Source organism: Pyrus communis, chromosome 12 (assembly GCF_041283825.1).
Source record: "Pyrus communis isolate YQ-2024b chromosome 12, ASM4128382v1, whole genome shotgun sequence".
Taxonomy (NCBI): Eukaryota; Viridiplantae; Streptophyta; class Magnoliopsida; order Rosales; family Rosaceae; genus Pyrus; species Pyrus communis.
The window spans coordinates 5,407,933-5,529,828 of NC_142576.1; the positions used below are offsets into that span (position 1 = coordinate 5,407,933).

The 121,896-nt window shown below is 36.8% G+C and overlaps 11 protein-coding genes, 3 long non-coding RNA genes, 1 other non-coding gene and 1 pseudogene across 27 annotated transcripts; 12 read left to right on the forward strand and 4 right to left on the reverse strand.

Annotated features, from left to right (window-relative positions):
• Nucleotides 1–4,232: 4,232 nt before the first annotated feature.
• Nucleotides 4,233–11,793, forward strand: LOC137745050 (protein SCAR2). Of its 4 annotated transcripts, none has more exons than XM_088681365.1 (11): nucleotides 4,238–4,707; nucleotides 5,305–5,468; nucleotides 5,629–5,752; nucleotides 5,865–5,988; nucleotides 6,634–6,707; nucleotides 6,820–8,303; nucleotides 8,376–10,136; nucleotides 10,260–10,741; nucleotides 10,837–10,923; nucleotides 11,036–11,158; nucleotides 11,234–11,793. In XM_088681365.1, the coding sequence occupies exons 1-11, from the start codon at nucleotides 4,553–4,555 to the stop codon at nucleotides 11,285–11,287; spliced, it is 4,632 nt and encodes a 1,543-aa protein (XP_088537491.1). In that variant the 5' UTR covers nucleotides 4,238–4,552; the 3' UTR covers nucleotides 11,288–11,793. The 4 variants fall into 4 exon arrangements, with proteins under 4 accessions (XP_088537488.1, XP_088537491.1, XP_088537490.1 ...); XM_088681364.1 differs by having other exon boundaries at nucleotides 4,355–4,707; nucleotides 6,631–6,707; XM_088681362.1 differs by having other exon boundaries at nucleotides 4,233–4,707; nucleotides 8,376–10,741.
• A 5,238-nt stretch (nucleotides 11,794–17,031) lies between these two features.
• On the forward strand, nucleotides 17,032–19,768 carry LOC137745415 (uncharacterized). Of its 3 annotated transcripts, XM_068485368.2 has the most exons (5): nucleotides 17,070–17,355; nucleotides 17,510–17,834; nucleotides 18,128–18,197; nucleotides 18,299–18,390; nucleotides 19,591–19,768. In XM_068485368.2, exons 2-4 carry the CDS (start codon nucleotides 17,634–17,636, stop codon nucleotides 18,346–18,348), a joined length of 321 nt encoding a protein of 106 aa, XP_068341469.2. In that variant the 5' UTR covers nucleotides 17,070–17,355; nucleotides 17,510–17,633; the 3' UTR covers nucleotides 18,349–18,390; nucleotides 19,591–19,768. The 3 variants fall into 3 exon arrangements, with proteins under 3 accessions (XP_088536857.1, XP_068341469.2, XP_088536858.1); XM_088680731.1 differs by having other exon boundaries at nucleotides 17,032–17,834; XM_088680732.1 differs by lacking the exon at nucleotides 19,591–19,768 and having other exon boundaries at nucleotides 17,071–17,834; nucleotides 18,299–18,584.
• A 5,895-nt stretch (nucleotides 19,769–25,663) lies between these two features.
• On the forward strand, nucleotides 25,664–32,018 carry LOC137744888 (solute carrier family 40 member 2). Its single transcript, XM_068484698.2, has 8 exons — nucleotides 25,664–26,179; nucleotides 26,520–26,670; nucleotides 26,765–26,961; nucleotides 29,270–29,746; nucleotides 30,291–30,462; nucleotides 30,598–30,735; nucleotides 30,863–30,973; nucleotides 31,637–32,018. The coding sequence occupies exons 1-8, from the start codon at nucleotides 26,049–26,051 to the stop codon at nucleotides 31,796–31,798; spliced, it is 1,539 nt and encodes a 512-aa protein (XP_068340799.2). The 5' UTR covers nucleotides 25,664–26,048; the 3' UTR covers nucleotides 31,799–32,018.
• A 95-nt stretch (nucleotides 32,019–32,113) lies between these two features.
• On the forward strand, nucleotides 32,114–32,403 carry LOC148692227 (uncharacterized). The gene is made up of 2 exons (XR_015954167.1): nucleotides 32,114–32,252; nucleotides 32,341–32,403. It is a non-coding gene; the product is annotated as an uncharacterized LOC148692227 (long non-coding RNA).
• Nucleotides 32,404–48,605: 16,202 nt separating this feature from the next.
• On the forward strand, nucleotides 48,606–52,527 carry LOC137745332 (F-box/LRR-repeat protein 3). The gene is made up of 8 exons (XM_068485276.2): nucleotides 48,606–49,517; nucleotides 49,708–49,833; nucleotides 50,154–50,261; nucleotides 50,351–50,744; nucleotides 50,821–50,950; nucleotides 51,283–51,577; nucleotides 51,666–51,917; nucleotides 52,162–52,527. Exons 1-8 carry the CDS (start codon nucleotides 48,624–48,626, stop codon nucleotides 52,213–52,215), a joined length of 2,253 nt encoding a protein of 750 aa, XP_068341377.2. The 5' UTR covers nucleotides 48,606–48,623; the 3' UTR covers nucleotides 52,216–52,527.
• Nucleotides 52,528–54,369: 1,842 nt separating this feature from the next.
• On the reverse strand, nucleotides 54,370–54,441 carry TRNAQ-UUG (transfer RNA glutamine (anticodon UUG)). Its single transcript has one exon. It is a non-coding gene; the product is annotated as a tRNA-Gln (tRNA).
• Nucleotides 54,442–59,586: 5,145 nt separating this feature from the next.
• Nucleotides 59,587–61,820, forward strand: LOC137746066 (putative WRKY transcription factor 26). Its single transcript, XM_068486124.2, has 5 exons — nucleotides 59,587–59,908; nucleotides 60,022–60,204; nucleotides 60,340–60,908; nucleotides 61,017–61,181; nucleotides 61,271–61,820. The coding sequence occupies exons 1-5, from the start codon at nucleotides 59,630–59,632 to the stop codon at nucleotides 61,611–61,613; spliced, it is 1,539 nt and encodes a 512-aa protein (XP_068342225.2). The 5' UTR covers nucleotides 59,587–59,629; the 3' UTR covers nucleotides 61,614–61,820.
• Nucleotides 61,821–62,460: 640 nt separating this feature from the next.
• On the reverse strand, nucleotides 62,461–64,071 carry LOC137746067 (CASP-like protein 4B1). Its single transcript, XM_068486125.2, has 3 exons — nucleotides 63,703–64,071; nucleotides 63,476–63,611; nucleotides 62,461–62,860 (listed from the first exon to the last, which is right to left on the reverse strand). The coding sequence occupies exons 1-3, from the start codon at nucleotides 64,005–64,007 to the stop codon at nucleotides 62,669–62,671; spliced, it is 633 nt and encodes a 210-aa protein (XP_068342226.2). The 5' UTR covers nucleotides 64,008–64,071; the 3' UTR covers nucleotides 62,461–62,668.
• Nucleotides 64,072–74,003: 9,932 nt separating this feature from the next.
• On the forward strand, nucleotides 74,004–76,195 carry LOC137745470 (uncharacterized). Its single transcript, XM_068485430.2, has one exon. It carries the CDS (start codon nucleotides 74,428–74,430, stop codon nucleotides 75,988–75,990), a length of 1,563 nt encoding a protein of 520 aa, XP_068341531.2. The 5' UTR covers nucleotides 74,004–74,427; the 3' UTR covers nucleotides 75,991–76,195.
• Nucleotides 76,196–77,627: 1,432 nt separating this feature from the next.
• Nucleotides 77,628–79,083, forward strand: LOC148692228 (uncharacterized). Its single transcript, XR_015954504.1, has 2 exons — nucleotides 77,628–78,075; nucleotides 78,289–79,083. It is a non-coding gene; the product is annotated as an uncharacterized LOC148692228 (long non-coding RNA).
• Nucleotides 79,084–79,458: 375 nt separating this feature from the next.
• On the forward strand, nucleotides 79,459–82,947 carry LOC137746234 (putative protein phosphatase 2C 65). 2 transcript variants are annotated; one of them, XM_068486307.2, is made up of 5 exons: nucleotides 79,459–80,110; nucleotides 80,674–81,021; nucleotides 81,110–81,230; nucleotides 81,502–81,725; nucleotides 82,179–82,947. In XM_068486307.2, the coding sequence occupies exons 1-5, from the start codon at nucleotides 79,886–79,888 to the stop codon at nucleotides 82,671–82,673; spliced, it is 1,413 nt and encodes a 470-aa protein (XP_068342408.2). In that variant the 5' UTR covers nucleotides 79,459–79,885; the 3' UTR covers nucleotides 82,674–82,947. The 2 variants fall into 2 exon arrangements, with proteins under 2 accessions (XP_068342408.2, XP_068342410.2); XM_068486309.2 differs by lacking the exon at nucleotides 79,459–80,110 and adding an exon at nucleotides 80,353–80,473.
• A 3,165-nt stretch (nucleotides 82,948–86,112) lies between these two features.
• Nucleotides 86,113–88,480, reverse strand: LOC137745049 (patellin-6). The gene is made up of 4 exons (XM_068484907.2): nucleotides 87,471–88,480; nucleotides 87,016–87,140; nucleotides 86,696–86,837; nucleotides 86,113–86,579 (listed from the first exon to the last, which is right to left on the reverse strand). The coding sequence occupies exons 1-4, from the start codon at nucleotides 88,167–88,169 to the stop codon at nucleotides 86,319–86,321; spliced, it is 1,227 nt and encodes a 408-aa protein (XP_068341008.2). The 5' UTR covers nucleotides 88,170–88,480; the 3' UTR covers nucleotides 86,113–86,318.
• Nucleotides 88,481–99,135: 10,655 nt separating this feature from the next.
• Nucleotides 99,136–103,049, forward strand: LOC137744090 (uncharacterized). Of its 6 annotated transcripts, none has more exons than XM_068483952.2 (7): nucleotides 99,191–99,374; nucleotides 100,085–100,100; nucleotides 100,201–100,396; nucleotides 100,715–100,896; nucleotides 101,221–101,976; nucleotides 102,090–102,167; nucleotides 102,725–103,049. In XM_068483952.2, exons 3-7 carry the CDS (start codon nucleotides 100,234–100,236, stop codon nucleotides 102,773–102,775), a joined length of 1,230 nt encoding a protein of 409 aa, XP_068340053.2. In that variant the 5' UTR covers nucleotides 99,191–99,374; nucleotides 100,085–100,100; nucleotides 100,201–100,233; the 3' UTR covers nucleotides 102,776–103,049. The 6 variants fall into 6 exon arrangements, with proteins under 6 accessions (XP_068340054.2, XP_068340053.2, XP_068340052.2 ...); XM_068483951.2 differs by having other exon boundaries at nucleotides 99,191–99,369; XM_088681826.1 differs by lacking the exon at nucleotides 99,191–99,374 and adding an exon at nucleotides 99,398–99,588.
• A 1,626-nt stretch (nucleotides 103,050–104,675) lies between these two features.
• Nucleotides 104,676–107,587, forward strand: LOC137744088 (putative disease resistance protein RGA1). The gene has a single exon (XM_068483947.2). The coding sequence runs from the start codon at nucleotides 104,857–104,859 to the stop codon at nucleotides 107,278–107,280; it is 2,424 nt and encodes an 807-aa protein (XP_068340048.2). The 5' UTR covers nucleotides 104,676–104,856; the 3' UTR covers nucleotides 107,281–107,587.
• A 2,447-nt stretch (nucleotides 107,588–110,034) lies between these two features.
• LOC137744245 (uncharacterized) lies at nucleotides 110,035–116,367 on the forward strand (annotated as a pseudogene). Its single transcript, XR_015954257.1, has 4 exons — nucleotides 110,035–110,202; nucleotides 110,298–110,551; nucleotides 116,073–116,259; nucleotides 116,344–116,367. The product of XR_015954257.1 is annotated as an uncharacterized LOC137744245 (transcript).
• On the reverse strand, nucleotides 113,930–115,016 carry LOC148692229 (uncharacterized). The gene is made up of 2 exons (XR_015954017.1): nucleotides 114,533–115,016; nucleotides 113,930–114,230 (listed from the first exon to the last, which is right to left on the reverse strand). It is a non-coding gene; the product is annotated as an uncharacterized LOC148692229 (long non-coding RNA).
• Nucleotides 116,368–121,896: the final 5,529 nt, after the last annotated feature.

Consider the following 121,896-nt stretch of genomic DNA (forward strand, 5'->3'; position numbering starts at 1 on the left):
TGAAGCTAATCCAATCTAAAATAGTTCAATGCAACAAAAACATCGTAAAAGTGGTTCTTCGTACCCAAATTTCATATATGGGCACCCATCAATTTTATTTAAAAGAAAAAACCTCTTATACCCATGTATAAAATTACCACGAATGACTTAGTAACTTTTTAAGAAAAGAATTATTTACTTGACCATCCATAGAGTTTTGAAATAAACGTGGTAACCAAGCGACTGATGAATTTTGCAACTAGTGAATTTCAGCTTACCGTGCTTAATTCTAAGCTTCACTTCTTTAAAATTCTACTCAAACTTCTCTGAAACTCTCTCATGCCCTACAGTTTGGTGGTATTCTTCTTCACTTGGATGTGAGAAGTCTTAGGTTTGAATCTCGTGGATGGTGAATTCGATACCAAATTAGGCTGTTTATTGTGTGGCTTTACCGAACTCCCCCTCCCCTTAGTTTAAATTATCGATGTACTCAAAAAGGAAAAAAAAAAAAAAAACTAAACCATATCATTAATATAAATAGAGTGGCCCTTAGAGGGCTCCTACAAGATCATCTGTTAAATGTTGCATAAGCTATTGGGGGGAAGCTCAAAACTATACAGACCAAAGTTTAAATTATAGCTCCATTTGGCTAGCTAATATGCAACATTGTTCAATTCCTTGAAAATATGTTTTAGCTCACAATGCGCAATCATATATCCCTGCAACTCTTCAAAATGGTAGTGAGAGGGTGACCACTGAGTTAAGTGGGTCATTTATCAGTACAAAGAGAAACAAATGGGACCTATCAACCCTGGTAAAAATGGATTGGACCAGTGATTTGCTCGAAAAGTTTGGCTAAAAGCCCCCCATAACCTTGGGCTAAACTTTGTACAGGCCTTTTTTATATACTCAAAGAAGGTTGTGGACTTATAGTTATGGAATTCAAGCGTTGCTCTTTTGTCCAAATAGAATGGCTATAGACGGACACTTGTTGTCCAAGTCAAATGGTTAACAAGGAAACTTGTGGTTGTCACGTTATTTTCCCGTAAATGAATAAGAAGAGTGTTTACCCTAATGAGACATACGTAAGGTAACAAATAAGATAAGGCATGGTGGGTGAAGGACTCAAGTACCTTGTAACAACAACCACTAATGTAACACAATTGTATTTATGAAAATTAACCCTATTTAAAAAAGATTGACAAAGTTTTATGTGTAATAAAATGGTGGAATTTCAGTTTATAAAATGCATATTATTGGAACCGAATTCGCATGCCACTATCTGAGGAGGAGATACACAAGCTTGACTATCTATAAAACAACAAAGGATTGCAAGATTACCTTAGTACCGGTGGGGTATCGGGCAATGGCTCTCTGGGTCAAGTTAGTAAACAATTTATGAGACTCAAGCGGTAGGCAAGAGAATAGAGTATGTTATAATTGTATTACCAGAGATAAACCTAGAACGACGTATTTATAATAGTTGGGAGATAGTCCTTATAGGATATAAAACTCATATTAAACCAGGAAAATCCCAAAGAACATCTAGAACTAGATATTGCATACTCTTAATAGTATGATTACTTGGTGTTGAGTTCATGACCAAACTTGGTTCATATTCCGATTTGTCTTATTCTGACCCTAAAAAATTATGATATCCCACTTATGCGTACTTTTTAGCGTTAACAAACAAGTCGGCCATACAGATAGAGTCGTTGGAGAAGTTGTCGGCAAGTGGAAAATCAATTCAATCGCGGCTACACAAACACACCATATACTATCTACACAGTTGAAAGCATATGCATCCCACTACTAATGACTTAAGGCTTTTAAGCAAAGCTTACATGATTGTTTGTAGCTATACCTACTCGCCTACTGTACTATGGTTGTTAATTATGCAATATTTACCGACATTGCATCATCTAAATATGAATATATTGTTTTTATAGTGAAAAGTAAAAACATTGACAATAGAAGTGGACCTAATTCATTATGTAGAAAAAGATAGGTTTAAGGTATAACTTATCTTCAATGCTAAATGTTGATGTATAAACGAGAAGTTATTATCGACTTTAGTCATGTTTGTCATTGTTCATGCTTCAATAAAAGAAGATCAATGAGGTGTAAATACAACATTAGGGTGGAAGTGCTAAAACTTGCGGTAGATTTACACTTTTTTTCTTACATTTTGGAGAGGGTACAACTTAATTTGTGTCTTGGCAGAGAGTGGAGGCATCTTTTCAAACCTAGGTGTAACTACAGCCTTGCCCCTTTAGAAGTGCAAAAGGGGAGCTAAAACTAGCTTTTATACATATGAAAATTTTATTATATGCTCTGATGTATAGCATGTATCATAGCAATGAATTGTTCAATGTGCAGTCAAGTATCCAACAAACAAGAATTCAACTACCAAAAATCTAAATATATAACATACATCATACACCGATACATACTAAAAAATCTTGTATACTTGAAGCTTAACATATGAGAGGTGAATGAGCAAGACCCAAGAAGAGGATCAAAAGGGCAAAACATAACCTAAGAAACCAAAAGGGAACAACCACTAGTACAACTATATCCCATTGAAAAATGGTTACCAGAAAGCAAAGACACCTTTAAAAAAAGACCCCTTTTGGACTTTTACTCCCACTAAAACCACTAGCTCTCCACCAACCTTTCTCTTCTTTTCACTCTCCCTCAACCAAATCAAAATTAAAAAAAAAAAAAAAAAAAGACTCAACGAAGCTTCCATATTCCCATTCAGATTTCAGACTGTTAAAAAAGGAACCAAAAAAATTAAAGAAAAAAAAATGGACCGCTAAACCAAAATTTAAACGGTTCCCAGTATAATTCTGTCACATTAGGGCCAAAATTAGAACATATTCGAATAAAGACTCATAAAAACACAACATGCAGCCATCTACACAATTCACATTAAAAATTAACACTAATAAAAATAATATACAGCCATCAACAGAGTTCAAATCGAAAATCAACACTCATAAAAACAACATGCAATCATCTATTTGAATTTTGGATTCAAATAGATTCAAATGAGATGACAGAGTGTGATGAAATCGAGAGACCGACATAACAAAGAGCACGATGGAATGAAACGAGATATATATATATATATATATATAAAAGCATGAATAAAGTGGAAATAACATAAATTAAGCAAGGAAAAATTAGAACTACACTGTGCTTATAAACAGTAAACAAGTTTATTTTGAGATTTCCGATAGGGTATTTAGTATTTACAATTGTGATAAGGCACTAATGCCCTACAGTAAAATTAATCACAATTAAATATCGAACTCATTACAAATACCTATTATATTATCATACAATTTATATTTGATGACTGTGTCATTGCCTATCATATTGGTGAATCTTTGTTAATTGAATCGGGTGTAACCTCATAAATGATTTCGATGTGATCATAAGAATTTGATTTAGGACTCGTTTGCAACTATTTTCGTAGCAAATATTTTTCTTCTTCTCATAATCACTTATATTAGAAGTGTTGTTATTGAAAGCGTTTACAATTGTTAGCAAACATTTTTAGCACTTTGAGAAGCAATGGGATGAGCTTAATCGATATATAAAATGATTCATATTCAGTATCAGATATTCAACAGCCTAGTCACCCAAAAAACTAAAACAGTAATTTCCAAGCCAATTGTTTCATCATTAGCAACTTACCCCTCCTTTTAACTTCGGATTATTGGAAGCACCAACACGTTATGGTCTTCAAGGCAAGCGATTCCAACCCAAACAAACGAGACAAATCTCTCCAAACAAACAAACATACTAATTACTACATAACAAATGATTTATTCGCACTCATTTTCTCATTTTTAAACTATTGTTTGTAATAAAATACGAAATGATAAAAAGAGAATAGAAGGCTTGTTTAGTGTGCTAGTTGGGATAGGTTATGATAAATTAAAATGAACTTGAGTCAAGTTTCTTGTTCGTTGTGTTAACATATGAGATGAACAGTACTAAACATGATGAGTTAGGAATCTAGAATAAAGTAAGTTATCTTAACCTATTCTTATATATGAGTTACAAATCATGTCTTATATGTCTCTACCAATTCAATCTTATCTCTAAAGATCACCAAACGGATCCAGATGAAAATTAAACTTGCACTAAAGAGTGCATAATTAATTTTTGATCACTGTAGTAAAACGCCATCTACGAGATTAGGCGTGTAGTTATATACCAAGATCCTTTACAGCGAGCGCGTCATGAGCGGCGAGATGCGCGCCGAGCTCCCTCTGTCTCACCGGTGCTTTCATTCCAAAATTCTCAGTTAAAAATAAAAAAACAAATCATTTAATTACTTCCCCTCCCTACTCTTTCCGTCACGTCTGTCTCTCTCACTCCCCTCACGTCTGTTTGTCTCTCTCTCTCTCTCTGACCACCGCATATTCATTCACACACACTCTCTCTCCCTCTCTCTCCCCTCTCTCTCTTCTGGAAATGTGAAATCGAAGAGCGGAGGTACCATATACAATTTGCACTGTTGGGGAGATTAGGGTTTATCGGAGTGGAGAGCTGAAGAATGCCGTTGACGAGGTACCAGATAAGGAACGAGTACGGCTTGGCCGATCCGGAACTGTACGGAGCAGCCGATAGGGATGATCCAGAGGCTCTTCTGGAAGGCGTGGCCATGGCCGGCCTTGTCGGCGTTTTGCGGCAGCTCGGCGACCTTGCCGAGTAAGTATCTTTGTTCACTTTTTTTAAGTGGTTTTTTATTCGAATTGTTGAAAATTGTTGCTTTTACCAGAAATGCTGAGACTTTAGGGTTTGAAATTTGGACTCTTGGAGGTGATAGAATTACGATGCTTTATCTGGACTTTATTACTGGATTAACAGCGAGTGAAATTTGTTGACTTATTTGACACCAGTACTGAACTATGCCGGTGATTAAATATGCGATTATTGGAGATTACCGTTTGATTAGGGCGATTGAAGTGTGCGTAATTGGGAATATTTTACGGGAATGAGTCTGCCATGTATTGGATTATGAATTTTGGTTGTAGGATCAAACTGAAATCCAAATGTTCTGGAATTTGGATTTAATTTGGTTACTGCGAAGGTGGGCATCGATACATAAGTACTTCCTTGTCCAAGAAATGATGTTTAAAGCCTTTTCAGCTGATATGTAATCTGGGTCTTTCCGGTTGATATGCCTGTATCACATAACTGAAATTTTATGGTGGCATTTTAAATAGTTTATTTGGTAGCTGGGTTTTAAGTTAGTTGGTAATGGACTCACGAGAAATGCACTTAGTTGCCAATTTTTACTTATAGGTTTGCTGCTGAAATATTTCATGACTTGCACGAGGAAGTAATGGGAACCGCTACACGAGGCCACAGTCTAGTGGTTCGTGTCCAACAGCTTGAAGCAGACTTTCCTTCAATTGAGAAGGCACTTCTATCTCAAACCAATCATTCTTCATTCTTTTCCAACCCAGGTTTGACTACATGTTATGTAATTTCTTCTTCGTAACTTGTTTTGCACCTGCTTAAAGCTTTAAAAATCTAATGCATTAGTAAAAAGTAATTTCCTTTTGACCATGTTGCTAATAGACATTGATTACGGCATATTTATGCAAGTGCATAATTCTATTGCAGGGGTTGACTGGCATCCTAATCTGCGTTCTGAACAGAATATGATCACCCGTGGAGACTTACCTCGCTTTGTAATGGATTCTTATGAAGAATGCCGTGGTCCTCCTCGGCTGTTCCTTTTGGACAAGTATGATGACCCAATTTGTGTTAACTTATGCTACTTTAACCTAAAAACTGAAATGCAAAGATTTTGGAAAATTTAAAATTTTTATGTTTATCACTTTATCCCATTCTAACAGGTTTGATGTTGCTGGAGCTGGGGCATGTTTGAAGCGGTACACTGATCCGTCATTCTTTAAAGTCGAATCAGCATCTTCAATAACAGTGGAGATGCAGAGAGAAAAGAAAACCCGTAAAGTGAAGGTATTGCAATGGAATGATCATTTCTCATTAACTGCTTATTCTTTAGTTGCTATAGTTACAATTGTATGAGGTTTTCTGTCATGTAGGTAATTGTAATACATGTTATTATATACATCATGCTCATTAAAATCTTTCTCTGCAAACAGCCATACGGACCTTTTTTACCTAGCAATTTATTTACTATTTCACCTCTCACAAAATTACTTAAAAGGTATAAAACGAAAAGAAAAGGAAAAACACATGGCATTGCTCCTCAGGGAGGAGCGCTGACACCCATGGGCAGCGACCATGATTGTTATCCATGGTCTTGTGTGGCCTAGTTCTGTATGAGCAAGATATTACTTAAATAGATGCCACTCAATCAATGTGTAGTTCTTCTCTTTGAGATTTAAATTTTAAGCATGCACCTTGGTTAAGTTCTATTCATGTCACTCCTCCTGACTGACTGCATGTGTTAGGCATCTCCTAATTTTGTTTGGAGCGTGCGCCTGCATGCAGGCCTATGTGGAAACCGGGAAATGTTACTTTTTTTGTACTAAGAATTTGCAAATTAGGTTCTCCTTTTTCTGTTGGCAAGTCATTGCTATACTATACAATACAACTTATGTCATTACAATATTTACTGTGGTCTTTTATGTGTAGCAGAAGAAAGGATCCCACTGGAGGAATGGAGAAACCCCAGAAGTTGCACTGACATCACATGCCAAGTCAAATGCCAAGTAAGAGCTCTTTTTTCATATTATTGCACTATTCTCATTCACGCTAGTGTAAATGTTCATGTTTAAATAACAGATGGATGAGTGGCTACTTATTATATTTCAAACAATGCAGACTGCATGAGTTGTTCCTGGAGGAGCGTATTGAGAATTGTTCCAGTGATCCTGTACGTCGTGTGAAATTGAAGAAAAGGCATTTGAATGGATCTGCAGTTGACTCAAAAACTGGGAAAAGTTACATGAAAACATTTCTGGAGACTCTTTCACCAGAACGCAAACTTATTTGTGAAACTTCTGTTGCTCCACCGCTCTTGAGATTGACCTTAGATGATAGTGGTGAGCCAGACCTTAGAATACTTGACATCACTACAGTGAGTCCTGCTGAAATGTCCCCAGAAATGGAAATTGCTAGCTTTTCACCTGATGTCCATAAAGATTTATTAAAACCATCCATGGATGGCTTTAATAGGGGGGTTTTTGATAGAGAAATTCCAGAGGGGTCTGATCCAAACTCTGATGTTGAGACAAAAGAAAATTATTCCAACCTTCATCAGGTGGCAGCAGATACGCAATTAGCAGTTGGTGGAGAACATAAAACTGAAGGCAGTATGGAGGGGTCCCCCCTCTCCAGTTATGTTGATAGGACAAGTGAGGTGGACAATTACATGGATGCTTTTGCAAATATGGAATCAGAAATGGAAATTAACAATGAATTTCAGCCTAAGAACAATCTACGCTTCCAGAATGTGGAAAAATATGGGATAGACTCTGATGCAGATGAGGAGCAACTGGAGCTTCAAACTCGATTTTCGGACTCTCAATCAATTGGAAACTCCTCTACAACAGATGACGGGAAGAATTCATTTGAAAAAGATACAGCCAGTTTTTCGCACTCTGATAATCCAAACAATGTGGTTGAGAATTCACCATCAGAGTGTAATGGAGCAGCTAAAGAATTCCCTTTCACTGAAACCTGTGGAGCTGAGATTTTTGAGATGTCGTCCAACCAGCAATCTGAATTCGTGGATTCCCTAGCAGCCACAACAAAGGAGCATGCGTTATCTCATAATGCATGCATTGTGGAAGACATAAACCCTGATCCTGGAGATACATCTTACAGTGCATTTGTTAGGGATACAAGTCCTACACTACAGCACTCTGACCCTGGAGCAAACTCGCCAGTGGTATCATTAGCAGGACCTGTGTTAGATGATACCCCCTCTGACGAAATTAAAGTTGGTTATAAATCACTAGACATTGATGAAAATGAGACAAATCTGGATAATTCTCTGGCTTTTGTCCCGAACTCCCAGACTAACGATGAATCCCCAAATACTTCACCAAGCCATCCTGTTGATGAATCAGATATAGAAGATTTATGTGTCAGTTCTGATGCTTTGCCACATTTATCAAACGTTGAAGCCCTTGCTTCTGAAGATCAAAGTGGAAATATTGCTGTGAATGAAATACTTCAGACACAATTTGCCGATGAAGATTCTTTAGAAAGATTTGCGAGAAAGATTGATTCACCACATTTAAGTATTTCATCAACAGAAGAGCAGCTTTCCTCAGCTCTGCCAGAAGAACAAACATCTTCAGGTAATACATTACTGCCTTATTATAGAGATGTTACAAATCCCAGATTTGCTGATCCTGTTACACTAACTGCAGTCAACTCTGAAGTAGTACCGTTTATGGTGGATGCTGCACGGAGTCATAGCTCAGAAGAGCCTGTAGTGGATGCTCCACAGACACATGGACTAATAGATCAGCAGGATGCTTGGCAGGCACAGGTCCTAACTGAGCAGCAGGATGCTCCAGAGACACGTGGCCTAACAGAGCAGCAGGATGCTTCACAGACACATGGCCTAACAGAGCAGCGGGATGCTTCACAAACACATGGCCTAACAGAGCAGCAGGATGTTCCCCAGACACATGGCCTAATAGAGCAGCAATTATCTGATTTAGACGAGGACTTTCCCCAACTCGAATCTGTTAAAGAAGAAGCGGGTGTTCCACATTATAAAGAAAAATTCAATGTAGAAGAGAGATCTAGGGCCATGGATGACGAGGAATTACGATTATTCACCAGTGATGCTGATGTAGGAGGTGATATTGTTTCTGTGGAACTAACATCTAATTGTCCAACTTTCCCAGGCCATGAGGATCATGTGGATTCAGATGAAGTGGTGCCTGAAACACTAAATGTAGAAACTGTTGCTGTGCCCTCTGCTGCTGTTGCCCAACCTGATAATGATGTCAATGATGTTAGCTATTCATCTCCAAATGCAATTTCTTCTTCACCAACGAGTTTTATAAATTTGCATGCATCTCTTCCTGGATATGGGGATTTCCATGACAAAGAATCTGAACTGGATGAGGTTTCTCCAGAATCTGCTACAGACTCAGAAGTGCAAATGGAAGCAAGTAAAACAGATGTTTCTCCAGATTCAGAATCTAACTCAAGTCAAACAGTTACTCATGACCATTCCAGTCCAAAAGCATCTGATGATGGTCAAAATTTCTCTCTGGATGAACAGATTGAGAACAGTTTGGCTGTGCGTGATGTCCCTGCAGAATCAAACCCAAGTGAATCAACTACTTATGACCATTCCAGGTCAAAAGTATTTGATGATGGTCATAATTTCTCTCTGGATGAACTACCTGAAAGCAGTTTGGCTGTTGGTGATGTTACCATAGACTCAGCATCTTTAGAAAATACAGAAGTTGTGTCTTCACCTACCTGCTACCTCCCAGAGCCTGAAACGAGTTTGGAGAATTCATTGGAGTTGCAAGCAAATCAAGTTGATATCAAGGATTTGCCAACAGATGGAGCAAGGGATCAGCCAGAAGCTGACTTAAAACGTTCTCTGCAGGTTCAATCTGCTGAGCTTGATGTGGAAAGTTCGGAAGAAGATCAAGCGAGTATCATCTTATCAAGTCTTCAATCTGTACAGGCAGGGTCTCAAAACCACATGGATCTGGAGAAACCCAACCAGTTACCATCTACGGAGCACATCAATCAGGAAGTATGCTGGGGTGCTTCCCCGGAATCTCATCCTGAATATCTTCCAAGCCAAGCTTTAACATCAGAGTTCTTACCAGAATCATCAGGCCAGGAACTTGATGTTACGAAGCAAACATTGGAATCATTAGATTTTACCCTTCCTAGATCAGTCCTGCCCCCTGAAGCTACTGTGGTCAATCTGGAAGACATGCCACCATTGCCACCTTTACCACCAATGCAATGGAGGATGGGAAAACAACACGCTTCCCTTTTTTCACAGAGAGAATTGGTTGGAGTTGGTCAGGATTCTTTGCTGCCAATTCAGCCACCGGAATCTGATGAGAAAGCTCAATTTGATATGCCAGCACCAAAGAGCGAGGTGCTGCCTCCCCAGAACCCATTTTTGCCTCTCACGTCTGAAGAAGGTGAGAAGTTCCAACTTGTTTCTGAACCAGTAATGGGCAATGTGGTGCATCCTGCCCTGTATTCATTGCATTTACCAGCCGTGGTTAACGATGCTAATCATCAGTACAATTTACCTGATTTAGGGGTGGCACAATTCTCGAACTCATTTTTATCGTTACCAGAGGTATTGCATGATGGGTCTGGAAGTAATCACTTAGCTTCAGAGGGAGAAAAAGTTAAGACTGGTTCAAATCCATTCACTGGACCAAGCTCGGAATGTATAACTTTTACACATGACCCTGAATCTTCTCATGGATCTATTATCCAGCCTGTGCAGCAGGTAACTCCGGAGACGGGTATTGAGCCTAAGGTACTTCAACATTCACTGAAAAATTCAGAATCAGAACTAGGAGAACCTCTTTCCACATCTGTGACAGCACCACCAATGGTTGAGCAGCCTCAGCATAGTTTGCCAACATCAGAGGGAGAAATAGCGTGGTCATCCCATAACTCTGCTGTAATGTCAGACTATGAAGGTGGAAGGTCTAGTGGAGTTCCAGTTACTAAGCTCCCTCGTCCTAGAAATCCCCTTATTGATGCTGTTGCTGCTCATGGCCAAAGCAAGGTAAATGAAAATCATATGATGGTGTCTTTCAGCACATGCTCTTCATGAGATTTATGCTCTACAAAATACCTTTCTGACATGTTAACATTTTGCAGTTGAGAAAAGTAACTGAACGAGTTCGGCCTCAGGTCGAACCTAAGGTAGATGAAAGAGATTCGATGCTGCAACAGATAAGAACTAAGGTTAGAGCCGTCTTTTTTTGTTATGCTTCTTGCTTTTGCATCACCCACCTTTTCCCCATTTTGGGCTCTCTATTTTCAAATTTTAAGACTGAACCAATTTTTGTTGTCTTAGTCCTTCAACTTGAAGCCTGCAATGATGACAAGATCTTCAACGGTGACAAGACCCAGCATTCAGGGTCCGGCAACCAACTTGAGGGTTGCTGCTATCTTAGAGAAAGCAATTGCAATTCGGCAGGTTACTCTCTCCCCCACTCCCTCTTAGTATTTCCTTGTTCGTTAATATATTAATACAATAAGAATTTTGTTACAGGCACATGCAGGAAGTGATGAAGATGACGATGATGATAGTTGGAGTGATACTTAAAGGGGTTTATTGGCTTGAACTGGGTGGTCACTTCTCTTTCCCACAGAACGGCGTACGTTTCTGTAGTTTGGAGTATCCTTTCTCCTTACTCAAAATTCTTGTAGTATACTCCCCTCCTTCTCCTCTCCCTTCAGAGTCTATTTGTTGAAACGTCGCTCAGCTCTATCCACGGAAATCTAGTTGAGGCAAAATGCTTTATACAAGAACGACAGATACAGCTCTGCGTGCAATCGCAGTTCCAATGTATGTCCACATATACTCATTTTTAAGATCTTGTTAGGTGTAAATTGTTGTGATATAAATGTACTATGTAGCGTAGCGGGAATGAAATTTTTGTAATCCTATGTGCAATGTAATGGTTCTTACGGTGCATATATGTATCCCTATATAATCTGTATGTATCATATTTTAGAGGCCATTGTTTTGTTGTTCATATAAATGTCGATGTGTGGAACTTATTCAAGACTACAAATTATTAAATTTACTGTTTCTATTCCTTGCAAAAATATCAGATTTATTTTAGGGTTTATTTTTTAAAGTCTCAACTTAAAACACGGGTGTACTGTTTTGTGCATCATGTATACTGAAAAATCTCTCGATTGTATCGTATGGCTTATGGACCAAAGACTTTCTACAATCTACATGGTCAAATCCATCAACAACTCTATCAATATGAAGTGTCGCGGGTCGTTGGAGATGGGTTTGAGGCCTGATAGTTTCAGCCTCGTTCGGGTTCTGCGTGTGGGAGGTTAGGGGATTTAGGGAGTGGGTAGTGGATAGATGGGTACATAACGGAGACTGGCATTGGGAGGAATGTGTTTGTTGCTACTTCTTTACTAGACATGTGTACCAAGTGCCGGATGGAGAAAGCAAGTTGTGTGTTCAATGGGATGCCCGGAAAGGATACAGTTTCTTGGGGTAACATGATTCAGGAGTATGCATCAAATGGGCTTCCTAAAGAGGCAATAGACCTCTTCTTTCAAATGCAGAAGGAGAATTTGAAACGCGATTGCAATGCCATGGTCGGCGTTCTTTCTGCTTGTGCAAGTTTAGGAGCGCTAGAATTAGGGGACTGGCTAGCAATTTGATGAGGGTGCTTTCTGTGTGCTGTCATGCCGGTCTAGTTGATGAGGGTCGGAGGTATATCAATAACACGACGAGTGTCTTTTCCTTGACTCCGACAATTGAGCATTATGGATGTATGGTGGAGCGTCTTGGCTGCACAGGTTTGTTGAATGAAGCTTATGAGTTAATTAAAAAGTATGTCAGTGGATGCGAATTGCAGCGTTTGGGGAGCATGGTGGACGCCGGCTACATAGGAATACACAATTGGCTGAACTTGTACTGAAACAAATCATTGAGCTAGAACCATGGAACTCAGCACACTATGTTCTCCTGTCAAATATTTACTCTGCAAGTCATAAATGGGATGAGGGCAGCAGATACCAGTCCACGAACGAGTCAGCAAGGGATGAAGAAAATCCCGGATTGCAGTTGGATCGAAGTAAATGGGGTTGTTCACGAATTCCTTGTTGGAGACAAGTCCCACGCATTGTCAGATAAGATATATGCAAAACGTCACGAGTTGGCTACGGAAATGCTCCTTTTATTCCTCTTCTATGTCCCAAGTGGTCATATGATTACAAGCTCATTTCATACCAGACCAGACAGGAATAGGATTATATACATTCTAATTATGAGAAGGGATCATTCAAGCGTATCTAAATAGGTACTATGTTTACATATGGATCCCTACGTCATTACATTCCATTTAGGATTAGGAATAGGCGTAATCGGACCTGCTTTTTACATATCTCTAGTTATTTGGAATGGGACCCTATTCATACAAATGTCTAAAAGATGCTAGCTGCACTTAAAAGTCGAGTACTCTACCATTGAGTTAGCAATCCAAATAAAATAATTAGAATGTGTAGATAAAATCGGAATCTCAATAAAAAGAAGATTGAATTGCACAACGCAATCCAAACCAATCAAAACATTAAAATAGCAAAAATTTTTAAAATTCTAAGAAAGTAATTCAAAAGGAATTGTTATAAAGGTTTTAAAAAAAAGTTAATTGTCACTGGTCAAAGAAGGGACAAGACGAGAATCAAGACAAGGGGGGATGGCTAATTCCGGGAATAGGAAATATCCCATTCCCTTCTTCGACTATTTGACTTGCTCCTCGAAGCAAGGAAGGGAATGAAGATGGCATAGAATGCCCTGTTAGCAAAAAACCATGGAATAGATGAAATAAATCAAAAAATGGATTTTTGTTCAAGAATGAAATCTTATTGGAACTGTCCATATCCAATTCATCCTTCAGAACCATATCACATCCCGGATCTGATGAAATAGGATGAATTGAGACAGTAATTTGTAAACACATAATTATCTTGAATATATTAACTGACTGGTCGTATGTTCGAATCCTATCTAGGGAGATTTGATTCATTCCGAATTCTTTAATTTGGAATGAAAGGGTTCGCTTTGACTGTTAAGAGTAGATAACCCGTTCCTTGTGTCTTTGTTTCTATTGGATTCTATCTCATCGTATCACATTCTGTTCTGCGATATTTAAGAATCACCGTCAATACATTGGTTGGACCGTAGATGTGATGATTTACTTCATGGGCAAGGTCTCTGGTTCAAGTCCAAGATGGCCCAGCTGCGCCAAGGAAAAGAATAGAAGAAGCATTTGACTCCTTCATGCATGCTCCACTTGGCTCGGGGGGATATAACTCAGTTGGTAGAGCTTCGCTCTTGCAATTGGGTTGTTGCGATTACGAGTTGGATGTCCAATTGTCCAGGCAGTAATGATAGTATCTTGTACCTGAACCGGTGGATTAATGCAGTCTCAGATGCTTCAATTGTCGATTCTAGAGTATTGAGCGGGAGGTTACACCTATGGGTTAGGTCTCCACCAATAGAGGGCATAGGGGAAGAAGCACTACTCCTAGGAATCAACACACGAAAACTTTGTTATAATTTATCCCTTTTTCTTATCAAGATCGGGACTAACAAGAATGGTTGGGACAACAAACATCCATCTCGTTCGTTTTTTGGATACTCGTATAACCATCGAAGAATGTTGAAGTGACTAATTCCTGCAAATTAAAGGGCGTTGAAGACAAAGAAATTGTTGGAGTAACTTTTTATCTAAGCCGACCGATGGGAGCGAGAGGTTTGGGATATGTTTTGTGCTTCTTCCATCAATCATCCGGATCTACGACGTATATCAACATATTATGGTTTTGAGCACGACTAAGCCGAAAAGATATATCCGATTGGAGAGTCAATGTGGAACCTTAAAGCAGGTGAGAATCTGGTTTGGTAGTAGCTTACCAACTTTGAATTGGAATCTTAAATAGCAGATGATTTGCTACCCTATTTCCTTGAAAGAAGGTGCCCCCTTTTGAGACAAGCAGGTGGGTTGGGCCAAAGGGCGAAGGATCAAGCGCTTTGAGCTTTGTAACTAGCTTTTCCGTGGGAAATGATTTTTTTCTTCACCTTCTTGTGTAATATTAGGATGTCCCCTCCGACCGGGGATATGTTTGTGTTCAATATTCTCCCTCTAATTAGGGTGAAAGTTTATGCAAAGACAATGTTCAAGACAATTGGCTTGTGAGATTCAGTACAGCGGTTAGTCCTTGAATTTAGAAAGAATATAAAATAAGAAAGAGCCCTCTTCAAATTAATAGTGGTCAGATTTCGAGACGAAAGAACTCCCGTTCTATCAAAATATCAAATATTTAGAAAAAAAATTCTTTACTTTATGATGAAATGTTTTGTTTTGATATATGATGAATCTCTCATGAACCTACGTGCCTTTGACTTCGTTTCTCAAGAAATCCATGCAGTGGAAGATCCTGAATTTGAGACTTTTTACACCAAAAATATTGTCTTAAACGAAGGTATTCGTGCTTGGATGGCAGCTCAAGATTAGCCTCATGAAAACCTTTCCATTTCTACGATCGCATAACCAATTATTCATGATTGACTAGATCATTGATGCAAAAATATCTAAATACCAAATTTGACCTCTATAAAACTACTTCAAAATATAAGAAGTTCTCGTGTGGATGGCGGCTCAAGATTAGCCTCATGAAAACCTTTCCATTTCTACGATCACATAACCAATTATTCATGATTGACTAGATCATTGATGCAAAAATATCCAAATATCAAATTTGACGTCTATAAAACTTCTTCAAAATATAAGAAGCTCTCGCGTGTGCCGCAATTGTCATGAAGCGATAAAGCTCGTCTCGAAGATTACAGGGTGAGAGATCATCGTTGGGGACAATAACCGATTTCGTCGTATCATTGATGGTTCATGTTCATGTTACCAATAATTAATACCATTTTTTCATAGCAATCCCTTTGATGACAACATTTGAGGAGGCTTTCTTATCCGTTCTGTTGATATACAAACGATGCTTGCAAGAAAAAGAATGGGCCAAATGGGATGGTGCCAATAATCCCATAGATATATGACAAGTTAGAACTCCAATAAGCACACTAACTGGGCAGAGAGATATCGGATTTATCCAATTGTGATATTTGGATAAGCAATGGTAGCATCAATCCTACCTAGTGAGTAACATTTGTATCAACGAACAACGGTTAGACAATGAACTTACTATTATGAACGCCTAGCAATAACTCGTGCGTGCTAAATAAGTTCTACCTACATCAATAACTGACCATCAAACTCACTAGCATCAACCATCAGCAGTCACTCGAGCCTAGTAAGGTCTACTTGGATCATGGGCATAGAGAAAGATACTGCCTCTAGAGATGAGATTAAGGGCTGGTTTGATATTGCTGTGTTTTGAAAAAAAACTGCTTCTGCTATACTGTGAGAATAAGCAGATGTGAAATAAAGCAGCAGAGTGTTTGGTAAACTTTTTTGTAAAAGTGCTTTTGAAAAAAAAAAAAAAAGCAGTACTATAGTATTTGGTAAACTTTTATGTAAAACAGATGTGAAAAAAAGCCAGTTTTTCAAAGCTGGGTTTTGCAGCTTCTTGTTTTTGGTTTTTTTTCACCCAAAACTGTGAAAAAAAGCTGAAGCTGAATGTTTACCAAACTCAAAAATAGCTCACAACTTTTTTTGATACCAGCTTTTTTCAGAATCACCTTAGTACCAAACCAGGCCTAAAGATTCATCTGAAGCTCTCTTTATCGACTCTTCCTTCCCAGCATACAAGATCAGATCAACCAAGTTTTGGTGTAAGCCCTTCCTTCTCTCTAATCCAAGCAACGACAACAATACAAACCAAACTAGCGCCTAGCTTCGGATGCTAGTTCAGAACTTGCCTTTGCAAGTTTCACTTTCATCAACAGTCACCATTCAAACTGACTAATTTTAGCGGCCAATGGTCATTTGAGCCTCCTAAGGTCCACTTGCATGATTGCCTCCAACAGTCAAACTCACTTAGCATTTAATCAACTTCGCTTTGAATCAAATACACAATCAAATTCATTAATATCAACGACATACAGTCATTCACGCACATAAAAGCACAAACTCATGTTGTGGGATTACTACTATTCAATTGCATGAATGACTAGACATTTCGATGTCGTCACTCACCACACACGTCATGGAATACATAAGCTTTGTGGAAACTGGTGGCTGAGGGCCCACAATGACATGGAAAAGCTGCTGATATTGCAATTTAGCATGCGTTTTCATGGCGATGCTGATAAATATTACAAAGTAGTCTTGTCAATTAGCGCCATTTTTATATTTAAAAGTAAAAAAGTAATCCAAAAAAATAGAGAGATCAAAACTCAAACGAAGTCTTCAGCACACAAGATCACCACGTCCGCCACCAACATCCACCGCCAACTCGACGTCGTACGGCCCCTGGACATGGCAGCGATTTAACCGGGCCGCCACTTTCTCTCTCCTCAGTCCTCCCTCGTACCTTAACACCCACGCTCAGTTCCAAGCAGTCATGAATCGCCGTGTCCCCTAAAAAAATACCTGCCTCGTAGTTTCCGCTCCCCACTTCTTAAAAACTGTTTTCGAATCTGATTTTTCCACTTTAACAACACAAAAGGTAAGCTAAAAATTCAAAAAACCCAAAAATCCCCGATCTTCAAAAATCTGTTTTCGTTTTCGAATCTCTTGCAGTATTTTTTTTAATTCAGAAATTTCAAGTCTTTTTGTTTGCAATTTAATAATATGGGAAAGTCGCTTCCCTCCACCGCCAGGCTGTACCAAGTCGCCAAAACGACGTCGCAGGGTCTAGTGACCTCTCCCCCAAAGCAAACGAGGCCCACCTCGCCGACAACGCAGAAATTGTCGAAGCGGCCGCGGTTGTCGAAGGGGAAGGAGATGGAGTCTGAAAGCAGCTCAGTGAACGCGAACAGCAGCAGCAGCGAACACCGCGTGCCGCTCTCCGCCGTCGTGTCGGACTGCATAAAGCGGTGGTTCAAGGACACGCTTAAGGAGGCCAAAGCCGGCGATATTAACATGCAGGTTTTGGTGGGCCAGATGTATTACAACGGCTATGGCGTCGCCAGAGATGCCCACATGGTAATTGCCTTTCTGGGTTTGGTTTGATTTCTGGGTTTTTTTAATGTGGGTTTTGGGTTTTAGGGTTCAAGTTCTGAGCTTTTTGTTTTCTGATCTTGTTTTCGTGTTCTAATCCTAATTAGTTTACAGTAAGTGGCTGAACTTGTTTTTTGATCAATTTTATTGGCTAAAGTTGCAAGCTTTGTGTTTAGCACTACAAATTGTAGAGTTAAATGTTAGGATCAGTACTTAATTAGAGCTCTGGTTATGATTCTTATTTGTGCTAATGCTTTTCGGTTTTCACAATTTTACAGGGAAGAGTATGGATTACAAGAGCGTCGAGGACGCGATCTTCAGCTTGGAAAGTTGGTGATAAGCAGCCCGGTTTGACTTCTGTCTTTGCAATTTCTGTTATCGTCATCATTGTGCTAATCATCCTTGCCTTATTAGCTTTGCCTCTGTTTGGTCTTCTGTGTCTGTGGCAGGTTATAATGCAAGTGATTCAGATTCAGATGAACTGAAGTGTGATTCTTAGCACGACTAAGTTAGCCTTTACGCCCGATCAAATTTTGAGCTGGTATTGCTTTTGTTCTTGCCCCTTTTGTACTTGTTTTACTTTATCGTTCAATATTTAGAATAATTCGAGTCTGCAAAAATAGTGAACAACGAGTGTGATCCCGTATGTGAGTTTCAAAATTTGTAATCCTATGAACATTCGTATGGTTGGAAGACGTCTACTATGTGTATGTATGTAATTGATCTTACTTGATACTTAGTATTTGTTGATTGACTTCCATAGCTCATTTGTATTTGTTTTCCTTCATTTATGAGATGCATACAAAATGTTTTTTGTTTCACATCGGTTTTCAAGCTTAGAATTTGCATCTTCTTTGTTGAGTCTTTTGGAGTTTATTTTTCCCTCCCCCCTTACTTTCCTTCCCATCACCAATGTAAGAGGAGGGAGAAACACATATTTCTTTTCCGTTGTCCTTCATGATTAACCCTTTGCATCCTTTCATTTCTACATCCTTCCTGATTCATCGTTTGTTAAGATTAAAACAATCAATCTTGAGTGGTATACAGCACCCCCAAGATCTCAGTATTTGGTAATAATTTTCTTGACTGGTTGAAAAAGTCTCACTATCGGTTCATTTTGTACTCCGAAATCAATATTTTATCATCTTCACAACTCACGGAACCAGTGCAGGATGACAAAACTAGGAGTGTATATAGCATTGTTCTTTGAAAAGCCCTTATTGTTGACATAATATTTGTACTGGGTTTGGTTTTTCGAGTCTTCATTGTATACGCCTCTGTTAAAATATTTGCGGCAATCTGGTCAACTTGAATTCTGAAGAAGAGAAAGTTGCTAATATCTGTGTGTGTGTGGATTGACATGTCAGCTGTCTACCAGAAAATTTCAACCCATCGTTGGATCTCTCATTTTACTGATAGAAAGTCCAACGTTTGTTTCTCATACAAAAACATAGCATAGATTCATCACTGTGCATTTCTAAGGGCTGTTCGTTCATTTTCCCCATGAGAACGTTTATGAAACTGAATCGGAAGTAATTTTACGATACATAATGCTGAGAAGTCGAGGTGTGGTCTCAGAATTATTAGAAGATTTGAATGATTTGCTTAGCCAAAGTTTGTGGAGGATGATGTGGTAAATAGATATCGTAACTGTATGCTTTGCCAGATAATTGATGTCTTCTGTCGTCAATTGCGCATATCCGGCTAAACTGATCTCTAGTGTCTTTGCTTCTTGTGGTAGGATGTCGTAGGCTGTGCTTGGAGTCGTGCTGACCCTCGCCCGCCATGGATGTGCCTGTAACAAGTTTCGTACTTTCTTCCCTCATCTTTGTTTTTGTTTTTCCTGGACCTATCAATGTATCCAAACCTTTATTTTCATGGGAAAACAATTATTTGTTAAATGCACTTTCATCTCTAAAGTTTGAGTTGTTACTTACAAGCAATTGTACAGATGCTATGCATACGCTTATTAAACTTTACAAAATAAAATATATATAAATAAAATGGCCGCTGAAGCTTTTTTGGTGAAGACCAACGATTTTTTATCATTAAAGAGGTCGTGCATATTTTTAGCGACTGTTTTATGATAATTATTCTGCCACTAAAAAGCTTATTTCATTTTCCATGTACTAGTAAATGTAAGCAAAGTTAAGAGACTCATTTAGAAATAGCTTCCAACTCATTTTAAATAAGTGAGACAAATAAAATTTAAAAGAAACAACTTCCAACTCATTCCAAATAAGGGAGACGCGAATAAAATTTAAAAGAACATCGATTTCCTTTTGCGCTTTTACAATTTTAACAAGTCATCTTGACGTCTGTCAATGGTCACCTTGTGATTTGATTTGTGCAAGAATAATAACACCTTCCATGTGAGGAGCCGGGTATTCTCCGACTTAAAATACTCTTGATATTAAGAAAGGTAAACAAATGCATGGGACTTGCTGGCGAGGTTGCTGTTGAGAACTTGAGACTTGCAAGTGGTAATTTACAGAGGCAGATTGTCTGTCCTCCTAACCGCACAAAATAGGAGGGGATGGAAAGGACACCCAAACAGAAGGGCAGACAATCTGCCTCGGTATTTTACAAACCTGACATAGCTGATTGACTGATACATGTATTTATTTAATCATTGAAAGCTGATTACTCGCATAAATACAAAAGTTTTAGGTAACCGCCAATTGAAAAATGTATATATATTTATGATTAAGCATAAGCATCTAGCTCAACAGATGAGTTAATAAAAAAATAAATAAAAATAACAGATGAGTTAATATAAACATTTTTCAATGATTTTTTCCCCTTTAATTTTTGTATCACAACTTTGTCCATTTTTATAGCTGCCATGCACCTTCGACCTCTTAATTTGTTTAATTAAATGTTGCAAAGTATATACTAATGACTAATCATAGTTGTTAACATTGCTTGAAGGCTAAGGATTGCAGCATTGCTTCTGTGTGCAAATTTAAATAAACGTTGCAAAGTATATACTTATGACTAATCCTAGCTGATTTTTTAAAGCAGTTTTTTTTTCCCTTTAAGTTGAGGCCTTAATTGCTTTTGGTAAAGGAGAAAAAGAAATGTTTTTTTTTTCTTTCAAAATTATGATTTCAAAATAGTAGAAAACAAAAGCAGTTCTATACATGCTTCTAAAAAGTGTTTTTTTCATTGAAGACATGTGAACAGTATCAATTAATGAAACTTTCATATTAACTATCCTAATCCCATCTGTTTTTGCTAAAAGTATTTTTAGCATTATAATTTACTCAATACTTTTCATGAAGATCTGACTTTTCATCTAATTAATCTTATGTCTGTAGAATTGCATGTGCAGGATTCTAATTCTCTTAATTTTGCTCAATTTATCTAATTTGTATGTATCATCTAACATATGCGTTCCTTATAAAATCCACCCGCTGAAGGGTTTCAATTTTACTATTACGTAACGAGTCATGTACATAAGAATCATTAGTATATTATAACGGTTGTTTTAGCATGTGATCTTTTGTCACATAATATGGTCTAAAAATCTAATTCTTGTATTATATTAGAGCATCTCTAATGGCAATGGAGTATGCAAATTCATTTGATGAGCCATTTAAGTAAAACTAGCTTCCACGGTACAGGCAATTGAATTTACAAATTTTGCCTAGTGTAAGCAATGTTGACTACAATAACATAAGTAGGCAAATTAGGCTCCGCATGCCAAAACTAAAATGTAAAAGAGGAAAATTGACGAAAAGAGCTTGAAACTTTGGGTTTTAACCAAAATAACAAAAAGGTGTTGTAAGTGAATAATATCATGAGTGACTTTTTAAAGTTAAAATGTCCTTAACGTTTTTAACTTTAAAAAGTGAACAGTACCAGGAGTGTTTCATTAAGACTTCCAAGTAAAAGTAGACGTTATAGATAAAATAAAATATTAAGATATAACTATGCCTATTTTTTTCTTCTTAAAGGAGACTAACTAGTGGCTTTGCCACGGCAGTCAACCATTACAGAGACCAGGAAGACTCACAAAGGTATTTTAGCCTCCTCCTGGCCACCATCATGTGATTCACTAGCACCAGGAATCGAAATCAAAACGTGTTGTATGAAATATGATCTTAGAATTTGTTTTTAACTTTAAAAAGTGAACAGTACCAGGAGTGTTTCATTAAGACTCCCAAGTAAAAGTAGACGTTATAGATAAAATAAAATATTAAGATATAACTATGCCTATTTTTTTCTTCTTAAAGGAGACTAACTAGTGGCTTTGCCACGGCAGTCAACCATTACAGAGACCATGAAGACTCACAAAGGTATTTTAGCCTCCTCCTGGCCACCATCATGTGATTCACTAGCACCAGGAATCGAAATCAAAACGTGTTGTATGAAATATCTTAGAATTTGTCCCCAACTACTGGGCCACATCGTGGTGGTTAATTCTGCCAACTTGGTTTGCCTAATCCATTTAAACAACATTTTTATTTTTATAAAACAATTGAGTAAGCAATATGTCACGTAAACTTTTATAGTATAATTTTATCTATTTTAATCCCCTGTGGACTATACCATTGGAGATGCTTTTACCATTTGGATTTTAATTGTTGGTAAGTTAGGGCAAAAGTGGAGGGCAGCATCGCGGTCACGGTCAAGTACGAGTTTAGCAGCTACCGTTTTCTGAGGCGTTAAACGTACTGTATTGAGATCCAATTTTCTATTCTCTCTGAATATATAAATCAAAACAAGCGTTAATATTGTATCGATGGCTGCAGTGTTAGGTTTTGCACCACGTAAAAACAAACACTCAGCTCAATAAATTAATAGTTTTGCATCACGGTAGCTCGTGTTAATTTACTCACACACAATAAATTAACACGAAACTTTGGAACATGAAAAACTCCATCAAGTGATAAATCATGCAATAATTTGACTGATTCAAATGCTCTCAAATCCTGCCTTCCCCGCATTCGTATTGCGTCTGTGAAAAAAAAATTGTGTTTAGTTTACTATATTGTCAATAACGTTTACTTCGGTTATTGTTTTTCAAAGTTCTGCTGACACGGTTAATTTGACTGATTCAAATGCTCTCAAATCCTGCCTTCCCCGCATTCGTATTGCGTCTGTGGAAAAAAAATTGTGTTTAGTTTACTATATTGTCAATGACGTCTACTTCGGTTATTGTTTTTTAAAGTTCTGCTGACACGGTTAATTTGATCCTTCTAACTTCTACCTTTTTTTTTATTGACAAAGAAAATTTTGTTATTAACTAATTTAGATTATGTAGAATTGCAATAAGGTTGTGCTATGACACACCTATTTTTATCTTCCACACATTCTTGATAACTTTTGGACATTTACTTCCTTCAATTCATTTGATTTGATGGTTGAAAATTGAGCAAATTGTTTGAAAAAAAAAATAAGTATGTAGATAGCACTATCTTATGTTTACAACAACATAATCCACACAGGTTTTGACCTTACACTTGCAGTTCATCTCAACCCAAATGTAGGTTAATAGATTAATTGGGCCAAACAGGTACATATTCAGAGGGATTCATGGACATCATGGCTCGGAACACAATACTCACATGTTTACTTGGGCATAAATCTTGCTTCGGAAAAGTCATGAAATGTTATTCATATTATGTTTTTGTACCACATTTTTATATCATTTTAGATTATATTTGATGTGGACAACCACATCATTTGAATTAATCAGATTTTTAAATTTAGTTCATTAATAAACTAATAATTAAGAAAAACTAGTTAATTAAAAGGAATTATTATTGGCACTCCAAAAATCTTATTCTATACTCCAAACTTTCTATATTTGGAAAGAAAAATGCATTTGTGAGGAGTGTAGAATGAGATTTTTAGAGTGCCAATAACACTTTCCTAATTAAATTATAATTGTGATATATGAGAAGTTTTTCTCCTTCATTACTCATAGAAAAATGAATGAATGAAAATGAGATCGCGTACTTTTGCTAATTAGTTTAGTTCCTTTTCTAGTTTTAATACTTCGATCATGGATAGTTTCGTAGTAATGTGGAGCGCAACATTTTCCATTTCACAGGTGTTAGTAAATGTAAGCAAAGTTAGGATTTAGAATAATTTCAATTCCCCCGTGTCAAAACACAAATGTCATGTAATGAGCAAACTCATTTAGAAAACGTTTCCAACTCATTCCAAGTAGCAAGCATATCATAATATGAACAAAATTAAAAGAACATTGATTTTCTTTTGCACTTTTACATTTTTTTAGTACAACGATATTTACATTAAGAGGGGGAGTTTGGCTAAGTCACACAATGAGCAACCTAATTTAGTATCGAATTCGTCATCTACGAGGTTCGAACCTAAAACCTCTCACTTGCAAGTGAAAAAGAGTATTACAAAACCGTAGTATTGTGTGGTTGCACTTCTACATTTTTATTAAGTCATCCGTACGTGTGTCACTGCCGGCTTATGATTTAATCTGTCAAGAATAAAAACACTTTACATGTGAAGAGTGAGTATTTTCCAACTTAAGATACTCTTAAAATTAAGAAAGCAAAAACAACATGGGACATGCCAGCGAGGTTGCCGTTGAGACTTGCAAGTGGTATTTTTCAAGCATGACACTGCTGACTGACAGGAAAATATATTTATTTAGCGAATTATTATTGATACTTTAAAAATCTCATTTTACACTTCAAATTTTCTATAATTAGAAGAAGAAAAAAATACAATTGTGAAGAGTGTAGGATGAGATTTTTGGAATGCTAATAACAGTTCTCTTTATTTAATCATTAAAATATAATTACTTGCAAAAAGTCAAAAGTTTTACGTAACTGCCAATTGAAAAATGTCTATATTTATGATTTAAGTATCCAACTCAACGGATGAGTTAATATAAACCTTTCTCACAAAAGTTTCCCCCTTAATATTTGTATTACAACTCTGTCCATTTGTATCAGCTACCCTGTGCACCTTTAACTTTTTTTTTCTTTTTTCCTTTTTTTTTTAATTTTATTATTATTAAGAGAAGAGGGAAGAGTTCAAAATGATTACAATAATTTAGGGGAGTGAGAAGTTTCGAACTTGAGACACATGAGTAAAAACCAACATCATATCCACCAAAATATTGGACCACACCTTTTAATTTGTTTAATTTAATATTGCAAAGTATATACTATGATTAAATATCCTAGTTGTTAACAGTATTTGAAGGCCAAGGATTGGAACATTGCTTGAATTTGCTATAACACTTTCATGTATTTAATATAATTACCATATGATAATTAGATATAAAGCATATTAGAGTTGAATCACAAGGGCATGGAAGGGTGGCAGACACATTGGCCTATAACAAAGATGCGACTTTTCATCTGATTAATCTAATGTTTTGTAGAAATCCACCCATCGAAGGTTTCGATTTTACTATTATGTAAAGCGTCATGTACGTAAGAATCACTAATATAACGTAACGATTGTTTGAACATATGAACTACTGTTACATAATATGATCTAAAAACTAATCCTTCTATCATATTAGAGCATCTCCGATGACAATTGAGTATGCAAATCCATTTTGATGAGCCACGTAAGCAAAACTAGCTTTGGTATATACAATTGAGTTTACAAATTTTAGCCACTCTCCCAAAGTAGGCAATGTTGACTACAATAACATTAGAAAATCAAGTTTCGGATGCCAAAACTAAAATGTAAAATTAAGTAGATATTATAGATAAAATACAATATTAAAATATAATTCTGCTTACTTGGCTTGCCTAATCCATATGAGTGACAAACATTTTCATAACATAATTGAGTATGCAACCTATCAAGTCAACTTTTATAGTACAATTTCATCCACTTTAGTTACGTATGAGGCCAATAGGCTATAGAAAAAGTAGATGCTTTTAGTATTTGGATTTTTATTGTTGGAAAGTTCAGGAAGAAAGGGTTGGTAGCATCGCGATCACGTGATCAAATCAAATGTGACTGTCTGTTCAGCAGCTAGGTTTTTCTGAGGCGTAGACGCACTGGATTGAGACCCAATTTTCTATTTTTTTCCGAGTAGATCGAAACCACGTAGCTAGAGAGATTCGCATCCTCAAGTCAGCATGAACATCTATCATTGTTGTATTGATAGCTGCAGTGTTTCAGTTTTGCACCACGTAACAATAAACCCTCGCTCGCTCTTCTGCACGTCTGGTGTTTTGATCTGAAATGGAGGAAGTGAGAGAGCCCCTTTTATCCCGAGTGCAAGAACAGCCTCCTAATCCAAAAGATGATGGAGTTCCTCCTCATCTAATCAGATATCTCTACTTTGGCCACTTTTTATCCAGATGGGGCACCAGGTTAATTTGCTAGTTTTCATGTGTATTTTTTTTATATTTTTGGATTGAGTTTTTGCTTAAATTTATTGTGAACTTTCTTAATTACGTTAAATGATGCGTTGAAATTAATAATTTGTTTTTCTTACTTTGCTGCTGAAAGTTTTATGAAACTACATCAAGTGCTAGAAAGAATAAAAAAAAAAAGAGTAAATTAAATATCAGAAACTAATTTGAAGATTATGAACATGTTGATTAGTGACATCACTTGAAATCTCTAAAAAGGAACAAATGAGTGGGCAGGTTGGATTTTGATCAAACTTTAATTTCTATTGAAAATTGAATTTTCTTCTGTTTTCTGCAGGGTGTGGGAATTTTCTGTTGGTTTATACATGATAAGCATTTGGCCCGACTCCCTACTCTTTGCTGCTATCTATGGAGCGGTGGAATCAGCCTCCACCGCGCTTTTCGGACCCTTAGTTGGACACTGGGTGGATAGATTTACATATATAAAGGTATAAGCAAGCTTATATATGTGAATTGTTAGAAGAAAAAGGGAGACAAAAAAATTGTTACATAATTATACACATCTTTCACTTCTGTGAACAGGTTCTCCGGCTTTGGTTGGTAACACAAAATCTCTCTTCTATTATTGCTGGAGGCACTGTGATGGCATTACTGGTCTACTCTGATTTAAACCGCACAAATTTTCATGCGTTCATCATGCTAGTAATATTAACCAACGTCGCAGGAGCTGTTGGAGTTACTTCTACTCTCGCTGGCACCATCTTAGTTGAAAGAGACTGGTAAATTCTCAAATTAATTGCTCAGACTTTCATTAGAACGAGGCTGCTCTGAGATTAACAATCTAAATATTAAGCTTTCTCATGAATATTAACAATCTAAATATAAGCTACTAATTATGCGTTTTAAACTTGCAAATACATAAGAACACCTAGTCTAGAAAGCAAGTACAAGATCATTCCCACAAGATTGCACTAATATGTATCTAGATTATGATTCCTAAGAGTTTAAATTAATTTGTTCACAAAAACTAACAAAGATGCACACAAGAGATTTGATAGAATATATTGAAGATTATTTGAAACTGGTAATAAACAAAATAGAATAAAACAAAAATAATCAAATGCAAACAGATTTGGAATATTTGAAACAATGAGAAGACGAGTTAGGGTTTCAGTATTCACTACTAACTACCTTCGTAAAGCAATGACATGCACAATGCTATAAAACAGATTGAGATATTCGTGTTTGTCAACCTAAAGACATGATATTTATTCTTTAAACTATATATTGATTATCCTAAGTAACGAATAAGGCATGGTTTCTACTCTAACTCTTACCATTCTCGAAGCATTTATAATGTTATATGCTAAGTTGCATCTCGAGAAAGTATAATACAATTGAATTGACATAAGACACAAAGCCCAGAACACAGTATCTATTTCAGTTTTTCATGCTACTTAACTCCAAGAACTTTGCAATAGTTCTTTCGTCGCTTGGCATAGGCACAAGACTCGATCATCTAAATTTGTCTATGTAACAAACTCAATATAAGAAATAATTATGGTGATCAAGCATAACAAATACACGTAAAAAGTGAAATATAATCTGAAATTATCAATAAACATCATCAAATTCGTTTATAACAAAAGCATAATCGAAAACTTAAAAAAAAAAACTTGACTAAGACATTTCTAATGATCAGTTGGTGCGGCTGGCACTGAATTTTCTATTTTAATTATTGTTTTCCCCGCTGCTGCTGCCTCCTCTGTTTGGTGGCTGCTCTCATTTTTATTTCTTTTCTTTTTTCTTTTGTTTTCCACGCTGCTCTGATCAGGGATAATATGTCCCCTTTCATTTGTAACAGCCAAAGGCCAAGAATAGCCTCCCTATCTTTTCTCACCTAATGAGTTTTAAGGTTTCGTTAGGAAAACTAATTTTACGAGCATTTTTTTCATCATCATAATTATAGTATATGATTATCTTACACTTGATCAATTCACACATGTCTTTTCACATAACTCTAATTAACTTTCATATTAAATGTTACTTTATTAATTTTGAAAAAAAAAATTTAACCAAGATTAAGTAAAATGACACGTGTCAATTTTTAAACCAAATTGCAAACTAAATTATGTGGCACTAATAAGAAAAAATACATTAATCGACATTTTATTCAATCATCTATAACCACATCATTTGTTTGCAAATTTGGTTAAAAAAATTTGGTCTCTCTAGCATTACCCTATATAAAACAAGCATTCTCATTTGTTTTCTTCCAGACTTTTGGCTCCTCCCAACCGTAAATAGAAATTTTAACCCTCTAATATGCCCAGTTGTAGAAAACTTTGAATTCGCGTGCAGCCCGACTTTCATTTACTGAAACTGCCACAACGCCCTCTTCAAAAATGATATTCACGACCGTAAATTCTATAGAAAATAGACGTTCGTAGCTTTACAAGTGTGTATGGCTCATCTCCTGGTTCTTTCCAAGTTGGTACAATTTATTCCGCGAACTCCGTTGATTTGCACAAATAGTGCTAACTGCGTAGGATTGTAAAAGCTTTTTTAGTCTCCATACTTTCTTTTTAGCTCATTTTCACTCTTTGCTTGTTACAACCTACAAAACACAAATAGAATGTAAAACATATATAAAAGAGTAAAGCAAAGGTGTAAACAATGAGAATTAGTATGAATACAATGACGAATTTATGCGCACAACACGCTTATGTTAAAAGTGCACTTATTAGAAACATGCTGAAATATTTGTTAAAAATTCAAGTGACTTTTGAAAAGAAAAAAAAATACTTGAAAGTGCTTCTTGATGAAGCACTTGACAAGTGGTTCTGTAAAAGCGCTTCTATGATCCTTAAGCATTTTTAACTTTGTTTGACAAATACAGTCATAAACTTTTGTAGCTTGAAAACACACCTTTAGCCCTTCCAAAATAAGATCCCAAACAGGCCATGTTTAACTTTTAATAGAAGTAAGTTCTAGGATGAGGTTTTTTTGGTCTGTCAAAGATAAGTCCTTGTTTATCCTTAGCCCAGATTTGTTGTGCATATCATATATCAACTGCTCTTTCTGCAGGGTGGTGGTGATATCGGAAAGCCATTCTAATCCAGAAATACTGACAAAAATGAACTCGGTCCTTCGGCGTATCGATCTCTTCTGCAAGCTATGTGCTCCTGTGCTAACTGGCTTCATTATCAGCTTTGTGTCCCTAAAGGCTTCTGCTTTAACCTTAGCACTCTGGAACACTACAACTATCTGGTTGGAATACTGGCTTTTCATGTCTGTATACAAGGGGATTCCGGCTCTAGGCGAAAGCAGCCAACGGAAGATATCAATGCCTTCAAGAAGTGATGTGTCTACTGATGGTCAGGAGACAAGCAGCTTGCTTTCTCATGATAAAAACGATTTGGAACCGGCCGAGGTAAGCTGGATTAAGAGAGTAACTGAAATGGTCTCAAGGATCCCTTATGTGGCTGCATGGAGAGTGTATTTGCAGCAAGATGTTGTGCTCCCTGGTGTTGCTCTGTCTCTGTTATTTTTTACTGTGCTTAGGTAAAAACCCTACCGATACTAATTTCTTTTTATCTTAACTTTCGTGTCGTGGCTTTGGCTATAAATAGAACTGGTTGCAAACTTTTAATCAAAAATAGAACCAAAAGGATACTAAATGGACAATAAACCGTATATAAACTATGGTTTAGGCCATGTTTGATATGTCGGACATGATTAGACGAGATAAACGACTTGATTTCAAGTGCAGTATTGGAAGAATATATGATGTTATCTTCTAATTTGTAGGATTAAGACGGACTCTTCGTATAAAGATTGATGTTTAAACTAGTTCCTAGGAGTCCCACCATTTTTTAGGGGATTAGTAGGGATACAGTTAAGACATAAACCTCTTCCAAATAGTCCTTAATCCTTGAAGTTAGAAAAGAACATCCATATTCTTTTTTGGTTGCACTTGAAATTTAGTCATTTAGTTCGCCTAAACTTTTTGATTAAAAACTTAAAACCGGTTCTATTTGTGCATATATTTTATTCTAACGTTGTGATTTGTGAGTAAGTCTCTTACCAATTGAATCTCTTATTCCAGCTTTGGGACATTGATGACAGCTACACTTGAATGGGAAGGCATACCTGCATATGTCATTGGGATAGCACGTGGAATCAGTGCTGCAATTGGAATTGCTGCAACAATTCTGTACCCTATAGTGCAATCTCATATTCTAAAACTCAGAACCGGACTTTGGTCGATCTGGTCTCAGGTAAAAACTTTGGGGCTCCTTTGATGGATCGGTCTGAACTGGACAATTTCAGTTAAATTTGACTAGACCGGACTTATTTTCGAGTGATCACAATTTCAGATTCTAATCTTTTTTCATATTTATTTCTTAATGCAGTGGACCTTCCTCCTACTGTGTGTTGCTTCAATTTGGATATCTAATAGCAACTTATCAGCATATATGCTGATGGCAGGAGTGGCTGCTTCTAGGCTTGGATTGTGGATGTTTGATTTAGCGGTAATCCAACAAATGCAGGTAAAGTAAAACAATATTAATTTAAACTAAACTAATAATCTTATAGGTTTTTTTATGATTTGTGATGAAAGTGTTTTCAGCATTTCTTTGATGCCTTGACATTTAGATGTATCCATATGTTGGACAGGATCGAGTTCCTGAATCGGATCGATGTGTAGTGGGAGGTGTTCAAAACTCCCTTCAGTCAATTATGGATCTGATGGGTTATGTCATGGGAATAATCGTCTCTAATCCACAGGTAATCATATTTTACTTTATGGCTTGATGATTCTAGGTAGGGTGCAACTCAGGTAAGGTCAACCCAAATCCAACAAAGGTCACAAAACCCTACTCGGCTTTTAACCTGTCAGAAATTGAAAAGTAAGTTCAAACTCAAATTGTGAAGTATGAATTAGAGTTAGGTCGACCTTACAAACTACCTAACCCACAAAGTACTACAGAAAAAAAATAACGTTCAATCGGAAGTATATCACTTTGTGTCTACTCTCTTCTCATGTGATCGTGTCAAGTGACGAGCGATATACACAACATAATAATAATAGGCACAAGAAAATATACGATCAGCTGCATCTAAGTTTCTCTTGAGTTGCATCCCTAGTTCGATTGACCCAAACATCATTCGTATAATAGTCAAGCTATAGAGTATAGGCCAAAAGCCTAATGGTCAACTTCATCTAGTTTTGAACAGCTTCCATTTTTGTTTTGCACCTAAAGACCAAAATAGTCCAGTTCATGTGTTCAATCCCCATGTTCAACCCCAGAATCCATAGTTTGGTGACTTTGTGTGACACTAATTTTTTATATTTCTCACTTCAGAAACTTTCTAAGTTTCTAAAATATTTAATTAAGTTATTAATGAAACCCATTTGGGTGTTTGTTTAACTGCATTGTTATTTTTCAGGATTTTTGGAAGTTGACTTTGCTGTCTTTTGGTGTGGTGACATTGGCTGCATTGCTCTATACTCTGCACCTCTACCGCATCAGAAAGCACCTCATTCACTTTGAGAAGTTATATGCCATTTTTAAATGTTTTACAACATCATCACAATCTGCAAGTGTATAGTTGGGTCTCCAATTTGCTGTTCATATAAAACTTTTAAAGTTGGGCCTTTATCATGCATGTATATAGCATTTGTCATTAGTATTACGGTTTAATTATTTTTCTCATGTTCAACTCATATATTGATATCTTATTATGATGGGCTCATTGTGTGAGTAAGCTCAAATTCCTTTTCCTCAAGTATTGTTGTATGAAATAAAAAAAGGAAATTATCTTGAAAAAATTTCTGTTGCTGCTAAAATTAGGAATGTGTAGAAAGTCAAATATCAATTGAATCCAGTATTTTTTGTGGATGCTTTTTAGGAGTGATGATGAGTATTTCTTATTTGTGGAGAGATTTTATCTTGTAGCGAAATATTTCTTTATTTGTGATAAAATCGACGGTATGTGTGCAGTGGAATAAAGTAAATAAGACACAATATTTACGAGGTTCGTCAAGGGTGCCTACGTCCTCAAGGTAGCAGTAGTACTTTCTTAGTATTTCCTATTTGTGGAGAGATTTATCTTGTAGCGAAATATTTCTTTATTTGTTGTAAAATTGACAGTATGTGTGCAGTGGAATAAAGTAAATAAGACACAATATTTACGAGGTTCGCCAAGTGTGCCTACGTCATCGGGGCAGCAATGGTACTTTCTTTCATTATCTGAAATAATAGGAGTACAAAATAACTCTCATTATTTTCTCTTTTCTCTATAGCCTGACTTACTAGTAATTTCTTTCGCATCTCTCTTCTTTTCTCTTCTCTTCCTTTCCTCCATAACTCCTCTTTATTTCTTAGTAACCCATCCGTTTTTCTTCATATGAATAATAATCCATCTGATTTTTCTTTGGACGAATAGTAACGAACTATTCATGTGTGTCATCCACATATTATATTACAACACTCCCCATTGGATGGCCATACGTCAATTTTGGATGCTCCCCCTGATGAGTATCTCCCTCTGATTTCAAATTCTTTAATCTTACTGATTACTATGTTGCTATAATTTGATACCATTCATGATAGTTGGAGTGTTTGCTTCTGAAAGTGGTTCACATGCGCTCCAAATTTTAATGGCCATAGGTTTTAACCAAACTCCTATATTTCTGAGAGATAATAAGTTGTGGCAATGAATGTTGCTTCCTTGATCGTTGTAGGATCAATTTATTTCCATATGTAAATACAAATAATTTCTGAGAGCGATTTGTATGCAAGCTAGAGAGATATTCATATTTTTGCTTGCCCAATAAGACCATGGCTATTGGTGAGTTCTTTGGAATAGAACAATCACATGTCTATAATTTCCTGGAGTTATCAAAAGATAAACCTTACTTCATTCTAATACCATATGTTGGTATTATGCTTCACAAGAAATGTAACATCTGATTCAGTGTATTGTACTAAATACAGTAAGACACATACCTCACTAAGATATGGTACTTCTGGACCAAATATCAATTCATCATTTCCTTCACGAGAATGAATGATCTTTCTTAGTGTCTAAATATTGGTTAATCATTTGAGTATTCAACCCATAATCTTCAATCCATATAATTTTTTTTTTAAATACCATAAACATTTTGGATAAGATTTATGTTGGCATATTGTTCGATATGGAGCTCGAGACAATATTCCTTTCAACGCTTTATAATCTTTCTAAACTCTTCAGGAGTCCCATTCTAATATTATCAACTCATGTAAAAGATGTAGTATGTTGTAACAACATTTTCTAAACTCTTTAGGAGTCCCATTCTAATATTATCAACTCATGTAAGAGATGTAGTATGTTGTAACAACATTATAAAGATAGTACTCACTAAGGCAATTTATAACATCTATTGGTATTGAGTACATAATTTATGATTTACCTTTCAAGGGCTTTCTTCAAGCAGTCTGAATCCTTTAGGGATTTTCTACACTTCATGACATATTCTCCTTTGGAATTTATACAAAGCAACTTGCTTCCATGTATACTTGAGGGATTTACTTGTGGAGATATGCTTAAGGTATTTCATAAAACTTCGTGGAATATATAATTCTCCATTTAAATGAACAAGTCTCACAATGAGAAATCATGTTTACAGGAGTATATCACAATTTCAGGTTTCAACTAGGAACCTTGTGTCATATCATGTTGTGTGTAGTTTAATGTATTACAAATGCCCATATGTAACCTTCTGGGTTCAACATCATTTGGCGATTTGTACTATAGGTCCATTTTTTCACGTTCTTAATAAATGGTAATGGAATTGTCTTTCTCTATTTTGGCCAATAATTTTTCTTTTTGTCAACGAACAAAAAAAACGTGGTTCAATATCAACACAACTCATTGATGAATTTAGTAGCTACTGAAAACCAAAATTAACATTGGTAATCATCAATTTATGATCCCATAATTCTCATGTGCATGCACATGCATATTTACAAGTATTTCATTACTTTAGATATCATTTCCTCTTCAGCAGCTTTACATTGTCTCTTTTAGGACAGTCATCTCTTATTAGATGAATTGTTTGAGAATTTGGATCATAACCTCCTCTAGAGCGTTATAGAGCTTGGATTTTTAATCTATACTTCTGGGGAGTTGAATCATTGGAACTTACACATCGATCATGCTTCAGGCATAAAATATATTAAAACTGTTGTGTCCATGGATTACCTATTTGGGAACTTGAATCCATACGGCGACTGTCATGCTTTAGGCATAAAATATATTAAAATTGCCGTGTCCATGGATTACCCATTTTGGAACTTGAATCCATACGGCGACTGTCATGCTTCAAGCATGCAACAGTATAGTAGTGCCAAGTTTATGGATAGTCTGACTGAGACTTTAATCTGTGCGGCGTCTCTGTAACTTGTAATCAATTAGTAATTTTCATTACCCTTTTGTACATTATGTGAATGATATAAACTGGTAGAGTTTGTTGGGGCTGTGAGTAGGATTCCCATTATTGAACTTTGGTCTTCTATTCACTCAATCAACCACCAATTTTCTCCCTTTGGATTTCCATAGAGTCATCATTGATCATTCTACTTCAATCTCTTGCCCAGAAGAGGTGGTGCGCAATCTTTACCCTTGGATGGTTCATCACTTCTTGGTGACTCATCCATGCTTGGCAGCTTTAGTGTAAAGAGTCAACAACGTACCAATTATTTTATGATGTTGGTGACTTGAGATCGAGCTTCAACAACAATTGAAGATGACTACTTGAGAGCAATGCAAGGTAAGCAATCAGGAAAGGTTCCAGGCAGTCGGTTCCTGATCAGAAGTTTGATTTCAGGTTCCGACTGATTGATTTCTTTCTCTTTGCCTTGCAGGTAAGAGTAAGGGTAAAGGAAAAGATAGGGAAAGAGCATGATATAAGATACTCTTGCTCTCGACCCTAATAATATGAGATACTTTTGCTCTTGAAGGAAAAAGTATAAGATTTTGATGTTAGTGTAAACCTTTTCGATCGAAAGGGGTTTCTTGCTAAGAAAATGAGTTTGGCATTTTGAGAGACTTGGTTGAATAGGTATTCGAGATAAGGAAGACTGAATATGTGGAGAGGTTTGATTGTAGATGCATTCTTGGCAAGGAATATGAGTTAGGCATTTTGGATGTGTTCTTTGCCATAGAGGATGAAGGTCGGTATATGTAGGGATTTCCCAATAGTAGATAGTGGTGCGGATGTGGCCTTGTCACCCACGCTTGTTGGAAATAGTAGTGTAATAGTGGTGTAGTTGTAATAGTGAACTTTTCGCATTTTAACTTTGCCAGAGATATTTTGATAGAGTTGTCATTGATATCCAGAAAGTTGAGATATGTTGACAAACTTTATTCAAGAAAATCCAGCTTTTGAAATTCGGAGAGCGGTTTCTCTTCGATTTTTGAATAAGTGGCTATGTTGCCTCTTCTTTTATAGAGGTATCAATTGTATTCAAAATGCACGCTTTGAAAGTTGCCCGCATGTGAAAATTATCCTTGTTGTATTTATGAGATTTCACTCTATCCAACCCTTTTCTTTCATCATTTCTGAAAATGGCTTGCCCATCCAACCTTTGTTTAGGTTTGAGTCTTGGAGAAAATACACACGAGCCGCGTCAGAATAATATGCGACGCCCGCCTTTTTTATCTTCTAATGGCCATCTTACGGTTAAAGACTCTATGACGAGGGATGATATAACGGCTACAGTAGTAGTTAGGAACTTTCTCACTCCCAGAGACAAAAGAATACTTTCAAATAGGTCTGATGAATTGGCCGTTCAAGACTTTTTAGCTTTTAGTGTTCAGTGTGTGGGTTTTGTATCCAATATGGGCCAACACTTACTTACTCAAACTCGCCAAGTCAAAACATTAATGGCTGAGATGGCAAGTCTTAGACAAGAGGTTAGAGGGCTCAAGTACAAGAATAAAAAGTTGCGCAAACTTGCAAATATTTACTCGACGAGTATGAAAAGAAAGCTCGACCAGCTGCAAGAATCCGAAAGTCAGATTCAAAGTGACATCCAGAGATTCGTGGCTAGATTCTGAAGGCAACTGATGTCTTCCCCTTCTGGTGTTTTGCCAATTACTGGGGCGTCACATGATCAATCTCTAATGCCTCCTCCTTCTGAGGTGCTGCGAAGTACTGAGGCTTCACATGAGCAACCTTTGTGAATAGGGGTGGGCACGGTGCGGTTCGGTGCGGTTCCACCCCTAAATTGGAACCGGAACCGAAATATATTAACGGTTCGATTCGGTGCGGTTCCACTTAAATTTATGACTAGAACATTACGGTTCGGTCTACACCGGTTCCGATTCGGTTCTTGCCGGTTTACGGTTCCTAATAATAAATTATTTGAACACTAAATCATTATTCATTCAAATACATCTTCTAAAACTGATTACATAAAGTTGCATACAACACATCTTTTTTAATGCAAATGTCTTTGGTAGTGGCACCAAGTCAACAAAAAGAGACAACTAAAATACATATGCACTGGTCAATCAGTCAACAAACAAAAAAATGATGAAACAAATTGCAAGTTTTCAGACTTCAGAGAGCAAGCAAGAAGCAGCAGCTCCTGTACACAAAATTTCAACCTATTTTTCAACCTACTATACCATGACATGTGTGTGTGTATATAATTTATTTATTTATTTATTATTAATAAAACGGTTCGGTTCGGTTCGGCCGGTTCTTGGTCATTCGAAAACGGAACCGGAACCGGTTTGAACGGTTCGGTTCGGTTTTTCACTCAAAGTTGACTTTTCCGGTCAACACGGTTTTTTTCGATTTTTTTTCTTACGGTTCGATGCGGTTTTGCGGTTTGGCGGTTTTTATGCCCACCCCTATTTGTGAAGACCCCATTTGTTTGTTTTTGTAGTTGTAACTCATGTGTATGCACATGTATATATATACATGTCTGAAACTTCTAGTTCAGTTTGTTAGATATAGGAAACTATGGAAACTTCTGGTTCCATTAATATGAATCATTGAGCCTTTAAGCAAAGATGTTTTCTAATATAATATGCTTCCACATGAATTCTCGGGCATTATGAATTCATGAAAATATCTCTTGTGTAAGATGTCGATGGTCACAAAATCAAGTTCACCATTTCCTTATTCCCAAAAGGAAGAAATTCAAGTATAGCAGAAATTGCGATAATTAACTCATATCACATATAAAATATGTCTATACAAAATGTTAGAACTTCAAGTTCTTAAAATTATTCATATTTTGAACTTAAAGTCAAAACATAATTCATATGGACTCAAAATTTATTCCCAATATCGACATCATTTTAGGTTCATATTTTTTGGAACTCATGCTTATACTTAATATGTACATGGATTGAGGAACTCATGGTCCTCATTTACATGAATTAAGGGGCTTCTGACCCTCATTTAATAGTCTGTGGACTGAGATGCTTATGGCTGTTACTTTAATTTAATTGAGGAACTGATGTTCTCTCAATTAATTCAAAAACTTCAGGTTTTGATTTGATCAAGGAACTTTGAGTCCAATCCTTTTTATATAATGATGATCAAGGAACTTCAAGTCTGATCTTTGATCTTTTTTAATGGTGGAACTTTAGGTCCAATCATTTTATATGATGAGGATCAAGAAACGTCAGGTTCTAATTTGATCAAGGAACTTCGAGTCTTTTTATATACTCATCATAAAATGTAGTACATTAAATAAATTAAAGTAATAAGCAGTAATTCCAGCTATAGTAAATAAATTGCTTTTAAGTAAATAAAGCTTGTGATAAGGACTTTGATTCAGCACCATATAATTATCAAAGCTTAAAGCAAATGGTAATAATTCCACCCACTATAAATAAATAGAACTTGTGATAGGGCTTTAAACTAACATCATTCACATAAATATGTCAAAACAGAAAAAGCAATGATTAAGTCCTCATCTTTTACTTTTTCTTTTTCTTTGTCTGTCACTTTCTTTTGTTTCATCCCTTTTATTTTTTATATATATTTTTTTAATTTTCACAACTCTAAGTCTTTTTAGTTATTTAAGAAGTAATAGTAACTATAAGTCTCAATTGGTGTTTCTCCTCCGGTGAGTTTCGAAAAAATTGATACGGTTCCCATAAGTTTTGGAGTCAAGAGTAGTGCCTGCAACTTATGAGAATATCAAACCGTTAGATTTGACTCAAATTTTAGTATGATATGGATATGAGGATATCGAACAACTTTCATGAAGAAAAAATTTCGATCTGAGCTACTAAAAAACGGATTTTCGGTACTCATAAGATGATTATCCAGTTTTCTACGGAATTGGAAACTGGGTTGGTGTTTCAGACATCAGCGACGATCGCACTGTTGGAAGTTTCTGAAAATTTGATATGTTATAGGTATTGGGAGGACAAACAACTTTCAAGAACGAAATATCTCAATCCGAGGTCAGCAAGTTGGAGTTCAGAGACTGTTTATATGGCTGTCAGATTTTCTACCAATGATAATAGTTATATAACCAAATATATATTTACTTTAAGAAAATTAGTCATATAGAGATATGAAGATGAAATTAAAAGATTTTCTTATCTGTGAGATTCCAGCCGACAGAGGTGAGAAGTAGGTAGTGCTTCACCGAATTTATGGCGTTGTGCTTTCTACTGACACGAGAGTTTCTAGTGCTGATAACATGTTGTAAAATCAACAGTATATGTACAATGGAATAAAGTAAATAAGACACAATATTTACGAGGTTCGGTAAATGTGCCTATGTCCTCGAGGCAACAATAATACTTTATTTCATTATTTGAAATAATAGGAGTACAAAATAACTCTCACTATTTTCTCTTTTCTCTCTAGCAAGGCTCATTGGTAATTTCTTCCGCATCTCTCTTCCTTCCTCTTCTCTTCCTTTCCTCCATAACTCCTCTTTCTTTCCTATGTATGTTTTTCTCCTATCTCTTTCTTCTTCTTCTCTTTTCTTCCTTCCTCTGTATGCTCTCATCTTATAGGCAAAAGATTACTATAGCAACACTATTCACTTTACAAACTTTCCTCAAATGAATAGTGAAATACTGTACATGAATAGTAACCCATCCGTTTTTCATCATATGAATAATAATCCATCTGATTTTTCTTTGGATGAATAGTAACAAACTATTCATGTGGGCCATCCACATATTGATTACAACATTATTTGAGTATTCTTCTTTATTTGAGTATTCGCTCATTACTTGATCAAGTCACAAAACAACACTAACATAAAAATAAATTCCCAATCATACCTAAGATTTTCCCATACTTGTAATGGAAATGGTGAAATGACCATTTTCTACACGTACTTTAAAAAAGGGATTTTATTTTTATTTTTTATCATTATGCATGTGAAATGAATTTTAATGGTACATTTTGAAAACTATACGACTCAAATCCAAATTCTAGTTGTGTTGTAGGCTTGTAGCTAAGTCCACATTTAACCCCTAAATCCTCAACTTATAAGTAAGAATTGATTCATACGACCGAATCAAAATTTTTAATTTATTATTTGATGCATTTAGAATTGTTCATAACAATACAATGGTTAAGAAAAATCTATTAGAAAAAAAGAAATTAATAAAAAAAATTCTCGATGGACATACAAATAATTAATCAAAGATTGTAAACAACAGAAGAGAGAATTCGAAAAAACTGTGGTGAAGGATTCGTTCGACCACGATTTTTTTATTAATTCCAAATTTCCCATTGCCATACCAAACTCCTGGAGCCAATATTATACTGAAATGCCACAGGATAATGCTCAAAAGGGCAAATTGGTAAGTTAGATCTCATTTTGTTGGGCAGAAATTCCATTCAGCTTAGTCCATCTTTTTAGGTTTTGAATATCTAGTCAGCATAAATTTGCAGTAGCTGGTTGTCATAGTATTAGTCAAAACTTGGAAATGCAGGCGTTTGGCCGTACAGTTTGACTCTTCTCAAGGAGGACGAGGAGTTTTACCACTTGTGAATCGTCTATCGGATGGATAAAGTATTTTTGAAACACGTAGGAAGCATTTATTGGACGAACTAAAAATTTGTTGCATGCATGAGAGAATCTCGAAGAGGAGCGTACCAGAAATTTCTGAAGACTTGAAAAAGTAAAGAGGGTGTGGGCTCTGTGGGACAAGAACGAGAACATGCAACGTAACTTCGACAAAGAAAGTAAGAGAAGAAAATAAACAAAGCACATCGAGTGCAGATGACCGACTGAAAGTTTTTCCCTGAGGCTTCAAACGTCGAAGAAAATGGGTGGGCTTGACTAAAAGTTAACCCAAACGCATAAAACCATTTCAATCATCTGATACGAAGGGTGAAAAGCAGACTTTTCTTAAAGCATGATGAACATATACATGCATGTTTTAGTTATTTGGTAATTCGATTACCTCCACGTTTTTGGATAACAATTTACATATGAAGTTATAATTTAGTATATTTAATCTGAATTGCTCACGTAACTTATATTTTTTTTTTTCTTTGTTTTCACAACATGGTTAACAGGGAAGGATCCAGCCTCTTCCTTGGAAGTATTTAACTTATTCGACCAATGGTGGAGTTAGAAAATTTTCATCAAGTGGCTAGCTTAAAGATTTAAATCTTTATAAGCAAAGAAACTTGATACTATATTTTTTACAGTATCAGCTAACTTGAGAAAAAAGATGTGAGAAAAATATATGGTTTATAAACTGTATTATATAATTAAATCGAGAGAATTTAAATCAGTGACTAAATATATGATGGGCTACATTCGAAAATCAATAAAAATTACATGAAAAGTTTTATTTTCTACCAAAAATCATCTGGACTATAGGACTATAGCCCAGGATAGCCCTTAATGTGGCTCATCAGATGTATTCGACATCAAAATTTCCCAAGCAATTAAATGACGTGGTCTTTGACATTGCATACGTACTCTACCAACTTTTAATTGTGAACAGTTGATCTCTAATGGACACCGACGCTTTTTGTAATTATTCCTTTATTATACTGGATTAATGGGCTAGTAGGTAATCAAATGCAAGATGAAAACACTATGGTCTCATTTGTTATAAATGATTAGCTTGGATAAGATTAATCACAGTATTGAAGCTATTTTGAAGGAAGAAATAGATGACAATTTCTTTATTGAGTCCATCACAAAATCATTATAAACTCTTCATGTGTTAGACTTAAATATGATAACCTATTTCTCTGAAATATTGATATATAATACACACACACACACTGCATAAGCATGGATGAAGCCGGAGATCTATATAGATGGAGGCATTCTCAAATAACAAAGTTACAAATTAAAAAAACTAAAAAAATTTTACTTAACCAAATATTTATATATTAATCCATAAGATTTTTCATACAACATATTACAATATCTCTCGACGCGTTTTCATGTTTTGAAAGTGATGCATGACAACTTCATTACTAATACCATCAAATATATATATATATATATATATATCTATTAAAATTACCATGTTGTTATTCATTTAGTGATCTCCTATCCGATTTATTAATCGATTCTTCAGAAATTTCATAATCGAAAATCCTTTTTCAATGTTGTCAATAACATAGAAAAGTTAATGGTAATATCACAAGCAAATAAACTAGTAATACACTTTACTAATGTCACAAGTATATACATCGTTTTCCCAAAAAAAAAAAAAAAAAACTGAGTGGGTCATCCATCCACCTGCCCAAGGCGTGGCTCCGTCCTTGCATGTAAGTAGGTAGTATCCAAGTCTGCCCAAGGTGGCTCTGTCCTTTTTCAACGTTGGCAATAACATAGAAGAGTTAATACAAATATCACAAGCAAATAAACTAGTAAGACATTTTATTAATGTCACAAGCATATACATTGATTTCCACACAAAAAATACATAAATAAAATAAATAAATAAAAAATTGAGTGGGTCATCCGCCCACCTGCCCAAGGTGGCTCCGTCCTTGCGCATAAGTAGTAGGTAGTATCCAAGTCTAGCCAAAGTACAAGCAGGTACATCAAAATTTTCTAATAATTTAGACAATGATATGTTAATTAATTTGGAAATGCTTGTTCCAGTTGTTTGCTTACTTTCCATTCTCAAATACTGGTGAAATATTTGGGGAGATTTGAACTCCATATTTTAGCTTGGTGCTGGTGGAGAAGGTACCTTGCTACCCTAATGAATCCGCGACCCAGATAAACTAATACTGTAATACTGTGTGTATACTGAAAGCAACTTTGTCTGCAATTCAAACCGTGACCTAAGCCTCTGACTGACTTTATCACAGAGGTACAGATCGACGTGGAGAAGGTACCTTGCTACCGTACTACGATTTTTTTTTCTTTTTTTTTTTAAGAAGATTAAGATTATAGAAAGTGGGTTTGGTTGCTTGGCAAATTGTATACTTTTGAGAGTGTTGACTTGGTCATACATTGTGGTACCAAATGGCCGTATTCTTTCTCGAAGAAAAGGAGTATCTATTCAAATCCGCGGAAAAGCTTGACTTTCATATATTCAATGTTAGCATAGCATGGAAAGTGACATAATTATATATTTAACCAGCAAAATCAATGTTAAAAACTTGCAAAGAGAAGCTAAAAAGGACGTTTGCTCTAGGACAGCTAATTAAATAAGGATTCTTTCGTTGCTGAATGTATAAAAGTATGTAAATTTGCATATTTTAAGCGGAGATGCTAGTAGTTTTCTTGTTTGGACCTCCTTATTTATTTTTTACGCAACTGCATTTTGTTTGGTGATTGAATTCGTTCATTTTGAAGCCACCTCTTGAAAATCAATCATGTCAAAAATTAACCAAACTGTTGCAAATGAAGGTGTGAATGCCCATATAAACAAACATGTGAAATGGAAGGATGGAAGTCGAAGAAGCTTGGTATTTACAATTTGGGTGTATAGAATTTCAACATTCAATATTTGACATTGTAGACTTTTGCGTGGTAAGTGTTCTATATAAAAAACATGCAATGTATGACAAACAGTAAAGAGAAACATACGGAAGAAAGGAAAAAAAAAAAAGGAAAAGAAAGAGATAACATAAAGAAGAGATATGTAGGAGAAAATATCAGTGAGTCATGCAGAGAGATGAGAGAAAATAATGAGAGTTATTTTATCCTTGTATTATTTCAAATAATGAAAATAAAGTACTATTGATGCCCCGATGACATAGGCACATTGACCAAAGCCAAACCTCGTAAATATTATATTATCTTTTATATACATATATCCTCAATTTCACAATCCAAACTATATAGAAATCCTTTAACCTATGTATTGGATAATTGTGAGGGCCGACCCTGGATAATACCCAAATGTAATGCAGCCACCATTCTCAACCTTCTTTTCTTTTTGTCTTTCATCTCACCTCCACACACAAAGATGGTAATACCTTAAATTATTGTAATAGTTTTGAACTCTTTTCCTCTCCTTAATAATAAGATTTTTTTTAAAAGGTATTGTATCTAAGATAAATTTTACAGGTCGGTCTAGTTAACTGTCAAATCACAAAATAATTTCGTATGTAGTTAATTTTTTACATAAATAATGTTTAAAGCTGAGCTAGAAAATAGACAGTTGAGATTATCTATCTATTATTCTTCTTAATTAGTGAGTATCATTTTGTTTAAAAGAAAACTAATGAAAATAACTTCAAATCTTTACATTTTAATAAAAAACCGCATACTAACTTTATTTAATAATAAGAACAAGATAATAATTAAAAAAATAAAAATAAAAAACCCAACTTGCACTGGGGCATGTACCCCTTTTCCCTTCCACACTCCACTTTTTTCTCCCATTGTCATTAATAGATTTCTTTCTTTTTTTTTAATTTTTTCTTTTGCTTAGAATAAGAAAAATACTTCAAATATAATTACATTCTCCAGTTTTATTTTTGTGATGTTGTTTCCCAATAGTAGTTATGATGATAAGAAACTTTTCCATGTGCTCGGAACACGGGATGGTACACTCTATACAAGTTGTGAGATTCTTGTGTTAAAAAATTAAAAAATAAAATTTTCCACCACTTACATAATAACACTTGGTATACTATTTGTGTTATAGGCACAAGGAAAAATTTCTCCAAGATGACACCCAAGCTCAAGAAATTGGAAGAAGAGCTACATTTACTATTGTAGGTATGTAAAAAATGTGACGAAATTTTAATTTGTTAATTGAAAACAGATTTTTAAATGTAAAATAAGAATGAAAATAAAGTTGATTCCTATCAACATTGTTTACATTTTGTCAAAAATCTGAATCAAAACATGTTTGATTACACTGAGAACATAATCTTCTTGAGGTTTTGATCTAAATAGTCACTTCTGGGTTCATCATTTTCGGCTTAATGTGTGCTTTTACAGGACCAAAAAGGATCTAAGTTTCAAACCTTATGAAACTGAACCAAGAATTAAACACTATTCATAAAACTTCACAAATAAGTAGACACTATTCATGAAATGAAAGCAAGAATTAGACATTATTTCTAAAACCAAACCAATAGGTGAAAACCTTTTATGAAACTGAACCATATACTATTTATGAAATTGGAGCAAGAACTGGAGAATATTTATGAAACATAATCAAGAATCAGACATTATTTATGAAAGTGGGCCAATAATTAGACACTATTTATGAAACCGACCAAGAAGGACACACTATATATAAAATTGTACCAATTACCATACATTATTTATAAAACTGGATCCAATAATTAGGCAATATTTACGAAACTTGACCAAGAACTAGACATTATTTATGAAAGTGGACAAAAAACTAGGCACTATTTATGAAATTAGACCAATAAATAGTATAGTACCATTTAGTTTCATAAAATAGTATTTAGTTTCATAAATAGTATTCAGTGCACAGATCCCGTGTGTTAGGTTTATTTTATTTTAATTGTGTTATTTTCATTAAAATTTAAGTTTTTGGTTCTTTTTATTAAAATTTAAGGATTTTTCATTAAAATTTAATTATTTTTTATTAAATAAAATTATAGTATAATTTTTAATTAAAATAAACTTAGCCCAAATCATTTTTTATGAAAGTAAGTTCCCCTTCTTTAATTCAAGTTGAGCTTGTTTTGCTTCTGGTGGGGAAAGAGACACATACCTAGATGAGACACAACTGCTACGCATAAATGCAGATTAATTATTATGGTGTGCTAATGGGAAGTGATTGATAATGATAACAACATTGTCAACCACCATTTGCCACGCACGATAATCATTTCGTGTACGAACCATGCACTCATCACGTCACTAACGTCCTGCCTCTGGTGTTAACCAAAAAACAAAAAATGGTCCGTTTTTCAAAAAAAAAAAAAAAAAAAAAAAAAAGAGGCCCTGCCTCTGGTTTCTGACTCTCTAGGGTTCTTCATGGCATACACATTAAAGATTGATAAACATCATTTTAATTTTTAATTTTCAATTTTTAACTTACTAATCACTCACAGTCCTACTCATAGAGTGGTTTTCGTTTTTGTAAATTTTTTTTTTTTTCCTAAGAGAGAAATATAATTTTGAGATTATGAAAACTTCACCATTTTTATCTTCCCCTATATATATATATATATATATATATATATATAGATTCACATTTTCCTTATTCCATAAAAATAACATTAAAAAATTGAGCTTTTTTCTTCAAAAAACTACCTAATGTTTTTTGAGTGAAGTAACAATTTCGCTTTTCAAGAAATAAGCTCATAAACTAGTATAAAGAGGAGAAATGTTTGAATATGAAATGCAGTGAGTTAAAAAGAAAGTTCCTAATTACTTGGGCAATCTATCACTTGCGAAACTACTAATACTCTTGAGATGCCTTTTACCAACTTTCATATTCACAAAATCTAAAGGCAAGAATATAAACAAATGGATTGAAAATTTTATGTTGTGGCCAGCTCAACCAACACATGGATGGGTTATTAGGTTTAGCTACACTGAATCATCCTAAAATAAGAGCATACAATAATATTCTGTATTATTTCTTTATTTATTCACACACTTTTTTCCTGCTCCACTACACCTTGAATTTATCTTTGCTTTTTTTCTTAAATACTTTCCTCAGATCATACCAGAGTTCTTTCAAGATATGATCCGAATAAAATATGGAATCGATCAGGAATTGAAGACCTGATCAGCTGCAAATCGCCACCCAAAATGGAAGAATTCCCTGGGGTACCGTTTGGTACGTGAGACGGAACGGAACAGAGTGGGACAAGGCGTTCCGTCCCACGTTTGGTGTGCCTAAAACGGGTGGAACGAGCTGTTTCACGGGACGAGTTTTGAGTGAATTTTCGTTCCACCTCACCCCCTGGAACGACTCGTTCTACATCCGTGGAACACAAAATTATAACCTCTCCGTCTCCTTCTTCTTCCTCCTTATTTCCATCCGAGGGTATCTTTGCTCCCGCTCCGTTCCGTTCTGTCCTGTCCCGTCCCATCCCATTCTGTTCCATCCCGTCCTGTCTGCATACCAAACGATACCTGAAAGAATGGCATGATTGTAATATCAGAAAAACAGAGGGGTGTTTTGAGAACATAAGGTATCGTACAGGTTGTAAGATGATGATAGCCCCACATAGCGCCGCATGAGTCACATCGTTCCTTATCAATACTTAGCTTTTGAACCATTTCCCTTGCCACAAAAAAAATTAAATCCAGAGTACACATCCCGTGATCAAAACTTTTATTCTCTTTATCGTCATCGTTGTTAAACATTGCATTTTGAAAGTTTTATTTACTTTTTTAATAATAAAATTAATTGACATTTTACCATAAATTGTTACTTGTAATCATAGTCGAAGGTTTATCCGGCACATATATATATATATATGAATAAATGATTAAAATAAATAATATTTTTTCAAATAATTGTTAACGATGATAAAGAGAATGAATGATTTTGAGTCATTGCATCAGGAATTGCTGTAGTTTTTTACATGTAAAAAGCCAACGGGTCACCTAGAAGTAGTGACCCGATCTAGAAAAAAAAATTCGTTTATTTACAGTTATTTCGTCGAACATTGGGTGGGCTTGTTGTCGTTAACCAAACCACATTATACACATGTCAACAAATATCGACATATGCCAAAGCAATTGATGAGTGATATAGAGAGAATTTGTCAAGTGTTGTCAACTCAATATGTCGAGATATGTCTAGCAAACATTACATCAAACACTTGGTAAACACAAAATGGACCCACACTTAACATTCGGAGGACCTTTAAAAGACCTTTACATATATATTTCTTGAACTCTGAGTGATCATGAGATCACCTTGGTCCCAATTTCCATCCGCACCTACCTCGAAGGATGGCAGGACGGTAATATCCTAAAACAAAGAGGGCAATTCGGAATACGAAGTACCAAGCAAGTGGAAGATGATAACCCAAATAGCCCTGCATGAGTCACAACCTTCCTGACCAATATCTGAGAAAAGCTCCTTTTTCAATTATATATAAACTTTAATTTATTTTCGTTTTTGCTGTCCATCCGTTCTTATCTGAGTAAGGCTGGTACTACGTAATTGCAACTATATAAGTACGGCCATATCTGCTCCGAATATCTTTATTCCAATTTTGTTATTTTTTTAAAAAAATCATTTTTAATTTATTTTTTAATTATTATTTTATATTTGTTTGTGTCAGGTTGTTCGTACTGTCTGCACTTGCATCTGTCCTTCCTCACATATGTCCTCCACCAAATAAAGCCACTTTGCGATAAGAAAACGACTTTTTCAATACCAAACGTGCCCTCCCCTACTTTCGCCAATTACTACCGTCCTTTCCCGTCCTTCCCCGTACGGAGTCTCCATTCCCATCTTAAATGACCACACTACCCCATCTTTGATGCTTCTCATTTTTACCAATTTGCCATTTTCGTTGGCCTTTTTTCAAAGTGATTTTCACACTTTGCCCGTTTCTTTAACTCAGTTACTTAATTTTTCTTTGATTTATTCAATTTAAATTTAGAAAAAAAACACGTAAGGAGTTTCAAAATCTGGTCATTTTTCATATAAAAATTTATGAAATGTGTACATTCAAGTATAAAGCCACAAGGATAGTGATGTTTATTATTACCCCTTTCTCTTTATGTGTTAATAAATTCTCGTTTAATTATTTAATCTAACTGCTTATAAAAATATTCTGCAAAAAATATGCCCACAAAAACAGAAAAGGATTACATGGGAAGAAAAATTAAGTTCAAGAATCGCTACCTAAAGGAAATGATCATGTAATTCTATAGTTTAAAAGTTAAATTTCTCACAAATAAGAAGATCCAATTGATTGGATTTAGTTTAAAGTCAATGGGGTCTCTTAGATAGTCTGGGAAAGAAAGGATAAAATAGTCATTGCAGATGGAAACAAGCAATGATAGAAGGTACCCAGCACAAGGCCATTATTGTAAAATTCGTTTCTCCTTCATCTTCACTCCCCCATCATCAACTCTCTCTCTCTCTCTCTTCTGCCCACAACCTACCCAAAAACCGAAAACCAGAGTCTATCTGCCCGACGGTTACTTCCCAAAACACCATTATTCTCCACCTTCTTCCACCTATAAATCAACTCCCATTTCTTCATCCAAATCGCAGAAAAAAATCTCAGACCATGAAGAGGCAAAAGACCATTCGACCCAACAACACCAACAACGACAACAACGTCTTCCAAGTTCTGTCCGATGAAATCATATTCATAATCCTCGATTTCCTCGAAAAAAACCCAATTGACAAAAAGTCCTTCTCTTTGGTCTGCAAGTCCTTCCACGCCGCAGAATCCAAGCACCGCAAAAAGCTCAAGCCTTTACGCTCCGACCACCTCCCGAAAGTCCTCCACCGCTACCCAAATGCCTCCCACGTCGATCTCACGCTCTGCTCGCGAGTCCGGGACGCTTCCCTTGTCGCCATCTCAAATGCTTGCAGGTCCAGCCTCCGATCGATCGATCTTTCGCGGTCGAATTGCTTCTCGGGAATTGGATTGCTCAGTTTGGCTGCAAATTGCAAGAATCTGGTGGAGATCGACCTGTCGAACGCCACCGAGCTCAGAGACTCCGCCGCGGCGGCTCTGGGGGAGGCGAAGAACTTAGAGAGGCTGTGGATGGGGAGGTGCAAGATGATTACGGATATGGGTGTTGGGTGTATCGCAGTTGGTTGCAGAAAGCTGAGATTAATTAATTTGAAATGGTGCCTCCGTGTTAGCGACTTGGGGGTCGGATTGCTTGCTGTAAAGTGTAAAGATCTTCGAAGTTTGGATCTTTCTTACTTGCCGGTAAATTCTTGTTTTTACTGATTTAAGTTTATGTTTTTAGCTTTATACCGTTAATGGTAAATGGTTGCTTTTTATTTATTTATTTAATGTTGTTTTATTTTGAAAAGCACCCTGCTTTTGGATTGTCTTTGTCAAATTTAATGATTTTCAATGGCTGCATAGTGATACGTTTGTTCATGATTTGCTGCAGATTACAGATAAATGCTTGCCGTCGATCTTCGAGTTACAATATCTTGAAGATTTGGTTCTAGAAGGATGCTTCAGTATCGATGATGATAGCCTTTCGGCCTTCAAACATGGGTGCAAGTCGCTTAAGGTAGATCCTATGCTTAGCTGGTTCGGTTCGAGATTGCCTGTTTTCTTAGCGTCTTGTTTTAATCACATATTGATATGATTAGCTGCTTCTATTTAACATAACATCCGAAGGATTAGATTTGGGTTGTCATATGTGCAATTAAAAAGTCGAAAACTTTGACTCTTTCATTATATTTCTTCTGATTACTCGAGATTCTTTTATTGGGACGATATTTAAATTTGATGCTATTCAGGGTAATAGACAATTCGTGCTAGTTACTCGTCAGAGTTAACATTTCTGTTTTGACAAATTTTGACACATGCTGTTATTACCTTTGACAGAAACTTGACATATCTAGCTGTCAGAACATTAGTCATGTTGGGTTGTCGGCCCTAACGAGCGGTAGTGACGGATGTTTAGAGCAACTCGTATTGTCATATGGCTCTCCTGTAAGTATTGACTTTTGTCAAGTCTGTTTAATAGTTAATAGTGTGATTTCTCAACTCATACGTTGCACTGTGGTGGCACTGGTGGTCAGGTGACTCTTGCTCTTGCTGATAGCTTGCGAAAGCTTCCGATGTTGCAGTCAATTAAATTAGATGGTTGCCTGGTTACCTATGCTGGACTAAAAGACATCGGAAACTGGTGCATTTCTTTAAGGGAGCTGAGCTTAAGTAAATGTGTGGGGGTGACTGATGAGGGTCTCTCCTCTATTTTGAAAAAGCACAAGAATCTGCGGAAGCTAGACATCACATGCTGCCGAAAGATAACTTATGCTTCTATTGCCCAGATGTCAGAATCATGTACCGCACTCACTTCTCTTAGGATGGAGTCATGTACCCTGGTTCCTCGAGAAGCATTTGTCCTCATTGGACAGAGATGCCAAACTCTTGAGGAGATTGACATAACAGATAATGAAGTCGACGACGAAGGTTTTTCCCTCGCTCAACCTCAGTGTAATAAAGAACTTCTGTTTTAATTGCTTATTTTTGTACCTTCTATGTGCAGGTCTGAAGTCCATTTCTAGATGTTCCGACCTCTCCAGCTTAAAAATAGGAATTTGCCTGAACATAACTGATGACGGCATTGTGAACATTGGCATGCGCTGTTCGAAACTAGTAGAGCTCGATCTATACAGGTGTGTAACTTGTGATCCTTGAACAGTTGAACCTTTGTTGTAATTTGTTTTTATCCCTTCATTTTCCCCTTGTGCACAGAAACGTGTAGGTCATGCAAGTGCAACAATGTTATACAGTCTGCCAGAGAAACTACTGAATGCTTAATCTAAGGTCTCGTTGATTTCAAAGCATGCTAATCTATGTCGTCAAAAGTCTAACTAATTCATATAGGAAACAAATCCGAACTTCTCTACAAGATCTTCTGTGTTGGTGCCAAATATTTGTTTGCGTAAACATCTATTCATGGACTGACAGAACAAGGAATTAATCTGAATGTGTTTATTTTCTTTAGGTGCACAGGAATTTCAGATTCAGGCATATCAGCTATTGCTAGAGGTTGTCCTGGACTTGAGGTTATTAACATAGCCTATTGCAAAGACATTACTGATAGTTCGTTAATCTCGTTGTCAAAATGCTCAAGTCTGAATGCTGTTGAAAGTCGAGGATGTCCTCTTATCACATCTCTGGGTCTAGCAGCAATTGCTGTGGGATGCAAGCAACTGACCAAGCTGGATGTAAAGAAGTGTTCAAATATTGATGATGCTGGGATGATCCTGCTTGCTCACTTTGCTCAGAACCTTAGACAAGTACGCTCTCTCATTTCTCGCTTTCATGTGAGCGTACAGTTTGATAGACACACTTGTATTTGACCGGACCGTTCCTATTGTCTTGCAGATTAATTTGTCATATACCTCAGTTACAGATGTGGGGCTGTTATCCTTAGCCAGTATCAGTTGCCTACAGAGCTTAACCATCTTGCACTTGGAGGGCTTGAGCCCTAGTGGACTGGCAGCTGCCTTATTGGCCTGCGGGGGGCTAACTAAAGTCAAGCTCCAAGCAACCTTCAAGTCATTGCTACCCCAAGCTCTTTTCGAACATTTAGAAGCGCGTGGTTGTGTATTTCAGTGGAGAAATAAGTTCTTCAGGGTAAGTGCTTTTACTTTTTAATCATCAAAGCTACGAAGATGCTAACTTTCCAGAAAATTTGTTTAGTCTGATGTCATTAAAGATCTAGGACATAACTGAAAAAAATTTGTGATTCGATAACAAACAATAATCAACTTACATGTTCGTTGCACTCAGATTTGTGCTTTCGATCCAATATCCCTGCTAGAGAACTCATAATATTTGTCTGTTGATTGTACTTGACTTCAGTTTGTATTATTGACAGGCTGAATTGGACCCTCAGTGTTGGAAAATACAATTAGAAGATATCATGCAATGAGTTTTCCCCACTATTGTTTCGGCTGAGATGTTTTAAGTATTTTCAGACTCTTGTGAAGAAAGCAAAGTCCTCGTGTTGCTTGATGTATAGTACTGATTTTTTCTTTTATTTGTCACAGCTTACTGGATGTAAGTTTTTCGAAGTTGTGAAACCTTGACACAAGGGCTTTGCTATGTAAGCTGTAGACTATGGCATCAATCTTACTAAATCCGTCGAAAAGGTTTAATGAATGGATGGTTTGGATGCTACATTAAATGTTCATTTTCCTAGTAACTCATGTACTTTATCAACTAATGAGTTTGGTTATTGTGATATTTGGAGCATGACTTCGGATGAGTTTGATTTATGAGATTGCTGTATGAAAGTGGTTAGTAAACGTTCCCCTTATTTTTACCTTAAAAATACCAATCATTTGAATCACATGAGGAAGGAGTCGCAAGAAAAGTATGAATTGAGACTTAGAATTATTTGTATGATTGTATTATATTCTCTATACCTTATTATTTGGGTATCATCTTGTTATTTTGGGATGTTGGAGTAAACTAAATTTGATCTTTTTTAGTACATTTAGAAAAATTATTCAATAGATGAGGGAATTCTTGCAAGTAAAGAGTACGGAATTATTTGGGATGTTGGAGAATTCGTGCAAGTAAAGAGTAGGGAATGTTCGAGTATACAAGGGGGCCAGTGAAGAGTAGAAAATTATTTGGAATGTTGGAAAATTCTTCTGAGTAAAGAGTAGGGAATGTTTGAGTTTAGAAGGGACCAGTGTGATGTTAGACAAAGAACACGACATGTGTTAGTTAGAAAAAGGGATTAAAGGGTCATGTGACAAATGTCTAGGGTAACAGATGCAGATTAACTAGGTAAGTGAAGGGTTGTCTTCTTTTGTAGAGGTGATATTTAGGTGGAAATCAATGAGCCTTTAGGATATCATTGTAGTGCTTACACATGTTCACTCTCTTTTCTAGTCACAAAGACTTTGTTGTTGTATTTTGTGAACCTCAATTGCGCGAACGCCTCGAACAAGCGCTCGACAACATTGAATGAACATTCCATAGTGGGTGACACCAACCCACTCTTTATATGTTTAGTTCTTCTCTTGTTTTAGGTTGCCACTTTGTTCTTGAATCAACATGCTCAAATCTTCATTATAATCGGCGCTCTCCAACATTTATTGTATTGACATTTCGGACATCAGTTTCAAATAAGTATCAGTGACCATATCATATAATCAACTATAAAAAATCCTAGTAAAAAAAATAAATTGAAGATTGAAAATATTACAAATTTCAGCTTGAGTTTAGCTTCAAGTGGCTAACAAACAAATGAGATTGCTCCAAAAGCTTGGGATAAAACAACTTTTGATCAAAAACTGCGAACCCTTTTCCCAAAATTGCACTGAGCAAATAGGCTCTAAGGTGGGAGGAAAGAAGGCTCGCATTGGTTATAGGAGGACCAACAGATTATTTGTTAGTGGGTTTCTAGCGAACTACATAAAAAGAAAATGTTCTCTATAATCGTTTGCTTATTTGAGAAGTTTTTTTCTTGAAGTATCTGCGTTGTAAAGGAGGCAGAGTTCTCGACTTGCTCCATGTATACTGCTTTTTTCGTTTCTAGTTAGTCATGTAATTATACTTTATTAAATGATGCGTTTTGGTTCTTGTGATGTTATTTTGGACATGAACTTGAGAGATGAGATGGCCTTTGTACAAAAAGGAATATGCATAATGTTGCCCTAAATATTATCCTTATTGGTGTAACAATGTGGAGATGACCCACATATGGTTAAAGATGAAGAGTGGAAAAGTAGAAATGCCAAAAAACGTATGTTGTAAATAGTATAAGTTTGGTTTCGTTACTGTTTTGGTGCATAATCAACATGGATTAAAAGAGATTGTGAATTTCTTCAAGTTAAAATATTTATATATATCTCTGCATGCATACACATGCATCATATGATGAGTACATATATGAAAAGTAAAAAGTAATGCTCTTACTTTTCCTCACATTTCCTTTTTATGTTCATTTCTCTTTGGCTTGAAATGTTTCCTATATGGATTCTCATGACCAAATAATTCTTTATTTCTATGCCACCTGGACAATCTCAACGAGCCTAATCAATGGCTAAATGTAGCTGTCACAAAAAATAAAAGGTCTCGCCGGGATTCGAACCCAGGTCGCTGGATTCAAAGTCCAGAGTGCTAACCACTACACTACGAAACCCTTTTGGCTCAACTGGCGCCTATTAATTATATTTGTAGCAGTGATTCTACGGTTAAATTTAATTGCCAATTCTAAGTTGGAAATTTTATTCCAACCCATATAACATCTTTCTACACTCAACTTAAACTTTAGGAGGGGTGTAGTCAAATAAAGATTTAGAGGGATTTTAAAAGACTTTAGAACCTTGGTGTAGTCAATTAGGATTTTACAATATTTTAAAAGAATCCATTCAAATACAGGGGTAATCAATTAAAGGATTTTAAAAGACTTTAGAATCCTGATGTCGTCAACTAGGATTTTAAAGGATTTTTATAGAGTCCATGCAAATCTATATGTATTCAAAAATTCATAGATTTTGAAAGATTTTCTTCAATAAGAGATTTTGTAGGATTTAAGAAGGAATGGTAAGCATAGAAAAATCCTACTTCCACCCCTAGGATTTCTTTTCAACCTCTCACTTTCTTTCTCTCTCCCCACATTGCAACTCCAACTTTCCTTCTCAATCTCTATTTTTTCTGAGAAACCCATCCTTCCTTCCTTCTAACGTCTCAGCCACCCACCCCATCCTCTCAATATACAATCAATATTCCATTGTATACAAAAGATAGCAAAGTTGATCATACCTTTGGAGATAGGACTGGAAGAAGGCAAGAGAAGGGGTGTGGATAATTAAAGGGTTTGAGTTTCATTTGTTGGACTCCATTTTTCCAACCTTTGCAACATCCATTCTTCTCTCTCGCATTTGCTGATGGACTCCTTCATTTTTCCTACCTTTGTAGCATCCATTCCTCTCCCTCTCTCTCGAATAAGAGGAATCACTTTTTAGAAAAATTCAAAAGCCAAAAGCGCTTTCATGAATGAATGATTATGGTGGAAGGTTTTTGCCGTGTAGGACCATGGACATGGAGGATAGGGGTTACCTATGTGACATCCCACATCGCCCAGGAGAGTGATCCTTATATGTATATTCTCATCTCTACCTAGCACGAGGCCTTTTGGGAGCTCACTAGCTTCGGGTTCCGTAGGAACTCCGAAGTTAAGCGAGAAGGGGGCTAGAGCAATCCCATGATGGGTGACCCACTGGGAAGTTGCTCGTGACTTTCCAAAAACAAAACCGTGAGGGAATGGTAAGCCCAAAGCGAACAATATCGTGCTACGGTGGTGGAGCAGGCTCGGGAAGTGATCCGCCCCGGGCCGGGATGTGACAAATTGGTATCAGAGCCTAACCCTGGTCGCATGTGTGCCGACGAGGACGTCGGGCCCCTAAGGGGGGTGGATTGTGACATCCCACATTACCCAGGGGAGTGATCCTTATATGTATATTCTCATCTATACCTAGCACGAGGCCTTTTGGGAGCTCACTGGCCTCGGGTTCCATAGGAACTCCGAAGTTAAGCGAGAAGGGGGTTAGAGCAATCCCATGATGGGTGACCCACTGGGAAGTTGCTTGTGAGTTCCCAAAAACAAAAGTGTGAGGGAATGGTAAGCCCAAAGTGAATAATATCGTGCTACGGTGGTGGAGCGGGCCAGAGAAGTGATCCGCCCCGGGCGGGGATGTGACAACCTAGTTGGGAGAACTGGGCACAGTTCTTCATTCACTTTCAAGTTTAATCTTATTTTTTATTTAAAAATAAATTTTAAAATGGCAAGAGAGTCTCTCAAAATCCATTCAAATCTTTAATCAAAGTCCATAAGAATCATTTTAAATCTTAATCAAAATCCATTTGAAAGTTGTAAGGATTCTACAATTCTTTGAAATCTTTCACTTAAAAAAATCTTTTAAATTCCTATGAAATCCAAATTGACTACACCCCCTATTAAATGTGAATTGTCTTTTTTACCTTATTACATGATTACTATTAAGTACAAGATGACATTAATAACAAAATGAAATTTATCAATAAATCCACACCCAAATTAAACCTTACCATCATGTAATGTTTAGCCTATGTTGGCTAAAACCCTACGTTGATCCTATGTTGAAATGCTTTTTTATTTTATCTTTTTTTTTTTTTCCGTTTGATTTCTATTTTTATAGAGTTGAGAAGATGGGTTTTTGAGTTTCAATTTACGGCCATCAACACTGAAAGTTGAGAAGATGAGTTTGGGGGGTTTGGATTTCTATGTAGGTGGTGGTGAAGCCTCACCTTGGACTTAAGACTCTGTTCTTGGTTGAATATTTCAACAGAAAAAAGTGGTTTCCTAGCTTGAGAAGGAGGTTAGTGTTCTCGACGATAAGGCACCTTTAAGTATAACACATCATCTCCACAGTAGAGCTTAGCAAGCTCATCCTCCACCGCTACGGGACACACAAACTGTCCATCACCATTCTCTATACCTATGGTAGCTTCGTTGATACCCCTAGCATTCCCGCATAACTACCGCATATCACAATATCTGCATAGAAAGAAAAGTTATTATTAGTTTATTTTCTATGATGTTTTAAGTCTAGACGTATGAAAGCATGTACTTTATGTTTATGCAAATATAATCATGGGGACATGGATATCAAGAAAGCATATGGAAGATTCATAAACAAGTAAAAACTTCACTAAATTATTCAATTGGGATTTTGTTTTTTTAAATGGGTGTAAAGATAAATTCACATTTTAAATTGGGTTTGTGAGGGTAATTTAGGTATAAAATTGGGCTTAAAGAGATACTAATTCTTTTATTAAAAATAATATAGGTGTAGAGAGTAAGTTGGGTGTAGAAAAAGGTTATATGAGTTCAAATAAAATTTCCCAATTTTTTTTAGCTAAAGTACCTCGTTTTTAGTTTACTATAAGAAAACTTTTAGCTAATATATCATGTTTCTAGTTTACATTCCAATAAAAAATTAACTAAAAAAATTCTACAAATGCTACTATAATTCAAAATAATTACATGATTACCACTTATCCTACCACATTGTTCAAATTTTTTTTATTTTTTATAATATTGGTATTTAATTTGAACTTACATTTTATTTATTGAGTGATGCTAGACCCACCATGTTGTCTTACTTCTCACCTACATTATTATAATCTCGCCCATCCTAAAAAGTTAAAAAATTGAAATGGTATATCTAAATTCCTTTTTAAATTTTCGGAAGAATGAATATTAAATATTACAATATTCTCCGGCGACCCCACCCCGACTCCTTCAGCGACCTACCCCGAGTCCCTCATTTCTCCAGCGTTCACCCCCAATCCACCCTCCACCATTGAGATCTAGCAACATCACCAGTCGCTCTCTTCTCCGGCAACCCCCAAATCCACCCTCCTCCAACTTCTCTCCTCCGTTAACACTACCTTAATCTTTTCTCCAACCATCAACTCCACTTTCTTAGTGAGATTGTTAGAGATGAAATCCGCTGCGAATTTGACTTTAAAATATGGCTCTATGTTTTATAATCGACTTTTGCAGCGACGTCGGTGGTGAAAAAGGACGATGGAAGGTGTGGTTGGTGTAGACGAAGGACGAGGGAGAAAATGGTGAGTTGCATGAATTTAACCGAGTTCGAAAGAGGGAGTAGGTGTTTGGTTGCATGTTTAAGGGATTTTTAAAAATGCCTCGTTAGTAATTACTCAAGTATTGTCCTATAATGAATTTATAAATAGAGGTTTAAAAGTCGTTTTTTATAAACATAAATATGTCATTATTATTTTTATTACGAACTGAGTGAAGAAATGGGATAATAAAGTAGGTATAGCAACACTCTATTTATTTCATGTTTTGCTTGACCTAAACAATCATTAAAAAATGAAGCAATAATCAAAGCTTAACTTGGTGATACTGTCAATTAGCAAAGAAAAGTGCAAAATTAAAAAAATGAACCAAAGAAGACAAATATAAAATCTCTATGTTGGAATATTGGGGTGTCAAGGGTTGCAAGCAAAATATTATAATAAGAGTTCATTACCAATTTTCCCCTTTAATTTTAATGCTTGGTCCACATTAGTCTTTATTTTTTTTCTTTGGTTCCTAATCTTAAAAAGAAACATGTTGTTACTATTTTTATAAGAAACGATAGAGTTGTATTCACTGATGAACATAAACAAATACACAAGTGTCAATTTACATAGCTCTAGTGACCGAGTAAATGATCTAGAATGAACCTACACAATTAAACAATTGGAGTAAAATCTCTGTATGGATACCTCAAGCACATACGCACAAACGCCGCCAGTAAAGTTTTGTCACAAAAATGATAGACACAACAAATATAAAGTGAACAAACTGATGATCATTCAAGAGCGAGGCTACATAAAATCATTGCAGAATAGTAAGACCACATAAAATCATCTATGAAAGATGATACTACATAACTCATCACACACGGGCGACAACCACATGCAACCATCTCAAAATCATGACCACAACACTTGCTAGATCAGGCAACAAAATGGCTACAACTACTTTGAGAATGGAACCACAATATTAGCTCATCTCTGTGGAGGATTGTGATACTCAAACCAAGGCCACTGGCAACTTCATCGTTCAACCAAGCTCCGCAACTTTCACAAGTTAAGGTGGCAGTTGCCGGATTGGAGCGCACAGGGTGGCGAAGCCGCCATATCTAATCGCATCGGAGGAGGAACTTGTGCATAATGAGCAACCACCCATAACCGTGAAGCAACCAAAATTTAATCCTAAAACCAAACCGTTTGTGTCCATTACCAAATTTGACGGATTAAATTGTCGGACAAAGATCTTCTTCGGATTCTCTTTGTGGGGATTCAGAGATCAATCAATCATGTCTGTTTATTGTATATCGTGCAGTTAAAAATTATTTTAAATTTTAAAATTTAAATTGAATATAAATAGTGCCTAACAAAAATTAATTGCATAATATACAATAAACTGATAAAATTAAGTAATCATCGGAAGCTCTAGAAATAGAATCCGGAAAGAATCTTATTCCCAAATTGTCATCCTAGCTTATGCATTAAGAGCCGCCACCCACTCTTACGTTAGCACTCTGCGCAGTCAAGTCAAACCCACAAGATTTGACCAGACTTCGTCTTCCATTTTTCCACGGTCAAACTTTTCACTGAGCTTCCCAGAAACATCCCAAAGTGACCAAAATACCCTCTTTCTCTCTCTCTCTCTCCTCTCTCTTTCCTACAGATGTCACTTGCATTCAACCCTTTAAATTGCTATCCTCATTCCTCTCATTTTCCTCTCAAATCCAGAAGCAAAAAACATGACTTCTTCCTTCACTCACCTCCTCACAAGCAACATGGAGAACAGCGGGATTGGACTGGACAGGACTAATTGGGGGGGACTATTCTCGGACTATTCTTCTAATCCGATCCGGTTCACGGACAGAAACGGGACTGATATCCCCAAGTTCAAGTCACTCCAGCCTCCTTCTCTGCCTCTCTCTCCTCCCCCTGTTTCCCCTTCTTCGTACTTGGCTTCCACGCCGGCTTTTAGTCCCGCCGATTTTCTCAGCTCACCCATGTTCCTCTCCTCCTCATATGTAAGATATATAAATTTTATACGATTTTAAATTTTTTATGGGTTTTTTATGTTCTTTTTTGTGTGTTTATTGATGGGTTTTTTGGTTTTTTTTTTCTTCTTCTTCTTCTGCAGAATCTTGAATCTCCAACAACAGGAGCTTTTTCGAGTCAGGTTTTCGATTGGATGAATGATACTAAAGACACCCAGCAAGGAATTAAGGATAGAGGGGAGCCGAAAATGTTCTCCGATTTCTCGTTCCAACCCGAATCGAGGCCTGCTACTAATCTTCAATCTTCTTCTAGCATGGTTTCAGTGGTAAGAGCTCTTCGCTTATTTTTACTAGTTAATTAAAGTTGGAAGCTTTTTCTTTTTTCTTTTTATTTTTTTAACCGCGATAACATAGAGGATTAGGCGATATTAGTAGCTTAATGATCGTTTTTGTCTGAACAGGAAGAACCATTCAAAAGAGAAAGGCAAGCATGGGATTTTAATGCTGAGAAGGCGGGAGTGAAGTCCGAATTCGAGCCAATCGAAGCGAATACGCAGAGTAATGGACTTAATGGTGCTCCAAAGTCGGATTACTTGCATTCTAATCAATCTTCGCAATATGCTCGAGAACAAAAATCGGATGATGGGTTCAATTGGAGGAAGTATGGGCAGAAACAAGTGAAGGGTAGCGAAAATCCGCGGAGTTATTACAAGTGCACGTTTCCGAATTGCCCCACAAAGAAGAAGGTTGAGAGATCATTGGATGGACAGATTACTCAAATTGTGTACAAGGGTAATCACAACCATCATAAGCCCCAGTCTACAAGAAGATCAAGCTCTAACTCGATTCAGGGTTCTTTCTATGGAATCTCTGATCAATCCGTTCCGACGTTGTCCAATCCGAAAGTTGAGTCCGTCTCACTACAGGAGGATTCTTCTACCTCAATTGGAGAGGATGAGTTTGAACAGAACTCTCCAATAAGTAATTCAGTAGTAGCTGAAGATGAAAACGAACCTGAGGCGAAAAGATGGTAAGCTCATACAAATTTCTGACTGGATTTGCCAATTTTGTATGTGTTCATAGAATTTTTTTTTTTTTATAAAATTCAATTTTGTTTGACTTATTTATCATTTTGCAGGAAGGGAGACAATGCAAATGATCAGTCATATGCATCTTCTGGCGGTAGAATTGTGAAAGAACCGAGAATTGTAGTGCAGACAACGAGCGAAATCGATATTCTGGATGACGGGTATAGGTGGAGGAAATATGGACAGAAAGTAGTGAAGGGAAATCCAAATCCAAGGTAGAAACCCTATAAATGTGTTTAACTACAAGGAACCCCTTTTGAAATTAGCTGCTAATTAACATTTTCAATTGCTTTCCAATCTTCAGGAGCTACTACAAATGCACGTCCGTAGGTTGTCCAGTGAGGAAACATGTGGAGAGAGCATCGCAGGACACAAGGGCGGTGATCACCACGTACGAAGGGAAGCACAACCACGATGTTCCGGCAGCGCGAGGCAGCGGGAATTATAGCAATGCAAGTAGACCTGCTGCCGATAATAACAGCAACAATGTGTCCATGGCTGTGAGGCCCTTGGCATTACCTAACCATTCTAATTTGAGCTACCTCAACTCTCTTCAGAACAGAACGCAGCCAGCAACCACTGAAAACCAATCGTACACTCTCAAAATGTTGCAGAGTGCGGGAAGTCATGGATTTTCTGACTTCTGAAATCCGAAATGATGTTACACGAGGATGTGTCTTCGGGGCCAAGGAAGCAGAGGACAACACAGTTTGTCGTATAGTTCCTAAATAGTAATTATGTAAAGACTGGTAGTATTGCATTTGTATATTCTTTTTGCTCCATGTTGCGATAAGAAGTTTAAGCTGGCTGAAGAGAAGTAACAAGTTGAATGACATGAATTAGGATTTGTTTAAGTTCCAAAAGTACTTAAAGAAAAAGCCAATCCAATCCTAATGGGCTACCTGAATAACGAAAAGACTAAATTGTTTCTGTTTTTCGGTAATAGGCTTTTCAAGAACTCTTTAATATCTACAAAATATAACAACAAAGCCTGACGATTCCAAGTCCAACTTTTTAGAGTTTTAGAAGTCATAATTTTGTACAATCTCTCAGCCTCACTCTAAAGAAAAGATTCGTTAGTACATGGTTAATCATGTCACAAAATTCATTAGTACGTGGTTGATTATGTCACTCTTACAAATGAATGAATCTTTGCATTTGGGGAGTTAAGAATCTCTGTTCGGAGTAATTAAATCTGGAAATCCAAGCCATTAAAGAGAGAGAGAGAGAGAGAGATCCGAACTGTTTGTAAAGATTTTGTTTTATGTACGATGGGCCAATGGGATGGGGCTAATGAGGACAATATGATTTAAATTGAGTGGTTCAAATTTCCGAATCCGGCTGCTTCGGAGATAGAAAGCCAGAGTGGATACAACCCTACATAGGCACATCCCATTGTAAAGTGACTTTAGAAACTTCAGTTCTTAATAAAGAAAGCCAATCTATTGTTCAACATACATATCGTTAGAATACGAGCATTCAACCCACAATCAATCAACAATAAGTATATGCCTTTATACTCGTGTAAAACAAGATACATATCTCATCATATTATTCACATTATAATCCCTAATCTAAAATGAATGTGGTAATCACCTCAAAACCAAATATGAACACTGAACTCCAATAAGCAGAGGAATTAATGTATACCTAATTACAACACATTTTGTTACAAATATGAAATAAAGCTCGTAATAAACTATTAGATGTAAGATTGAGTCGATAATTTGTAACTGGAAATTAGAGCCGATAGTGCAAGAGCAACAAAAGCAAGAAAGGCCATGCTAATGGCGGATGCTGCAGCGTCTGTGAATAGGTTGTTTTGATATTCTCTCATTCTATTCGTTAACGGAATCGCCGACGATGACGACGATATCAGTAAATAGGCCATAATCTGCAGCACACCATCAACTCACAAATCAAATTTTTGTCAATTGTTTCATTTGCATTTCTAGTTTTGTTAAGTGGTGGTTGGCACTCATACGAAAAGTCATGGTCCCTTTACCAATTTCATTGTCAATTTTAGCTAAAATAGTTTATGAGATTGATATAATTCTTTATTTTGGTCTCTGAGATTTGAAATCAATAGAAGCGATCTCTGAGTTTATCCACCGTCAATCATTTTGGTTATCTTGTGAAAAATTTCTATTAAATAAAGACTAAAAATGACAAAGTACCCTCAATTTAATAAACAAAACAATAGGCCGTTGTGATTTGACAAAAACTGAGGGTACTTTTGTCACCTTAGTCTTATTTAACGGAAATTTTTTACGGAATGACCAAAATAATTAATATTGTATTACTTAGGAACCACTTTTATCAACTTTAAATCTTAGGAACCGAAATAAAAAGTTATGCTACTCGCAAGAGTGTTTGACTAAAATAGTCGGACTTTTAGGAGAACCTTCTTTTCTTTAGTACTTTATTGTCATTATTGGAAGCTTACGCGTATTCATCATAAAATTCTACAATTGTTTAGAAAAATGAAGGATATTAATAAACAAATTACCTGATCGCCGATGAAGTCAGCCAACGCCGACGTCCGTCGCTGAGACATTTCTCCGCCGGTGGAAAGCTCGCGTGCATGTCTGAATGATTGCAGCACTGTGTACAACGTCGCCAGAATAGCTATAGCCAACACATACCTATCAAATTAAATCATATAAAATAATTTAATATTTATTAATTACAACAGATATTCAGATTAACAAATAATCACCGAATTTGATCCCTCACCTGTATTCTTCATATTCGTCGAAATTGTTCCCGTGGCCGTGCTTGTTGCTGACCATGATGATGAAGGCCAGCAATGAAAAAACCAAAGCAAGTCCCCTCAGAGCCAGAGAGCCTCTCCTCAACAAGTCCTCCCTCTTCCACCGCCGCAGGATCCCCCCGACCCCAATCCCCGTCCCAGTAGTCCTGGCGTGGGACGGGGTCTGGTTCTCCACATCATTAATCGGTGGAGCCGTGGGAACAACTGGCGGCGGTGATCCGGCTGGCCGTTCTTCCTGCATCGGGGGTGTGTCGTCTTGATTGGTCATTGATTCTGCTGGGGAATGAATTGGAACTGGAGGAAGGAAGGGAGTTTTGCCGGGTGATTTTATAGTGACAAGTCAGCGTTTTGTGGCGGTCTGGCATGCCGCGTGGAACCACTGCGCTCACGCCTCAGTGAACCATTGAATGCGTGTGTGATTAGGATAAAATTTGCAAATGGGGTGACGTGGCAGAGAGTGATTGGGTGAGTGGTGCACTTATATAGTTGGTTGGTGCACTGCTGATCGATTGTAACTAACTAACTAACTTCCTTGGTGACTGCAGGCCAATGATTCCAGATGATTCCTAGATCGATGATCATTGTTTTTGTAGAAATCAAGATTAGGACAGACAGTGAGCACCTTTATCATTGATGCATGTGAAATATTACTATGTGACCAATGGAGTAGGATTTTTTCTCCTCGTATTCTCATGCTTTTATCTTCTCTCCTCTCATATATTGTTTTTGTCTTCTTCTAGCTATTAAAAAATTAATACAAAATGTTGATGTGATTTAATCGTAACCGTTCAAATAGTAGAGGAGAAAAGAGGAGAGAGACTAGGAGGAGAGAGAATCCTAGAGTTTAGGGTATAACATGGATAACAAATTTATTTGAAACCCTATGTGCGTAATGAGGTTTTATAAGTATATCAAATTTATTTGAAACCCGAACTCAACTTATTTTGATCACAATTAGTCATTCATCTTTCACGGAGGCTCGAGAATGCGTTTAAACATCACTGCAAGAAAAGTGAGCAAGAGTAACCACATATAGTGGCTATTTGTTTTATGTTGCTGGATAACAATGATGTTAAACTATATTTTGATGCATTAGTACTCTGTTGCTATTACCTTGTTTTTGGCTTTTTATCACATATTTCTCATTGACAACATCATTGTTATGACAACAACAATAACTAAATAGTCACTATATGGGGTAGTTATTGCTCATTTCTTGTATGCATACGTGAAACACGATTGACTAAAAAGAAAGATTAGAAGGCGAGAAAAATATGCATAAATATCAAAATGCTTGTGATAAACAATCGTAGTTGAACAATTAAAAGGTGCAATCTTTAATTAGTGAAGTCTTAGTTTTCAATTCCTATTAGATGAACATTAATGTTGATTTGTTCAATGAAATTGCACGCTGTAACTAAAATGTGACATCTAACTACAAGTTTTAATCCGAAGTATTATGGTGGTCAATGTGTAAAGTATTATAGTATAAGGCGGAAAGTAGAGCGCAGCAGCACCAAAGGAATTGGTAAGCGCATCATGTGTTGACATATTCAGCTCTTCCATCCGACCAAAGGAAAGACCACGCAAAGAAAAAAGAAGAAAACGGCATGTTCACATGTGATTGCGATTATCTTCTAGAATACAGTCATTTTCCACTTATATTTTGCATAATTGTGTAGTATAACAATGGAGAACATATTGTGTCGGGTGTATGTGATCGTGTCATCTGTACGAGTATGTTTTGTAATAAAAGCAGGTCACTTCACATGGATAACATGGGCGGACGCTTGACCTAAACTTTTCTAATCAAACAGAAATGCAAGTGATGGATTGCCTTTGGTGAATAGGGTCTTCCACCATGTCTCAGGTTTAAACTCTTCCTCTCTCCATGATTTAGTATCTATTGTCTATAAATAAATAAAATTATTTGGAACCCGTTGAGGGCCTTAGGTTAATAATAACAATGTATAAAGCCCAATATAGCGTTACTAGGCTAAGTCCAATCATGTTGACTTAGACTCATGCGATGTGCTACTTTGTTTAAATAAGGGCCAGGGTCCAGGGTAGGTCGTTTAAATAAGACTGAATCCATACGATTTCTCGAAAAGATTACAAACCCTCAGGAGATTTTTAATGAGGCATTGATCGATTGTAATCTTAGGATTAATATCTTACTATAAATTGTATGGATTATGTCTTATATATGCACGAGAAAGATATCAAAATTGTGGATTTTGCTAACGTCAACATAATTACCACATGCATTAACAGTCGAAAGTCACTCACACACTTGACCGACCAGCCATAGCATACATGTGCATGTTACTGGGTGTGCTGTCAAGGGGGTGGCTGCTAGTAAACCCGGGGCCCTTGTGTTGTTGTGCCCTGTTGACAGCATCCAAAACCTTCTAATGCTAATCCAAGGCTCAGGGCCACTGGCATCCAGAGACCGACTCATTTGTAGTCATAGACATCTCATCCACACACCTGAAAGTGGCTGAAAGGAATTCCAATTGATCATTATTCATACAGATGCACTTGGCAGTCTGGACAAAAGCATCCGCATCAATCACCGGCCACTCAAGCGACCAAATTACATGTTCTATGTGTTTTCATGTTGTCCTTACAATTTGACAAACTGAAAGGACTCATGTCCTAAATATAACTTTAACTTGGCCAATCTATAAGTTACAATTTTCGTAGAATGTCGGATATGTAAACACGAAAGCCTGCGAAGGATCACAACCATAGTTGATTATTTAGAGTTGGCTTTTTACCCAAAATGATATCTGAGATTGACATAATTCTTTATTTTGTACCTAAAAATAAAAATCGATAGAAGTGGTTTCTGAGTTTGTACATCGTAAATTATTTTTGTCCTTTAGTGGAGGCCAGACCGTATAAGACTTTTTACTGGAATGAAAAGAATGAGAAGGGATACACGAGCAAAGGAGAAAGATACTATTAAAAGAAGCAATTCCTTAAACAAAGGATGAGCGTTGCCCAAGCAGTTAAAACCTATTAGAGTACAGTTGACCTCAAACTTGTTCCCGATTGTAGAAGCGGAAAGGAGAATGCAAATCCCTTCTAAGTTCATCTCACTTACAGGAAACGGTTACTAGCTCGACTGACAAATTTCCAACTAATAAAAAAAAGAAGGCGGCTTTTTCGCACCAATATATGAATGGGAGGGCTCCGGGTAAAGAGATAGAGATATGGGGGCGTAATCTTTTAGCGCTGAAACCTTACCCTTATGAAGGCGACCACTTATGTTACATCAATCTATTCTTGTCTTGACCTATGGATATCTTCATCATATTGTTATGTGAACGACCAAGTGACCTCTTTTTTAACGATATTTTTGTCAAACTAACCCCTCCACTTAACGAGAATATTGACAAATTTTTCACGAAATGACAAAAATGATTTTTAGTAGACAAATTCAATGACCACTTCTATCAATGTTCATTGTCAGGGAACAAAGTGAGAAATTATGTCAACATCATGAACCATTTTGACTAAAAATCCTTTAGAATTTATCTTCAGTTGATGATTAGGGTTTTTCTTTAATTGATTTAGGGTCTTTTCTTTCGTTGATTTATATAGAATTTCTATATACAAAAGAGGACCCCACATATAAGTAAAGCACAAAAGTAAGGACAATGATTATTTCTCCTTTTTTTTCCCTTTTCATTCCTCCATTGTTGTTTCAACGCTCAAGGTTTTATCTTTGTAGAGAAAGAAAGAAGAAAAAAATAGAGAGAGAAAGAAGAAGAAAATTTGAGAAGAAAGGAAAGGAGAGAATCATCATCTCAAAAATAAAGGATGTGAGAATCGCCACCTTGGAACTTTCTCCTTTTGAGAATAGTAACCGCTCAAGATTTCATATTGCTAGATACAAAACTGCATGCATGGCCAAGTTTAACGGTACAGTATCACGAGACGAGTCCCAACTGCTGCAAAACAACAAAAACGATCGAGTAACGTACAAATGCATAACCGAACAAGGAAAACGTACAAATGTTTCGGATCGATGGGTAAATGTGAAGTTTACTTCTACATGCATCCATGGGCGGATCCATTTAGAGACCCAGGATCATCTGGAAGTCCAAAGAAACATTTGTGATTGAACTTCAGGATCCTTCAACAATTTGGACAAGTGCAGTGGAAATGCTTGTTGCCTTCATAGATGTGCATGCAACAGTGCTTATAACGAAGAAAAAGAGGTTTCTAATTTTTGTTTTAAAAGACCTAGCCGAAACGATAGCGTTTTTTAGCCAGGTAATTATAAAAGATTTAAAAACTAAAATATCTCTGTTTTTTATATAGAGCCCAAGAACCCCGGTCCTTTCCAGTATTCCCAAATTATATTTAAGAACTCCCAACCCCCATTCGTCACAACCTCCTAACTTTAAACTGAAGTTACCCCATCCCACAGCACCATTTGCCGTTCCACCACCTCTAGCTGCCTAATTTTATTTCTTCCAAATTCATTTAAGTTTTTTAATACTAGACTTTAGTCTCAACTCCCAATTGTAATATATATGTTACATTAACAAATTTCATCTTTGTAGAGTCATTAATTGATGCGTTATGTTGCTGAGAAGAATTTGTTGGTTTTATTACATTTGAGATTAATTTTGATTTTGATTTTGATTATTATTTAAAAAAGCGGGACAACTAGTGGCAAATCATGGTTATCTACCCCTTTTAGGGGCCTGAAAGACTCACAGAGGCATTTCAGCTTTCCCCTGCCCACAGTCAAGCAGACTCACTAGCTTGGAGCCTTGAACCCTGGACCTCCCTATTTTTTCTATTTTGGGAGCCAAAATCCGTGTCCTTACCACTGGATCACTTAATGTGGTTGATTAATTTCGATTATTCAATGAACCAAATTTAACAAAAAAATGATCATGACATGGAACCAAATCAACTAGTCTAATATTTTTTTTTTTTGAACTTTTATCTTAGGACCCCCCCGATCTTGAAATCCTGAATCCGTCACTGATGCAAATTAACTAGTCTAATATATATATTTTGGAACTTTTATCTTGGGACCCCTATCTTGAAATCCTGGATCAGCCACTGATGCATCCTCAAATGGTTCTGAAAATGTTCACATGCATGGGGTCCTCCATCTCAGCCACAATATTGATTCCTCAGCCATGTTTTCGAGTACAAAAAATGAATTAAATTCAATGGAAGGTAAATGTGGAAACAATAAGGACTGGTTTGCTGTTATGATCACGTTGGATTGGATGATTTGTTACGTTTATTTTTTTTTTTTTTTTTTTTTTTGAGTACATCGATATTTTTACATTCAGGGGAGGAGGATTTCAATTCAGCCATACAATGGACAGTCTAATTAATTTGATATCGAATTCACCATCCACGAAATTCGAACCTAAGACCTCTCACTTCCAAATGGAGAATAATACCACTAAACTGAAATACTTAATGGCTACGTTAAAAATATGTTAGAAAGGGAAAATAAAGATATTGTGTCCAACTTAAAAAAGTAAAATTGAATTATGCATTAAGAAATCTTATCTCTTTTGATCCCACAAATGAAAAATTAGTTTCCTCTACTTTTAAAAGCATATATTACAGGTATTTTGATCAAAATAGTTCATGAGATCGACATAACTCTTTACTCTAGCTCTTGAGATTTGAAATCGATAAGAGTGGTCTCTGTGCTTGTCCATCATCAATCATTTTGATCATTTTATGAAAAATATCTATCAAATAAGGTCAAAATGACAAAAATAATCTCAATTTAATAAATAACGGGTCAAAATGAATTATCGAGTTCAATTTGAAACTAGCACCAAACAAGCATAGCAACTACACTTGCGAAAACTAAAATGATATATTACTCAGTGGTTTGTTTATGTGATGTAAATATTTAATTTAATGTTGAATCAAATTGTCATATTTGGAAGGTTGTTTATGAATATAATCTACCTACTTATATGAAAATAAAGGAAAGAAATAGCGAATGATGAGTTACAATTTGAAAAGGGCACATAAAATATACGTACCTTCTCCAATGCTAACTTTAGCATGGATGTTAATAATTGTTTAGCTTTTTGGGTCAAACTTGATGATAACTCTACAACTTATTTTAAATAAAATAAAATGAAACGACTATACTTGGTCCAACATAAAAGAGTGAGTAGTGCAGATTCGTCGGAGAATTTTTTTTTCTTATATTAGACTGAGAAGTATAACTAGATCAATATATAATGAGAAGTGTTATTGGTATTTCAAAATTTTCATTCTACACTCCTCACAAGCGTATTTTTATTTCCTAATATAGAAAGTTTGGAGTGTAGAATGAGATTTTTGGAGTGTTAATAATAATTCCCTATATAATTAGTCGGTTAAACTAAAAGATTACAATTCCTTACAAGACACAAAATTCATTACGCGAATTAATGTCCCAAACAACAAAATTATTGAAAATTTTATTAAACTTCATAATATTTTATGTCAACCACTCAGTATTACGGTCTTATAGTATTCCGCTTCACTTGAAAGTGAAAGGTCATAGGTTTGAATCTCGCGAATGGTGAATTCGATACCAAATTAGATTGTCCATTATGTGGCCTTACCAAACTCCTCCTCTACGTTCTAAAATTCATAAACAAAAACTGAATTACAATGTATAGAGCACCTTTGAGCATGCTAAAAAAGTTCCATGAAATTACAGTTGCTACAATCATAACTTGATAGAAGGGTTGTCAACCAAAACAAAGGAAATAATAGAAGTTAGATGGGGTGTGGGGAAACGACGAGTCAGTGAGGGCGTTGATTCCGGCGTTGGCTACACTGCACTTAATACGACATGTAGGTCTCCTCTCACTCTTTTGCTCTTTTGGGCTCTTTTTTTCTTGCATGACCCACAACTTACACGGTTCACCAAACTTCCTATCTACGCCATCACCGTTGCCGTGGAAACATCCTGACCACCCATGTCCTACACGTATCACTAATACCCGGATTTGGATCCCATTTGGATTCAAATTGTGAAGATTTTAAGGATCCTTACATCTTAACTGTTTATCGTACATCGTGTAGTCAGAAATCATTTTGAATTTATTTATTTAAATTTAAACACAAATAACACTTTACAAAAACTGATCACACGATATACAATAAACGATCGTAATGTGAAGATCCCTAGGATCCCACAAAGAGTATCCAGATCGTCATCCCTAATACACCTTCCACACCGTTGCCAGCTCATATTCATAAAGGCCTCATCTCCCAGCTGATTGTCTACCAAACTACGTGTCGTATAACCACTACACCTAACGTATTGGAGCTGATGTGGCATTAGTATTGCTGCGGACGTTGTTCAACCTATTTGACAAAAATAGTAGATTGTCTTAGTAATTAGAACTTTTTCTTTCAAACGCTTTCGCGTGGAGTTTAAATATTGCTCCTTTCGTTGTGGACGTTTTTTCAAGCTAATTGACATAAAAAAATAAAAATAAAAAAATAAAAAAATAGGTGGACTGTCTTAGTAATTAGGATTCCTTCTTCAAACACTTTTGCATGGGGTTCAAATATCACTCCTCCCGGCATAAGTATTGTTGTGGACGTCGTTCTAAGCTATTTGACATATAAAAAAAATAACATATTGTCTTGGTAATTAGGACTACTTCTTTTTTCCAAACACTCCAACGAGGATCAAATATTGCTCCTCCAGTCATAGGTATTGTTGTGGATGTTGTTTCAATTTAACTGACATACAAAAAAAATGATGGATTGTCTTGATAATTACAATTTTCTTCTTCAAACGTTTCTGTGTGGGGTTCAAATATTGCTTCTCCCCTTATAGTAGTTTAGAATAATATTGTTTGCATTAAAAAAAATGTACTGACATGCAAAACCTAGCTCATTCCCTATGATTCACGATAATAAAACTTACAGACTCCCATTTATATCTATATTTTGATATCACCCAACCTCATACATGTGCAAACTACAAACCCCAACACAAGGGCTACAAACATTTTTATTGGCTCGGTCAATCCACTAGGGAGGATCCTCTCCGGATCCTTCTTCTTCTTTCATCTCTTCAGTTTTGCTTCTGCTTCCTCTTCTTCTTCAAACTTCTTCTTCAATTCTTCTTCTTCTTCTTCTTCAATCCTGCTTCTTCTTCTTCATTTTTTTCTGCTTGTTTCTGGAGAACTTCTATACATCCTATTTTTCAGAATGACAAGCGGAGTTCGTCGTTCCAGACGACTTTAAAGTTGCCGGTTACCAGCACCAGGGAAGCTAGGATGCCAACTCAGACTATAATGAAGAAGGATCCGGAGGATGGGTATGCTTCGGAGACGGTCCTACCCCAATCCACTAATCCAGATTGCAAGATAAAAAACGCTTATGGACCCGGCGAGGCAAACAAAGCCTCGAGTATGGTTCGAATTACATAATGGATAGAGCCTCTTAGACTGAAAAACCTGACAAGTTCTTGCACCACTAATCAACTCAACGCAAAACAAAACGAAAATAGCAAATTTTGGGTAAACTCAACGAGTTGAGTTGTTATATTCTTGTGTCAGCGCTACAGTTGTTCCTTCTGCTTTTGATGTCTAACAAGTAAGCAAAACTATTATGGTCACTCGTTAAGAATTTGTTAATAAATCGAATTGTTAACAAGTTACATTAAAAACTTATTAAGATAATAAATATGACATGTAAATGACACAAACATCACTTATTTCTCAATTCTAATAAGTTAAGCATATCAATTTTTGCATGACTTATTAACATCGACAGGAAAAGGACATTCACGAAAGTAGAAAAAGTACACAACAACGGCTAGTGCGGTGTTTTGTGCACCCACCGTAAGCATGGTATGCTACCCGTGTGTAGTGCCCCCAACAAGCTTTGTGGGGATGCGGTGACCGGCTTATCCGGTAATTATGAGAACATTGAGGTTTGTTTATGTAAATTAATACCCCTTGATAAGGCAAAATTTTATTCATGCCCTTGGAATATTTTTAAGTTTTATTTTACAAGGAAGGTAGATGACTCGATGTTATGTTAACAAAGAGGAGAAGGCAATACCAAAACACAAAATACTGGACAGAAAAAAAATAAAGGTGAGTGACAAGGATTAGACGGTTGAACTATACATAAAGGTTTGATTGTTGAACTATTATTATAATGTTTGTTTCTTTATACACAAAACGATCTTCAAAATTTGCTCGTCAAATTATCCTAATGTTTACTTTCTTCTGACTCGTAGATATTAAAAAAAAAAAAAAAAAAGAACTCCCCGTAGTCCAAATAAGTAAAAAGCCAAAATGGGGGTCTATGATCTTATTTGACACTGCATCAACTTGCTGACATAAGACATAAGTCATAAGATTCTTAACATACTTACTTTTCTTTTTTTATAAGTTAACACATTGTTAATTGCTCTGGGAGTAAGTAATCATGGATTTATATATAATCAACTCACTTAACGAGAAATCCATTTATTGTAATTACATGCAGCATTTCCCCCAAGTTCCAATCTGCCACGTGTACATGATTTTGATTATTTATCACATCCTTAGCTTAGAATTAAGGAAGATACTCATTAATGCATGGAGCTATATAAATATATATATATATATATATTTAATGTATTTCTATCAACCTTACGAGAAATTTTTCATTGTGCTTGGAATACTTGAGTAGTACACCACGTGTAATTATATAATTGGTGGAAAGTTTATTTCTTAAGTTGTTAATTTTTAATACAAATATCACATCACTTGTATAATAACACGTAGTGTACCAACTCGTGTTTTGAACACAGTAAAAAATCTATCCAACCTTATCTACTCAATCATCTGATACCATTTTTTGTTTACTCATTTTGTATTCCTTCTAAATCAACTAACGCAACAATCACCCTTTAACAAAAAGCGAGTGAACTATTTCCTAAACAAAAAGTGAGGGAGGAACTGTCACACGAATTGAGTCGTTAGGGAAAAGTTAAGAAGGAACGAGACAATAACAACACTCTTAACTAAAAGTACAAAATAAGCTGTAACAATTTAATTAGGTTTTCCACCTAATACTGCAATTTGGAGAGTAATTCGGGACCGGGTAAAGCCGTTTTCTCAATTCAACGTGCAACTGTGCAAGCCGGCATGGCAATGTCGTCATTTCAAGTTTCAGCAAGCGCCATCGTAAAGCCCCACTTTATATTATTGGGAATATAACGCCATTCTCGCATCTTCTTCTCACGCGTGCCAAACCGGCTCTCCCGGTCACCAAACTTGCGAGAGCGACCGCGTCATTCTCTACCCCCTTTATCTCTCTCTACACCTTCTTCTCTAACAGTCTTACGTAGTCTTTTTCAGTTTTCCCAGTTTCAGAGAGAGAGAGAGAGAGAGCATGCCGAAACAGAAATAAAGTTTTTACCAGCCATGGCTTCTCCTTCGCCTCACATCTCCAAGATCTGTAACTCCCTCTTAAAACCACCAGCCCTCATCGGCGGCAACCACACCTCCTCCCGATTCTGCTCCCGCTAAACCAAAACCCCCAATACGATTTCTTTAAATTTATACAAATTCAATTTATTTTTAGATTTCGATTCCGAAAACAGATAGAAAAATATTCTTTTTTTTTTTTTTATCCCAATTTTTTGTAGAGAAAAAGGTTTATCTTTTGCAGAGATGGAACCCGGCGCCGCCGCAGCAGGAAAGCCAGGCCTACTGAAGAACGTTTTTGTACGGTTGTTTTTGTTCGGCGTTTTGATCGTGCTCTGTCGCTTCGCCTACGTCGTCACCGTCACCGGCGAGTCGTGCGAGCTCGGGGACTTCTGCTTCTTCTCTCTCCCGGAAAATCTCAACTTCGTTATAGCGAATACTGGCGGTACGGCCATCGCTGTAAGAAATGAAGCCGTTCCGTCGATTTTGGCGGGGTCCACGAAGCCCGATCTCTACACCAGCAAGGACTGGATCAAGGCCGTCCATTTCTACTCCGCCGTGTTCCAGGATCTCATGTCTCAGGGCTTCCTCTCCCGGAAAGCCAAGTCGCTCTGCGTCGAGACCCCCGCCGGGCACGACGTCTACGCCCTGAGAGAGTCCGGCGTCAAGGGCGCGATCGGTGTTTTCAAGAAAGCGTCGAGGCCTTTGGTAATTCCCGGCGAAGCGCACCGTTTGCCGTTCGCTGACAACAGCTTTGACTTTGTTTTCTCCGCCGGCGGACGGCTCGAGAAGTCACCAAAGCCGGCGGATTTCGCCGCTGAGATCGTGCGGACGCTGAAGCCCGAAGGGTTTGCGGTGGTCCACGTAGGCGCGAGAGACACTTACAGCTTCCATTCGTTTATTGAATTGTTCAATTGCAGCAAGCTCGTGACTTCGCGCGACATCGACGGCTTCGATTCGTCGATGCCGAAGATTCGCGAGATGGTTTTGAGGAAGGATTGCGGCGAGAGTGAGGGTTTCGGTCACAGGGTCGAGAACCCTGGTGGCAGTGCTGGTAATAAGTGCTCGGTTCCTGGGCATAAGATGGAGCTCATCAGAAGGGCCGAGCCTTTGATTGAAATAGAGCCGTTGAAGCCGTGGATTACTCTGAAGAAGAACATACAGAACGTGAAGTACCTCCCAACAATGGCGGATATAAGCTTCAAGAGGCGGTATGCTTACGTGGATGTCGGAGCTCGGAGCTATGGCTCCAGCATTGGCAGCTGGTTCAAGAAGCAGTACCCGAAACAGAACAAGACTTTCGAAGTTTTCGCCATTGAAGCCGATAAGACTTTTCATGACCAGTACAAGTTGAAGAAGGGGGTCACCTTGCTGCCTTACGCAGCTTGGGTGAGGAACGAGACGTTGTCCTTCGAGATCAATGGCGACCCGGGTGAGAAGGTGAAGGATAAAGGGAGAGGAATGGGGAGGATCCAGCCGGCGAATCCAGCCAATGGCGGGTTTAACGGAGAGGTGGATCGGATTCAGGGGTTTGATTTCGCAAATTGGTTGAAGAACACCTTTTCGGAAAAGGATTTTGTGGTGATGAAGATGGATGTGGAAGGGACGGAATTTGATTTGATTCCGAGGCTTTTCGAGACAGGGGCAATCTGTTTGATCGACGAGGTTTTTCTCGAGTGCCATTACAATCGGTGGCAGAGGTGTTGCCCCGGCGAGAGGAGTTCGAAGTATGAGAAGAGTTACGGTCAGTGTTTGGACCTGTTTGCTTCACTGAGACAAAGTGGAGTTCTTGTTCATCAATGGTGGTAACATTGTTGCAGGTTCTTTGATTCTAGCAGGCTTTTTCTTTCTTTTTTGTAATTTTGTTTTGCAAAGGAAAAAGGAATAACCTTAGAATTCGTTTGTTTTTAGAATTGCAGCTGAAATAATTTTTTTTTTTTTTTAAATGAAGATTTCATTTTCTTGTATTGATTTAGTTTGCACTCTGGTACTATTGCATTTTAATTTTCCGGCACGATGCGTGATTGTTTTGGAATACTGATGAATGATTGTCTCTCGAGATACCAGCACAGTGGTATTTAGCTAACATTATTTGCCTTAGGGAACTATTGCATTTCAACTTTTCGTTGTGACCATCACGCTATCGTCTACATTGCAGGAAAGTTCATTCGGCTCCCCAAAAATAGTGGAAGAGGAATTTTTCTTCTCCTAATCTCTCTTTCCTCTCACTCGTTTTTTGAACGGTTATGATTAAGTTATGTTAATATCTAATTGATTTTTGGTTTAAATGTCAAAATGGCCCTTATTTTATAGCCATATGGTCAATTTGGTCTCCATGTTTTCGATTTGACTAATTTAGTTATTGTGTTTGTCTCTATTAGTCAATTAAGGACATTTTATTCAATTTCTTTTAAAAAATTCATAAGAAAAATTATATGAGAAATAATTACGTTTTCTCTTTACAGAAAAATACGGATCAATGAGAAATAAAACTTTCAATCTGAAAAATGATTAGGGTTGTGACATAGAAAAGAGAAGGGATAATGTTAGAGAAAAGGTCAGAGAGTTAGGAGGTGAATAATTTTTCTTTTAAATTTTAATTTTATTTCACTTTAAATATTTTAAATCAAATAAATTATAAGTTTATAATAATTTATAATTTTTTTTTTACAAAAATTACATGAAAATGTTTTAAATTGGTTAACAGAGATAAACACAAGGATCAAATTGGTCAAATTGAAAACACATGAACTAAATTGACCCTATGATTAAAATACAGAGATCATTTTGACATTTAATTCTTGATTTTTTTATTAAAATAATAAGACAAAAGATAAAATGTGAGAAAATGAAAAGAAAGAGAATGTAAATAAGAGGGAACAGAATTTTACTCTGAAAATGGTTGGACAGAAGATGTGATAACGTGTCAAAAGCATTTTTGGGTAATTTTATGAAAGTTTGCAAATTGGTTTTGAGATGATTCAAAGTGTGAAGTATTGTGGACCATAAATGTCAATTACTAAATGATATTTGTTTCCTTTTTAAAAAGTAAATAGTTTGTTTGTTAAGTTTCAAAGTATTTGGAAACAGAATCATTACAATAGGACCTCTTGACCAACAAGTAAAGGCTAAAGGTGGTGGATTGTCTGCCCTCCAATTTCTATACTTTTTTTATGATTTCATGTGATGTGTGATCACTGTCAAGCTACATTAATATTTTATATTAATTTTTTATAAAAATAATAAAACAAAAAGTAATAGAAATATAAAATGTTGACGTGGCTTAACCGTGACCACACAACCAGAAGAACATGAAAAGAGTATGGAAATGAAAGGGTAGACAATCCACCTCTAGGGATAAATCCATGGGGTTTGCGGCTCCTTTTGGAATTGTGAAATGTCGCTATAGGTAATAGGTGTCATCCCACAATTTTTTTTTTCTTTTGGAATGCATGAAAGAGACGAGTCACGCAAAAGAGAGACCCTCCTCATGTAAAAGATATGTTAAGAGATCAGGAGGTTCATCAAACCAAGAACGAAAATCATTATAAAGAAGTGATGTATTGAATCCAAACCAAGAACAAAAATCATTATAAAGAAGTGATGAGTTGAGAAGGCGGTGCGCTGCTTCATTCGCTTGGCGGTGGATATGGGTGGTGAAAACTCCATTGATCCGGTCTAGCAAAGCCTTTGCATCCTCAACAGTAGGGCCAACCAGCGAGAGGTTGAGGGATTGCTCTTGCAAAACTAAGACAATTTGGTGAGAATCGCTTGCGGGAATAAGGTTTTAATAACCCCTGTTAACAGCCAACATGAGGCCCTCTCCAACTACCAAAGCTTCTAAATGCATGGTACTGCTTGGTTGCAAGAGGGAGAATGATTTATATGTAATGGGTACGTTACTTTTGTGACGTTCTAGTCTAATATATTAACGTATGATTTCAAGTGACGATAAATTTATTTCATATAAATTGTTTTCCCACGAAGGACTAGAAATTGAGCCTTAAAATAGGAAGTTTGATCAGACCAGATATTTACTTATTTCAACCAATCATTGAGTCATCGACTTGAGGTTGATAATTTTTTGTTCAATTTTGCAATTGCCAGCAATTTGTTTCTGAAATGGTAGTGCACATGGAATTGGGAATTCAGCACATGTTTTGCTTCATCAGGATAGAGTTGTGAGCCTGCCAAATGACCAGCCCACGTTGTCCTGAACTTCAAGACAAGTGACTCATCAGGATAGAGTTTCGCTCATCATTATATTTATAATCATTGGATGAGTTTAAATTTTGTGATTTGTATTTATTCATTACACAGATCTCGAGATTTAAACTCATCTAACGACAATCAATGGAAGGTAAGCATCACCATTACTTAAAGGTGGTGAAGAAAAATATTCCCATATTTAATGGTTATGACCCAAACGCATATTTTAATGGTGAGTTTCACCCTTGGTACAAACTATACATGATTGGGCCATGGCGGCTTCGGCAAGGCTAAAAATGGATTGTACTTGTTACAAGAGGAAGTCTAATCAGTTGGTCGCGCAAAGCTAGGAGGTTCCTTCACACCGTCCTGTCAAGGCGGAAGCTATTGGCTTGAGCCCCTTTAGTCCCGACAAAGAAAATGAGACACACTTGTAAGTCGAGATACGTACTACTAGAGTTGTGAAGACTAAACATTTACATGATATAGTGTTTGTTGCTAATCAAGTATATAACTATAGATTTGTTACATTTACGAATATCTTTTGAATAGGATGGTCGTAAGCTAAACTAATTATTATATGGTTCGAACCATCTGATTGACCAAGTCAAGGAACAATCTGTTTAATCCCAATTTTATACTGTTGTAATGCTACGAGATGAATGGAGCGTTGCACGCGTGATTAAAAAGGAAGATTTCTTGCAGTTTACCACCAAAATAAAACGAATTTAGTTTTGATTAGTTAAACAAATATCTACTCTAAAATGTTAGGGGAATGGACTATAACCATCGGATTTTCATCTAATGGCTGGTGAAAAGATTTGTTAAGATAATCGGATCACTTTTAGTTCTAAATCCAAGCAAAATATTTGAATCTTACGAATTTGGGATTGCAATGCAATACGTTCTTCTTTGACTAAAACACGTACAAATCTAAATATTATTGTGCATGCACCTTAAATAGGATTTAATTAGTTGACCAACTACGATATAGGGAAGATTTTCTACCTAATTATGGTTTATGTACTTTGATTAGCTAAAGACATTTGGGAGATGCAAAATTTAGTTAGCAAAGAAAAAGGGTGTTAGTGTGATTTTTGTGTAACAATTTCTTGAGATTAGCACGTCGAGATTTCAGAGAACATAACACCCTCCTCCACAATATGCAAAACCTCCAACAACAACAACACACGACATTTTAAAATTCTTAAAATTTTGTGTGTTGTGCTCTTCATGCTCCTCAACCGAACGACCCTGAAATCGTGATTGACTCGTTGCATGCTTATTCCAATATCGACGATTTACATTTCGTCTTTTGAGAAATATATCAATCAATTTCAATTTTCCCACAGATACAAAAGTCCCTAAAACCACCATCACCTTTCAATTCTCTTCCCCTCCTTTGCCTCTTCACCCACTTTTGTCTTTTGGGTTTGGATCGGTTTTTGGTGGGTCCTTTCGTTTGTGGGAGGTTTGGTTTAATTTCTAGAGAGACATGGGAGCTTGTTGTAGCAAGGAGAAATTGCATGGAGGAGGGTACATGGAGGATGATCGTATGGCCAATCGGAATGAGTATTCCGAGGCTGATAAGGAAGAGGATAGTGTAAGGTGTGGGGACGATGGGGCACGCATAAGGTTGGAAGGGTGTTCTAGGAACATATCCATGTACACCCAGCAAGGAAGAAAAGGGATCAATCAAGATGCAATGACAGTTTGGGAGGTACGATTAGTCAATTTGTCTCTTTTCAATTTGTTGGTTTTTTTTTTTTTTTTTTTTTTTTTTTTTTCTCATTTGTGGTGATTAATTTCTGCTATGTTTTCTAATCTTATGATGTACATTGGTATATTTAGTTACTCGGAACGAATATTAATTATTTTGACTTGGAATCATTCTAACTCCTAACTTTGATTGTATTTATACGAAACTCAAAAAATATGCGGCTCCACATTATAATATGTCATCTAACACATGAAAAAACTAGGAATTTGATCGAGTAATTTGGGAGAGGGTAGTTGTTTCCGTTCAATTCCCTTCTCCCTCTATATTCATGATTTTCTTGATACCAAAACCTGCTCATTCCAAGTAAGTAAACATGCCGATAATGTTTACGTTTATTTTGTTTCTTCACAATGTATGTCAAATCTTCTTGAACCCCTAGCAAAACTTGTTCTTTCCGATTTCCAAGTTTCTTTATCATGTTCAATTGCTATTATATCCATGAATTCTTCAATGTGCACTTCAGCTTCCCTTGATATATTATTTTATGTCATTGAATTTTGTAGGACTTTACTGAGAAAGGCATGCACTTCTGCGGTGTGTTTGATGGTCATGGCCCCGACGGTCACAAAGTTGCAAGATGTGTACGTGACAATTTACCCTCAAAGCTCTCCGAAGTCATCAAAATTTACCAGCTCAACACCGGCATATTCAGCGACATCAATGTTGCCGGAAGCGAGCTCAATGCAAACAACGGTAAAAGTCACGATAGGAAAGCCAGTAGCGATCTCTCTCTTCCGTCATGGGAAGCCAGTTTCGTTAAATCATTCAAGGAAATGGATGAAGAACTGAGCCTCGATAACACCATTGATAGCTTCTGCAGTGGTTCAACAGCTGTAACTGTAGTTAAACAGGTACAACGTTTATTTGCAATCAAATTTTAGAGATAGGAATTCAATAAAATTTGATGTTTGTTTTAATTTTGTGCTGTTTGGTTTTCAGGGTGATCATTTGGTGATTGCCAACTTAGGCGATTCTCGTGCAGTTCTTGGAACTAGATCAGGAGAGAAAAACCAAATCGTTCCTGTCCAGCTCACAGTTGATTTGAAACCTGATACTCCAAGTATGTTTAGTACTTCTGCTCCAAATTTTTGGAAACGGATTCCGCACAACTTTCTCTCCTTCTCCTCACTTCTGTATATTTCCGTTCCCTTGGTTCTCTTTTGAATTATTCAATAATCCAAAGGTCATAAAGGAAGAGGGGTGTACAAGCGGAGAAAGAGGAGTGCGGAAGCCACTTCACTTAATATTTTCCTTAAGAATTGCATGATGATGACGATCAAGTTTTGGGCCTGATTGATTTTCTTGTATTTTTTCCAACTGGTGAAACTTAGGTGAAGCTGAGAGAATTATGAAATGCAAAGGCAGGATTTTATCAGTGGAGGGAGAACCACAAGTGTTTAGATTATGGATGCCGGATGAAGACTGCCCTGGTCTTGCAATGGCAAGAGCTTTCGGGGATTTCTGTGTCAAAGATTACGGTCTAACCTCAAGTCCGGAAGTTTTCTACAGGAAGATATCAAGCGATGATGAATTTGTGGTCTTGGCAACTGATGGGGTAAGAAAACAAAAAAAAAAATGTTTTACTAATATTCTAATTACTATTTGGGAAGCGAGTGCAGAAAAAATTTGGTTTTACTTATAAGCTTCCCTCTAGTACTTAATATCCCTTCAATTAAGGATTTGTTTTTCGCTTCATAGGGTTCCTTTTTTTGCTTCATTGGGTCTGGATTTTGCTTCGTAGGGATCGGTTTTTTGTTTCGTAGGGTTTAGTTTTTAGCTTCATACGGTTATGTTCTTTTGCTTTGTAGGGTTCAGTTCTTCTCTTAGTGTTTGATTTTTTTCCTCCAATGGGTTTGGTGTTTTGCTTCATAAAATTCATTTTTTGGTCTACACGGTCATGAAATTTATTTACGGAGTAATGTGATAGAGTTTCATTTAAGTCGAATATATTTGGCGACTCTTAACAGTATCGAGCTGCATTAAGATATTGATGTTGTGCATTGCGCAGATTTGGGATGCTTTAACAAACAGTGATGTGGTAAAGATAGTTGCATCAGCAAGGAAGCGATCCATGGCAGCAGAATTACTAGTAAAGCGTGCAGTTAGAGCTTGGAAACGAAAGTTCCCCCAATCGAAAATTGATGATTGTGCAGTTATATGCTTGTTCCTGAAGGACCAACCGGCTTCTTCATTAACACAATCCGATTCCCATGCGAGCCGTGTAGGCAAAGGAAATGACTCTGAGCTTTCCCTTTCTTACTATAGCAAAAGATCGAATGTTGCAAGCGATCAGGGAGGCCCTGCATCCGAGATCAACAGCAAGATGATGGAGGATGAGAAGGATACCGTGTTGAACTGTAATGTCTCACAAGACGCAAAGGAAGAGTGGAAAGCCATTAAAGGTGTTGACAGAGTAAATACCATGTTGAAGCTTCCTCAATTTTCTAATGGTTTGAGTCGGAGGAAAACATCAAAGGATTACGAAGAGGTTGAAGCTCATTGATTAATTAGCTTCAGCGATGAGGCCTTAAATCGAGCCATTTGCGACAGTGGTTAAGGATTAGCAACCAACAATATGTATCGAACATCTCTCGGAAGGTACAATTTCAGCTTCCTGCCAAATTCGAAAGAAAAAGTGCAGCCACAAATTCTGCTTTTAGAATTGGCTAGGAGAAAAGAGTACATGTAGATATTTGTCTAACCATGAAGTTAGAAGTGCAATTTCAACGAGGAATACTGATATATAAAATATATGAAATATACGAAGTTGGCTTCTACCTTGAAGCTTTGTTTGGTGCCACGGTCACACGTCGTTTGGTGTTATTTACCCAGATAAACATGTGGATTGAAAATTGAAATACCTAAATAAAAATCCTACCCAAGAAACAAAAACCTAGCTAGCCACGAGTAGGAGATCATTCGCGACGAAAAACAACTTTACCAGTTGATCGAGGCACTTTCCATTGCTTATGTTACGAACCTTGTCTCCCAGAAGTCGATCAGAGAAGGCGTTTTAGTTCTTCCCTTGGATGGTTGCTGACTTTATCAAAACTGGATAAAGAAACAGGAACTACGCTGTTGCATCCTTTAAGCCGTGCACAAATAAAACTTCCACATATTAATTGTGATGTATTCGACTACCATTAAACGAATCTGTCTTATCATCAAGCCCATCTTGGACGTCTGATTACGTACTCCTGGCTTTTAATTTAAGTTCGATGTTAAGATTTTGGAGATCAGGAGACAGAGATTGTTCCTAGGTGAAACCTGGAGTGTTCGGCGACGAAGGTGTTGGGTTTTCAAGGTGCCAATGCCATGGTGGTGATATCTTACAGAATTTCAAACGCTGAGGTCAACAACTTGGGTGAATGTTCTTCTTCATTCTCTGTTGAGGCTTCAGACTATCTGGATGTGAAGCCAATCGCATCTACTTCACAAAATGACGTACTAATCATTGTCGTGCTGAGACCTCAGTATGGAAGATGTAAAAATCAAACAATATAAGGAAGCGTGTTCTAATACTTATTAACCATATTCAAGGATCACTACTAAAAATTTAGGATGATAAGCATACTATAGCGAATGAATTTGTGACCATTGACCCAAATTTTTAGTAGTGATCCATGAATGTGGTTAATAAGCATTAGAACACACTTCCTTATATTGCTTGATTTTTCCATCTTCTATGGACCACTACTAAAAATTTGGGATAATAACCTCTAGTAGATGACGATATATTGATTTTTTATTTTTATTTTTGGTGATTTGTTGTGTTTTTCGGGAGTCATGCTTTGCCCTTTTGTTGCTAGTAGTGGTTTTCTTTTTTTTCTTGTTGCTATGTATCCTTATATGCTCATCAAATTGTCAACGTGAATATAGTTTAACAACATAAGTATACGTTGTTTCAATAGTCTGACAGCGGAAGAATATATAAGACATTTTCTTTCGTCAAATTGGTTGTCTTATCTTAAAATCTTGTACATTAGAAAGGTAAAAAACTTAGGGAATAATACCATGTTCTTGAGATTCAATAGTTCTTCGTTCTCTATTGAAGTGTAGGACTGCTCTCAATTCAAGCCAATTGTATGTACTTTCGAATTGTAGTGGTGACGAGTGCCAAGTTTAGAGCTATATATACCAATTTGAAAGATATAACCATCCAGTACATCTGCTCGGTTCCTTATTTGGAATCACCACATGTATGGATTCAGCCAAGTTTCTAGTTCGAATGTTTTTGTGCTTGTTATCGCCTTCTCGATTGCGAACACAATTCTAGTTTGACAACATAAGTATTTTTTTGTTACGAGATAGTAAGACGAGTACACCTATTAATAGAGAAATACATAGACACATTCTTCTGTTATTGTATCTTACAATTTTGTAATTTAGAAAATATTATTTAGCATTACCATTACCCTTTCTTTACAAGGACTATTAGTTGATGAACTTGATCAGCATCAGCTTATATTTACATATGTCGAAATGTTTTCTTATTAGATTGTGAATCTAAACATATTTACATGATAATATATTACTCAATCACTACAAACGCTTTCAATCAGTGCAATAAGATGTATATGTTTGTTTATCTCTTAACTCGAAAGATATAATTTTCCTTGGCAAACCTCCGAAAACCCAATGCAGATTCTAGAGGCCCAGGCAACAAACCCAGGGGCCCCCAGAGTGTGATCAATATCTATCATCCACACTTCTGCTATCTTTTGTTAGTCCCAACACTCCTCCTCCGCCCATATCTTGTACAACAAGCGACAGCAAATCAAAGCAAATATTGTCACCATTAATCCGTCTCTTTCAAGTTTCAAGCTTCCCAGACATATATGATAATTCAGCAGTGACTATTATTTGGAGCCATTAGGCAAATCAACCAGCTGCACACCAGCAAAAGCTCTTCCTTCCAAGAAAAACTTGGATGCAAGTGAAAAGTCGTCTTTCTATTTCTCTCATCACACAATTTTTCAATGCATCATTTGAAAGTTCTCCCAGATGTATTTGCGTTTACACATTTTTATTGCCTTTGAGAAAACTTTCAAGTTATATTTAAGAATCTCTCCTCCTCCTTACCATTACCCAAAGACCCCAAAAAAAATGTTATCTTCTTCGATGCAGGTAGACACACTTAATGCTGTGTTTGAACGAACGACTTTAAAGTTCTCATGAAACTTTTGACTCGGTTTTTTTAAAATATACAAGAGCATTACCAACTCAAGGCCTAGAAAGCCGCAACTCGAACATTACAAACGCACCGCAAACACACTAAATAAGGGACTTCCAAGAAGACACCTATCAATCTTTCATTTGAAAGTTCTCTCCAATAATTTGCATATAGGCAATTTTAAGTAACTTTATCTAGTTATTTTAGTGGCTCTTTAGAGATTACGATGGTAAGAAGTCGACTCAAAGATTACGATGGTAAGAAGTCGACTCAGGCTTTTGGAAGGGTTAGGAAAGGCTGAGCCGACTCCTTACTATCATAATCTTTGCAGTTCGCATTCAAACTGCAGAGAAAATCTCTCTTTCGACCGATCAAATCAGCTCGTATTTGGTCCCAAAAGATCTCTTTAAAACTTGACAGTAAAAAGTCGACTCAGCCTTTTGGATAGGATCTTCTTGATCGCTTGTAACTAAAAGTTACAAAGACTGATTGGCCAGGCCAGAAATATAAAAAGAAAGGTGAATGGAGATTCCTATGAAATAAAGCAATAGTTGTTGCATGATTGATCTGGGAATGATACCGCCATAAAAATAAAAATAAAAGATATACAGAGCTACCACCTATTTTCTGGTTGAATACATTACGAGATGTTTTTCCATACTTCCCGCATTCAGTTCTAGCTGCGGCGAATTTAGCTCAAGTTCCGTGGAACCTTAAAGCCACTCGCCCAAACGCACTAATAAGAAATGAGAGTGGTATCAAACCAAAGTCAATAGATATGTTTTCCTCTATATTAAACGATATATATCATGCCATCCTTTTTATAGATTACAATACTAGTACTCTCAAGCAGACTAAAAACAGGGTTCACAACCTAAACCCCTCGAAAATGGACATAGAAAGCAAAATGCAAAAGCAAAAACCTTACTACGAGTTTATAACAAATTATGCCCCCTCCTAGTTGTGAAGTTGGCTCTAGACGGGAGCAGATTTGCAGACAATGTAGCGATAGGCAGCTACTTTTTTCCGGCGGGAGGCAGAGTTGTCAACTGAGAAAACCATCTTGCCTGCTTCACTAGGAGTAAAGGAGCTGTGGATTGCTTCTTCAGAGGGCATCACTTTTCTTGGCGTCTCCACTTGGATAGTGTAGCTGCCTTCTGCACTAGGCACGAACTCTGCAGTGTACTCCAAGTCCCACCCTCCCACTACTATGTCCCATGTGATTGTTGCATCAGCCTAATCAATTTCAACACCAACATACAAAAAATTAACAAACATTAATCGCGTTTAAATCGCTAATTTATAGAGCTTAAAATGAAGGGTTGTAACAATAATGCAGAAGATTTATGAACCTCAATCCCCTCAATCTGTATGTTCACTTTCTCTCCTCCTTTGACAGTGAACTCGGAAGCTGGTTTGGGGGGGCCGTTTTGCGCATCACTCGGTCGACTCAGGCCTCCGTACTGAACCGGAACATCCTCGGGCCTTATGAACCTGTTTCAGAACAACAAACACCTATTTCTAGTGAGTAGCCACTAATTGTACAGAGTACAGAAGAGAAGAAACTGTTTCAAAACCCCAAACACAAATGGAAAACTGGCGGAGGAATAAAAAACCGGTTCAGAAACAATAACGCCTTCGCAGAAAAGGGTTCGATGACAAGGGGACTCACTTGTATAGTGTTTCTGCAACATTTCCTTCCTTGGCCATCACAAACTTGCTCTTTGTTCTCTGAGTCAGAAATGGGCTGAACATCGAATACAAAACACTGAAGTACCACGGCACATTGATGAAAATCTGGAAGAAAACCCCCAATTAGCTCAAAAACTACAGCCCAATTCAAATCGAAAACCCACATCAGAATTACATACATCCCAATAGATCAAACTACAAACACACAAGAAATCAATTAAAATTGTTACATTAATTGAGGAAGCAAGTAAAACCCACATCAGAATTACCTCAAAAAATTACATCCCAGTAAATCAAACCAAAACCCCACAAAAAATCAATTAAAATTTTGAACAATTAAGTTAGCAAGTAAATTGAGAATTACCTCCAAAACTACAGTCCACCAAGCCAAATAAAAAACCCAGTAGAAAACAATTAAGACATTAATCAAATTACCTTTCTTGCAACCATTTCAGGATAGTTGTCCTGAAACAGAGAGAGGATCTGGTTGGAAGCAACCCTGAGCTCCCTTTTAGGCATGTCCTTCAGATCAGTGACCTGAATTAGCGAATTGATCCCACCTGGCTTAAAGTGCAGGGCATTGATCCCCCTCTCAAGAACCTGCACTCTCCACCTCAGAAACTTCTTCAGCTTCTCATCGTCCCCGAAAGTCCTCTCATACATTTCCTTATCTTTAAAAACTCCATAGTCGTTGTAGCAAACAGGGTGCCCCTGTTTGTCGAATCCGTGCATGTACGCCACCACCCCCTCCAGCTCCTTGAACCCCAAGTCCTCCTCCACGACGCCGTCGGCGCCGAAATCCTTCCGCCACGCCAGGCATTTGGTTAGCATGGTGAAAGTGTCGGGGACGCGGAAGTCCCTGGCGCGGAGGAACTTAAGGAGGACGACGTCGGCCTTTTCGTCGTTTCCCAGAAGGGGAATGCCCCACATGGTGGCGGAGGAGGAGTCCGAGGCGGCGAGCTTGTCTTTGAGTTCTTGGAGGGATTTCTTTTCGGAGGATTTGAGGTTGGAGACGAAGTAGGTGTCTTCATGGAAGGAGGGGGTGCGGGGGGACATTAGGGACGTGACGAAGCTTTTCTTGCTGGGTTTTGGGGAGGCTTCCGGGAGGGCTTGCAGAGGGGTTTTCTGGTCCATTTTGGGGTTTTGAGAGATACCCAAATGAGGAAATGCAGCTGGAGTTACTGGGTGTTCTGGGTTTGCGGTACCAGAGGAGGAGGTCTGGTTTCGATTATCTGGGAGCTCAGAGGTTCTTCTGGAGTGTTATTAGATAGAACGAGGGGGTGAGACAGAAGCGGACAAAAGAGAAAAAGACAGGGATTTGAGGAGATAGAGAGTCTAGAGAGAGAAAGACAGAGATTGGAAGAGCGAGAGAGAGAGAGAGAGAGAGAGAGAGAGAGAGAGATTTGTTGAAGGAGCCGCGGTTTTGGGTTTGAAGTTTTAAAAGCGGCTTGGGAAATAGAGTTGGGGTGTACTTGCAGCAGTGGCAAAATTTGAATGGTGTGGGTTGCACGTGCCGTTGGGTACCGTTTGGTACGTGGGACGGGACGGAACAGAGTGGGACAAGGCGTTCTGTCTCACGTTTGGTGTGCCTAAAACGGTGGAACGAGCTGTTCCACGGGACTAGTTTTGGGTGAATTTTCGTTCCACCTCACCCCTTGGAACGAGTCGTTCCACATCTGTGGAACACAAAATTATAACCTCTCCGTCTCTTTCTTCTTCCTCCTTGTTTCCATCCGAGGGCATCTTTGCTCCCGTTCCGTTCCGTTCCGACCTATCATGTCCCGTCCCGTCCCGTCACATTCCGTTCCGTCCTGTACCAAACGATACCTTGAGGTGGCGGTTTAGGTTTTCGAGGGAACAAAGCCGAGCCGAGGAGGGGGTGAGCCGAGTAAAAAAAGCGTCATAATAATTGAAGGATTTCATCCGGGGGAGGGGGGAAGAGGGCACGGGATCGTTGCGTAGGAAGGTGGGGCCCATAGTGAGGAGTTGGGGCAGTGGGCCTATTTGGTTTAGCTCTTTTTCTTATCAGTCTTCTGTGGGCCCAATCGCGTTCCCACGCCTCAAAGCTGCAAAGCACACTTGTTCGTTCCTTGACAAGGATCAATTTCTCCCTAAAATCATGCTCATCAAGTTAATCATGTCCCTTTACGGAAAGATATTTGCGTATGTTTTGAGAAATTTTTCTTCAATAATTCATAGCTAATTCAAAATTTTTCTTCCTAAATCCTAATAATTCAAAACTATTGAATTGCCTGATAAATGAACAATAAATATTAATTTTAAAAATTTAAACCATGAAGATTTATTATAAGAAATCGAACAGTAAAAATCCTCTGTGTTGTAATTTTTATTCATTTTATTTTTGTATAAAATTTTTTTATTAAAAACGAAAGCAAAAGAAGAAAGGACGGAGCTTGGTTGCTGAAAAATCAGCAGCAACTCTTGATGCTAGCAGATCACGAGTGGACACGTGTCTAAGTAATTAATTTTTTAATCACAACTTGGACATGTGTTCATTCGTGATTCGCTGGTAACAAGAGCTGCTGCTGATTTTTTCAGCAACCAAGCTTTCTCCAAGAAGAAATGGCGACTACATGAATAATTTATTCTGTTAATTTGAATGTTTTAAAATAAATTGTTTTATTTTAAAAGTTAATTAGAGAAAAAAAGTTTTAAAATTAAGAATATTTATTTTTTTGTCTATTCACTTTATATACAGATGATGTCATGCAAAATGTAAGCATGTGAGCTATGTTTTGCAGGTTGCCCCTTTACCACTAGTAAGCCTGAAAATGTGAAGGCAAAGACCACAGACTTTGAAAAGAATTGGGCAATGACCTTTCGGTCCCACTTTTAAAGAAACACCGAATAATTTGCATAGGATTTGAGGAAAAATATAACCTAACAGACAAGGAGGTTACTGAGAAATTTTTGGGATCTGATTTTTTATTTTATTGTTATTAAGAAGACGGAAATAATTCAAAATTGCTACCGTAATTTAGTAGAAAATGAAATTTCAAATATAGGACGTATGAATAAAAATGCAACACCATATACAGTAAAATATTGAATCCTATTATCCTTAGGCATATGGTTGTTTAGCAATAAACCATGGGATTAGGACCCATCCATCATTTTACCAACCCAAGCTCTAAATCATTGAAAATCATGCTCCGTACTTCAAAAGTTAGTCTCAGATGGGATATCCCAATTTGGTAGTGGTGGATTCAAAAAATTTTATTTAAATTATTATGTGTTAAGAGTGTGAAACTCGTACTGAGAACTCATAAGGAGTTCAATCATTTTTTATTGCCAATTGGTTTTAGGATTAATTATTAATTTCGTCCATAATATCAAAGCAGATTATCTATGTGTTGAGCACAACAATAAAAGTGTTTCAACTTCACCGATTATCCATGTATTAGACATAAATAATGCACAATGTTTTTCCCTAGTTGTCATTTGCTACCTATCTTACCTCAACTTATTTAAGACATTTTATCGAGCATTTTGTTTACACAATAGGTAGATTTAAGGAGAATATCAAATTAACAAAGATAATTTTCTGTGTAAAATAGTAGAAGTAGAGACAAATGTATACACTAACTCTTATGTGGATCAGCTAGTTCTTTGAATTGTAGCATTATCTATACAAAATACATGCTTATAGCAATGATGATATGAAGTATTATCCTAAAAACTATGAACCATATGGCACTATCCATATATGTGCTTTAAAAAACAACCCAGGCCTGCGATTGACGAAAATTTTCAATGTGTCGTGAACACGACTTGTTATACCAATTTTATAATATATTTAGTTAGAAATTATTTTTTCAAATCAACCAATTATATTTTATGTGGAAGGGGAATAATTTTTCTTTTAATGTTAGGGAGAGGGTCGGGAAGTTGGGAGAAGAATAATTTTTAAATTTATTTCATTTTTAAATATTTTAAATCAAATAAATAAATTTATTATAATTTATAATTTATAATTTATAATTTTTTTTACAAAAATTAGATGGAAATGTCCTTAATTGACTCACTATACACCTAATCAATTAACGCATGTCCTTTTACCTAACTTCAGTTAACTTTCATATTAAATGTTAGTTTTTTATTTCTGAAAAAAAAATTAACCAAGATTAAGTGAAATAACATGGGTCAATTAATTGGGTATATGGTGAGCATACATTATAGTTTATGATGATGATTAAAAATGCTCCCAACATTTAAACCTTAAAAAATCTCATCTGGACATATTAAACGTACAGATTTTTTAAGGATAAACTAGAGTTTATTGACATTAAATTAGTTTGAAAACCGTGAAAGCTAATGTTTAATTAAAAAAATGATCAAAGTAAATCATTCTTTTCTACTTTTCCGGGGGTGAGCCAAATCACTTTTGACTTGTGCTGCCACCCCACTTGATTAATAAACCCTTTAATTATCACCTCTTTTAGGATTACTTACATTAATGGTCTTGAACTATAGTTCGAGTTGCATTCGAGTCCTCCAAATTAGGTCTTGAGATGCATTTTTACGTTTCTGCCAACTGTCTATTTCTCTATCAAAATTGATCATTTAATGACGTTCAAATTGTTGTTGAACCTAAACTACGAGGGTGTAAAGTAACTCTTTATTCTCATTATTTTTACTTCGAACTAGTGAGAAATTATAACACATGACCAATAGAATTTATACTGCACACAGACGATACTTCAACTTGTTCTATTGAGTTACCGAGCACAACCTGTGACCCAAATTTTTATGGCAGAGGATTATATACCACCGATCGTAAATAAGAACTTCTCCTAATTTGTGAAATTAAGCAAAGAAATTGAATTAAAAAACATGACATAACATAACAACAAATAAAGTGATTTGCATGTGAAATGCGGCCACTAGAAGTTTAAACATGCTTTTAATCCAAAAACAAAACATAACAGCCTGCCACACCTGAAAAGAACATCAGATTAATCACAGGAAATTAAACCACAAATCCGCTCAATCCCACCAAAATTCTATTTTTCTTCCAAAGATATTATGATTTTTTAACTCTCTCCAAATTCCAATCCAACATTTGTATATGAACATTAGTATATGAAGGGGCTACAGCTAATACAGTACTGCAGAGCGACACGGTGCAGCGTTAGACAAAGAAAAAGAAAGAAACAAAAGCAAGTAAAGTAGAAACCTTTTGAATAAGTGGACACATTTTACCACCTATCTTTCAATTTTGGCAGTTCCTCCCTCATGGGTTTCTCAGAGGAAAGGAAGCCCATTACCACCCAAAGATTCAGATATTTCTGATTTTGCAGATGAGGTTTTGGGTTTTCTTGATTAAATGTTAAAAGTAAAGACAAAACCGGAACATGGATCTTTGAAATTTAGTCGGTTCCTGAACTGAAAAGTTGTGAATACTTATCATGAATTTATTTCAACGTAAACTAACGTCTAATGTATCTTTAACGCTGATAGTTTTGGATAACATACCATTACGGTACGTTTGTTACGAAGTATCTCAGACTGAAATAGATACAAAGACTAAGTTGTACTGGCTTAGACTAGACTAAGCTGGACTAGCTTAGGGCTGGTTGGGTATTGTTGTGCTTTGAAAAAAAAGCTGCTTCTGCTGTGCTGTGAGAATAAGCAGCTGTGAAATAAAGCAGCAGAGTGTTTGGTAAACTTTTTTGCAAAAGTGCTTTTGAAAAAAAAAACAGTATTATAGTGTTTGGTAAACTTTTATGTAAAACGGATGTGAAAAATAGCCGGTTTTTCAAAGCTGGATTTTACAGCTTATTGTTTTTGGCTTTTTTTCACCCAAAACTGTGAGAAAAAGCTGAAGCTGAATGTTTACCAAACACAAAAACAGCTCCCGGCTTTTTTTTTATACCAGTTTTTTTCAGAATCACCTCAGTACCAAATCAGGTCTTAGTGAAGCGTTTGGTGCGTTGTCGGACTAAACTACAGACTAAAATATTTTTAAGACCCATAATATTTTATTATTATTTTAATTCACTTTCAAATTTTAAAAATAACAAAATAACTATTATATTATAAAAATATCTTCTGCCATTACATTTTTTTTAATCGTGCTTCTGCCATTGCTTTCTAGAAGATAACAGATACCCTTCCTGAAACCCCTTTCCTTTCTCTCTCTCACAATTTTGTAGAGACACACCTCCCCCTCTTCACTTTCTCTCAAATCTTCACTTCCTCTTTCTCCCTCTTAGTACATAAAGTATTGGTGCTCATTCCAGTCGTCATCGACAAAAGTTTATCCTCCCACAGCCAAGCAAAACGAATAAATCATACAATCAACAGAGCCCATGGAGCGATTTGGATTTTGGAGGCGCTGGAATGACTGATGTGCGGCTATAGAGCGATTGGGTTTCAGAGGCACAACGATTTTGTAAAAAAAATTTCTGTTTTTTGTTTCGAATTCTGGGGTTGGATGTTTTGGGTTTTTTGATGTGTGAGGTAGTGAGGAAGAAGTAAATGAGAGCGGCGAAGCAGGGAGAGACGACACACGGAGCAACTAAGAAGAGAAAGTGGCAGAGGATGCTGTGATTTATGAGGACGCGGCGGTGGTCCTGGGATGGTCCAGCAAGGAGTCGAGTGGGACAATGTGAGAGAAAATAAGGGTCTTAGCAATCCGGTGGTATTCGAGGGGTCTCGCTAAGACTATCTAGCAAGCCCCATAGTCGAGGCGAGTGAGGTTTAATCCCATTAAAGCTAGTCCCTTCCTCTAACAAACATGACACTACACTAACACCTAGTTCAGTCTAATCTAGTCCCACTCAGTGAGGGCAAACAAACGCCCCGTTTAGACCATATCTAACTTTTGGATTAAAATTTAAAACTTCTAAGGTAGGAAATTTAAGTTCTTATCCGGCCAAATTTTTAATCTGAGATTATAAAATAATGAATTTAGGATCCTTTGTTATTTAAATAATTAAAAAAAAAAATTATATAGACTATTCTAATTAAATTTTATGAACATTTAACCTAAAAATATTTAGATTTTGATAAATATTAAAAAATCACTAAACCAACACGATAACTCGTGGAACACTATGAAAGTATAAACACATTAAAGAATTTTTTTAATTTATTTTAGTCATTGGATTTAAATTTGGACTGTTAATTTTTTTTTTACCATTGAATTTAATTATGTTAGGTCTTAGCGGTTTGATTCAATGAATTTATAAATATATATATAAAAATACACATATATGATGAGCACCCATTGACTTAGGGGGAATTATGATCTCAATTTGTCCCAAAAATGAGTTTTGGTTTAAAACTCATTTTGGCCCAAAGTTTAAAGCAAGTTGGGATAAGAGTAGGTCTCAGAATCAAAACTAAAAAGCTTAAAAAGGTAAATGAGATATGAGAGTTTACCTTCAACACATTTTTTATTAATTTTTATCCGTTAATTCTATTTAATTTATTTGATCTGACAATCGTAAATTAAAAAAATATGTTTAAATAATACCACCTAAAAAACTCACGTTGCGGCAAATTGAATAATAAATCATCTCGAATTTTGAATGGATCAATACTCTAATTGGGCCAAATTGTTTTTTTTTATTTTAAATTTTAATATTTGTGGTGACCCATTGAACTAAAACTTGCTATAAAAGTAATAGGGTTTTTGCAGAGTTGCAGGGAGTCTCAAACCAAGGAGGTTTCGTTTTGGTGAAATATTGGGGGGCAGTGTTTTTTACACCAACTGGGGCATGCCCGATTTGCTGTGGATATATGTGGATTTCATGATAGCCATACTCTTGTAGCATTGGCATTAATTATTAAAAAAAGTATTTTTCATTTCAATTTATAAGTTTCAATAATGGAGGTCTATAAACTGTTGATGTCAGCCGTCTGAACCCTAGCCTTCATCCTTCTTCAAACACGCCCAAACCCAAACCTGTATGCTCTGTTTTCGGAAAAAGTCTGTTTTATCGTTGTATATAATCATATATTTATATTTTAAATGATCAATTATATGATAAAAAAGATAAAATATAATTACATATAATTAGTGACGTTAAAAAACCTTTCATATAAACTGTGAGTTTTCTTGATCTTCGAAAAAATGGGCTGATTTAACGAATCCACTAACTGATTTATTTTTTAAAAAAGAAAAAAAATCTTTAAATATACTTCACATGTATCAACTACCAGAGTTAAATAACGGGCGAGACAGACTTAGCCTATCATTGCTCTTTGAATTATGTTTGTCGAAACATAGTGGATATATACAAATGGAAGATTGTTTTTTTCATCCCCTCATATTTGTGCGGTAACGATTAAACCACGTCAACATTTTATATTCTTATTGCTTTTTGTCTTATTATTTCTATAAGAAAATCAATATAAAATGTTGACGTGATTTAATCGTGACCATTCAAAATAGAAGGAGATAGAAAGAATATCCAAACAGAAAGACAGACAATCTGCCTCCAAGTTATAGTACCAAATGATAAAGTTGGACATTATAATGGGACCATGGGGGTTAATAGTCAAGGCTTGGTGGACAGAATTTCAAACCCTTTTCGTACCCAATGCTAAACTTGGAGAGTTCTTGGCCTCTTTCCGTATGAAACCGTTGCTGAAAATTGGTCCATTTACCTTTACAATTTCTTGATTTTGTTCAATACTACGGATGTCATAACTACTAAATTTAATTTTCTTAACTCTTCGATCTGTTATTTTCATTCTCAATCATATATTTACACACGATTCAATGTTACGCATTATTGAAGAAAAATGTTTTCCTATGTCATACTTCTTTCATAGTTTTTGTCCTCAAGTTTGCCTTGATTTATGCATTCCAATTATCAACCACACAAAAAATTCCCAAATGAAAAAGGATTGCGAAAGATATAATAGCAACTCTGAACTGTAATTTCTGAATGAATAGTAATTTTTGCACGCTGTTTTTTATACACCGATTTTGTTTTGTCTTACTGAATCACCTTCTACTTATTCACTCCAACTACTGCAAAAATAAATAAGTATACGAATGTACGAGAAATAAAAATAAGTATACGAATGTACGAGAAATAAAAATAAGTGATCACAAAAAGTTTGCGCTATCAGTGTGTTGCTTTATTTGGTAAATAAAAATGTAAAGATGGACTGGACCTTAAAAAAAATTCAGTGACTGACTGATTGGACCGATTGAGTGGATTGACATAGATGTAACCCTGCCACTCTCCCAGACTCTTTGTCTCACTCCCAATTTCATACACTCCGATTCCTCCCTCACATAGCCATTGAATTTTGATTTGACCAAACTTCACAACCAGAAACTGAACAAATACAGGCACCCAGTAAGAAAATAATGGATAAAGTGAAGAAAAGAAAGCAAAGGAATACATACGGACAATCATGGCCAATGCATATTTGACCGTCGGATTTGATCTAAGAGTTCTCGGTCACACACTTTAGCCCTTTGAATCAAATTTAACAGTTAAATATTTGTCAATATTGAGTGTTTGTAGGCACTTGAAAAAAATCGGAGAAAAAGTTGTAAATGAGCACATTTTTTTACACAATTTGAGGGTAAGTTAGACCAGATGATCAAGATAGTGCGCCTTCTCTCTTACGTGGAGTTTAAAATACCGCATTTGAAGAGAAAAAAAAAATCAAGAAAGGTATGATCCAAAAGATACAAGCTTGGTTTTAACAGGGCCTATAAGGAATATTTGTGATTCCAGCCCAGGTGAGAAACATTGGACTGGGCCCAAGAAGTATATCGATGATCCATGTTGGAGTATATGAGTCCAGGACCCACCCAAACATAGAGAAAATTGCCCAGGCAACAACAATGCGAATTAATCTTCGATGAGATGGAAAACATATAGCACAAGATGAAACTGCATTTTTATGTTGGTTTTCCATAACAGGTAAAATTGGAAAATAAGAAATGCGAGAGTCGATTTCTTATCATGAGTATTTAGGGTGAATGATACTCTTGAAAAATTGGATGAAATGATGGAAATACAAATCTCAATTGTTTGGGGATTTTATCGATTATTTCGTCAATAATTAATATTGTTGTCAATATTTGATCGATGTGTGTGCGTGTTTTTTAATTTATTATTATTAACAAAATTATTACAATAATTTAAAAAATATGAGAGTTTTGAACGTGAAATGTATAAATTCTTTGTTTTATTTATTATTTTTTTTTTTTTGAAGAATCAAAATGTGTAAAATCCTCATTTAGGTTAATTTCCCTAACTTCTAACTTAAAAGAGCATTACCCAACGCCTACGACGGTGATGGAGACTAAGTAGAGACTGACAGCTTAGTAGTATCTACTGTCATCATAGGCAATGTAAAGTTACATGAAACTTGAATTTGGTTATTTTAAAAGAATGACTTATACGACACGAGTAAACTGACACGTGACATCTTGCTAATGAGTTAAAGATATGTAAGCAAAAACTTATATTGATTTCATTAATAAATAACACCACTATAACAATGTAAAAATTTCTCATACTTTAGACGCACAACTTTCAATATTTTAATTTATTATAATAGTTATATATCAAAATCCAAACTCAGAATATCATCCCAACTTTCCCTTTTCTTTTCTTTTCTTTTTTGGCCAATAGTTTCTCCAACTATGGCCCAATCGGAATGGTTCCCGTGGTCATAATCAGATTCGACTTCAATTCACGGTTTCATTGCTTCGGAATAGGGAGCACCTGTGAATGAGAGTTTTGGTTATGAGCAATGAATGGAATGGATGAAATGACTATCTTAACCTCACTCGTGAGACTCATGGATAGACTATTTACAAAAGAATGACGGAAAACTTTAATTGTGAGCATAAATTCTAACAGATGTCACCACATGAGTTTAAATTTAATTTTTTTACCACACATACTATCTTCTCAATACCTTATAACTACGAAAACCATTTATGGCCTACATCAAAGTACAAACTCAGAATTTCATCCCGTTTTCCCTTTCTTTTTCTTTTTTGGTCAATAGCTTTCCCTTTTATTTTCTTTTCCTTGTTTCACAAAATTTTAATGCTCACCATCAGACTTTTGGCCCCACATGGATCACATGTGAATGTTATTCCTCAATTTAAATTTAATAATGTTATTCCTCTATTTAAATTTAATACATTTACATAACCATTTAGAGAAGTGCATGATAATTTTTCTAAGTAGCACCTCTCAACACATATTGTAAAGGATTAGTACAATGCAAGTGATTAGTAGCGCACTGAATTTCCACTTGATTGAAAAATGTCTTATGTTTGACTCACACGAATAAGAAAACAATATTAAACATAGGAAGTTTGATCCGTTATAAAAATATTTTGAAAAATCTTACAAAATTGATCAATTTACTATTTAAATTAATGAACTGGTCATACTCACAATTTAAATTAATGATATGTTAACCATTCAAATTTGTAATTTATTTTTTTTCAGTCAATTTAGCAAGTGTTTTTGTAAATATTTTAATTTTCCAAAGAAAAGAAAATTAGTGGACATTCACTTGCCAATCTCTCTTGCATACTTTTTATTTTAGTTTTTACCATCAAATTAAATATTTTAACATAATTGATGAACATAATTAAATAAATTATGACAAGTGGTCTAGTTAAATGTGGTAGAATTTCAAGTCAAGTTTGCTCTCTTGTCTTGTGTTTGAGACACGAAACCTGACAAAAGCACAAATGATTATTTGGTTGAAAGGTTTGTGAGCACGTGTACCATTAGTTTGACCGTGATGAGAAGTAGATTGAAATGTCTTTCGTCTTCCAAACCCTAATGAAATTTAATTCTGCCCTTTAGAATGTGGGATGCCTCATATTTTGGGCCAAAAAAAAAAAAAGAGGTGTGCTATCGACATATTTCTTTTTACTTCCTACACAATCTTTTAATTTGTAGTTGTTAGATCAACTAAATTAAAGAAATCAAAAGACATACATTAATAAGAGATGTATAAAAAAAGTAAAAATAAGTGTGAACATTTGAAAAAAAAAAAAAAAAAAAAGAGTCAAACGCACCCAAAAAACAGTCCAAACATAATTAAAGTGTGTTTTTCACAAAGAAAAAATGTTTCACATACCCAATTCGTGAGTTTCCATATTTGGGGCCTCCCACTAAAGTGCGCCCGGGTGTGTACGTAGCACAGCTGACTCTCAATTATGGTTCGTTCTTTATGAACTATAAGATTATAGGAGCCGTAGGATGAACTGACGGATCAATCTCGTCCCATTTCGCGCTTCTCGTATCCGTTTCCCGCAGAAAGATTCATCATTTCTCATAAAACCATTGGCAGAGACTCAAGGGTACGGTAATCACTCTCTCTCCCCCCTCTCTCTCTCTCTTAAGTTCTCAATTAATGTTCTGGAAAGGTAGAGATACTGAGTGTACTGCCTCTCTGAATCATACGGGTTTTTAATCAAGACGATGAGCTTGTTGATTGTAGGGTAGTAGCTCCACATTTCCATGGATTCTTAGGATTCTTACTCAATACACTGTTTTGACGTGCTTGTTTGATCAAAAAGGTAGAATGTTTTTGGGTTCTCTGAGTTACTCGGTTTGATCGAGATGACGAGCTTGAATTTTTGGCTAGTTGCAGAGTTTTCAGGGATTCTTGGGGTTCTTATATTAGAAACTGTTTTCAAGAACTTGGTTTTGTTAAAAGGTAACAGCTTTTTGGGTTAATGAAGTAAATAAAAATATGGGTAGTGCATATTTTTCGGGATTTCTTCTGAAAAGGTGTTATTTTGAGGATGGAGTTTTCAAAAATGGCGTTTTTTCTTCTTCTTCTGGTTCTGAAATTTGTGAAGCTATTTTGTGTTTCAAAAATGGCGTTTGATCATTCATTTTTTCTTTGTTCTCTACAACCATGTTTATAATCTTTTAAGTATCGTTATAACTGTACTCATTTGGAAATTTTGGCTGATTTCTGATGTATTTGGATGGCGGAATTCTTACGGCCTTTAGAGTTTCGGGTTAAACCCTAACCACTTTCCTTTCTTCAATTTCATGTCTATGCAGGTCTTGGAACCTCTGAGTATTCCCCCCTCCCAGTCCTATTTCATTCATTTGGTGGTAGACTGTATTTTGTCACAAATGATTCTGTATGTAGCACATGATCTTTATTTCTTTTTCAGGTTTGCGTTATAATTTCGACCTTTGTATCGAAAATGGGGGCTGGCAGGAAGACACAGACCTTTACTTTATCTTCCTCTCAAGACATGGCACCCTACTCTGCATCCATGAGGAATTTGCGGCGGAATAGCCTTGGTGGAGTCATCTTCGGTGCCACGAGATTCACAATTGACGAATGTCTATCTAAACAACTATTTGGTCAGTGTTCTTAGCTTTACTACTTGTTTGTTCCTAACTTCTGCATTTCCTGTTTTCGGTTTTTAATTTGGTTTAAGCCAGTTGTGTAGTGAATATGCGCCAATTCGTTTTTCCTTATCTGTGTTGCAAGTGCATTGCCAGCTTCACGTAAATTCCCTTTTCGCGAGCCTGAAAACAGTGTAGCCAGTTTATTAAGCACACAACTTTCTGCAAATGATGAACTTTGTCTGTTGCTTTCGTGCAATACTAGTGCTCATTTCATGTTTTAGTTTAGTTTCGGGTCAATGCACTCATGAGTTATGTTCAACATTCTTCCAGGCTTACCAGCTGCACACTATATGTATGTGAAGAACATTACTCGTGGCTTGCCACTTTTTCTCTTCAACTATTCCGATAGGAAGCTACATGGAATTTTTGAGGCTACTGGCCTTGGGCAAATGAATATCAATCCATACGGATGGAGCACTGATGGTTCAGAGAGAACGCAGTATCCTGCGCAGGTACAAAATAAATAGTTTCTCAAAATCGTTGTGATTGTCCTGAGTTATATCGTAGGTAAACAAGGGCTTGTTTGGGATTGCTTGTGTAGGAAGAATGTTTGCTCATAAGAGCTTTTGATAAAAAGTGATTTTGTTAGTTAGAAACACATTGAAATTTTTATTGAAAATCCAAGTGTTTTCTAAAACTTCTATGCCCCAGAAGCACTTTTAACTTTTTCTGCCAAACACAATACTTTTAGTTGTCAAAAAGCACTTTTAGCAATTTAGAACAAGTTAGTCAGGATGAGGCTTTTGTGCTGATATATTTTGTTTCCTACGTTTAAGGTTAAGTTCCATACGCGGATGCAATGCCGACCACTGCTTGAAAGCGAGTATAAAGACATCATTGCCGACAACTACTACACCGAGAGTCATTTCTGGTTTGAGCTTGATCACTCGCAAACAAGCAAGCTGACATCTAAGTTTGCATCTGTAAAAGTTGCTCCAAGTAATCCCGTACCACAGATACCTAAGTCATCATCTGTAAATGTTGCTCCAAGTACTTCTGTGCCACAAGGTACGCTGAATTGGAGAAAAGCTTGTTTTCCAGCTCCTCCCTCACATGATACAAAAGAACAACCTCCGGCTTCTCTTTCACATGACACAAAAGAGAAATGTCCGGCTTTTACTTCACATGACACAATAGAGGAACCTGAATGGCTTGAACCACTTACCTCGGAGACTGAGCATTTGAGTGATTCATGTCCGAATTGGGATGCCCCAATTTTATTTGGAAGATATAATGCATTGAATTCCCAATATGATGTGAAAGAGGCTGAACAAGTGGAGCAGGAATGGGTATACGGAAAACTGAAAGAGTTGGCTCTTCAATATGATCTTAACGGTGAATGTCAAGACATGTCTTTCTCTGGAAATGTTGACGATAGTGCTGTCTCAAATGAAATGACCTGGGAGGACACTGAGGAGTCAATGGCACCGTTGGGTTTAGATGAGAAGAGGCCAGAGAGTTCTCGCTCCTCATTTGAGCAGAAGAGCAGAGAGAGTTCCCGATCCTTCTCTGAGAATCCAATCATAACCAAGGTAGATGAACATTTTAGTAGTTTGTAAATCATAAATCCAATTAATGTTAGGTATCCTTGTTGTTTTTTTGTTTTAATTACAACCACTCTTATGTATTATTATGTTGGCATCAGTTGATTGAAGAGGTGGAGGAGCTCAAGGCTTCTAAGAAAGAACAATCTGTGAAGATCGGTTTATTGGAGCACAAGCTGGTAAGTAACACATGCTATGTTTGTTAAACATTCACTATATTTCGGTTTCTCTGCTTTTCTTCTTCTGCGGAGTCATCTAACCAACATTAAATAGCAAGTTAAGAATGCATTTGCTCATCAGTGGCACTGCATTGGTACCTAAGTAAAAATTCATAATACTAAATGAGTATTGAAGTCCCGGTTTATGCTTTCATATTAGCTTCTTCCTCAATCTGCAAAATAAGAGGTTGCCGGACAGGATCCCTGGTCCAGACCTGATGAAAGTTTTGTTTGAATGACTGCGTTTAACTGTTGTACGGAGAAATCGTCGGGAGCATACTCTTGTCGATAACAGTTCTGGTTTTAATTGTCTTCTTACTGTGAGTTTTGGCGTTCCTGCTGCATTGGTCTTTAAGCCGATTAAGATAACTCAATTAACGAATAAACAAAAACTGAGAGTTGCATTTTTTGCTACAACAAAAAAGGCAGATTAAACTGTGAAATTAGTCAATGCTGTGTAATCGACTTCATTGATCTTATTCCTCTTGTGACTTTGGATTTCTGTTCCGGTATTTCAGAAGAAGGTGGAGCTTGAAATTCAGCAGTTAAAAGTTTGGTATGAAGGTTGAATCGGAGTCCATACCTTAGAAGTTGTATGTGGTACATGACATGGGAGGCAAGGGTAGAGAAGCTGGAGAATGAAGGCATGGAGGCATGGTTGATTGTATATGCCACTGACAATTATATAGTTTGTATTATCAAATTAAGCTAGTACTAATCTACCATAACCTTTTTCTGGGGTGCGTATAATCTCTTCTATAAGTGCCTAAATGGTACATTGATCTGTTTTGTGAATGTTTTTACTTACGAGAAGAAATCATCTTTTCTTTTGATCGTAAGAAAGGATAGTGATTTTTTTAGGAAGTTGAGGTGCCTCGTTGCAATCAATTGGCAAAGGAAGAGTGAATCAACTATTTTCAAGCCTTTGCAGAGTTCTTTAATTTTAGATGTGGGATTCGCATGCTCAACAATTTTTTCCAGTCATGTCCGCTTGCACTCTCGCCATGTTTTTATACTTCGACTTTCTTTTGTTTTTTATTCAATATAAAGGGCTAAATAGGGAGTTCCAAGTCATTTCCCTATGATATTTAATGAAAACTGATTTTCACATTGCCTTTTGTTTACCTTATATATATATATATATATATATTATATTTACATTTTTATTTTCTTTTGAATTATTTAATTTAAAAGTTAAAAATAGGTGCGGAAATTATTTTGCTTGATTATATTGTATTAGATGTAATATCCCACATCTTCTAGGGGAGTCGATCTTGTAAGTCTTATATGTATATTCCCATCTCTACCTAGCACGAAGCTTTTTGGGAGCTCACTGGCTTCGGGTTCCATCGAAACTCCGAAGTTAAGCAAGTAGCGGACAAGAGCAAACCCATGATGGGTGACCCACTAAGAAGTTCACGTGTGAGTTTCTAGAAACAAAACCATGAGGGCGTGGTTGGGGCCTAAAGAAGACAATATCGTGTTACGGTGGAGTCGAGCCCGATATGTGATGGGAGCTCGGACCAGAATGTGACATTAACACATGATCATCTGATCTAGTAGAACTCAAGCTTAATTCACTCAATTGGAGAGGCTATGGTTCAAATTCATAAACAATAGTTGGAAAAAAGTGTCAGCATACACAACTTGTGAATGAAAAATACTTTTCTACATTTGGAAGGAAAAAAGTGTGAGCATATACTAACCTGTGAATGAAAAATAATTTGCTATGATTTTCACACTTTTGTTTTTCTTGTTACACTCTTCCTCTTATTTTTGCCTCGCGATTATTCTTTAATTTATCAAATCAAAGTCTAGAAATTAAAGCAAGCGACTAAGGGGGTGAAGCTTTCGCCCTCTTGCATTCACTTTCTCGGCAAGGTCACTTCCCTTGTCAAAGACTCAGAGTAGTTTTCTCTGTATTTATTTTTTACAAGGAAAGAGATACTAAACACAATAGTTATCTGAATCATCTGAATAGGGTGTTGGGTTACCACCCAAAGTTCCGAGTTTGAAACTTTCCATTTTTTAAATTATTGTAATAGTTTCGAATTCTCTCATTTCTCTTAATAATAATAATTTAGAAAAAATGTACTATTAATTCCAAATTTAAAAAAATATGGTTCATCTTTTATTCTTTTTTTTTTTTTTTGACACTAGCTTGTGCTCCAAGTTCCTAAACCCTAGATTGGATGAATGGGTTTTCTCGTCTTTATTTATTCTCAAGAATATGTTTTTAATCATTCATCTCTTGCTTGATTCCGCAGTTTACACGCCCGTTTAACTGCGTTCGATAGATTCCAATCCGTTGTCCTTTTAATGGATTAGATAAATGGGAAATCAACATTCCAATCTCTCAGAAATGTTATGGGAATAAGTTTTCTCCATGCACACGTCAAGGATGTCTTCCAAATTATTATATAATACGGCTCGAGTAGTCTTCTTTATTGGCAACCCCCTCGACGTCGACGGGAAATCTTTTAAAATCTTTCTAAATCTCTGATGATTGTCCTATGCCACCCACCCTACACCTCGAGTAATCTTTCTTTACTGTAGAACCCTCACCGTCGGCTATTTAAACGCATATTCACAATCAATTTGTATATATCCATACCTTCACTACGAACCACCATCATTGTACTCAGCTTAAATGGCTGAACTTGCCTTTGATTTGGCAGTCAGACTCACGGAGAAGCTAGGCTCCCTTGCTTACGACGAGATTTGCTTGGCATGGGCGGTTCAATCCGATCTGAGAAAGCTTGAGCGCACCATGTCCACCATCAGAGATGTGCTCTTGGATGCTGAAGAGAAGCAAGCAAATAACAAGCAGCTACGCAGTTGGCTCAGACAAGTTAAAAATGTGTTTCTTGATGCCGAGGATGTGTTGGATGAGTTTGAGTGTGAAGCCCTGCGAAAGCAAGTGGTGCAAAAATTTCATGGTACATGTAGAAAGGTACGTCGTTTCTTCTCCCGGTCTAATGCTGTTGCATTCCGTTTGAGGGTAGCTCATGAAATCCAAGAGTTATGGGAGAGGTTAGAAGAGCTTAAAGCCAATAAGTTTATCTTTGATTCTCTCACTAGTCATAGTAAAGGTTACTGTGATGACCATGATAGCAATCTGAAGTACGTGATCAAGGCGAGAGAGACACACTCTTTCGTCCGTGCTTCGGAGGTTGTTGGTAGAGGGCTTCAGAAAGAAGCGATAGTAAACTGTTTGATTGAGCAAGGTGACGATCATGTCTCCATTATTCCTGTAGTTGGAATGGGAGGTTTAGGCAAGACTACACTTGCCCAGTTGGTGTACAATGATACAAGAGTCATTAAGAATTTTGAATTGAGGATTTGGCAGTATGTGTCACTAGATTTTGATATTGCTAGATTGACAAAAGAGATTCTTAGTTCTGTATTGGGTACAAAAATTAGTGAGAAATTGTCTCTGAATCAGTTGCAAGAAAAACTACGAGATGCTTTGAAGGATAAGAATTTTTTACTTGTGTTAGATGATGTGTGGAACGAAGATGCATATAAATGGGGTGAGTTGAGAGATTTGTTGGTAGAGGGGGCCAAATTAGGAAGTAAGATTTTAGTGACAACCCGTAATGTTTCAGTTGCTTCCATCATGGGAACAGTTCCGACAAACATTAATTTGCAAAATCTCTCGGAAGAGGATTGCATGTCCTTGTTTGTGAAATGTGCATTTAAAGGAGGAGAAGAGAGAGAACATCCAAACCTCTTTGAAATTGGAAAAGATATTGTGGGAAAGTGTGGAGGGGTCCCCTTAGCGGTGAAAATTTTAGGATGTCAACTTTACTCAAAGACTGATGAGCGGGAATGGAAAATGATACGGGATTCTGCAATATGGGAATTAGAAAGAGAGGGAGTTGCTCACGTTTTACCTGCTTTGAGACTCAGTTATACTCATTTGCCTCCCCATTTGAAAAGATGTCTTGCTTATTGTTCACTTCTTCCAAGGACACACGAGTGGCATGATAGCAGGCTATTGATCAAATTTTGGATGGTAAATGGAATCCTTGAATCTCATGATCATGGGAATCTGGAGTTGGAAGATATTGGTGAGCTATATTTTAAAGAGTTATGGGAGAGGTCGTTCTTTCAAAATGTTGAAGATTTTAGTCTATACTGCAAATTTGATATGCATGACCTTATCCATGACCTCGTACGATCAGTTGCACAAGATGAGTGCTTTGTAGTAGACTTTGAAGGCACCAAAGAAATCTCTGAAAATGTTAGACATTGGTCATTTTGGGAACCTGAACAAAATGTTTCATCAATCTTGCATAAGCGGAACAGGTTGCGATCTATAATTGCGGAAAGTACAGATATCAATGAATCCTTCCTTCAGACTTGCTTTTCAAGATTCAAGTATTTGCGGACGCTTCTTCTAAGAGATACAACATTTGAAGCTTTTCCAAGTTCCATTGTTTCCTTGAAGCATCTGAGAGACCTGGATTTAAGTGGAAATGAAAGAATCAGGAAACTCCCTGATGCAGTTTGTAAGTTGCAAAGCTTGAAAATTCTACGTGTTGAGGGATGTGTGAATCTTGAAGAATTGCCTAGAGATATAAGCAAGTTGATCAGCCTTAGGTGGCTTGAGATAACTACAAAGCAAACAAGTTTTCCAGACAATGGAGTGGGATGCATGAAATCACTTCGGCATCTTTCTATTGGGGATTGTGGTAATCTAACCTCTTTGCCACGTGATATGAGTTATCTTGGCGCATTACACACTCTAATTATTGGCAATTGTGAGCAGCTTGATTTGGCGAACGGAAACTACCAACTAATTCCATTGAGGCTCCGAAGTTTGCTTATTACTGGAGTACCAAGGATGGTGGCATTGCCTGAATGGTTGCAGGGAGCTGCTAACACCCTACGAGTCTTGTGTATTTGGGATTGTGAAAACTTGGATGCATTACCTGAGTGGTTGACAAGTTTCACATCCCTTAGAATACTTGACCTTTGCGAGTGTCCAAAATTGGTTTCTCTACCCGAAGGGATGCATCCTCTCGAAGTTAAAATAAAGGATTGTCCTCAATTGAAGAGGGGAATCTAGTGCGAAATCGACGAAGATTGGCAAAAGATTTCTCATGTTCAAGGAGGCTGGGTCTGCTATATTTCCCATCTATCTCCAAGTTTCTTCTGCTGTGTCTTGATTTGATTTTGAGTTGTGTTTTGTTTTGGCAGCTCACTTGGCTTGTCTTGGGACTGCCTTGTTTGATTGTATCATGCTTTAATTCGTTTTGCTTTAGTTTGTGCTGCTTGTTTCTCTTAACCTTTGAGTTTGTAAGTACCAATGTGTACGTTCTTTTTTTCTTTTATTTACAGTTTTCAATTATGAATATATGTCGGATAAAACTCAAGAACTCTCCTGCTCTATCTAATCTAATGTTGTATAATCAAGTTGATCGATCTCATTCTGTACTCTGAAGACTCAAGTAATGGTTGTTTCTGTTTGTAGTATATACCACTCACAGTTATAGTTTAAATTAACACTAGTTTGTTGTAAGTCTACCATTGAGCAGTCATCACTGAAACCACTAGTTGTTACTATAAGACCATAACAAGTTTCAACGTAGATTTTTACACTTAAATTTTATCTGTTTGCACTTCATTTATGCTTATTATATAAATAAAATAATGTGAGCACAAACAGATAAATACAGAGTGTGAAAATTATCACATTTCCTAATGCAAATTTTATTTGACTACTTAGAATGAAACGTTTGTATTTTAGACCAAATTATTTTAATGATATTTTAGGACAGACCAACTCTAACCCATTGAGCCTCACTTCAAGCCATTATCTTTTTGGACTCTTTAAGGCCTAATGGTTCTTTTGCTTTTTGGTTTTGTGGTTTTCATAAGTTCTTTTTATTTATATTTTATTATTTTGTTTTGATCAATTTTTACCCTTTGATTGAATGGCCTAAAAAAGAAAATTTAGTTTTCGCAATTAGCAATAAGTTAAAAACGACAAGTTCACCGGAAAATTAAAAATTTTTGAACAACTTGAATTTAATCCATCAGTCCTTTTACTTTTTATTATTCACAATCACACTGTAAGTTAAAGACGACAAGATCACTCATGTGACATTGCCCAATTTTATTTCTCACTTTTGGAAAGAAAAAAAGAAAAGAATAATGTTAGATGAAGAAAAGATTGAAGAAATTTAGCCTTATTTAATACGTTGTTATTATATTTGAGACAATTCATCTAATAAAGTACATAATCGTTTAGTCTAGCGGTACTCAAACTCACTCTATTGAGAGGCTTTAAATTCATAATCTTGAACACTAATTGTTAAAAAAATAAAATCAAAGTGGTAGCGCACATACAAAGTTTAGTTGTCACAGTTTGATACGTGTGCACAAATTCTATCATTGTGTTTTTTAACAAATGTACATACATGGATTATTTGTTCTATACATTTGAATGACTAATTGATCTACATTGAAATGATTTTTATTTGGAAATATCATCTATTGGAAGAATGCAAGTATGTTTTATTGCCAAAATAGGTAAGTAAGAGCTGAAGTTGGTTTATTTTTGCGATCTGGCGTTCCCTTTCTCGGCAAGTCCCTTCGTCCACCTTCAACCCTTGTCAAACACTCACTGTACGGTACTCTCTCTCCTCTCTCTCTGATTGTTTTCTGTCTCTGTATTTATTTTTTACACGAAAATAGCTAAATGTACTGGTTATCTGAATCATCTGGTTTGATCAAGAAGAAAAGCTTTTGCCTTTTTTATTTTTTTATTTTTTTATTTGTTGCAGAGTTCCATGAAATTCTTAGGGTTCTAGGGTGATACATTGTTTCGATGATTTTTGTTTTAAACAAGATATAATCTTTTTGGTTTTTTAAATAATAGATTAGTGCTTTTGTGCCTATATCTTTCTTTTTTTCTAGTCAAAGCCTGAATAGTTCATCCGTTAGAAAAAGTTTATTGGACACGGTTTTCCCCATATAAACATTCTCCAACTTTTCCCATGCTTCCTAGGCAGTCATCTTTTCGGTGATGTGTGACCGAACTGATCTTGTGAGATGGATCTCGATAAAACTCTTGGCCTTCTAGAGAACCTTAGTCCATGCTGCCTATGTCATGTTTTCCGGCTTCTCACCATTGAGTACATCATCCAAATCCTGTTGCATCAGTACGTTCTTCATCATCCTTTGCCAGTCTGTGAAGTCATCCTTGCCGTCAAAGGGCTTTAACGCAGGTACTTGATCCGCATTCATCTTCCCTTTTGACATCGTAGAACACCTTGATCCTAGCTCTTGATACCAAATGTTGAAAAACCCGCACACTAGAGCTTGTTCTTTAATGTAACCAACGACAATAGACTAAACTAGCAAATATTAGAAAACTTAGAAACACATAAGAATTATACTGGTTCGGAAGAACTTTTGTCTACGTCCAGTTGTGATTTCTCTCACCGCTCCTTTGATTAATAATAGAGATTACAGAACTTTTGCAAACTCTAGAACTAATCTCAAAACTCTTGGTTGTCTGGATGTTTTCTTTCTCTGTAAAAATCAGCCTTCCTGCACCCTATTTATAGGACATAGGGTTGGCTTACATGTCCCAAGCTGATTGAATTCCTATTTCCAAGTGGATTAGGAAATAACACTTATCCAAATCCAAATAGACTTCTAGAAATCCAAATAGACTTCTAGAAATCCAAACCTAAATTGAATAAGGAAACTGAAATTCTTTCCTAATCCCTCTAGGACAAGAATTGGTATACTTCTACGTTTCCTAAAACAATCCTAAACCAACTAGGACATATTTGACGAGCCAAAATCCTAACAGCGGTGCCCTTCTCTGAGAGAGAAAAAGGGTAGCTTAGCTGCAGCTACGACAAACAACAAATTTTTTGCAATGGGTGATGGGAACAGAGTTGATTGCTTTGCAGATGTTGAGATGCTTGATTTAGCCGTGGGACGATGGATCCGTACACAGTCAATGTTACAAAAGGTAATATATATTTAGTCGCTTTCCCTATGATGTGTTTTTCTTGTTCAAAAAGTTTACCTCGTGGCCCTTGATTTGCGCTTCTTTTGTTGTTCCAGCGTATGGCTCTTGCTGCGGTAGAACTCAAAGGTGTGCTTTATGCCACCGGTGGATATGATGGGAATAGTTATTTGAAGTAAGATATTGAACCTCCTTTCTATTGTTTAGTTTTCCTATATCGATGGTTGACTTGAAATGTTTGCATCTCAGCTCTGTTGATAGATTCTGACCCCAGAGAACGCAGTTGGACCAAAATTGCCTCTATGCATTCGAAAAGAAGCTGCGATTCATCGGTTGTTCTTAATGAAAAAATGTAAGTACATTTCTTTGACTTGTTTCAATCAGCATCTCAGACAACTTAGACATGTATATTCCGCTAAATGCATAACTCATGCAGATAATTTGACATGAGAACTTGTCATGAACTTAGACAGGTAATGAATTTTTCCGCCTTTGCTTGATCTGATAAGACATTCGTTTTCGATTGAGAACTTGTCATAAAGTTAGACATAAATCACTTCTTTTGTTGACCATCTCTGTAGAAAAAGGTATGTAGGCTAAAAAATATATTTGTTATTGATACGTGAATGTAGAAAAATGGAAGAGAATGCTTATGGAAGAGAATGCAAATGGAAGAGAATGCTTATTTTTTCATTATGTTTCTCTACAAGATTACAAGGATATATATACATGATACAAGTGTGTAGGTAGGACAAGGTAGCCGTCCTAGTGTGTAGGTAGGACGGCTGTAGAGGACAAGGTAGCCGTCCTAGTGTGTAGGTAGGACAAGGTAGGACGGCTTGACGACTGTAGGACGGCTTGACGGCTGTAGGACGACTTGACGGCTATAGGACGGCTGTAGGACGGCTAGTGTGTAGGTAGGACAAGGTAGGACGGCTTGACGGCTGTAGGACGGCTTATTCTTCCAATAATAATATTATATACAATTACACAAGGACTCCAATCATATTCCTTATTTGTCTAACACTCCCCCTCAAGTTGGAGAGTGGATGTCAAGAACTCCCAACTTGCGTAACATACTCGAAAACTTTTCTTTCCCAAGAGGTTTGGTAAACAAGTCTGCCAACTGTTGTGCCGTACCCACATGCTTGGTCTCTATTGTGCCATCTACAATCTTATCTCGTATAAAGTGACAATCCATCTCAATGTGACGAGTTCGTTCATGAAAAACAGGATTGGCAGCTATATGTAACGCTGCTTGATTATCACAAAATAAAATGGAAGGACCATCCAAAGGAATGTTCAAATCCTTCAACAAAAAACGAAGCCAAACTATCTCGCAACAAGCACCTGCCATGGCCCTATATTCCGCCTCTGCTGAAGAGAGCGAAACGGTTTTCTGTCGTTTCGTCCGCCAAGAAATCAAAGAACCGCCCAAGAATACACAATACCCAGTAGTCGAACGGCGAGTGATAGGGCAACCTGCCCAATCAGAATCACAAAACGCAGTTAACTTGGTCTGGTTGTCAGAACGAAATAATAAACCTTGACCTGGAGTAGCCTTCAAATAACGAACAATACGAAGCGCAGCATCCATATGAGATATCCTTGGCTCGTGCATAAAACGGCTTAGAACATGCACAGAATAGGTGATATCCGGCCGAGTGATAGTGAGATATATTAACCGACCTACTAATCGTCGATACTTTTCAGGATCCTTGAGAAGTTCTCCTTTATCAGATAATTTTGTGTCATCCATAGGAAAAGCAATGGGTCGTGCTCCCAAAAAACCATAGTCCTTGAGAATCTCTAATGCATACTTGCGTTGAGAAATATAAATCCCTTGTTTGGAACGAGAAACCTCAATACCCAAAAAATATTTTAAATCACCAAGGTCTTTTATCCGAAAATGATCACGGAGAAAAGACTTCAGAGAATTAATGGCACTAGCATCATTGCCTGTAATCACAATATCATCCACATAAATGAGCAAAGCTGTGAAAGAAATACCAGACTTTTTAGTGAACAATGAATAGTCAGCTTTGGATTGTTGAAAACCGGCAGAAATGATGGCACTAGTGAATTTGGCAAACCATTGGCGAGAAGCCTGCTTAAGACCATAAAGTGACTTGTGAAGGCGACACACAAGATTCTCCCCCTGTCGCCGAAGACCAGGAGGAGGAGACATATAGATTTCTTCATGTAAGTCACCATGTAAGAAAGCATTATTAACATCAAGCTGATGAAGAGACCAAGACTGACTAGCAGCAAGAGCAAGAAGACAACGCACCGTAATCATCTTAGCAGTAGGAGAAAAAGTGTCATGATAATCAATACCTTCAGCCCGAGTAAAGCCTTTAGCAACCAAACGAGCTTTGTAGCGGTCAATAGAGCCATCGGAATTGTGCTTGAGTTTGTACACCCACTTACAACCAATGGGAATTTTGCCAGGGGGCAAGGAAGTTAAAGTCCAAGTATCATTAGCATGTAAAGCTTGAAGCTCCTCAGTCATAGCACGTTGCCAATTGGGGTCAGTGGCAGCCTCGGCAAAGGAGGAAGGCTCCACAGTCCGACTGACAGAGTTAATGTAAGAAAAATGCCTGGGAGAGTAACGGTGATAAGAGAGAAAATTACAAAGTGGATATCGCGTACCTTGTGTAGAACCGGGTTGCGAAGTCGAAGATGGGTGGGATGGCAGAATCACCTGCGAGCAAACGTAGTCTTTTAAATAGGGTGGAGGTTTATGGGCACGGGAAGAGGTGCGGGGAAGGGGAGGATTGGTAGGTAGTGGGGGGGTAGGGATGTCCGTGGGTAAAAGGGTGAAAGGTAAGGAAGTAGCGGGGGGGGGGGGAAGGAGGGGATACCGAGAGGGCAGGGGCATGGGGAAGAACGGGTAATGGGGCAGCAAGGGAATCTGTGGGAGGCGTGGAAGGGGAGGAAGGTGGAGGAGGGTGAGGCGTCGGGGCAGGAAGGGGTGGGTTATATGTAAAGTCCAGAGGGGGTGGGATGGGTAGGGTAGGCGAAGAGGATGGGATAGGAGGGTGAGAAACGGCATAAGGGAAAGTAGTTTCATGAAAGATGACGTCTCGACTAGTGAAAATGCGGTGATTGTCGAGATCGTAAAGGGTATAGGCCTTTTGTCCATGAGGATAACCGAGAAAAATGCAACGATGAGCCCGAGGGGAAAATTTGGTGGTGGGAATGACAGAGGTGGCATATGCCAGACAACCAAAGACGCGGAAGTGGTCATAAGATGGGGTTTTCGAAAAGAGAACCTCAAATGGGGATTTATGATGGAGAAGACGGGTAGGGAGACGATTGATGAGATAAGTAGCGGTAAGAACACATTCCCCCCAAAACTTGATAGGAAGATGGGATTGAAAACGAAGGGCGCGAGCGGTTTCAAGAAGATGACGATGTTTTCTTTCAACAACGCCATTTTGTTGGGGGGTATAAACACAAGAAGTTTGTAAAAGCACCCCATGATCAGAGAAAAAACTACGAAGAGATAAAAATTCACCACCATTGTCAGTACGAATGCATTGGATGGTAGTGCGGAATTGGGTAGTGACATAAGCAAAAAAATCCTTAATTAATTGTTGAGTGTCGGATTTATGTTTCATGAGGAAGACCCACGTAAAGCGAGAAAAATCATCCACAATGGTTAAGAAATAATGAGCACCAGAAAGAGAAGAGGATTGACGATTCGGGCCCCAAATATCACAATGAATTAAAGCAAAAGGGAAAGTGGATGAAATTGAACTCAAAAGAAAAGGTTGACGAGTTTGTTTTGCCAACGGACAAACATCACAAATATGACTAGAATCAAAAGTGCAATTAAGAGAACTAGATGCTAAAGCTTGCAAACGAGTGGAGGAGGGGTGACCAAGACGCCTATGCCAGAGGGAGGAGGGGATGGTAATGATGTTGCAGAGAGGTTGACGGGTGGGGAGAGAAGAGGTAAGGGCCACAAGGTAATACAGATCGCCACGTCGCTTACCCACACCAATCATCGCCTTCGAAACCAAGTCCTGCAAAACACACCAAGAAGGAAAGAAGGTTATGGAACACGATAATCCATCTGTAAGTTTACCAACCGATAAAAGGTCCACTCGGAAATTAGGGACACATAAAACATCCTTCAAAGTAACTGATGAATTTAAAGGAAGAGTGCCGGTAAAAGTAATGGGAGCAGAAGCACCACTAGGCAAAGAAACAGGCGGCAAATGTGAAGGAGAGCGATTAACCAAACATGAAGCGGAAGAAGTAATATGATCCGTAGCACCACTGTCAAGAATCCATTGACCATGACGAGAGGTGACAGGTAACAAACCTTGGGCAAAATCAGTAGTGAGCACGGCATTGGCCTGAGGAGGGGTGGTGGTGTCACGTAGAGCAGCTAGAACACGGGAGTGCTGCTCGGCAGAGAGGTCAGGCATGGCAAGCTGCAAGTCATGCAAAGTGGGCTGGGCCCCGTGCACTTGGTGGGTCACTGGAGTAGAAGAGGAGGCGGGGGCCTGGGTGCCTTGCACGTGATGGGCTTGGGTGAAATTATGAGGCCGGGAAGCAGAAAACCGTGGCTGCCAGGGAGGACTGGAAGGTGCATGACTGCGGGAAGAACTGGAAGCAGTGGCACGGCGCGGTGGTCGCCACGGTTGGCCATGGAGGGGATGGGCAACGGGATAGCCATGAAGTTTATGGCAGGTGTCTCGGGTATGATAATCAAAATTGCAGTAGGTGCAGTGGAGGGGAGGACGAGCAAAGGAGGGACGGGACGGGCCACGAACAGCCATGGGAACGGCAGAGAAAGCTGCCGAAAAAAAAAATTAGGGCTAGGGTTATAAACCTGCTCTGTATACCATGTAGAAAAAGGTATGTAGGCTAAAAAATATATTTGTTATTGATACGTGAATGTAGAAAAATGGAAGAGAATGCAAATGGAAGAGAATGCTTATGGAAGAGAATGCAAATGGAAGAGAATGCTTATTTTTTCATTATGTTTCTCTACAAGATTACAAGGATATATATACATGATACAAGTGTGTAGGTAGGACAAGGTAGCCGTCCTAGTGTGTAGGTAGGACGGCTGTAGAGGACAAGGTAGCCGTCCTAGTGTGTAGGTAGGACAAGGTAGGACGGCTTGACGACTGTAGGACGGCTTGACGGCTGTAGGACGACTTGACGGCTATAGGACGGCTGTAGGACGGCTTGACGGCTGTAGGACGGCTAGTGTGTAGGTAGGACAAGGTAGGACGGCTTGACGGCTGTAGGACGGCTTATTCTTCCAATAATAATAATATTATATACAATTACACAAGGACTTCAATCATATTCCTTATTTGTCTAACAATCTCTGCACAAGATAGTCCATGGTTGCTCCACTGTACTATTGCCCGGTTGCCCAAATCACTTAAGGCATTACTTGCTGTCAAGATTCAGTTGGATTAGTGATGCAGAATAAATGTATGTTAAACCCTAATTTCTGGTTACCTGGTTCTACATCAATTAGCTAACTCACTATATTAAATCGACATCAAAGGATGGGATGGGATTAGTCTCGGGGGAAACTTATCCCTCCCAATCTTACCAGTTTTGCTGGGATTGGAATGAATTAGTTTCCATCATGTTCTACCCTTAACTTCGACAAAAATTTGAAGTTGAAATCCGTTTCTTCATTTCATGTACATCGAGTCTATGGAGTTCTCCAATGCAATCCAATCATTGACACCAAACAAGGCCTTAAGAAAATATACAGGCATTAGATTTTTGGTTGGTGTGATCTGATCAGATCCACCTTTTAAATTTAAAACCTGACAAGTTTCCGTTTTATTTTGTTCAATTTTGGTGTTTAACTTGTTTTTTCACTTTTGCAGATATGTTCTGGGAGGCTTTGATGGAGATTCACTGGTCCAGAGCGTGGAAAGTTTTGATCCACGGCTTGGGTCATGGATGCCGGCTGAACCAATGTATTTCCCCAGGGGATATCCAGCAGCTGCTATTGTCGAAGATACCATGTATGTAATCGGGGGGATGAAAGACGATGAAAACATAGCAGAGACGGTAAGTTTCATTTTACAATGTTTCCAGTTCCCATCAGTATGCACAACTTTTGTGGGTAATTTTGACAGTAGTATAAAATGGTAGGTCGAATACTACTACGAGGGGTAAGATTGGCGGGAAATGGCCACGGTGACCATCGGTAAAAGGTGTTTCATGTCCGCGGCTGCTTTTTCGACCTGATCGTGCAATGTTCAGAGGTGTTAACTTAGACATGAAAGTCTTGTGGTCCATCAAATGTGTTTTTAGTGTTGCATGAATCGCTTTCGAAAAGAAAAACAAGAAGCGATTTGACCAATAGAATGGGGACTTACATATACTCTTGGAATGCCACTTTGACGTCACACACAAATAATAATATCATGTGAAAAAAAATTAAAACACATGAAATTAGTAGTCCTAGATGTCAAAGTAGCATCCTGAGGGTTACAACTCATGTATAGGGCCAACTACTGTAGAATCCATAAAAGGGTGCACTATTTAAGGATCGACTTGGGCCGGTTCATGAATCTATAAAAGGGTGCACTAATTGTTTGAGGTCCATAACTCAAGTAAGATGGGCCAGCTCCTAAACTATGGGTGGGCTTTACTACCATTGCCCTCTGGGGTTTTTTTTTTTATTTTTATTTTTTATTGTATAAAGTTAATATTAAGGTAGAGAAAAGTTTTTGGGAAAAAAAAAAAAAAAAAAAAAGAGAAAATTGAACTTATGCAGATGCGGGGGATAAACGCTCTAAACTCCACTAGTTGTTTTTTTTTTTTTTTCCTAGAATAAATATTGATCTATACTACGTTTTTTATAAACAATATTTAATTTTAAACTTGTCATAATTACGTTGGATTTTCAACTAATCTAAATTGTCTGAAGAAGGATTCAAACTTGTATGTTAGGGGACACCACATTCATCCAAACTAATATGAATGATTTTAAAAACTAAAGGAAGCCAAATATTAGATTTTAGTTTTCATGGTAACTACTTTGAGTTTTCAAGCTCCCAAAAAAAAAAAAAATGGAAATAAGAAAATTGTAATTAGTTACCAAATAAGTTTCAAAATTCAATTTAACAAAAAAAATTAAAATTAAAAACTAAAAACTAAAAACTAAATTGTTATTAAATGACCATAACAAAAAAAAATCAATTAATGAAGATGTTGATCATATTATATAAGGGGGTGTATTGGAAAAGAATTCTGCTAGATTCTAAAGGATTTATAAATTCATGTGTATCTAACTATGATTTTAAATGAGTCTTTTAAACGCAAGTGGAATTCAAATCAGAATCTTAAGGATTCAATCCAAGTGTGGTGGTATTCAATCTAAACTTTGAAAGTGTCTTTTAAACTCTGGGGATATTGAAAAAGTCAGTGAATTTGTGGAATTCAATGAATTAGAGGAATTTTGATGGACTCTAGGGTGTGAGGTATAAATATCAAAGGCCCTCACAAATCATGCATCCCCTCAAGATTTCAGCATGATTTCTCTGTAAATACGAGCAGTCTCATCTTCTACGCACAGAGGTCTATATACTATACTTTCTCCTCTGTAGAACACATTCTTTACATTTTATGAAATAATATTAGAGATGGGAAAAATAAGAAAGTAACACTCAATTGCTGGAAAGGAATGACGAAGAAAAACAAGCAGCAAGGATCGTTCGTAACCAATATGTTCTTTATTATAATTGTTGAATAACACTCTTATTCAGAACTGAGACTTGGTTAAACCACTGCAGCCAAATATAGTCATGATTTATTGAGTTGGCCATGTGTGTGGAGTTGACGAGTTTAAAATGAATTAATTAAAATTCATAAGACTCCCACCAAAATCATTAAACTCCGTAACATAAGATTCTATCAAATTCTTTTACAATTCGTGTAAGTGTGCGTGAATCATTTAAAATCCATAGGCTCCATGTGAGTTTATAATTATGTTAAAATCTCTTAAATTTCTAATTAAATACAATGACATGCATAATTATTAATTGGGTGAATTGCTCATATTTCATTACCTGCATGAATCATGTTGAACTCTCTCTCTATCTTTCTCTCTAAGTTGGTGGAGAGATTAAATATCAATCCCACATTCTCAACGCGAACTTATTTTTTCTTTCTCCAAATTCTGTTATTATTTATTTTCTGAATTGTTCTTAAACACGCCATGCTTACACACGTACTAAATTAAAAATGAATTTTTGTGATTTTTGAGTTCCATGTGTTATTAAAATTTGGATTTTGTAATCATTTCAGTTTCTAATTTTCTCTGCGTTTATTAAGCATATAAAAACTGAAAAATGTGTGAATTTCTGTAATTTAATTAATACCTTGAAATCAGAAATGAGGATCACCTTGGGGTGACCAGTTGATATAGTTTATTACCCTTACTATTTTTTTTTAATTCCTAAGTTCCTTGATTCGTGTTAAGTAAAAAGTCAACAATTCAAGTTATTAAAAGTATTTACTTCTGCATATAATATTGTATGTCTTACTATTCCTCTTCTCGTATTAATTCGTGTCAAAGAAAGTGTAGGATTTATCTTATGGGATAAATAAATATCAAAGGATATTCCACCCACAATATCATATCCCGGTTCGGGCCCCCACCACAACCCGAACGACTCCACTGTAGCATGATATTGTCTGCTTTGAGCCCCGACCACGCCCTCACGGTTTTGTTTCTGAGAATTCACACAAGAACTTCATAGTGGGTCACCCATCTTGGGATTGCTCTCGCGCGAACTCGCTTAACTTCGGAGTTCCTACGGAACTCGAAGCCAGTGAGCTCCCAAAAGGCCTCGTGCTAGGTAGAGATGGGAATATACATATAAAACTTATAGGATTCACTCCCCTGGGCGATGTGGGATGTTTACGAAACCCGAAGCCAGTGAACTCCCAAAAGGCCTCGTGCTAGGTAGAGATGAGAATATACATATAAAGCTTACAGGATCCACTCCTCTGGGCGATGTGGGATGTTACAATTAACCTCCTAATTATCTATGTGATAATTAGATGAAAATCAAGAGATATTCCACCCACATGAGGATATTAACCTCCTAATTATCTCTGTGATAATTAGATGAAAATCAAGAGATATTCAAGTTATTAAAATTATCTAGAATATACTTGGGATTTTCATGGGCTTTTCAGTTTTGTACACTCTTTCCAACCACTATATAAGGAGACTTTGGTGAAGAGAGAAAACACAGAAGAAACACAAGCTTTTCCATAGTTCAAATATTCTAGTTAGGTCTTTAGAGCTATCACTTTCGGCTCTAGGTCTTGGGAGGTGAAAAACAAGGGGTAACTCGACATATCGTAGCCAACCAGACGACCTGCGAGGTTCTAGACGTGCACGGAGGGTCATAGCAGTTGTTCGTGTTTGTAGGATTGAGATTCAAGCTTTCGCATAAAAGGTACATAGGTCCTTTCGAATTAATTTATAGTCTTCTAACAGTGGTATCAGAGCCACTCACACACTCCTCGCATGAAAGCATGAGATATATATATGAATATGCCATGTATGAAAACCTTGAAAGCATGAGATATTTATGAATATGCCATGAATGCTTGTCTTCAAAATTTTCATTTTTGCCATGCTTATTTTTTTCTGGGTTTTAACGCTTTGATTATGTTCTTTACATTCATATGAGACTATGCTTAAAATTTGGCAAAGAAAAACCAAGTGGTTAGAGAGATAATTGAAACCCTAGTTTCGTAATAGCATGAAAAATGAATTTTTTCAAGGTTTTTGCAACCCTTTTTTTATGTGGTTAGAGTTGTTTTTGGAATTCACCAAAGAAGACTTAATTGTAGATGGTAATCTGATATTTCTAACGACATAAAATACACATAAAACAAATGTATATTTGCTAAGTTATGGTCTCTTTAAACAGGCCTCGCAAGAGTAAAAAATTTGGAAATTTCAGTTTTTTTATTTTATTTTTATTTTTTTTTAAGAAGATGATGAACAGTGGTTCATCTCTTCCACTCTCAGCCTAAGCAAGTACGAGTACAACGCTAGGCTTTCGTGGATGTTAGCTACACTGTTGGATTCATCTTAGGGAGTTCAATCCAACGGAGGTCAAAAGAACAGCATCGGACCGCCTGAAGGTGGCGCGTGTGTGTCACGCCCACCCACGGCGAGTGGGTTCGTGCAATATTAAATTAATTATTAAAAATATTAAAATTAATTAATTAATTTTGCACCGCGGCTTTGGGTGGTGCGTGGGCCGTGTTTTTGGGATACGGCTAGCAAGTGAATCATTGTGGTTCACTAACCTACGTAAGTGTATATTTAGGTTTGGTATTAGAGACGTTTTTTATTTACTAAAACTAAGGAAACGTTCTTGATTAACCTTAAAAAAATATCCAACACATGCCAAGATTTTAGGAAAATCAAAAAAAGATAATGTCGATCAAATTTGCTCATGTTGATTGAGCATTTTAAATTAGAAGGGAATATTCTTTAGGTGAATATTTTAAAAAAAAAAGATTACCTAATTAATAAAAAAAAATTAATGAAATTAGTTTGGGGTTCACTAATGGTCACCTCTTATTTGATGTGGTGTCTAGAAATTTTTTTTAAAGAGACACTTTGGGTGTTAAAGAGGTTCGGTTTTTAAAAGCATCACGCTGCCACCCTTTCCGGATTTGACCTGGCCACACTTATGGAGGCCCACATGTTGAGCCCATGGTCTAAAAACCTTAATCATTGTGCACTCAATTGGATGTTGCATGAAAAATGGATAAGCTTAAAACATAATAATGTTTTAAATAAGATTTATTTCAAATCTCCCCATATATTTATGGGGTGATGCATTATTGACTGCAAAGTATATACTTAACCGTATGCCTTCAAAGACGGTATCCTCAACCCTATACGAACTTTGGAATGATGTAAAACCCAATATGGGTAATTTGCGTCCATAGGGTTGTGTTGGATTTGTTCATAATTAATCACATAAGTTTGAAAAGTTGGATCTTAGAGCAAATAAACATATCTTTATAAGATATTGTGAAAACTCGAAAGGTTATGTGATGTATGGTGAACACCCAGATGGAGGGCGAACCAAGATTGATTCACATGATGTGGAATTCATAGAGAGTGGCTTCCCAAAACTTGGTGATATTGTCAAAAACCCTGATCTTCATGAGTTGGAGAAAGATGAAGAACTCGTAACATCTTTAAGCAAGGGAAGGGAATTAATTTCCAATCCGATGGTCGCTGAATATGACGTATGAGGACGTGATCCGAGTGGGAGTACACAACCCAGTGGGAGTAATGTGTCCATAAACACTTAAGAGAATACGCCCAATGATGGGAGCATACCATTTGAAATTCAAGGTCACACAATTCGAAGAAGCAAGAGAGGCCATATTCCCAAACGTCATTTTGAGATTGATGGGGAGGCCTACATTTGCATACCTTCATAGGAAGACGAACCTTCTTCTTACAAAGAAGCGTTGTCTTCAACGGCCAAAGAAAAGTGGATAATTGCAATAGAGGAAGAGATGAGCTCCATAGACAAAAATACTGTTTGGAAGTTAATTGACCTTTTGCCTGGGTGTAAAACCATTGGAAACAAGTGGGTTTTAAAAATCAAATGCAAGGCGGATGGTTCAATTGAAAAATATAAGGCACGT

What these genes read in the sequence shown, in the direction of transcription:
- LOC137745050 (XM_068484908.2), top strand. Translation starts at nt 4,553, where the DNA reads ATGCCGTTGACGAGGTACCAGATAAGGAACGAGTACGGCTTGGCCGAT. An exon ending in AGAAGAACAAACATCTTCAG is followed by an intron (nt 8,304 to 8,375) that starts GTAATACATTAC and finishes CACTAACTGCAG; the next exon opens with TCAACTCTGAAGTAGTACCG. An exon ending in AAGCAATTGCAATTCGGCAG is followed by an intron (nt 11,159 to 11,233) that starts GTTACTCTCTCC and finishes ATTTTGTTACAG; the next exon opens with GCACATGCAGGAAGTGATGA.
- LOC137745415 (XM_088680731.1), top strand. Translation starts at nt 17,481, where the DNA reads ATGGGAAAGTCGCTTCCCTCCACCGCCAGGCTGTACCAAGTCGCCAAA. An exon ending in TCGCCAGAGATGCCCACATG is followed by an intron (nt 17,835 to 18,127) that starts GTAATTGCCTTT and finishes ACAATTTTACAG; the next exon opens with GGAAGAGTATGGATTACAAG. An exon ending in AGTTGGTGATAAGCAGCCCG is followed by an intron (nt 18,198 to 18,298) that starts GTTTGACTTCTG and finishes TGTCTGTGGCAG; the next exon opens with GTTATAATGCAAGTGATTCA.
- LOC137744888 (XM_068484698.2), top strand. Translation starts at nt 26,049, where the DNA reads ATGGAGGAAGTGAGAGAGCCCCTTTTATCCCGAGTGCAAGAACAGCCT. An exon ending in TTATTTTTTACTGTGCTTAG is followed by an intron (nt 29,747 to 30,290) that starts GTAAAAACCCTA and finishes CTCTTATTCCAG; the next exon opens with CTTTGGGACATTGATGACAG. An exon ending in TAATCGTCTCTAATCCACAG is followed by an intron (nt 30,974 to 31,636) that starts GTAATCATATTT and finishes GTTATTTTTCAG; the next exon opens with GATTTTTGGAAGTTGACTTT.
- LOC137745332 (XM_068485276.2), top strand. Translation starts at nt 48,624, where the DNA reads ATGATAGAAGGTACCCAGCACAAGGCCATTATTGTAAAATTCGTTTCT. An exon ending in TGGATCTTTCTTACTTGCCG is followed by an intron (nt 49,518 to 49,707) that starts GTAAATTCTTGT and finishes GATTTGCTGCAG; the next exon opens with ATTACAGATAAATGCTTGCC. An exon ending in TATTGTCATATGGCTCTCCT is followed by an intron (nt 50,262 to 50,350) that starts GTAAGTATTGAC and finishes ACTGGTGGTCAG; the next exon opens with GTGACTCTTGCTCTTGCTGA.
- LOC137746066 (XM_068486124.2), top strand. Translation starts at nt 59,630, where the DNA reads ATGACTTCTTCCTTCACTCACCTCCTCACAAGCAACATGGAGAACAGC. An exon ending in TGTTCCTCTCCTCCTCATAT is followed by an intron (nt 59,909 to 60,021) that starts GTAAGATATATA and finishes CTTCTTCTGCAG; the next exon opens with AATCTTGAATCTCCAACAAC. An exon ending in CTTCTAGCATGGTTTCAGTG is followed by an intron (nt 60,205 to 60,339) that starts GTAAGAGCTCTT and finishes TTGTCTGAACAG; the next exon opens with GAAGAACCATTCAAAAGAGA.
- LOC137746067 (XM_068486125.2), bottom strand. Translation starts at nt 64,007, where the DNA reads ATGACCAATCAAGACGACACACCCCCGATGCAGGAAGAACGGCCAGCC. An exon ending in GACGAATATGAAGAATACAG is followed by an intron (nt 63,612 to 63,702) that starts GTGAGGGATCAA and finishes TTAATTTGATAG; the next exon opens with GTATGTGTTGGCTATAGCTA. An exon ending in CTGACTTCATCGGCGATCAG is followed by an intron (nt 62,861 to 63,475) that starts GTAATTTGTTTA and finishes GGTGTGCTGCAG; the next exon opens with ATTATGGCCTATTTACTGAT.
- LOC137745470 (XM_068485430.2), top strand. Translation starts at nt 74,428, where the DNA reads ATGGAACCCGGCGCCGCCGCAGCAGGAAAGCCAGGCCTACTGAAGAAC.
- LOC137746234 (XM_068486307.2), top strand. Translation starts at nt 79,886, where the DNA reads ATGGGAGCTTGTTGTAGCAAGGAGAAATTGCATGGAGGAGGGTACATG. An exon ending in ATGCAATGACAGTTTGGGAG is followed by an intron (nt 80,111 to 80,673) that starts GTACGATTAGTC and finishes TGAATTTTGTAG; the next exon opens with GACTTTACTGAGAAAGGCAT. An exon ending in TTTGAAACCTGATACTCCAA is followed by an intron (nt 81,231 to 81,501) that starts GTATGTTTAGTA and finishes GGTGAAACTTAG; the next exon opens with GTGAAGCTGAGAGAATTATG.
- LOC137745049 (XM_068484907.2), bottom strand. Translation starts at nt 88,169, where the DNA reads ATGGACCAGAAAACCCCTCTGCAAGCCCTCCCGGAAGCCTCCCCAAAA. An exon ending in CTGAAATGGTTGCAAGAAAG is followed by an intron (nt 87,141 to 87,470) that starts GTAATTTGATTA and finishes GTTTTCTTCCAG; the next exon opens with ATTTTCATCAATGTGCCGTG. An exon ending in GTTGCAGAAACACTATACAA is followed by an intron (nt 86,838 to 87,015) that starts GTGAGTCCCCTT and finishes GTTCTGAAACAG; the next exon opens with GTTCATAAGGCCCGAGGATG.
- LOC137744090 (XM_068483953.2), top strand. Translation starts at nt 100,234, where the DNA reads ATGGGGGCTGGCAGGAAGACACAGACCTTTACTTTATCTTCCTCTCAA. An exon ending in AGAATCCAATCATAACCAAG is followed by an intron (nt 101,977 to 102,089) that starts GTAGATGAACAT and finishes TGTTGGCATCAG; the next exon opens with TTGATTGAAGAGGTGGAGGA. An exon ending in GTTTATTGGAGCACAAGCTG is followed by an intron (nt 102,168 to 102,724) that starts GTAAGTAACACA and finishes CCGGTATTTCAG; the next exon opens with AAGAAGGTGGAGCTTGAAAT.
- LOC137744088 (XM_068483947.2), top strand. Translation starts at nt 104,857, where the DNA reads ATGGCTGAACTTGCCTTTGATTTGGCAGTCAGACTCACGGAGAAGCTA.